This window comes from Brienomyrus brachyistius, chromosome 8, assembly GCF_023856365.1.
Source record: "Brienomyrus brachyistius isolate T26 chromosome 8, BBRACH_0.4, whole genome shotgun sequence".
Classification (NCBI taxonomy): Eukaryota; Metazoa; Chordata; class Actinopteri; order Osteoglossiformes; family Mormyridae; genus Brienomyrus; species Brienomyrus brachyistius.
Genome location: NC_064540.1, coordinates 10,302,582 through 10,427,246, shown reverse-complemented (window position 1 = coordinate 10,427,246; position 124,665 = coordinate 10,302,582). Strand labels below are relative to the sequence as shown.

The 124,665-nt window shown below is 40.2% G+C and overlaps 7 protein-coding genes and 1 long non-coding RNA gene across 13 annotated transcripts; 6 read left to right on the top strand and 2 right to left on the bottom strand.

The window, feature by feature from the left end:
• Positions 1 to 8,471: 8,471 nt before the first annotated feature.
• Positions 8,472 to 26,821, top strand: LOC125747314 (nuclear factor of activated T-cells, cytoplasmic 2-like). Of its 2 annotated transcripts, none has more exons than XM_049022396.1 (10): positions 8,472 to 8,710; positions 9,426 to 10,341; positions 11,502 to 11,670; positions 14,287 to 14,489; positions 15,184 to 15,356; positions 16,354 to 16,494; positions 20,178 to 20,233; positions 20,748 to 20,880; positions 21,274 to 21,888; positions 24,182 to 26,821. In XM_049022396.1, exons 1-10 carry the CDS (start codon positions 8,593 to 8,595, stop codon positions 24,229 to 24,231), a joined length of 2,574 nt encoding a protein of 857 aa, XP_048878353.1. In that variant the 5' UTR covers positions 8,472 to 8,592; the 3' UTR covers positions 24,232 to 26,821. The 2 variants fall into 2 exon arrangements, with proteins under 2 accessions (XP_048878353.1, XP_048878352.1); XM_049022395.1 differs by having other exon boundaries at positions 24,179 to 26,821.
• Positions 26,822 to 28,205: 1,384 nt separating this feature from the next.
• Positions 28,206 to 29,906, top strand: manbal (mannosidase beta like). The gene is made up of 3 exons (XM_049022423.1): positions 28,206 to 28,299; positions 28,846 to 29,018; positions 29,154 to 29,906. Exons 2-3 carry the CDS (start codon positions 28,869 to 28,871, stop codon positions 29,262 to 29,264), a joined length of 261 nt encoding a protein of 86 aa, XP_048878380.1. The 5' UTR covers positions 28,206 to 28,299; positions 28,846 to 28,868; the 3' UTR covers positions 29,265 to 29,906.
• Positions 29,907 to 33,456: 3,550 nt separating this feature from the next.
• Positions 33,457 to 57,397, top strand: LOC125747318 (proto-oncogene tyrosine-protein kinase Src-like). Of its 3 annotated transcripts, none has more exons than XM_049022404.1 (13): positions 33,457 to 34,456; positions 36,788 to 36,844; positions 47,303 to 47,571; positions 47,985 to 48,084; positions 49,482 to 49,580; positions 49,932 to 50,032; positions 51,571 to 51,720; positions 52,200 to 52,355; positions 53,509 to 53,688; positions 54,395 to 54,471; positions 54,954 to 55,107; positions 55,338 to 55,469; positions 55,663 to 57,397. In XM_049022404.1, exons 3-13 carry the CDS (start codon positions 47,337 to 47,339, stop codon positions 55,869 to 55,871), a joined length of 1,593 nt encoding a protein of 530 aa, XP_048878361.1. In that variant the 5' UTR covers positions 33,457 to 34,456; positions 36,788 to 36,844; positions 47,303 to 47,336; the 3' UTR covers positions 55,872 to 57,397. The 3 variants fall into 3 exon arrangements, with proteins under 3 accessions (XP_048878361.1, XP_048878360.1, XP_048878359.1); XM_049022403.1 differs by having other exon boundaries at positions 36,788 to 36,895; XM_049022402.1 differs by lacking the exon at positions 36,788 to 36,844 and having other exon boundaries at positions 33,458 to 34,456.
• Positions 57,398 to 61,684: 4,287 nt separating this feature from the next.
• LOC125747321 (tyrosine-protein phosphatase non-receptor type 1-like) lies at positions 61,685 to 80,527 on the top strand. The gene is made up of 9 exons (XM_049022411.1): positions 61,685 to 61,922; positions 63,506 to 63,596; positions 64,585 to 64,685; positions 65,800 to 65,898; positions 66,699 to 66,836; positions 68,621 to 68,830; positions 72,640 to 72,801; positions 75,694 to 75,858; positions 77,886 to 80,527. Exons 1-8 carry the CDS (start codon positions 61,854 to 61,856, stop codon positions 75,766 to 75,768), a joined length of 945 nt encoding a protein of 314 aa, XP_048878368.1. The 5' UTR covers positions 61,685 to 61,853; the 3' UTR covers positions 75,769 to 75,858; positions 77,886 to 80,527.
• Positions 80,528 to 88,662: 8,135 nt separating this feature from the next.
• On the bottom strand, positions 88,663 to 90,232 carry LOC125747322 (CCAAT/enhancer-binding protein beta-like). The gene has a single exon (XM_049022412.1). The coding sequence runs from the start codon at positions 89,981 to 89,983 to the stop codon at positions 89,120 to 89,122; it is 864 nt and encodes a 287-aa protein (XP_048878369.1). The 5' UTR covers positions 89,984 to 90,232; the 3' UTR covers positions 88,663 to 89,119.
• Positions 90,233 to 101,292: 11,060 nt separating this feature from the next.
• ube2v1 (ubiquitin-conjugating enzyme E2 variant 1) lies at positions 101,293 to 106,048 on the top strand. Of its 2 annotated transcripts, none has more exons than XM_049022421.1 (4): positions 101,293 to 101,435; positions 102,736 to 102,884; positions 104,697 to 104,822; positions 104,970 to 106,048. In XM_049022421.1, the coding sequence occupies exons 1-4, from the start codon at positions 101,414 to 101,416 to the stop codon at positions 105,114 to 105,116; spliced, it is 444 nt and encodes a 147-aa protein (XP_048878378.1). In that variant the 5' UTR covers positions 101,293 to 101,413; the 3' UTR covers positions 105,117 to 106,048. The 2 variants fall into 2 exon arrangements, with proteins under 2 accessions (XP_048878378.1, XP_048878379.1); XM_049022422.1 differs by having other exon boundaries at positions 101,414 to 101,445.
• A 6,879-nt stretch (positions 106,049 to 112,927) lies between these two features.
• Positions 112,928 to 115,815, top strand: LOC125747326 (transcription factor 15-like). Of its 2 annotated transcripts, XM_049022420.1 has the most exons (3): positions 112,931 to 113,028; positions 113,165 to 113,589; positions 114,817 to 115,815. In XM_049022420.1, exons 1-3 carry the CDS (start codon positions 113,025 to 113,027, stop codon positions 114,880 to 114,882), a joined length of 495 nt encoding a protein of 164 aa, XP_048878377.1. In that variant the 5' UTR covers positions 112,931 to 113,024; the 3' UTR covers positions 114,883 to 115,815. The 2 variants fall into 2 exon arrangements, with proteins under 2 accessions (XP_048878375.1, XP_048878377.1); XM_049022418.1 differs by having other exon boundaries at positions 112,928 to 113,589.
• Positions 114,762 to 116,636, bottom strand: LOC125747330 (uncharacterized). Its single transcript, XR_007399287.1, has 2 exons — positions 116,380 to 116,636; positions 114,762 to 114,970 (listed from the first exon to the last, which is right to left on the bottom strand). It is a non-coding gene; the product is annotated as an uncharacterized LOC125747330 (long non-coding RNA).
• Positions 116,637 to 124,665: the final 8,029 nt, after the last annotated feature.

Sequence of the window (124,665 nt, the reverse complement as noted above, 5' to 3'; positions counted from 1 at the left end):
ACAGCTATGTTGGAGTTTACAGCAGCTGTACCATGTAAATCCCCTTACATAACAGGGATTCAAGGTCTTAGTGAGGCAGATTGAAATCTGACTCACATGTTCTCAGTCTGTCATAAACACATGTTTGAGCAGAAGCTCTTTAACAACTTTCAGTAAAATGCTGTATCCTGGAAGCCCAACACACACTGTACATCTCAGAGAAGGTTCTTCTGGATGTCGGCTGTTTTACGATGTTTTGTCAAATGTTGTGTTTGTTGGCTGCTCCGTGTTTCGTGGTCGTGCTGACCTGGCAAGTGTTCGACAATGCCAGCCTGCCAGTAAATCTGAAAGTTCTTGTGCTATTTTACCATTGCTTCACTTATTACTTGACTTCCCAGTTTTGGGTAACAATGGAGACTGAGGCCCCCTGTTCGTTTTTTAGGAAGCCAGGTTATTGGCTTCCTAAAGCAGAGTTCAGGAAGGTAGACATGTTCTCCAGAATGAACTCCAGCTACCTCTGCAAGGAGAGGAGCCCCAAGCAAAAAAACAAAAAAAAAAACGGAAATCGTACCGTTTGACCTCCGTGCCCAGGGATGGAAATCAAACACCCAGATCCCTTGCAGCCTCACAGACATTTAATACCTCTGTGAGTGGCCTCAGGTTTAAATTGCTCTTTGGTAACATTAACCTTCCGATACACCAGCAATCAGGTGCAGCTTGGGGGCATAGGTGGCAGGGCTGCGGAAAAGTGTTTTCCAACATTTGCATGTCGTCAGTGCTGCCACTAGGGGGAGCAGAAGAACGAAAATTCTCTGGGAAGCACGTGAAGCCAAGATGTTGGATTTGTGCAATAATAACAATATTAACCAATAGCCTGAGTTCATCAGGGGCTTATGAGCCCTTCCAAGGTTGCTGCCCCTTGATGGTCTGCTGTTGTGTCATCTGTCATCTATTAGCTATTGGGATGACTTTTAAAAATACGTACATAAATGTGCTAGCATTTAATATAGTGTAATATTAGTGTAACATCAAGAAACCAATGTTACATAATAATCTCTGAGTGAAAAAGGCACCAAACAGATATTTCTTAGCTTTTTTGGGATTTTTTCTTGTTTGTTTAAAATGTTGACATTTATCACCATTTTGGTCACAAAATGATTATAAAATGAATATATTGTAGCGATGGATAAGTGGCTAATAAAGCAACTGTCAGTGAATCATGTGAAAATCAAGCGAATCATTCTTTACAGATTACAGTGAGTCTCAAAAGTGAGTGCCGATTTTAGACTCTCTTGGAACACTATACTTCAAATGTTTGTTTTTAATAAAATAGTGTTTCGTTTTATTGAAATTAAGAATAAGCTAATTAAACTCAGTACTACTTAAGGCAGTAGCATTTGGATCTGTTTAAAAAAGGTTGGTGAAACCTGATGGATAGTTTAACAGGCCTGTGTAACCGAAGGCCTCACTTGGGTCAAGGAGCAGAGATAAGAGCTGTTGTCAGAAGATAGTCGAGTGCAATTAACAGCCCTAAAATCTGGTGCTTCAGTGTGATCAACAGTTCTAAAGCCTGAATGATGTGACCCAACTAGTTTGAACTTACTTAGATAGGCTGCTATCTCCCATTTTTTTATGATTCAGACAAGCCTTATTTCCGTGACTGATCTTATTGTACTCACCTTCATGGGCCTCAATGTAGATCTCATGTTTAAGAATTGAGTAATGGTATAAAATGATCATCTTTCAGAAAAGGTTCATGAAATTAACAACAATAAATCTATGTCTGCTGTTTTTCACATTTAAACATAAAATAATATGCATTGTTAAGACAATTTAGCATGCCGTATTTTGGCATATCAATGCACGACAATTCGCTGGGCATTAGTCTCAAATGGCTTTAAAAATAGGTGAATTGCCACTGATGCTGATCTCAGACAGTGAATATTAAGCCACTCGCCCTAATTATCCCCCACAACGCTCCACTGATGTCTGCACTCACACACCAATGGCCTTTGCAGTGGGGCCACTCATTGAATGGCATCCTAGTCAATATGACATGTTGATGCCACGACTGATAACTCCCCTGCAATCAAGCTACCAAGGACGATTTCTTCCCTTTTTGTGTACAGAATATCTTTCATCCTGATCGATTTCTCTGTGTAGCACCTCCTGAAGGTCTCATGTCATGAACTATGGAACGCCTCTCTAGACTTTGTATCCACAAACTTGTTATCCCAACCTGCTTATTAAATCGAAAACCATGAACTCTCTACATTTATTCCACAGCAGTAATTTGAAGACAGATATATAAAACATGCTGTATGAAAAAGAAAAAGAAAAACAGAACTGTCAATCATTTCAGAGGGGATTATTATTCTTATTTTTATTATTATTATTGTTGTTATTAAACATTCACTTTATACTGATAAAAAGTGGTAATCATTTCTAATACTCAATACTGTAACAGTCCATGCTTCTATCAGGGGATAAAGATTAATAATCCCCACTGACAGGAAGCATGTTACACGTGTGCTGAGCAGGGTCGTCCAGTTCATAGTGAAAGGTCAGTTCAAGTGTTTATTATTGACCCCCTGAAATGAGCAGTTAGCACATTGCACTCCCACCAAGCATCTTAGCAGAGAACAGAATGTTAAGGTCTATGTGCAGAAGCAAGACAGTCTATTTAGCCCACGCAAGGCCACAGTTGCGCAGTTGCAGGCAAGCTTCACGAGGTGGCATGTCATGTGGTGACGTCTTCTCAACTAAATGTGTAATCTTAGTACTGCCACCTAGTGGACTCTTCATGAACTTCTTTTTTTTGGTGCGAAACCAAAAACCGAGAGCATTAAAAAGGCATACAGTAAAGACAGAAAGGAAATGTAGGAGCAGTTCTAAGGAGCAAATGCATAAAATGTATTTATTGAAATGTGCTTTACGACTGTTTATCAAAGTATAATATATTGCTAATAAGAACATAGGCAAATTTGTCGTTATTCAGTACATATTTTTGGCAATTTGTACAGAATCATTTGCAGAAGAAGCCTCAAGCTAATTGGAACCACTTGAGTTTTTCAATTACACTATATTATTCATTTTGAGGAACTATGTAAATACCTATAGAAATCTTTGTTTCTTGTTCTTGATAAAAAATCCTTTGTCAGTTGAGTTGCTGAAAATGTATGCTGCAAGATGGCGCCATCATGTGGTCAATAGGGTAATTTGCTTTCAATGCTCTGGACCCCCGCGACTTTGCATAGGACAAAGCGGGTATGAGAAATGGATGGATGGATAAATGGATGGATGGATGGATCCCAGTAATGCAACCGTTTAACAGCAAAAGAAAATTCAGTGGCGATTTTCCTCTGAAAATTACCGAGTTTGTCACATTTAGTGATCATCCCTTCTCTGTTATAAATATGCTAGTACAAAGTTACAAAACATAGTCTTCTGTGATTGTTTTTGTTTGGCAGACTTGGTGTTTTCTTATCAACAATAAAGGCCTTTGCATATTTTTGGAATGTAATTTTAATTTTTTTAACGTTTATTTGGGTGGAGTGTCCCTTTAAACTTTAAAATTTAAGTTGGACCTCCCAAACAATTGGTATCAATATTAGTATTGGTGTCAATTTTTTAAATAATCGGCTATCGGCATTAGCCAGAAATTTCCTTAAGTGTGCATCACTAGCCTAAAATGGCAGTAAAAGATTAATGATGAAGCCTTTTAGATGATAGTTATTAAGTCTGCTACAATTCATTCAATCTGAGTCTATCCTGCTTCTCTCCCTCTGCTGAAATGTGTTTCTGACGCAGGTGGTGCAGAGGTTAGCTGCCTCACACCTCCAGCGTTTGAGTCTCTGTTATGGCTCCACATGTGTGGAGTTTGCATGCTCTCCCTGTGTTGTTGTGGGGTCCCCCCCCCCCAGTCTAACAACATAAGTGCATGGTGCATGAGTGTGTCCTGCGAAGGGTTGGCACCCCCTTCTGGGTTATACCCTGCCTTGCACCCGTAACCTCTGGGATTGGCCCCCAAGACCCTGAATAGGACAAGTGGTTACAGAAAATGGATGGATGAGCTTTTTGGTACAGAGTTGTGGTGAATCTGGACAGTATCCAAGGAGGCACAGGGGATGGTGGGGGGAATGCCAGATCCAGGAGAACCACATAGGATTTCATTCATTCATTTTCCAAACCACTTATCCTACTGGGCCGCGGGGGGTCCGGAGCCTATCCCGGAAGCAATGGGCATGAGGCATGAAACAACCCAGGATGGGGGGCCAACCCATCGCAGGGCACATTCACACACCATTCACTCTCACATGCACACCTATGGGCAATTTAGCAACTCCAATTAGCCTCAGCCTCAGCATGTTTTTGGACTGTGGGGGGAAACCTGAGTACCCGGAGGAAACCCCACGATGACATGGGGAGAACATGCAAACTCACCACACATGTGACCCAGGCAGAGACTCGAACCCGGGTCTCAGAGGTGTGAGGCAACAGTGCTAACCACTGCACCACCATGCCACGCACATTGGATTTTCATTGTCTAAATCATCACTCATCTATTCATTGTCCATCAAATGGAGCCAAAGTCTGTCTGAAAAAGCAGAGGAAAATTTGCAGGCCAAAAACATCACATAAAATAAGTACCCATGAACACCAGACGCCATTCAGTCCTATATCTCAGTCACCCTCCTTGAATTTTAAAGCTAAAACCTTTCTATTTGGGCCATCCTGCAAACCTAGATTGGATAATGACTCATCACTTATTCAAAGGACTTTGACTTCTTTCTGACTTCCTTAATACGATTAATTTCATTTCCCCATTTGAAGATCATAGATTAAGTATGTGCATTTGCTACTGGTTGAAATAGTCTGCAATGATCTGGAAACTGCAGCGTCGCTAAATATATTCTTATGCTGTTGAACTGAAAAGCAATCTGGTAAATCCCCCCTGTAGCAATACCCTGACATTATATCATTGTTATAGGTGCTCTGTGATAAAAGATTATAAGCATTCAATATTAGTTTTTTAGAAGGTTAACTTGTTTTAAACTTCTCAGTATTCAGTGTGTTCCAAGTTGCTTCTAGAGAAACCAGAACTAAGGAGACACCTTCAGACAAACGTCTGTCTCAGATATACTTCTAGAAATGTTCTCTCTTGGCTTCACATCCTCAATATTCCTAAAGATACCTTCATTTATTTTTACTTCTTGCTATGTCTTTCCTCTCTGTGTCACTTTCCTGCAAAAACAGGATATCCTAAAGAGGCTTAATGACCTTCAGCATTACATTGAGTTTAAGTAGTGGTATTACTATTTAAAACGAATAATTTCATAGCCAAATGTTTTCCCCTTTTAGAAGAGCCACTTGCTTTAAAAACAATACTTTCACAGGGTCTTTACAACTCCTTAAAACTCCTGAAAGAGAGTTGGGCAACAACCCAATAATGGAGTTTAAATTACATTTAAATTTTAATGATATAGGTCTTGATTGCGGGGATTAATATGGGTGTTATTGAAAGAATGTTTCTTTCAGAAACATTATGTAGCATTTCTTTAGTCCTTTGTTATTTAATGAACACATAAATAGGATAAGGAGGTACAGAACATGGATGTTGGATGGATGGATGGTTGGATGGATGGATAAGTCTTAAGGCATGCCAAATCAAGTACCATATATAGTGCTTACGTACAGTCAGCCCATATAGTAGGAATTATAGCATATTTAACAATAAATCTATTGCCTGATAACATTTATTTCTGCTGGTATAATTCGGCCCCTCTGAATAAAATGACAGAATGTTGCACATAGTTACCCATATTTGCTATATAATACGTTATTTTGATTGCATGCAAGTTGTGACTTTTTCCACATTGACTTGTCATACAAATAACAGATAAGACACAAATAGATTCCATGTTTAAGATTCCCCTATGTCTGCTGAAACCAGAAAACGACGGCAAGCCTTTGGCCATTCACAGTATAACAGACAAGTGCTGGAAAATGCAGGGCTTAGATACAAAACTGATAAATATAGCTGCACTAATTTAACAGCAGTTATATTTAATTTAACTGCTGTTTCTGTAATACATGATGTAATTACATAAAATCTTGGCCAGTGGTAGAAATCCATAATTTGAAACCATATTCAATACCTTAATAACTGAACACACTTGCAAAAAAAAGGTTAGGCTGATAGAGTATCCAGAATCCCAAATAAGACCATGAAAAAAATTTAGCTTCAGTGTTAACAAATTAGAGGGAAGACAAACACTTCCTGTTTTGGTTAGTTCCACCTGCACAGTTGTCTTGGCAGCTGGTACAACTTCCCTAAAGGTAGTGACTATATCTATGGCTTAAAAAGAAGTGGCAATTTCTGCAAAAATCTCGATGGACTCATATATTGCATTGTACATATCTAATATGATACCCAGTAGGATAAGCGGTTTGGAAAATGGATGGATGGATATATAATATGGGATGGTTTGAATAGCTACTAGTCTATCATACAGAACTAAGTAAAGCAGTACAGGCAGTGTTTTTAAAATAAAGTGTTTGTGAAATGAGCACTTTCAGTAATGCACAAGAAGAGCAGAACTAACACAATATTTTGATGAATTTTTACTAAAAATCTTTACTTTTAGTTGCACCCACACTAAGACTCTCGTAACAGCACATAAATAATTTTCTGCGGACTATCTTAAGTTAATATCATTCCTGGTTCAATGCTGGAAAAACAGTCAGGATAGCAATTAATGTCAGAATGTCTTGTAATGTCTCCTTGTTCCGAAGTGTACAGGGGCAGGTTCATTTCTCACGGTGCCACAAAATGGCACCGCTACTCGCATCCTACATCCTACATCACTCCCACTGTCTTACTCATTGCAGGAACCACGTGCCCAGGATGCAGAGGTCAAGATATACAGTGGCCTACCTACATACCTTTTGGTGGTGTGTGTGTGCCAGTGCATTATATAATAATGTCATGCTTTAAACAATGATGGTTACATCTTCGCAAGTATGTAAAATTATGGTTGATAGTATTTTATAAGTACCGTTGAGCAGGGACGGATTACGGACCGGGCCAGTGGGGCCGCTGCCCAGGGGCCCTTGGGGTGCAGAGGGCCCGTGGGGCCCCTAGCCCAAAACAATTTGCAACGCTTATCAACAATGTATTTTCGTTTGTCTATTTTAGAGGGCCTACATTCTTTGATCCTCTGCCTACAAGGGCCCCTGACCCTACAGGGAGGGCGTTTGGCTGCCAAGGGCCCTTGAATTGTGATGGTTGTGGTGGTGGTGGTGCTGGTGGTGGTGGTGGGGGGGGGGATGGGGGCCTCGCGAACGTTTTGCCCTGGGGCCCACACAACCCATAATCCGTCCCTGCCGTTGAGTTGAAGTACAACACTGTGAAATGAGTTTTTCTACACTAGGTGACGAGTAGTGATCAAGTAATGACCACAAACGCAACCAATTACTACTCTTGTGTCTGTATGGAGAAGACATAAAAAACTATCTTTAAATATAAAATTTAAATTGAACTAAAAAATAAGAATAAACAATTAACAATATTGGTTACTGGCGATTACAACAATAAATCTATTGATACAAAAAAAGATTTTCTAAATTTAGAATTCCTGCCGATAAACACATTTTTAAAACATGTCTAGCTTTCTAGTTTGTATACGATAGAAATGACATAATAATATTAGTTCAAACTTAAACACTATTGTAGGATGATATATATTAAATTACCAGAATAGCAAAGACATTTAAGCCGTAGATTTATACAGATTGGACGCCCGTATCAACACAGTTAAGATAATATCACTGTTCTTACTGTCAACACACCAGGCAATCTGGCAGCTCGGGAAAATAATGTTGAATGCTTTAAATGCATTGACAGATCAAAATGAACCAATGTGGTCTATGCGTTATTCTATGCTGCTGAATCTGGGGGTTAACTAAAAGCTGCTCTGGAGATCCCGAAAGCTTCCACAGAAATATAAAGAAAGACGACAGGTTTGTACTTCGACTAAAATAAGAATACTATAACTTTTTCACTTAATAACACGAGTGAAGCAATGAGGTAACGAATGAAATGCTACAATAAATTATAATAGTCCACTATAATAGATATAATAAAAAGATAAAAAGTAATAGTGATATTAATAGCAGAACATACACAAAAATTATAAACCACTGAAATACAGACTGCCGTTAATCAGCAGGATGTTTTCTGTAAAACACCCAGGGGCGGTGAAACTATACATTGGTATATTTATGTATAGATTACTCATGATCGAGCTGTCCAGAAGTCAAAGTTATAGTGATATAAAGGTGACAGACTGAAATTTCTGGCGAAAGCGTTTGATTTTAATATTATTCTCGTCATTTTCTTTTGACTGGTGGGTGTTCACCGCCTTTTCCACCTTCCTGCGTTTAAATATATGCGTAGGTTTCACCTATAAGGTTGTACCGAAACAGGAAGCTGATGCGAGACGATAACATTTCTTTTGGGGGTGACTGCTACACTTTCGCAGATTATAATTAATCCATTTTGTATTTTACTTTTCTTACGACTCGTTTGGTTTTTCATTAAAAGTCGGAGTGATGACGTCCTTTTACAAAGACAAAGATCCCAGTTCTTTGGGGTTTACCGAAAATCCTGCACAAGTTGAACTGGAATTTGATGATTTATTTGAATATGGCTTCAACGGGGAAGAACAAGGTTTGTACAATTACATCAAATTAAAATGAAAGTAATGGATCCTATCTTCCCATGATATTGTAATATTCTATTATTCGAAATAGTAGTATAATTGCATTAGTAGGTAGGTTAAAAGTGAAAGTGTGAATAACTGTACTGGTTTATAGTGCGATACATATAAATGCACTTAGTTACCTGGATGAAAAAAGAGGACAAACTCGCTTAATCACTTAAGTTCACATCATTTCATATGAGTTTTATATGAAATTTATTTTATCGACGCAAAGACGGTAATGTACAGGCAGTTCTATAGTATATCGTATTTGAAAAGTAATGAGCCATATAGGTTGATTTACAAACTAATAAAGTCGGTCGTGTATATTTAAAAAGGCACCTGGTAAACTTGTATTGTTTTTAATCGACGTTTTCATTTATCAACATTTATTGCATTTCATTATTTGCATTCATATACAGAATCATTAGAGATAAGCTTCATAGTTGACGTGTTCCTAGGATGCATTTGAGTTCAGAGCAGCAGAATGTTGTTAGTACCATTTAATAACATAATTTTTTTTAGGTACTATTGTATGACACTTTTATTTGGTGTAGTTCACAATGTGTATATGCCAGAGTGTTTTGATGTATCAGTGCGGCTACTGTACAGTTACTTAGGTGCACTTTTTATTTTCAAAAACCCCAGACCGATGTTAAATGTCTACACCATATTTCCTTGCAGATGAGACAATAATTGTTCCCCAGAATACCTCCGGTTCTGTATCAGTGCCCATGCACTCTCATGCAGGGATCTTCTCTGAAGATGTCAATGCTCGTGGCCGATCTCCCTGTGACAGCTCTTTCCTTGAGGGCGCTGCGGGGTATGATGACCAGACATACCTCAAGCACTACAGACCTGGGGGAGCTGCTCCGAGCCCGAGGATTGAGATTACACTATCGCACGAGCAGTACCATCAGAGTAGGAACTCCCTGGGGGACCAAGCACCCGTTGGCCCAGGATACTCGCTGCCTGTCCCTGGGCATGAGAGCAGCGCCTACCGGGAGCCACCCTGCCCAAGCCCTGCCAGTAGCAATTCCTCTACTAGCTACCCATCAGATATTCCATCCCCCTGGGCCTCTCCATGTGTGTCCCCTGCTAATAACCAGGTGCTGGCAGACTTGTACTCCGGATTCCATAGTTTCCATCCATGCCACCCAGCCTCGGGCTCCCCTCACACCTCCCCTGGGGGTTCACCACGCACCAGCCTGCTGGATGACAGCTCTCGGGGGCCCCGGTCCCCTTCCCCCCGGGCTGGCTCCCGTAGCAGCTCCCCACAAGGCAAGCGCAATTATGAGATGTGCCACAGCCCCAGCCACTCCCGTGATTCATCACCCCAGCTAAGGGGTCTTGAGGCACACCCAACCAGCATCCATGCCCCCTCTGCCAGCTTGACCCAAAGTGCCAATGGTTTCGAAACTGTTTCCCTGGATTACACCCCCACCAAGGTCAGCAAGACCCAAGTCGACTACCTGTCGTACCCTGGGATCCTACCGGAAGGGTCCTCCTACCAACAGGATATGAGGAGCACATCAATGACGGAGTCTTATTATGTCATGCCAACTTCTTGGCCCAGTCCACTTGTCCCTGGCATCTGCAGGTAATCAAACATGGAACAGGATGGATTGATGTGCCATTTAACCGTCATATGTCAGCCATCCATGCTCTGCAGTGTGGACTGTGCTTTTGTTTGGGCAAATTTATTTCGCGCTAAACTGCACATTCATGTCACAGGCTACATTTTATGTTTTGCTTGAAAGCAAATTATATGAGAACAAATGGCTTAAAATTTCCTGCATTTTGCATGAATTGAACTATTTGGACTCAGTGGCTAAATGTGTAGTACCATGCAGGGGTGGAGGAGGGGTCTTACAGCAGAGGTCCCACGGTGGGGGGCGGGGGGGGTCTTAAATTGGGGTATGGGAGGGAGTCCCCCTTGGTAAATTTTGCAGTGGGCCCCCTGCCGTTATGGGTCAGAGGGTGACCGCCCCTCCTCCGCCCGCCTCCTCTGCCGCTGTGCTGTGGTCTCACACCCCCAGAGCTATGGTTTGATTTGCACTCTGACACCTGGAGTGTGGAGTCCTGCAGATTAACATTCAAAGTGATACCGTGCTTTTATGTTGTAAAAAGTTGTCAGATCAACAGAATACACTGACAGAACATAGGGTACAGCAGTGGAACAGTTTTGTTCCCCAAGGTACAAACAACATTAATGTACCCCCAACGGTATAAAATGTTCATCAGAGTCCATTTAAGCACAAATTAGACTAAAAGGCACATTTACATACTGCTGGGGTTCAATTGGCAGACCCTTGAGGAAACAGCCCCAGTCACAAGTAACTATACCCTCAATGGCACTTTTTTCAAACTGTGTATTCGCAAATAAATAAAAAGAATCTTTATCAGCTTTAGTTAGTTAGTGCCGTGTAGAATATGCAGATGTAGTTCATGGAAAGGGGCAAAAAATAAAGAGAAGTAAAGTGATATCTTTCTAAGCTAAAAGGACAAGGGGAAGATCTGAGGTGTCTGTAGACTTGGGCCTGATTGTCTGGTTTGGCTGTCAATCAAAATGTTAAGGGGTCCAATGCCGAGAGTATTTGGTTTTAGGCAGTGGTTTGGGAGGAGTCCCATTTGCGACCAAGCGTCTCCACGTGTGATTTTGGGCATTGCTGTCTCTCATTTTACGCAGCACTTTTTGCTTAAATGAAAAGTATGGTGTTTGTCTTCCTGGTTAATTTTTTTTCTGTCCTCTCTACACAGCTTCTCTGTCACCTCCCAGTCCCCGCTGGAGAGACCAGCTCCCAGCCGCCATGATCCTTATGAGCTCCGCGTGGAGGTCCAGCCAAAGCCTCACCACCGCGCCCAATACGAGACAGAGGGCAGCAGGGGCGCGGTCAAAGCACCTGAAGGAGGCCACCCAGTGGTGCAGGTAGAGTACATGTGCAACAACTTTCTTCCAGCTTATGTGAGTCTGGCAGCATGTCATAGCATGAGTGCACCACGGTGCCAGGGCCGTATCTATGCAGGTGATCCTTATTGTGATTCCACTATTATACAAGAATGTATTGAAGAATAAGAGAATCTTCTATAATGGTATAACGTGGTTAACATTGTGAAATTGAGTAATCTTTAACCCTTGAACTTAAATGAGCTTTTTTGGAAAAAGTAATGTGGAAAAAGACAAGAAGAGAGGCTGTTGATGTAATTTTTTTAGTTTACATGTACGGTTACGGGGCGGCATGGTGGTGCAGTGGTTAGCACTGCTGCCTCACACCTTTGGGACCCAGGTTCAAGTCTCCGCCTGGGTCACATGTGTGTGGAGTTTGTATGTTCTCCCCATGTTGTCGTGGGGTTTCCTCCGGGTACTCTGGTTTCCCCCCATAGTCCAAAAACATGCTGAGGCTAATTGGAGTTGCTAAATTGCCTGTGAGAGTGAATGGTGTGTGAGTATGCCCTGTGATGGGCTGGCCCCCCATCCTGGGTTGTTTCTTGCCTCGTGCCCATTGCTTCTAGGATAGGCTCCAGACCCCCCGCGACCCAGTAGGATAAGCGGTTTGGAAAATGGATGGATGGATGTAAGGTTACTCTGGCAGCCTTGTATGTTTGAGAGGAATTGATGTTTCAAATGTCCACTGATTAATTTAATGTGCATCCAAAGTAGTATGCTCACATATGTTCTGCGGTGCTAAGTTCGCTAATCATAAAGGGCCCTTTTTAGGAGCGATCCCATGGCCCCTATTATTATATTTTTTATCATTCAATATGACACATACTAGTTTATATACACAAGACTATAGCCTTACTACTGAATATCTGTGGTATTTTACATCGATCTATACTCCTTTTTGTCCTTATGTGATTCATCTGTGTCATGTAAACAAATGAGTGCTTGGTCATTTGTTCATTTACCAGGCTTCCGCCATTATTAAAAATTACATAACACCAACAATATCTGAATCAGGACAAGTCTCATTGACTGTTGTCACAGTGGGTCTTTTCTTGTGTCCTACTTCTACACCCTCTGGGGTATAACATCCTCCCTGCTACTCTCTCACTTATCTCTAACTTTAATCTGACACAGAGAAGTGCTGCTGCGGCTTTGATCAGTGGAAAAAACCATAATACGCTGTGATGCCGTGAGCTGTGTGTGTATGTGTGTGTGTGTGTCTATATATATATATATATATATATATAGAGAGAGAGAGAGAGAGAGAGATTGTTCTGTCCATTTTGAGGTATAGTTAACTTTAAAAGTCTGAATGATCGATATACTATCCAGTGAAATCTTCTCTGCTGAAGTAACCTAGTAGCTAACAAAGATATATAGATATATAGATATATAAATGTGTACATAACATAAGAGACATTTCCATTCATCTTCCAATTTCCTTCCATAATTCAGCCTTTTAGCTTGGCAATATACAGATTAAGTGACAGTTTACTTATTTTATCTTGTGCATCTTGAAGCTGGAAGCTGTTTCTTAAATAATGTTTCTTTTCACAACAGCAAGCAGGTAAATATGATTGCATAATGCATTATGCACTTTTTAAGTCAAAAGCTGAACTGTAAATTCTGTTTGGAGGAACCGAAATTCAATAAGTTGCCCCTTAACTGTAAGCAGAATTTGTACTTGGATTTACATGGTTTTTTGAAGTCTTCTAAGACAGACACTTCACTCGCTGCAGGTTTGTGCTTTGTGGTTTCCACTTGCTTCCTCCTCCTCCGGTTTTTCAGTATCTCAGTTTGTGTATGAGTCGCTGCTGCTGTAGAAGGTGTCACCTTTATTTTGCAAATTACTTTATGAGCAGAGCGTCTATTTTTTTGTTTTGTTTTTGCTTTTTTCACTGCAATGTCTGATGCTTGCCCGGGCATTTCAAGTGCTTTGTAGTAGCACGCAGCTTATTTGATTATGCAAATGTGCAAAAACGTTTTAAGGAAATATGACATGAAGAATGGCCTGGCCGTTACATCTCACATTATGCCTGCTTCTTTTCACTTTCTAAATACTGAACTTGAAATAGGGCTTTGTGTTTAATGATGCCTTTGCATGTTACTGTATCTGGTGATACTAGTATTTTTGTTGGAACTTTTAGCAAATTACAATACGGCGATCACTGTACAGTATTCCTGTTCACTTGGCCTCTTATTAGCTGTCTGATTCATTATTCTACTTGATTCATGCTTGCAAAGGAATTGTAATGGAATATGGAAATGCTAATATTTGAATTGGCAGAAAATGTCCTCACTGTACGGTGATGTCACACTCACAGTCTCTTACCTAATACAGATAAGCAGAGTCAAGATCGCTCCCCTCTTCATAATTGCGAAATTTCTAGGTTGTTTCCCCATGAAAAAAAACAATGTAAAATGAATGTTTTTGGTACTGTTTGTGAAGAATTGTATGTAGACAAATGTGTTTATCGGGCGGTTTTTAGTAAAATTCCATGCTCATGAATAAAGCAGCCCGGTCCTTCTCTGGATATATGAGGGAAGCTAATGAGGTCTGATCTGCAGCTAATGAGGTCTGATAATATTTTCTTCCAGCTCCATGGGTACCAAGGTCACGACCCTCTGAAGCTCCACATTTTCATCGGCACAGCCGACGAACGGGTCCTCAAGCCGCATGCTTTCTACCAGGTCCACCGCATCACAGGCAAGACTGTCAACACTGTCAGCTGTGAGAAGATGGTCCATGGGACGAAAGTTCTGGAGATTCCACTGGAGCCCAAGAAAAATATGGAAGCCATGTAAGGAAGTCCTTTTGAGAGTGCGTAGTTTCTGTAGGTTTGCAACTGGTCATTGAAACCACCACACTTTTTAATTATTGAATCTGATTGAAATAACTAATGTCACTTAAAACAACAAAAGCCTGGCCTAATATATGGATAATTTCAAACTAATAACTGGCCTTTGGGCTTAAAAATGGGCAATTATCAAGATAATGATGGTGGCTTTGGTCATGTCTAAGGAAAATGTTTAATCATTGGGGGAAGAAAGTATGTCTGTAAGTAAAAATGTGTAAAGCAAATGAGTAGTAACCGTGGTATAAGTGGCACCTATGAAACAGGTGAGGGCGAATCTTGGGGTCAAAACACAGGGTAAGCCATTTTACCCAGCATCCATAGAGTTCAGGATATATGATCACTCTGCTAGCTACAGGATTTAAACTGGTGACCTTCTGGATATGGGCACAGATGCCTAACCCATTGAATCACAAGGTGCTGTGTCTTTTATATTTTGTTAATTCTTTCCAGTACTTAGCATTATGGTTACCTGGGATCTTGTGAAGCACACTGCCTTGGTCACAGCAAACACCTCTGCTGAGCAATTAGGGGAGTAATGACAAGATCTACCTGTAATAGCAGCCATCAACGATCATTTAACACTGATCATTGTTAATATGGCATCTACCACTCAACTGCGTTCCTGTGTCTTTGGCAGTATCGACTGTGTGGGCATCTTGAAGTTGAAGAACGCAGATATCGAGCTGCGGAAAGGCGAGACGGACGTCGGACGTAAAAACACATGCGTTCGCCTGGTGTTCCGTGTCTACATACCTGAGTCTGGCGGCCAGCTTGTCACACTGCAAGCGGCATCCGATCCCATCGAGTGCTGTAGGTCCCGTCACACGTCACTGACCCTCTTACATACACGCACCTGTTTTTCACCATATATAGGAAATAAGATGGGATGTAAAAAAAGATTTTCCCAGGATTCAAGTTGCCCTGAAGAAAAAAAAACACAAAAATGAGACATTTTGTAAAAAACAACAGCATGTATAAAATTTCAACCCAGCCATCTATCCAATTATGACTACTTATTCTGGTCAGTTCATTATTATTATTATTATTATTATCCATCCATTTTCCAACCCACTTATCCTACTGGGTCGCGGGGGGTCTGGAGCCTATCGCGGAAGCAATGGGCAAAACCCAGGATGGGGGGCCAGCCCATCGCAGGGCACACTCACACACCATTCACTCAAACATGCACTCCTACAGGCAATTTAGCAACTCCAATTAGCCTCAGCATGTTTTTGGACTGTGGGGGGAAACCGGAGTACCCGGAGGAAACCCCACGACGACATGGGGAGAACATGCAAACTCCACACACATGTAACCCAGGCGGAGAGTCGAACCCGGGTCCCAGAGGTGTGAGGCAACAGTGCTAACCACTGCACCACCATGCCACCCCATTATTATTATTATTGTTGTTGTTGTTGTTGTTGTTGCTGCTATTAGGAGGTTGTTTTACCTGACAAACACCTTTTCAGTTCCTGGTGTGCTTTCCTATCATAGATATTTTTATGGTTACAAAAACAGAGACTATATTGTGTGTGGGCTGGTTGTTCATTAACTGTACTATACAAGTACTCACCTCTCAGTTACATCATTTGGAATTTTTTGGATTTGATGCTTGCATATATACTTATTCCATAATTTGCACTGCCTTCAAGAGATTACAATATGACTTTTATTGAGTAAAGCGCTGGCCATATGGCAGCATATAGTAGTATGGGTAAGAAGACAGACTTTAAACAAAAGGTTTCATATTTAGTTTCCGAGAGAATCATGACCTGTTGTGATGATGCATCTCCTTCATTGGCCACAGCCCAGAGGTCGGCCTACGAGCTCCCGATGGTAGAGAAGCAGGACATAGAGAGCTGCTCGGTTCTGGGGGGGCAGCAGATGATCCTGACTGGACAGAACTTCACCTTGGACTCCAAAGTGGTTTTCATGGAGAAGACACGGGGTGAGTTTTGCAGAGCCCTGCGGAGTTTTCCACAAAGGAGGGGGGTGTTCCATGAAGCAGGATTTCTCAGTTAGCTGGGATAACTTAAGCTAGAACTTTTGATTGTCCAGTACGAGATTAGGTAAGGAGCATTCTTATTGGATGATCATGGCTTCTATCTTAAGTTAACCCAGCTAACCGAGAAATCCTCTTTTATGGAACATCCCCCAGGTCTTAATGCCCCTACTTTGGCAACATGCTCCTACATCCTTAGTTTGCTGGATGTCTTGTACAGTTGTTCAGAAATGCTACATAGTAAGAGAAATATACTGAAAAGATATTAATGGTGATAGTATTGTTCAAATGTTATCCATCCATCCATCTTCTAACAAGGGGAGGGCGTGGCTGGAGCCTATTCCAGACAATATATGGCTCAAGTCTGGGGTACACTAATTCAATAATTTTTATGATAAGTATGACCTTTGTGCCAAGAGAATCTCATATAATTAACAATACATTGCTAATAGTTAATAGCGTTTATTATTATTATTATTATTATTAAAATCTGGTTATGCAGATGAGTAACTGTAAATATGGAACAGTTTTTTTTTATTATTTTATATTACTGACAGCTTATCAGTTTTTATATAGGCCTGTCATTCATCAGATCGAATTTTGACATTATTTGGTTTCATATCAGTTGGCTGCTATTTACACTAGAACTCAGATGCCAGAGAGAGACAAGCAAACCATGTGCAGAAGCACAAACAAAAGCTTCTGGAGGGTTTTCAGGAGTTCTTCATACTGCTGTTAACTCCCATGCTGAGAGAGGATGCTAATTTAGCTTAAAACAGCTATAGAAGAAATTTCTGCAAGGAAATGTTCATGGTTTTAACTGGAGAAAAACAAACAGTACAAAATACAGGTCTTCAGGGGCAGCAGTGGACTCATTTGCAAGTGTAACTCGTGCATCTCCTCACGTGACATTTTATTTTCCATGACAGTTATCAATGTGTTGTGAAAACTCCACTTTCTGTCAACGGGTCTTTGAACCTCGCCCTTCTTGAAGAGCATTAGGTTCCTGTCACTAATTTTCTGAACCGAAATTAATTTAACATAAACTTTGCAGTTAAGAAGCAACATTTTAAACTTTTGAATATGTAGTGTGCTATTTTACCATTTCTTAATTTCTTAAGCCCCTTACAGCCCTTAGGGCTGTATTTTTCAATATCACAAAGACAGACTTTTTAAAATGAATGAAAATGGAATATTTTTAATATTATATTTAAATGTCACATGACGTTCTCCAACAGTTTTTCCTTATTTTTTTCATTTGTTGTCATATTTCGTTAAATGCCAGAGAATCCAGGATTATGGGTTCAGTCTTTTAACATGATATTAATAATTCATTGCCTGCTTTCTAACTGATTAGGGCATTTTACGGTGCATTGATTAGTCTGTTGGCCTCAGACAAAATGCTGTTAATCACAAATGGTTTTTAACCGTGTTGTCTTTTAGAAATATTTGAAATTTTGATAAATAAGCTTGCCGTTTACTTGATATTTCATTATGGTAATATTTCACCTTAAATCTGTGCCAAAACAGTTGTTGCTGAAATGGGTCACTTTGATGATAAATATACTTTTCCGGAATTCCCCACCATAGTTTAGTCATATCTGTATACACTATTTTTCTCAGTTTGAGAGGGGCCTTTCCCTATAAGTCACATCATTTAAAAAAGTCCTTTCTCATAAAAATGCAGCTGTATCATCCTGTGAAATGCACATGCTTGGACTTCCTGACTTGTGAGACATAAATTCTATGTGCAGTTTCTGGAATAATCTCTCGGGGGGGGATTTTATTAATAGCAATATTATTGCTATTATTCTAGAGCAGAATCTTTAGGTTAGGTTACTGTCTATGCCTTCCATTTATGTGTTTGGCTGTACGATGTGTTTTGGTTTTGGTTTAGTGTAGAACCACCACTGAATGAAAATTTTAAAGGTTTTTAGGTTTAGTGATTTTGGAAATCCATGAATGTTTTTTTAAAGTACTATCACCTTGATATGGAGCTTCATTTTTCCATTTTCAGAACTGTAAGCGCTCCTCAGAGTGTATCATTTTTAGCTATCTGCTGAAAGAAAAGCAAGATCCACCCTTTTCTGTGAATTATAATTAGAAATGTCACTCTATATTGACTTATTCGTTTGCATGGGGGTGCAAAAGAATGTCGTATTCAGAGAAGTGCTACTGTATTTATGCACCAATGACGATTCCATACAATTTTCCAAGCGTGGCTGGTAGGGTATGAAAGTGAAGGGAACTACCCTACTCTGTCGAAACAAAACACAGTAGATGATATTTACTTGCACCACCCACATGCTACTTAGAAGGAATGCAAAGAATGAGAACCTAAAGACGAAATTCTGAGAAATCAACCTCAGGCAGTGTCATGGACCTGCACATTCATCGCTCATCATTTCCCCCTGCTGGTACTTTCACGTAAAGCTCTTTTACAAAATGATCTTCAGGATTAAGCTAAACTGACTACTGCAACCTTAAAAAAATTTTTAAAAACTCAAATCAATGTTTAAGACCAATTTTAAGTCTTTAAAACGATTTGTAGTGTTTTCTAAGCAGGAGGTCTGCAGAAATGTTTTGTAAATTAATGAAATTGTTACAATCATCTGGTACAAACAAAAAAAGTGTTCTAGGAGAACCCCGCTTCCTGGAGCCAAAAGTACTCAAAGCGAAATTTTCTGGAGCAAGAAATGTTCTTAGCTATTTAGGTGAAGACACGTTAGGGGTAGGGGGGGCCCATGTATGCTCTGTTTTTATTGGTGGATCCCTAGTTTAAGAAAGTTTGATACCCATGATATAAACCTCCTCATGCACATTAAGGTTATGTATTTGATGTCCATGCTCCCTTGTTTGCATTTACATTTATTCAGCGTGAATATCAGGCAAATAGCTCATTATGAATATTCATGCTGCTGAGGAGTCGACTAGGCATAGATGCAGCTAGGCTGAGCCTCCAGTGAATGCCCAGGTGCAAGTCCACACAGCACTGGATCAGGAGCAACTATGCTGCTATTTATTCTAAGCTTAGGATAGCCTCTCTCATACCTTCCTGGCCTTCGATCATCCCATATGATAACACCCACACTATGGTTTTAAGCATCCATCCATCCATTTTCCAAACCACTTATCCTACTCGGTCACGGGGGGTCCAGAGCCTATCCCGGAAGCAATGGGCACGAGGCAGGGAACAAGCCAGGCTGGGGGGCCAGCCCATCGCAGGGCACATTCACACACCATTCACTTACGTATGCACACCTACGGGCAATTTAGTAAGTGAAGTCCACATGTCTTTGGACTGTGGGGGGAAACCGGAGTACCCGGAGGAAACCCCATGATGACATGGGGAGAACATGCAAACCCCACACACATGTAACCCAGGCGGAGACTCGAACCTGGGTCCCAGAGGTGGGAGGCAACAGTGCTAACCACTGCACCACCATGCCACCCCATAGTTTTAAGCATTTGCAATAATAAATAAAAGTAGATACATTTGTGCAATTCTACGAAGCTTTATTGCAGAAAATTGCATCAAATTGTAGAAGTTATTTGATAGATAATAGTACTAGCCGAAAACCAGCGTGTATCTTTCTGCTAAGACATGCCTTGTGTGTTCGTGTTTACAGAAGGACATCACATCTGGAAGGCTGAAGCGACTGTGGACAAAGGCAAAAGCCAGGCTGTAAGAGTTTGCGTGGATTGTTCTATTGCTTTCATGAACCTTGTATGAAGAATTGGGCAATTTATACATCTCCTTCATATGTCGTTATCACCCACTGAATGCAAATATAGTTATGCTTTATGGAGGGATCCCTTGTGCTGGTGAGCTATTTGTACTGGTTTCCTTCTCCCATTATAGCAATACTGACCACATTAGTTACTTTAGTTGTTAGTTGTTAGGTCAGAAAACCTTGATACTTTAAAAATAAATACTGCCTTTGAAATTCAATGCATATGTGCTGTACTCTCTAACAATCAGTGTTGGGGAAGTTACTCGCAAAAGTAATCCATTACAGATAGTTCAGGTCTAGAAAATCCAGAGCAAGGTTATGTTTCAACCAGCCAGTTGAGTATAAGGACTTGGTTGAAGCAACACCTTGGTCTGGATTTGTACTTTCTGGACCTGAACTGTCTGTAATGAGTTACTTTTGTGAGTGACTTTCCCAACACTGCTAACAATAGACTGTTACTTCCAGAGTATGCTGTTTGTCGAGGTCCCCTCCTACCGAGACCCATCCATCGTATATCCAGTGAAGGTGAACTTCTATGTTATCAACGGGAAGAAGAAACGCAGCCAGCCTCAGCACTTCACATACACCTCTCTGACAGGTACCAACCTCTACTTGTAGGGGGCGGTATGTTGTTCAGCTGGTTTGGGCTCTATGCCCAGGTCCAGAAGGTTGTGGGTTGGAACCCTGTTGCTGGCTGGATAATCATATCACCATTGTGCCCTGGGCAAGGCCTTTAACCCCAACTACTCCAGGGCTGCTGGACCCTTGGTTTTGACCCCAAGCTTTGCTCTCCTGTATATATAATGTGTGTCAGTGTCTCTCTTGGAGGGCAAGATGGGGTATGTAGAAATTACTATGTGACGCCGTAAAGTATATCGATCCTGCTATTCACTCAGAAGGTTAGAATGTGTGGTGAGATGGGAGGAAATATGAACTGCTATGCATAAAACTATTCACAAATCCTAATTCCTGCTTGATATGTCCTCTTCAGCTCCCTACATTAAAACAGAGCCGTTGGATGGCTCCCTGTGCGGACAATCGAGCTATGCAGCGTCTCAGGCCCCTGACTATTACAGCAACCCCTTCAGCCTGATCAACGTGGAAAGCTGCCTTGGTGACACCATGCCAAACTGCCAGCAGCGGCACTCTAACCTTCCTGGGCCTGATCTCTGTCCCCAGCAGCCAAACCCTCCTGTCATCTTCCCTACGGGGAGCCGGAGCTCAGGGCTCTACCACCAGCTGGGCATTGTAGTCCCAAAGGCCCAGCATCCCATGATTGTACATGCCATGCCGCCAGCCCATTCCACCTGCGTCAACGCCTCTGCAGTCCAGCTGTTGCACCCTGGCCAGATGCTCCCAGCTTCGCAAGCGGAGCACAAGCAAGTCGTTTACGCCAACAACTGCCCCCAGGCAGCTGTCACGGCCTCAGCAGCTCTACCGGAAGCCTGCCCCCCTGTAATCCAGCCTCAGCTCTACAGTCAGAGGCTCCCAAAGAGTAGGCCTCTCCCAGAGCAGAAGTTTCCCCAGCCTGAGGAAAAGAAAGCAGCTGCTTCTGGGAACATCACCATTAAGCAGGAGAACCTCGACCAAGCCTACCTGGATGATGGTAAGCAGGCATTTAATTTCGCTTATTATCCGTTCAGTGTTTTTTCTTTGAAGAACAACAGATTGCATAAACTCCAGTATCAGCTGGCAGATTTATCCAAAACATCATCTTAATAGGAAATGCGCATTGGGTTTTTACATAATGAGTAATCTCTGCATTTTGTGCTCATTTCACAAGTGCTTAGACCAGAGCATTGGGCTGATCTGTGTCAGAAAACTTTCTTTTTTAAAATCAAACTAATAACGAAACTTCTGCAGAAAGTGAGATTCAGCTATAAACATGAAAACGTATATTTTCCGAACACCTATAGCTACGTTTATGTAATGTTTTACGTCTTAAATATTCTTTAGAAAAGTATAAAAACTGATCTGATCTTAGCATGCAAGTGTCCTTTCTGACATCTAAAGGTCAAAAGGTGCGATTTGAGTTGAACAATCTCAGTAAATATGTGAATAATCTCTGTAAATCACTAAATGTATGAATGTAAAGGGAGAGTAAAGAGGGTGAGATTTTGCTGCAGGCGGCCGTATGTGGGTGTCCGGAGGCAGGGGCCGCCTTTGAAGTGCCGAGTTGCTCGCTTGTGATTTTGAGAGTGCAGTAGGTGGGGTGTGGGCAGGGCGGGCGGGAGGGGGGGCAGAGCCAGCATCCGCTGCTCCCGGTTGCCACGCGCTCTCCTCCTCCATCGCACTATGTAGGTCAAAGTTTTAAATAGGACATGGTACTTTATGATTATATGCAAACAAACATATTGTGTTCAAACAAAAAATCTGGCCACAGGTGATTCATTAGCATTAGTTTTGTTTCGGCTTAAACGCCAACTTAATCTTTTACTTGTATGATCTGTTTGTACCTTTTTATGTTCTGTGCTTCTGATTTTTGCAATATACTATATAATGTAGTATGCAAAAGCCATCAGGTAGTGTGGACCTCTGCTGGCTAGAAGGTTACACCATATTTCAAGGTACCTGTATGCCTAAATACTCAAGTATGTATGTATGTATGTTTAAAAAACAAATGAATATGCTAATGAATAACCTAAGTCTCCACCTTTGGGGAATCAGGACTCACTTAATTCTTTTTCTGCTTAATACAATTAAGTCCATGAGCTTTGTTACAAGGGGTGAATTATATTCTTGACCTGAACACCAAACAATACACTGAGGCGTTATGTGCGTTAACAGTGACGCATGGTTTCTGATGAGTACTAGAGATAACTGACATAACCTCTTTAGTTTACAATCTGGTCCATTCTGCCACATTTGATCACCATGTATCTTACATCAAACACTGCGTCTGTCACTCCGTCTAATGGGGGCATCGATTCACACATACGACACAGATGATATCTGACTTATAAAAGCATATAAAACACTCTAACAGGGTCAGAAATGTTACTTTTATAGGGCTTCTGCAACATAAATTACAGAATCATATCGACATCCAAAAACGTTGCGTTATCATACAGCCACGTCTTTGTAAAGGTCTGTTTGGAAAACTATGTTTCTATTAACGAATCTGTTGAGCAATATTAACCATCTGTGAAAATGTAATTTGAAAACTGGTTTTAAAAGTATAGTTTCCACAATAGGGTGACAGCATCTGTTAGAGATATTCACCACCCACCATCCATAGCAGTACAGGTTCCTATTACTGTTAAATAAAAAAGTTCACGAGAACCTGAACAGCCTAGCGATGGGTTCCCTGCTCTCCTTTCAGCAATGTCAAACTTATTTCTTAGAATTACACAAAAAACAATGACACAGTAAAAGTTTCCATTTCTGCACTTTGGCCACTTTGTTCTACAGAACAACAGGAAGTTATAGCAAATAACGGGACCCCACATGAGTGAAGAGACATGTCTTCAGATTTGTGGTTTTCTTCCTGTGCGTGGGCTGCCCAAGCTAGTACAGCACCCAACTATGTTCTAATAAAACTTATTTTAATTTTTAGATACAAATATGCACATGTTATTGCTCTGTAATGGTGGATCGTGACATTGCCTTAAGATAACATATATTATAAAGTTGTGCTTAACCACTAAACTGCCTTCGTGCCGAATTCCAGCATAAAAAGTAAGGGCAGTTAATTCATATGCCACCCACTTTGTGCCACCGAGAGACATTTTGTGCCAAAGCTAAACTGTTCCTCTGTTGGATGTTGCTGAAAGATTTTACAGCATAAAGAGAGTATGAAGAATGAAACACCTTCAGATGAACTGCAGCCTGTAAATAAATCTTTATGAATACACCCATATATTCAATTACTATTTTATGCTCCTTTTTCTCTCTAGTAGATGACATCATAAGGAAGGACATGACAGTCCACGGCAGAGGTCAAACGTAGAGGATGAATATTTTGAGGAATTCAGCCTCCAGAACGCTCCAGGGCATTTGGACAGTCACCTCATTAATGAAGTCAGCTTCGCTAAAAATGGTGATTTTCTTTCTCAGTGCTTCCAAATGGCAAAGTTTGTTGACTTTTTCCTCTGAGTTGATGTTTATTATAATACGTACCAATGATCCTGTACAGGAAAGCTCCACATTATATGGTTTATTTTGTTTTTCTCGGATGCACAATTATGAATGTTTTAAATTGTGAGATATGCGAATGTTAAGGATTTCTTTTGATCCAGAATATCATGGTCTGTGTTGACAAATGCTAATTTTTCATATGTCGATTACATGACCGTGTCGTAATCAGTGTAGGGTCAAATGTTCCTTTTTATCTGCAAACTGCAACTCCTGCATCTTCTCGGTGGTTTTTGTGAGACAATCTGTGTGCCGGTTCTGTGTTGAATGTGAGCAGGTCTACAGTGAATATGTACGTATACGTTTTTTCATGTAATATATTTGGATATTGCAAATATTCAATATGAAATGTTTCACGCTGCAGGGTTTTCTCCCTGGGGTCCACATAACAGATACCTTCAAGACCACTAAATTGACTATCAGTATAATTTTCAAGGGTACCCCCCTCTCCAGAACAAGAAATATTAACCACCCCCCCCCCTTCCGATCCTTAGATTTTAGCTACTTATGTGATCACCAATTAATGGTCCCCCTGGCTCTGATTGAGTTTTATTTAGGCTCACTGGTTTACGAAAGGTTGAAAAACACTCTTTATTTTATTATTCTGAAGGGTAAAATATGTCTTATGGTTGGTCTCTGTGGCCTTGACGATGTCCTACAAATATTGTCCTGAGTTCTATGAGGTGACATGAGGTATTGGTGTAAATAAGGTGAACAAGACTTTGGTAACATTCTGTACAAGATGGGTGCACCCAAGTGGGAGGGAATGTACTGAACACAGCAGACTGAACCCTCTGCTAAATCCAGAGTTGTCCATCAGACTGCCAGACAGAGAAGCATGATTCATCACTCCACAGAACATGCTTCCACTGCTCCAGAGCCCAGTGGCGGTGTGCTTTACACCACTCCATCCGACGCTTAGCATTGTGCTTAGTGATGTGAGGCTTGCATGCAGCTGCTTGGCCATGGAAGCTCAGTCCATGAAGCTCCCTGTACACAGTTTTTGCTGGAGTCAAATGCCAGAGGAAGTTTGTAACTCTGCAGTTACTGAGTCAGCAGAGCGTTAGTGACTGTTACGCACTGTGCGCCTCAGCGCTCGGTGACCCCGCTCTGTTATTTCACTAGGGCTGTGACTTTAGGGCTGAGTTTCTGTTGTTTATAAATACTTCCACTTTGCAGTAATACCACTTACAGCTGACTTTGGAATATCTAGCAGGGAAGAAATTTCTTGAACTGACTTATTGCGAAGGTGGTATCCTATGACAGTACCCGGCTTCACTGAGCTCTTCAGAATGACCCATTCTTTCACAAATGTTTGTAAACCTGACTGCATGACTGAGTGCATGATTTTATACACGTGCCAAGGGGTCTCAATGAAACACACAAATTCAGTGATTAAGAGGTGTGCCCCAATACTTTTGTCCATATAATGTTTTAATATCAAATCTCACACTGTCACATTTTGCTTGTGATTTTGGGACACTGAGATGCCCTATATACTTCATATAGGAATATTCACAATGCATTGCTTTTAATGCATATCTTCAAATAAGTCTCTCTACTAAACAGACATATCAAAGGTTATACCAGGAATAGCTTAGCACTGGAATTGGAAGTGGCATTTGTAATGACGCCATGTAAGCTTGTCTTCATAATTACGCGTTTGAGTTAGGAAAATGCTTTAGCCTTTAACCATTAATGTAATTAATATAATATAATTAATAAATGCTATATATTAATGCTCTAACAAATGCTATTTGTGTAGCATTATGTAACATTTATAATGGAAAGCAAATATACATTGTTTAAAAACAACATCCTATTTACCTATTCACAACAGCATTTGTATCATTTCCAGCACAGCAATATGGTATGAGAGGCACATTGCTGGGATGCCAGTCCATCATAGAGCCAATACACACAAACATACACAAAACCATTTCCTCTGGACAATTTAGAAACACCTGTTAGCCCAGTTATATGCCTTTGAGCTACAGAAGGAAATCCACATTACGCAGGGAGAAAATGTCAACTCTCCACACAAAGAATGGCGATTCCAATCTCCAGCCCTGGCAACTGTGCTACCAGTGAACCACCATGCTGTCCTGCACTGCAAAATCTAACATAAAACTGATTGTATAACTGGACTTCAAAAGATTTGGTAATTTTGCTATTAATATGATTTTGCTGTTGGATAAAGTTTGCTATTAATATTAAATTCAAACTGATTATATTTATGCATCTCATGTTAGTTATTAGTTATTTCTTTTGTTAAAATACTTTGATTTCACATTTATGTTATTTTTTTATGACAAACTACAAAATGTCCATTTTACTGATGAATTCGATTGACTGTTTTGTTATTATATATTAATTACAATTTAAAAATACAATATTTGCCAATCTGATGTTCCAGTGTCCGTAATGTTACATTTATCATATTTTTCTTATTGAATGGGAAAATTTATACGATTTAAATTTGAGCACATGTCTTACCCATATCTAACTATAGACTCCTGTTATAAGAAGAAGATGTCAAATGTTTGTATATAGTATAATTGTTTTCAGCAAACGGCATCTGGATGGTTTGGGCATGTCCCTACCAACACTGGGGGAGTACCTTGTGTGTTTAGGGGTAAGGGGGGCGGGGGGTTTGGGGCTGATTTGGTCCCTACCAGTATTGAAATCAGACCTACACCCTTTCAGTATTCAGATTTGCAATTTGATACTTTACTGCCAGGTATTTGAATGCATTCAAATGCACTTACAGTGCAGTGAAAATGACCCCTCCGTTATCGGACTTCATCAAACTTTATTTGGGGGGTTAGTATTTTACTAGTTCTTAGATCTACAGTGAGCTAATCAAAAATCCCTTTGGCCTTACGGCATTTTTTTCAGACGTTTAAACAATCTCAACAAGCAGTACACATCCACCCATTTTCCAAACCGCTTATCCTACTGGGTCGCGGGGGGTCCGGAGCCTATCCCGGAAGCAATGGGCACGAGGCAGGGAACAACCCAGGCTGGGGGGGCAGCCCATCGCAGGGCACACTCACACACCATTCACACCTACGGGCAATTTAGCAAGTGAAATCCACATGTCTTTGGACTGTGGGGGGAAACCAGAGTACCCGGAGGAAACACCACGTCAACATGGGGAGAACATGCAAACTCCGCACACATGTGACCCAGGCGGAGACTCGAACCCGGGTCCCAGAGGCGTGAGGCAACAGTGCTAACCACTGCACCAACATGACGCCCCAAGCAGTGCACAACTATCTCTAATCCCTACAATGCTGTGTGACTTTGTTGTGTAATGTTAGGGTAACACTTTCAGTTTAAAAAAACCAGGCCTTCACAAACTTTAGTTATCAGACTTATATAAACTTTATGGATTATAATTGTCCGACGTATATAATTATTACAAATCTTATTTGCTTTGAACAAATACAACCTTAAGGTAGATGTGTTATAAATATCGTTTTAGTGTGGACTGCAAAGTGGTCATGTAAATATTAACTATTCTCGGTATAATAAGGGATAGTCTCCGGACCCCCCGGTCTGGAAAATGGATGGATGGATGGTATAATAAGGTTGGTTGTGTTTATTAAATGAGAATCCAATAGGCAGTAAGTGGTATTACAAATGTGAACAACAGACGGCGACACTGGAAAGACTTCTGAGAAGATTCTATCTGGTGGGATCTCCAGTAGCTCATCTGGATTAGTTTCACAAGCTTCTTCACAGCTCCGCATAAGGCGCTTAATGCAATTCTATAACAGATGTGCAGGCAGAACGTATCGAGTTACGGCAGAATAACGTGAAGCAACCACCGGAAGCTGCTTGATTCTACATCCGGTGGATGCTGAAGGCTGGTGTTTTGGTAGGTGTGCTGCTTGTTTGGTAACTTTTAAGTTTATAATTTTACTGCCAGTTTAGTAATTTATATAAAATTCCAACTACACACTAACCACACCCCCTGTTACCAAAATATATGTTTTATTTCCCCAATACTTAGGTTGCATTTTATCCAAGTTAGCTACTGAGCTAACTACGATTCAGAATTGCGTCTGTACATTGAATTAGCTAACGGTTATTTATTATGAATTACGCTCACATTTGCCTCTTTGTTGTGTTACTTATTGCATTTTACAGTTGAACCAAGTTTTATTTAGCGCTACACAAACTGGTATAATATTTCTTAATTTTCACTAGCCCGAACTCATGTTTTTTTTATTGTGACTGTCTGTAGTCTGCAGTTGTCTGCTGTTGTCTGCAGTCTCGGGTTAACTGATTCTCGGGCGCTGTTCGTGATTATCATGTACATACGAAATTTAAATTAAATGCAATGCAATTTGCATTTAAAATTAACCATTGATGCAATATACAAATGTGTCATATTAGCTGAACTGATTTGATAACGAAACAGGGGGGAAAGGAAGGAAACAGAACATGACGCCGGAACTGGATCTAACACCCCCTGAGGTTCCCGAACCGACTTTCCTGGAAAATGTCCTGCGTTATGGTCTCTTCCTGGGTGCCATATTTCAGCTTGTATGTATTCTTGCCGTGATAATACCTTCTTCAAAGGTGCACAACCAGGTAAGAGGCTCACGTTTTCCTTGCATACATTTCTGTCATATGACCGTTTCTGTTGTCTGGTTACGGATATATTTTTGAGTAGTGATATTGCTGTTAATTCAGATGGGTAAAGTGCTATCTAAATCCTAAATATAGGAGGAGGCTGAACACAGTGACACACAAGGCACAGAACAGAGCAAGAAAGTTAAAGGATCAGTTCCTCAGCCCCGACAGAAACCAAAGAAAGAGAGCAAGAAGAAAAGATGAGTGACTGTGTAAAATAAGGATTTCTGAGGTTTGTGCTGGGGGGGGGGGTTGTCACTGAGAGCAGTTGTCTGTGGAAAAACAGTGAAAATAATTCCATGAACCAGAAAGCCCTCAACTTTGGATTAAATAAGCCAGTTAAAAAACTGAAGACAACATTTGTTGATGTTTTGAGCAGGCAAAACAAATGGTTTAACAAATGAAAAATTCCCTCAAGAAAATTGCAGAAAATCTTTAATTTCTTACAAACAGACCTCTCATTCCAAAGCAATAGATGTTAGTCACTACTCTGGTTTTTAAAAACTGAAATCCAGCCATGGATATTTATTTTAATTGTTCTTTTGGCTTTGAGAAATATTGTGTACAAGTTTACTCCTGTCAAGGAAACCCCGGTGTCTATAAAACAGTAACTAAGACCAATTTAAACACTACTTCGTGTCGTCAAGACCCTGTTTGTATTTGCCTTCTGCTTTATTGTTCAGTCAAGTAATGTGTTTTGAATTTTTATAATCTTACGTTGCTATATTTACAATGTGCCGCTTTTCTGCAGAATAGAGTGTTAAAAGGTCAAACATGACTTTGCCTTGTTTTTCCACTTGGCTATGCTTTATAAAAATATGTAGAGAAAATAAAATTCAGCTGTAATCTCTATGTTTTTATTTGTAACAATATCATGTTTGTGTGTGCGTGTGTGTATGTGTATACTTACACTGTCTTACAGTTGCAAGAATTTTTAAGCCTAATGTTCAAAAACTAAAATTAACTGCACACGTTTTTTTTTTTTTTATTTCCTGAAGCCTGTCTCTGTTTTCTTATTATTATACATAGTAATACACTAATAACATTCAACATTGTATTTATTTTTATTTGTTTGACTCAATATTGTAAATGGTTGGCACAATTGCTAAGTACCACTGTAACCATTGTTACAGAGGGACTACACACTATGGACAGTTCAGACATGCCAATTAGCCTAACTGTTAACAACAGGAGGAAGTCCGTAGGAGGAATATGCAAACTCCAGACACACATAATGTGTGTCAATTTCACCCTTGGAGGTGTGTGTTTGGAGTTGGCATGTTCCTCCTCTGCTGTATGGACTTCCTCCTATCGTTAATAATTAGGCTAATTGGCATGTCTGAACTGTCCATAGTGTGTGGTCCCTCTGATAGGACTTTGCAGGGGCTTCTTGCAGATAGCTTGGCTTCACATAGGCGTCATCTGATTGTAACAGTACTCACAGGTAACTTTAGACCTTCTTTGATCTTCCTGGAGCTGATCATTGGCTGAGCCTTTGCCATTTTGTTTATACTTCGATCCATTCGAATGGTAGTTTTTCGTTTTCTTCCACGTCTTTTAAGTTTTGGTTGCCATTTTAAAGCATTTGCGATCATTTTAGCTGAGTATCCTATCATTTTCTGCACTTCTTTATATGTTTTCCTCTCTCCAATCAACTTTTTAATCAAGGTACGCTGTTCTTCTGAACAATGTCTGGAACACCCCATTTTACTCAGAATTTCAGAGAGAAATGCATTATAACCACTGACAGCATGCACAACATTTGCTGCCTTCCTTACTTAAATAAGGCCCATTATTGGCACCTGGTTTTTCACAGAACGAATGGCCTCACTAATTGAACTTCACACTGTTATTATTTGGAACATGCCGCTTTCAATTAATGATTCAATTACACAGAATCAGCAGCATGCATGTCATGACTGTTAGGTTTGTTGGTTTTCCCATTACTCTACTACACCTACTAGTAAATTACTTGCTATGTAGATATATAATTTCTACCAAAAACAGTGATTTATCAGGTTAGTGATGTCGGACTCCTATAACTTTGAACACAGCTGTATAATTACAAGCATTTCATATGTGTGAATGGCGTTTATTAACAATTGCATGAAGTTTATGTAAAGAGTCAATATTTGTAGTGTTGGCCCTTCTTTCTCAAAGCCTCTGGTTGGCTGCTGTCAGTCAACTTCTTGGCCAAATCCTGACTGATGGCAGCCCATTCTTGCATAATCAATGCTTAGAGTTTGTCAGAATTTGTGGGTTTTTGTTTGTCCATCCGCCTCTTGAGGATTGACCATAAGTTCTCAATGAGATAAAGGTCTGGGGAGTTTCCTGGCCATGGACCCAAAATGTTGATGTTTTGTTCCCCGAGCCACTTAGGTATCTCTTTTTCCTTATGGCACGGTGCTCCATCATACTGGAAAAGACATTGTTCATCACCAAACTGCTCTTGGATGGTTGGGAGAAGTTATTCTCGGAGGACGTTTTGGTATAATTTTTGTATTCATGGCTGTGTGTGAGTGAGCCCACTCCCTTGGCTGAAAAGCAACCCCAAACATAAATGCAGACAGTCTTTTTTCCGGATGCCCCAATCCCTGTACCTTTTGCAGAATATCAGTCTGTCCCTGATGTTATTCTTGGAGAGAAGTGGTTTCTTTGCTGCCCTTCTTGACACCAAGCCATCTCCAAAAGTCTTGGAGATGCACACACACCTGCCTGCTGCCATTCCTGAGCAAGCTCTGCTCTGGTGGTGCCCTGATTCTGCAGTTGAATCAACTTCACGAGGCACTTGTTGGACTTTCTTGGGCGCCCTGAAGCCTTCTTCACAGCAATTGAATCTCTCTCCTTGAAGTTCTTGATGATGCGATAAATGGTTGATTTAAGTGCAATCTTACAAGCAGCAATATTGTTGCCTGTGAAGCCCTTTTTGTGCAAAACGATGACTGTACATGTTTCCATGGTTAACAGTGGGAGTACAATGATGTCAAGCAGCACCCTCCTTATAAAGCATTCAGTCTGTTATTCTAACTCAATCAGCATGACAGAGTGATCTCCAGCCTTGTCCTCGTCAACACTCTCTCCTGTGTTAATGAGAGAATCACTGAAATGATGTTAGCAGGTCCTTTTGTGGCCGAAATGCGTTGGAAATGGGTTTTTTGGGATAAAGTTCATTTTCATGGCAAAGAGGGACTTTGCAATTAATTGCAATTTATCTGATCACTCTTCATAACATTCTGGAGTTTATGCAAATTGGCATCATGAACACTGAGGCAGCAGACTTAGTGAAAACCAATATTAGTGTCATTCTCAAAACTTTTGGCCAGAACTGTAGAGCTGTTGCTCCTCCGCATTGAAGGGAATAAGCTGAGGTGGTTCAGGGGTCTGAGCATCCTTTCTCAGATTTCTGTCCTTGTGACCCGACCTCAGATAAGAGGCAGATTATCTATGGATGACTGGTTGAGGCTGTCGATCATTTGTTCTGAACAGGCATCTATCAAAGACACATAATATAGCCATATTGGCCTTTTTTCACAAAGTGTTCTACTATGTAGTATGAAGAATGAGAGCTTGCGGCCTGTGGCCACCAGGTGGCGTGTGGGAAACAGACATTGGAAGATGTAGTAAAAAAAAAAAAAAGTTTGCTTGTCTTTTTGATGGGCAACTACTACTTAGGGCGTTAACTTAAACTGCCTTATGTGACTCCATAATTTAAATGCAACAGAATTGTAAAGCTAATTTAAGGGTGTGATTCTGCTTTTCTCAGATTTATTAGCAAAGTATTTGGGCAGAAGGTCTCAGCCTGTCTGGGTTTCCTCCACTAGTTCAAAGATATGCAGCCTCTCTAAATAATCCATGGTGTGCAACTGTTATACAGGGATGTGCAGTTGGGGAATCCCCGGAGCACTTGCCCCTTTGCACAGACAGTGTTTCCCATCTGAATCCTCGGTGCATCATTCCGAGGAGCCCCCCGCACCGGCAAATTTAACTGCGCAAACACTTGCCCCTCAAAAAGTGTCTGCCCTGGCCTGCCCTGCAATGCATTGGCATCCTATCCTGGGTGGTGTACCCCTTTCTTGTGTCCTTTGCTGTCTAGGATAGGACCCCCCCCCCCCCCAGAATCCTGGCCTGGATAGGAGGTTGGAAAATGGGTGAAGGGTTGTATTAGAGATGAAGTTGAATACATGAATTTGCAGCCTTCTTTTAAGACAGAGTACCGAATCAAGTGCTTTTATTCTTACACACTTACAGAAACAACATGCAAAGGCCAGATGACCATCTTCTACCAGAGAGCTCAGCTGTAGTGTAGTACATTTAATGCCCTCTAGCTTAAAAATGTAGCCCCTCCCCCCCCCCAAGCTGAAATGTGTTGCTGTAGAGAAGCAGTATTTCCAGGAAAGGAACCAAAGCAGAGCTATCACAGTCTTGGAAGACAAAAATCTATTTGCAGTTTCAAGCACTGGGTCACAGGCCACGGGTGACACCATGGAAGAAATTGACCACAGAGAGCTTATCCCTGACCTGCAGCACGTTACTCTTCTACAAGCAGATTTATGAGGAGGGTCTGGGATGATACAAAGATTTATGGAAGATTTGGGAACAATATGCTCTCAAGTTACCAGCAAAACAGTGAAATGTTGGTGTAACGTAGTATGTTGTACATATCGTCACTGATGTTTTAATAGTATAAAATAGAAGTTTAATAACTGGATCTGATAATTAGTTTATCCAAATTAATTTTATTTTTCAGTAATAATACAGAATACCAAGTTATTAGGCAGTGCACATTGAATAAGCAGAGAAAATTTGAAACTGAGAAATGCCTGAAATCATCAAACTACTTACAGGTTTCAAAAAGTCAAAGTTTTGTCGATAGCGGTTTGTTCAGCGCATGTCTATTTGCATCACATTGACCGAGAATCCAGCCTTCGTGGGTGCACTTACCGCCATACTGAGAAGTTCAAACTAAAGAGGGCGTTTCCAGTTCGTTCCCTTCTAGTTCTGTATTATTTCTATGTTTCACAACTTACCCGTTAGGTCCTATGTTTGTAGTTAGTACTGTAGATCCCACTCTCCTCTCCTGTCCTAAAGGACTATATTTTATAACGCAAATCTTTTTTTGTAGTTACATATTGTTGCACGTTTTTACAGAGCAATAAACACCACTGACATTTTGATGGTTTTGTATTATCTGTATTGTCTGTTTATATCTAGATCCAGCTGTGATTGACAATCCAGGTGCGGATTCCTTGGATGCATAATGTTTCTTGCCATCGAAGAAAGTACTATGTCACTTTAAAGTTTTTATTATTATGATTTAACTGATGAATTATTCTCTTTCGAAAAAAAAAATTATAACGCCTATCTGACCCAGGATATATTAACTGCCTACTCCAAAGGTAAGTGTTAAATTATTTTTGCTCCATACGTATTAAGCATGGTAAGAGGTACCGGGAAAATCGTGTGTGTATGATGTGTTTACATTTACTTTACACAAAGACATCTGCTTAATCAGTTTTCGTTTGATCTATTATTTTTCATTCTTGTCTACAACTACCATATTTCTGCATTATCTATATGAGTAAATTTAGAAACAAACGCAAGTAACATTGCCCTCACGGAAACTGATCATAGTTTCTTGATGCTCAATGGTCCAGTATAAATAAATTCATTTCTATATCTAAACAAACTTATATGCTAAGATTTAGTGATTTGCGTTGCATTTGCATGGAAATTTAACAACCATTTATTCCGGTGAAGAACAGTGATGATTCTTGACGTGTACGGACGGCTGGGTGTTTAATCATGCAGGGAAGCAGGGAACTTAGAGCCGCCTAGTGCAGGCATGATGTGGAATTTAATCATCGGGAGGCTGAAAGCTTCTTTAATGTTCGATCATGGTGGTTTGCTAACTAACCTTTAATCATTGGTTCCCTTTCTTTCATTTAAACGTCCACTTAAAGAGCTTTTTTAGTAGCCAAGACGCTGGAGTAGAACTATGATCTACTTACTTCATTCTAGACTAGAACTAAATTTACTGTGTAAATAATTTAGATTAAATATTATATTAAGATCCCCCCGCGACCCAGTAGGATAAGCGGTTTGGAAAATGGATGGATGGATGGATTATATTAAGATTAACTGCTGTTTTACTTTTCTTTGTTAAATAACACAAGATTCGTGTGGAATGCGTTTGGTTATAGATCCGTAAGAATTTGCGCTGGGAATGGGCGTATAAGAGAAAAGTACTGTATTTCATTGTAAAGTAATTATAGACGTGTTCTTAGTCTGTGAACACCAATTGTAGTTGTATCCATTCATACGTTCCGGTCAAGATAAGGAGTAGACTAGACAACAGGAGGTAACAAATGATGGATGGATGATCAGGGTAAAGTATTTCTACTTAGTCATTCAGCAGTTCAGCCGCTATATATCAATATATTATTCAACAACATAGAAAGACAAACAAAAAAGTTTTTTTTTCTCCAATCAACAGCTTTTCTCCAGCCAGGGTGTTGTTTTTTTCTGCATGACATTTCCTATCATGCAGCATACTTTCCGCTATATGTAATCATTTTTTTATTTTTAATTCTGCATGGTGGCACACGTGCTTCGATCTGACGGCATGTTGAACTAACTTTCTGCTAATATGCACAAGTACAGATTCTTATGGTAAATGTCATAGCTTTGGTAAAGTATGTTGGTGAATAACATTCTGTGGGAATGAGAACCAGAGACCTTAAGAGTCTGTACTTTTACCCTGGTAACCTGAGTTTTCCCCAGAATTTTCTTCTGTATTGCAGAGCTTCTCCGGCTAATAATAATAATAATAATCATCATCATCGTCGTTGTCATTTCCACTGTCATTCCCATGCAGCTTAATGCATCTCCTCTACTCATCTAACCACAGATGTTCTGGAATCCATGAAAGCTACACCATGGATGCTCTTCTAATTGGGTGTGGAGCCTTTACGGAATGGGGCAAGCTTGGGTTCCGAGGCCGGCAGACAGGCACATGCTTGTCCCGGATTTCTTAGAGGAACGGGGAAAGAGAATCTTGCAGTACAGATGATGCAACACCATGCAAGGCGGACGTCAGGGACGCACAGCTCGTGTTTCTTTGTGGCCGCAGAATATTAGTCTTTGAGGGCCATTCTTGACTGCCCCATTGGCTGGTTCTGTAGAACATCAGGTAGCTTCGTGGCTGAGATGCTGTACTTGTACCTAGAAAGTTTGTGTCCCAGGAGAAACATAGGTGGTGCAGAGCACAGTTAAGGAAGACATCTTAATGAAATATTAAGCTGTGCTTTGTTAGAGTTGCTACATAAGCTGCTTTGGGTAAAGCTGTCTGCTATAGTTATGAGTCATGGTTCCTACCATAAGTATAATAAAATGTCCTATACTTAAAAAAAAATGTCTTTAGGCATTATACAGCATGGGGAACATATGTAACAGAACATTTTTGTTCCTGTAAGTTATCCTAGTTCTGGAAAAAGATAAATGATTTGATGGTTAACTGCAGAGCATGTTTTGAACAAGAGTATATACACAGTATCCTCTTTTTATTTCTGTAGCATATTAATGATTAGCAATACTTTTGTGTCTGAGCAGTTGTTAAGATAACATCACAATATGTGGCACAGTTATCTGTAGACTGTAAATCAGCTAGTGGGGACAATTCTTCATCCATCCATCCATCCAATCATCTTCTATCTGATTATCCTGGTCAGGGTCACAGGAAGCCTGAAGCCTATCCCAAGCAACACAGTACAGAAGACTGGGGTACAGTATGTACAAGATGCCAGTGGAGGCAGTTTTCATTACACTGCTTTTATGCAGTTGAGTTCATTAATAAGAAAAGTCTAATGAGAGCTAAGTGTGCTATTGAACTCTGATTTATGTTGATGTCATTTGTTTTGACAGTGTTTTCATTATTATTGCGATACAACCAGCAGCTTCCTACACATCACTTCCCCTTCACTGCAGCACATGATGTCTGATGCATAACTGCATGTGACAGTAGGGTCCTGGATGGGGGCGTGAGTGACAAATAAAGTTACTGGCATCTAGTTTGCTCACATGAAGAAATCAGAGAAATCTACCAGCACTAATTATAACAGCTAAAAGTTTTTGTTACCCAAATTAATGTAATAAAGTTGATGACATGATTATTTCCCTTAGTGTACAGCACACATAGCAGATGTCTGTACATGTGTATCTGCTGACATTATATACCTTCCTGTGGTTTTTGTAGAGGTGCATGCATGTCGGAGCAGAGTATCCAGTGGAGACCTTTTGTAAGCCCCACCCCACATTTTCATGCAGCCGACAGTAATTTCCTAAACCACACTCAGCTCTCTGACCCATCTCTGTTCCACCTGCACTAAATTAAACACGGCTCATGTTTACAAGGAACTTCTTTACCCCACTTGTATCACCTGCACTGTGCCACACACTTCATAATTAAATAATTTCTTATTTATTAAATTGTTATGTGGGGATGCTAATGTGCTGGAAGTTATTTATCTATGTAATACTGCTGCACAACAAAAAAGTTAATGGACAGAGCTGTAAATCTGATACACTTAATATTCTTAATATGAAAAATCTTTCTTGGGGAATTTAAGGCGAATGTTTAGCTCCTAAAAAGGAAGTAATAAATCTATGTTTACTGACCAGAAGTATACACTCAGCAGACATAAATAGTATAAATGAATGTTATAAATGTTTTTGTTATATTATTTCAAAATTATGGATTAATGGTAGGTGTGCATGTGTGAGTGAATGGTGTGTGAGTGTGCCCTGCGATGGGCTGGCCCCCCATCCTGGGTTGTTCCCTGCCTCGTGCCCATTGCTTCCGGGATAGGCTCCGGACCCCCTGCGACCTAGTAGGATAAGCGGTTTGGAAAATGGATGGATGGATGGATGGATTAATGGAACGTGGGATGTTGGAATTATAATTTATTGTTTTATTTAATGTGTCCGTATAATGCCTTAGAAATATGCATTTAATTCAGATTATCTAATACATATTAGCAACGCATCTGTCCAAAAAGTTTTATGTATGTTTTGAGTTTTAAAGATCGAGTCCACAGATTGGACAGATTTATTCTCATTGGCAAATCGTTCCACTATTTACATGATAAGCAGTTAATTGTCAATCATGCCAGTCTCATGTGCAATTAAAAACAGTAGGTGGTTTTTTGGGTTTTTCTGTTATGCTACTACTACTGTGTTACAGTGTAAAATAAAAAAAGCAAATTTGTAGGTGGGATCTGATGCCATAAATGTGTCTTTATATTTTTGTCAAATGGGAGGCATTTCGTGCCCCCAGCCACAAAATCTACTGAGGAGGCCCAAAGTTGGTCCAGAATATCTGTTTATGTCAGTGGACGTGGTCTCAATATTTATATCTACCTTTTTAGTTTCCTGTTTTAATTTTTAGGATCCCCTTTCTACATAATGAGGAAGTTTGTCCTGCTCAATTAAAAAAATGGGGATTTTGGAGAGATAATACTTTTTATTTGTGAAAAATGACAGACTACAGAAAGCGTGCCTGATATCCAGTTGATTCTGCTGTGCTTTAGTCATTATACAGTGTGTTGCAATAAATTTTGATGTTGAAGTTTCAGGTTCAATAAATACCACTGTAGCACCTTGTAGATTCAAACAATAACTCTATGACATATAGCAACTTTTAATATTTCAGTAGTTTTTTTTTTGGTAGTGTTTGTGTAACAGAAACAAATACTATTAAATGTTGGATTGTCCCACCTTCTGATTTGCTGTGCAGTTTAGACACTTTCAGTGTCATAATTGACTACATTTTGTTGAAATATTATTGTGGAATATCTCTTTTTCTGCCACCCTTATTTATCTAACGTAAGGATTAAACAGAAACACAAGACTAGCTAAAGAATAAACAGAAGGAACAATTTTCCAGACTTCTTGCATATTTGAATATGGGCCTGTTGCTCTTCGTTTTAAACACGTTACTTCGATCTTTGGGTTCCTTCCCATTGTCATGACATAGAGCCAGTAGGTATAGAAAGTACCAGAATGCAATGCAGCAACGTGGAAAGCACACAGCTTGCTTGCACTGCTACAGTACATGCTCACGGCACATTCCTAACCACGGGTGTGGATGTTGTAACTTGCCTGAACATTTACCATCTGCATTCCAGCTCAGGAAATAGCACTGCACTACTGATTTACTGCTGCCAGGTAGCATTTTTGACTGGCAAATGTTTCACCTGAAATGGCCCATTCTCTGCTTCCCCCAGTATGAATTTTTATTAATACAATAAGCAGATGCTTGTAACCAAATGAGTGCATGCACAGTAAGTGAATACAGTTAAATGAGGTTATCAAGAATCACAGAAAATTAGGTTTGCATGGAGAAATTTAGCGCACAGATTTATAGCAGAGTCAGACATCCGCACAATACTGAAAATAGCACCATTTATGGGTATGTGGTATAATATATACAACAGAGCTGTTCCCTTCACCCTTCATGCTAGGCTTTGAGCTTCAAACGGGCCAATGACAGGATGCCAAGAGTGATGAAACTCGTGGGCTTTTCCTGGAGGTTAAAGATGTATGACGGCAAGTCGTGGTGGCCTGATGACGTGTGCAGAGGGTCCAACTCACTGGAAGCCATAACAGTAAATTCAGGAGATGATTATAAGCTGGAGCAACAGCTGTGTGAGGTAGGAAAGCATAGCCTGCAGGACTGCAGAAAGGCCCAGAAATGTTATTTTCTGGAAGGGCATGTTGCTTCTTGGCAAATCCTGATGACACTACAGGTCTGAAGTAATGGCACTGGTGTCTAAAAACATAAGAAATTTACTTTAGTAAATTTAAAAAGTAATTTAAAAAGTAAGAGGAGACCCATCAAGCTCGTTTGGGGAGAACTTAGCTAATAGCTCAGAGTTGTTAAAATCTTATCTAGCTCTGATTTAAAGGAACCCAGGGTTTCAGCTTGCGCTACACTAGCAGGAAGACTATTCCATATTCTAACTACACGCTGTGTAAAGAAGTGCTTCCTCAAATTCGTTTTATGATGTTCTCCCGCTAATTTCCACTTATGGCCACGAGTGCTAGTATTTATACTAATATTGAAATAGCCATTTGACTGAACAGCATCCAGACCTGTTAGAATCTTATATACCTGGATCATGTCCCCCTCTTAGTCTCCTTTGCTCGAGGCTAAACAGATTCAGCTCAGCTAAGCTCTCCTCATAAGATCTTGTTGTAAATTGAGACACAGGTGGACATAAGAACTAATCTGATCCAAGATTGATCGGTCCAGCTTTATATGGTGGACAGACATATTGTTCCAGGGATGTTGAGGAGGCGTGAGAGAAGTCGCCGGTGTTGAAAAAGCCACCAGAAATAGGGATGGGGACCGCTGCATGATGGGTAGAAGAAGAGGTGTGTGGTTTGACGGGATCAGCCGCGGTTCTGTCATCAGAAGGTTGCTGGTTTGTGGCCTGGCCTCAGCACAATAGTTGTGTGTCTATGAGTAAGGCCCTTAACCCTCAGCTCCAGGGTCACTGCATGCTGGCTGACTCTGCACTCTGACCCCAAACTTACTGTCCCCTGTATGTATCGCTATTCCATCACAGGTTACATGTGTCTCTCCTACAGCTTTTCTTTTCTTCTGCTCATTCACATGGTCCAGGTGCACAAGCAAAGAAACGCTTCATGGTCTGTAAAGCATGGATTTAAAAAACAAGATGTGATGCTGTTCTATAAGGCTTCAAGCACCTTATAACCCTGGCCAGTATAAGCAATTGGAGGATGGATGGATGGATGGATGGATGGATGGATGGATGGACAGGCAGGCGGATGGATGGACAGACGGACGGTTTCGGACTTAGACTACCAAGAACCTTTCTTTTAGAAATTAGAAATGATGTGAAACGTTCATAGTATTATTCACATTCCTTTACCCTAAATATCACTTTAGCATTAAACCCTGAACTTTGCAAATATACCGAACAAAAAGCTGCCGCAGCGATAAAACATAAAACCTAAATACCTGTAGCCATCTGAATATTGAATGCAGTTAATTGAAAGCTTGCATGCACCATAAAACAGTAAGCAGGTTTCAATCCATGGTGCTATCAGTTAATAATTAAAGGTACAAGTGAGGAATGTAGGATCCGATTCCATTTCATTTTTCCACAGTTATGGCCTTTGCTACATGAATGTTGTTTTAACTTGCTAATCCTTTGTTAAATCAGCTTTTAAATCAAGAGTTATTAAAGCAAAAGTCTTATTTCTTTCATTGTTTGAAAACCAACCAATCTCCGTATTTTATGAGGGTGATTTATTTTGAAATATAACCTTTAAGCGTTTGTTATCTGCCATTACCAAATGTGTTTGTTTTACATTGAAGCTGAGTGAATTGAGAAAGTACGAGTTAAGCAAACACTGTCAGTAGAGTTGTTTGTGTGTTCACTCCTCCTAGAAAATCAGCAGTCTAGGCTAGCATGCATTTTAGAGTTGGAACAGTATAGTTAACCGTGGGCAAGCTTTAGCATGTGTCTTTACTGAATCCAAACTAACAGTTCACAACATGCATGTCATACCCTGGCCTTTATCATGTGACTATTTCACCTAATTTTATTTTCCTTTGGCTTTATGTGAGTCCCATAGGCTGCAGGTTTGGGAATGGTGGGTCTCTTTTAGAGAACAGTTAAATCACAACTAATTACTATATGTAGGGGGTAGTGTGTAGCTCAGTGGTTAAAGTATCTATACTTGTGACTGCAAAGTTGTCAGTTTAAGCCCAGCCTTGCCAGAACAGTCCCATGTCTATGGATCCTTGAGCACGGCCCTTAACCCCCAGCTCTCTGGGTACCTACAGTCCAGCTTAAGCGGCTGCCCTTTGCTGTGACCTCCAGGCTCACTCTTACCTGTATGTGTGTCTCATTGAAAGCAGGTTGAGATTAAGCAAAAAGAGAATTTCCCCACAGGCATTAATAAAGTATTACTATATTACTGCTAAATAATATATAACATATCTCATTTATTATTTGATTTTTTAAAAATGATTTTATACTCATTCTGAAATATTCAAATACTCACAATGCTGACTCACCCTAGTCTCTTGCCCCCACAGAAATCCAGAGGGGCTTGTGAACACTGAGTGTGGTCTGTAGGTTAAAGACTTGCATATCAGGCAGTGAATGGCCATCTAAATGCGAGACTCTGTCGTGGCTGTGTGTGTGGAGTCTGCATGTTCTCCCTGTTGTTGTGGTGTTCCTTCTGGGTGCTCCAGTTTCTCCCCCCCCCAGTCCAAAAAGATGCTGAGGTTAATTGGGGTTACCAAATTGCCTGTAGGTGTGTGACTGTGCCCTGTGATGGTCGGTGTCCCATCCTGCGTTGTTCCCTGCCAGGTACCACTAGGCTTCAGATCCCCACAACCCTGAATAGCATAAGTGGTTATGGATGGATCTCTACACATTGCATCAGCGTTAAAATCTATACATTCATCCATTTTCCAAACCGCTTATCCTTCTGCGTCATGGGGGGTCCGGAGCCTATCCTGGGAACAACCCAGCCCATCGCAGGGCACACTCACACACCATTCACTCATACCTACTGGCAATTTAGTAACTCCAGTTAGCTTTAACCCAATTAGTAACTCCAAGTCTTTGGACTGTGGGGGGAAATCCAGAGGAAGCCCCACAACGACATGGGGAGAACATGCAAACGCCACACACATGTAACCCAGGCGGAGACTCAAACCCGGGTCCTAGTGGTGTGAGGCAACAGTGCTAACCACTGCACCACCATGCCACCCTCAGTGTTACAATTCTTTTTAGATTTTTCTACTCATATTGTTTTAATGCGTCTGGACTGTACTATAGCACAGCTATAATGCGGTCTATGAAATTTCACCAGGCCTCTTTAAATAAAGAAAACTATGCTACACCTGTGTAGCGAGGGTATAACAATACACAACATTCTCGATTTGGTACAGACTTGTTTTGGGTTCATGGATCGGCACAATTGTGGTGCTGAAATGTTGGTACTCGGAAGAAAATTTGTTTTGAAATTCGTTATTGTTAAACTAGAAGCACAAACACTTTAGGAACAGTTATAATCCAAAGGCAATGTGTCTGTCAATGTGTCTGAATAACACAACCCAAGAGATGCTTATTTTCACACTGTAAAAATAAATAAAAATTCAAAAATAGGGCTGCATCATAACAATCATAATGAACTAAATCTTGTGTTCTCTACAGGCAAGTTTGGTCATATATCTGTGACGATTAACACCCCTATAGCTGTAGTCAATATTAATTTTCTGGCAAAAGTGACATTCGGCTGTTTCCGAATTGAGGGGCTGCATCCTCTGAAGGACTACATACCCTTTGTGGGCTGCGTCCTCCAAAGGTCCAACACAATGAATCTTGGGATATGTTGGGCTGCAAAGGAAAGATATACCTGTTGGCAAAAGAAGGATGTATTCCTAGACCGCAAGGTCGTTCCTGCCCCGACCCAAACATCAAGCATACATTGTTAGCATCACCACCAAAATGACCTCATAATTCATTGACTCCAGATTCATTCTTGGGAGGCAAGTTAGCAAGACCACAAGGACAATTTTTGTGTTCTTGATATTGAGAAACATCCCCCATTTGAAGGACCCTTTGAAATGGGACAGCCTCATTGTGATGCATTTGGTCTTTGAATGCAGACATCAAAGGATTCTTCACCTGAATTCAGACAGCCTTTGTCTTATTTTGGATGTGTTTCCAGTAACATATCCGAGTTCAGTATAACAGAGCCTACAGGTAGTCTTGGTCTTATCAACTGCTCTCTCTTTCTCGTGTAATTTATTGGTAAACCAAGATGCTCCCAAACTGCTGATTAAAATTGACAGTAACCAGCATTGGTCATAACCAGCTCAAAGTCATAATTTCCATAATGTTTTCCATGTTGAACATCTGTTTGTGAATTTAGGTTATGTTTGTCCCATGCAATGTATTCATTCATTTCACTGTGCGTATCAAACCAAGAATGATGTACCTGAACGGCGCACAAAGAATAAATGTACCGTTCCAGCCCTGATAAGTAGCATATGTGTTATTTATGTTAGTCATTGTGTAGGTTTACTTTTGAGGCCAGCGTGCGTGTCAAAGTGCATTTTATCAAAATAAAAGCCTTTGCAGTTATCTGAAATGTGTCATATTGTAATATTGAGATTGTGATCATGTGACATGTTACGTTTATCTGGATTGTGCAAATATAAGAAGTGTGCTTAACTGCAGCGTGTTGCCATAGAAAAGAATTATTTTGAAAAGGGACCAGCTGTGCACTGGCCAGTAAAGCAGAGCGTGCCGTTATCTCATGTACCGTTATGAGGAATTAATTGGGAAAAAGAAAGTACACCCTCATTCACTTCCATATTTTTTAATTATCCAGGTCTAAATAACAATTGTGTGGTTCTATTCAGCTTCCTCTATAAATGAACAAATCTAAACTCTAAAATCTACAGAAAAGCATGAGTATACCATTCCTGCTTCTACCACAAAGTAGTATTAATAATAGAGTATTATAGTACTAATATAGAGTACATAGCAGCCAGCTGTTACTAATGAAATGCTGAAGTAAATCAGCAGCAAGTGTTACTGTCTCAAAGAAGAAAACGATCAAGCTGTTGGTATGGCCAAGTCAAAAGTCCAGACCTCAACACCACCGAGACGCTGTGGCAAGGTCTTAAAACAGCTGTGTGTGAACGAATGCCTTCAAACATCAATGAAGTGAAACCATGTTGTAAAGAACACTGAGCCTAAATGATGTGAGAGACTGATAAACTTCTACAGAAAGCTGTTGTTGCGAAAGGTGGCTCACGTTACTGAATTATAGGGTTTACTCATTCGTCACCAGACAACTGAGGCCTTCTTTTTGGAAAAAATCACAAAATATTTAAATCTCTTATTTATTTTTTTGTCACTGATGGTTAGGTTTGTTTGTGTATAAAAGTTGGCGATGCCCCGATAAATAAAAAACAGGAAGATGTACTTTTCCCGTTACTCAATAATGTTTTACATATAATAATTTGCACAGTAAAATTACAAGGATCTGAAAGGTCTTGTGTGATTTGTGTCAATGTATTAATGATTTGACAAACAGTGTGTGAAATGGATGGCTGGGTGTTATCAGTTCTGTTCTCTCACTTTGAATAGCAGTACATGGCAGTAATCATAACTTCTGAAGGTATGGATGGTTGGGAAAACTCAACCAGGAACATGAGAGTGCTTCTCAAGTACGGCAGCTTAGATATGTCTACGATGTGTCTGCGCTTGTTCAGCAGAAACATAATTCCACTGCCCCTGACTAGTAGTTTGGTAATTACAGGAGCAAAGTGTTTACCTGAATTGCTTCATGCATGTCTAGCTAAAAACAAATCTTCTACGACTGAATAATGGAGATAATGTTAAACGGTTAAATGGAAAATAACTGCTGCCAGCCTACTGAACTGTTTGTGGTAGAAGAAGAAGCCATTTTGGCAACACTACTTAAAATAGTCATCATAATGCATTATACATACATTCATAATGCATTGTAATGCATTCATAAAGTATTATGCACACGGCTATATTATGAAAAAAAAGGAATAACACATTATAGCCATTTTTATTGTGCATTGTGAATGCTCTATGAAGTTCTCATCTATAATGCAGTACTGATACCTTCATAATGCATTATAATGGCCAGTATAAGCATTAAGAATGCTTTGTACTGAATTGTAAAGGTATTTATAGTGTATTAAAGATAGGAGCTTCATAGAGCATTTATAAAGCATAAATATAGTATACTATAATGTGTTATACCTTTTTATAAACAGTTATAGTTGTGATAATACTTTATGACTGCATTACAATGCATTATGAAGGTGTCTATAATGCATTATACATGACTGCTTTAAGTAAAATGTTACTGCCATTTTCAATTGTTTCTGGTGTAGAGTAAGTGGAATAATGAGAGAATAAACATGGAGGTAGATTGGAAACACTTTCCAATGTACTTAATGCCCTTTCTCTAGCTAGAAATTTGCTGCATCACCAGGGTCCTTTTGGAAGCTCTGGAACCAGGTATAATGAGCAGTGCCATTATCTTGGCTGTAGGTGAATAAAACTGCTTTTTGGCGGAATTAGTTTCTTTTCTGTACATTGGAGGGCTCTATTTTAGTCAGTTATTTTTCTTACAATTTAGTTGACTCAGCAATCAAAGTAACACTGTCTGCATTAATTATGCATACCCTCATAGCTAGTTTTTAAGTTTTGCCCATAAATTTGCTTTGACAAAGACAGCAGCAAGGTTATGGATTTTGGCGGAAATGTATTAATGCAAAATTGCAAAATCTTTGTTGTTTTGGTGTCTGCTTACAGCCTGTATTACTTATTCATTTCAGCTAAGTGGAACTCTGTTACATAACGTAATTAAAATGATGTATGTAGTGTTATCTCATAAGATGGTTGACTGGTGGCTCAGTGGGTAGTGCAGTGTATGATTGTGTGTGTGTGTGTGTGTGTGTGTGTGTGTGTGTGTGTGGTCCAGGTATACCTTACCTTGCGGAAATCCATGACTGCAATGACAAAACTAAAAGTGCAAAAACTCTTGTATTTTGTTTAGTTACTTATGGTTATGGTTTGGGCTGGGTAGGGGTTAAGGTTGTCATAGTTAGCATTAGCATTTTTCCCATAGAAATGAATGAGCAGTCCCCAAATAGATATGATTAAACAACTCTGTATGTGTGTGTGTGTGTGTGTGTGTGTGTGTGTGTGTGTGTGTGTGTGTGTGTACATGTGTACATGCTCTCCGTTGGGCTGTTGACCCCTCCCGGCTGTTTCCATGCCAGGCTCATTTCAGCCCTACACTGGATAAGCATTTGGAAGATAGATGGATATCACATATTCAATACACTTTCCTCATTATATTTTTAATAGGAATCATGTCATGTCTCAGTCAAAACTTTGCAAGCTGGTGTAGAATATTCTCCTCTTGACAATCTTAAATATATATAATTTTTCTAATTTTAAAAATATAGCTTTTAAAATGTCTTTGTCCTTTCTATTAAAATTACTTGAGTTTGTGTGCTTCTATTGTTGTATGTTTAATAAATATGTTGTCTTATGAGAAACTTACATTTGTGAATGTAGATGGTCATTTTATTAAGATTCTGCAACAACATAAAATCACAAAGTGTCAAACTCGTCCAACAGGGGCCATTCATCTGGCTAATTAGTAGGCCTGGCAATGGGCGGCAACAAAAGCAAGTGTAGGGAAGCAGGACAGAGGCCTCGGAGCCTGGACGGCATTATGGGCCCTGGAGGCAACCTCCATTATCCAGGCCAAATGCCCAGCAAGAGTGCCCCCACCGGGGACAGCGGCTGGAGCGAGCAGCCCCCCAAGAAGGCAGATCTGCCCTTGTTCGGGGGCGTCGATCCCAGTGGCATCCCCAGCTCCGGGGCCCAAAGTGGCCACCTTGCAGGTATGACCTCAGAGTGATTTGTCATTCATGGGATGGTGGGGTACGGAAAAGGGCAATAACAGGCAGGACCGGCCCGCCCTGCAGGTGACATAGGCGATTGCCTCAGGTACCATTTGATTAGGGGGCGCAAAAGAGCAATTGAAAAAAAATCTGAAGAAATACCTGTGTTTGCATTCCGTGACATTACAGTTACTTACACTAGTTTTAATATTTCACTAGTTTTTGTGCAACAGATGTGAGCTAACTATTTAACAGTCAGGTACCCTGTGTTTCTGAAATGGTTTTAATATAAAATAAATTAAAAATTTGTTTTCCGCTGCTTTGGTTGGGGGGCAGGGGGGTGGATGGTGATCACTGTTGGTATGATTTAATGTATTCCAGAATACTGAATCTCTGCCTCTCTTGCCCTATAGGAGCTGTCACTACTTTCGTAGCCTTGTATGACTATGAATCACGCACGGCTTCAGATCTGACTTTCAAGAAAGGCGAAAGACTGCAGATCCTCAATAACACGTAAGAAGATATAGATTCTGGCTAAATTCCCCAACGCACCACAAATGCACGTTTGTTTGTTTGTCGGTATTTTGTACGTCACACACACACTGCAACACGAATAGCGTCAGAGGACTAAGACACTGTCACAGACCATGTTCATCAGCTTCCGTCTGTCTCTCTGCTAACTTTCACACTCTGTGTGATTCTGATTTTATGCCTTTTAACCTGTAACCATGGACTGCTATTAGTAAAAGACACAATAGATCCACATAATTAAGTTTACTATTAAAGGTTTGGCCTCTGTTGGGTTAAAGTCCAGAATTGTCACAGGCCTATGAAACGCAGGTTTTATTGATGTAATATTTTTCTATTATAGTTAGTCGCAGGGTGGTGCAGTGGTTAGCATTGTTGCTTCACTCCTCAGGCACCAGGGTTCGAGGCTCTGCCTGTGGGGTTTTTTGGTATATTTTGGACAGTATTATATAGAGAACAAATTTCTGGTAATTCCCCTGAAATTTTTTTAACTCATACATTGTTCCTCATATTTACAGAAGTAGGATACTATAAAAAAAATTGGTTCATTACAAAAAAAAAAAATAAATAATTAAAATGAAAATTGAGTTTAATATTTCTTGGTTTGCAGCTTAAAGCAGGCATTTGGTAGTTTTATATAAATTCAGCATATTTCCGTCATCTCAGATTACCCTGGAAAGGGACTCTTAATACAGTATATTTATGTATTGGAATGTTGTCTAGATATTTGTAACATTAATTGGCTGAACACCATCAGGAAAACACTAAAAATGGTAAAATCCTCACAGAGCAAAATGTATACAATGTATAAATAAATCCTCTATATATGTGGAGTACAAATCAAATCATTGACATTTTCTGGTGACTTCAGTGGGTTTTCTCTTAAAGGTGCATTTTATATATTTTCCTTTGGGTTTGTAAGTTGAAAAAAAGTGGAAGTGATCTTTGTCCACTTGGGTAGCTTTCCTCTGGCTGGTTGTATCAGTGCCTCCTGCTAAAGGTGTCTTAGGCCTTTTCTAATTACCAATTTAAAAAAACTACATCTATTTTGCTCCACAAAGAAGCGTCATATCCCATTAAAACTGACTCAAGCAAGTACATGACGTATCATGACGTTCCAGGCACCACCGTTCACTGGTATGTGTGTTTGCTCAACATGGGTGGGGGGGGGGGGAGAGGGGAAAATTCCTGAGAAATCCCATTTGTCTGCCTTTCTAAATAATGCTCACTGCCCTCTGGGATCAGCAGAGGTAGTCATCAGGTTAAAAGCTTAATGGAACTTCTTGCACGGCATGAAGACAGCTCATTGTGGGAGGCGGCTGGATGTGTCAATCCGTCTGTAATTTATTCCCTTGTGCTTTTATTTTTCTCTTTATCTGCAGGGAGGGGGATTGGTGGCTCGCACGCTCACTGACCACTGGGGGGAGTGGCTACATTCCCAGCAACTACATAGCCCCTTCGGACTCCATCCAGGCTGAAGAGTAATTCTTTAATCTCCCTTACCCTGAAAGAATCTGAGTGAAATGAACATAATTTGCCAGATACCACTTAAACACACACCCATGTTTAATCTTCCCTAGGCCCACTTTATTAAATCCATCGTAGCTTGATTAGTTGACATTATCTTGTCTCTGGCTTCTAATTATGAATCAGTAATTGCTGTATAAGTGTGACAGTGAGAGAAGTGAATAAGCCATAGATTTAAAGCTTGCTCATTTGTTGTTGGTCAGACGTGGCGGTTAATCACTGCTCTCTTACTGTTTAATGTGTCTCCTTTGACTGCAGCCGTGTGGTTGTAAGCGCCAGTGTATTTATCAGTCCTTTCGCCTCAGGTGGTTCTTTGGAAGTATTACTCGCCGTGAGTCGGAGAGGCTCCTCTTGAGCTCTGAAAGTAGAGGAACATTCCTCGTGAGAGAAAGTGAGACCACCAAGGGTGAGTGTCCTACTGACTGACTAAGCCCAGTTATAGTTAAGCATAACATAAGACCTTTTATTGGAAATTTAACTTGAGTTGTTAAGGGCCTGTGCTTGGGTTGAAGACCTAAGATGCTACCCTGCCTCTTCTGAATAAGCTATTTATGAAATATTGATAAGGACGTATGTTTGTGTATTGGATTTTGAAGATTGATGTTTTTTTTCTGTTTTCAAAGGACTAAAAATAAAAGATTCTATGAATTAATTTTCATGTTATTTTCATATTAGCACACCCATAGATTTAAAGCTTGCTCATTTGTTGTTGGTCAGACGTGGTGGTTAATCACTGCTCTCTTACTCTTTATGCATGAATATTCAATTTAATTCAATTTAATCGAATAATGAATCCTAATAGTCTTGCTTCTGTTATTGGACGTCTCAGTGATTCAGCCAGTATTGTTGGTTGACCAGTCTGTCCCATCACGGTTGTAAGTGTGTAACACAGGCATGCCCTACTTGTCATTTTGTGGGTGTCTTTAAGTGTCTTTAGTGTCAAAGCACAGTGTTTACATTCTGCAAGTCAGGAGTGTATATACTCTCACGTTTCAGAAATGACCTGCATGTTGCAATACTTTATTTCAGTGTTTTATGATGGGGCACTTAAAGCGTATTGCAGATGGTATGTGGAACACAGAGATGCTGGAGGTGCTTGTTTCAGTGATGAATTTTCCTGAGGATATAAAGAATATTTTTACATTTATAAGGTAGTTCATTACAAAATCATAGTCATAAGACCAGTTATGAATCAACAATATATTAAGGGCAATGCCTATTCAACTAGGTCAAGTTTGGTAAATATTTGTAGTCACTTACTTATTTGTTCATCCATTTGATTCAAGATTCAAGAGAGATTTATTTGCCATTAGTACACGTACGGATGGTATGGGTATGTAAGAATATTGTGTGAAGCTCTTAGAGTCAGCAGTAAAGAAGAGAAATAATTAAAAGCCAGGATGGGTAAAAAGGACACAAAATAAGAAGGAAGGAGACATTGTAAAACGTAATAGAATAACCCATTTTCAACATCTTGAGGTTGAAAAGTAGGTAATAGTGAAACACTGTAAAGTGCAGTGAAATACGTATTAAGGTGCATGATGTAAAGCACTGTAAAGATACTGTTAAAAAAAAGAAAAAGTAAAACGACACAATAAAACACCATTTCCATTTTAAAATATTGCACATTTGAGAATATTGTACCATAATTCTACAGTAAAACAATCTTGAACACACTGTAAACCAGCACTGTAAACCAACACTGTTAGAGTTTAAGAAATATTGCACATGTGAGGTTATGAAGGCGTGTTCCAGGCATGGCTGGAAAGTAGCTGTTATAAAAACAGGATTTATGTGTGATACATTATATTCATTTTGTTACAAAATTTAAATGAAATTTTGATAATATAATTTAGTCATACAGTATATTCATATTGTAAACTTATTGTAAGAAATAAACATTCATCTTTTATGCTAATGATCCATCTTATTAACCTTTTTTAGGTGCTTACTGCCTATCTGTTCTGGACAATGATGTCATTAAGGGCTTCAATGTCAAACACTATAAGAGCCGCAAGCTGGACAGCGGCGGCTTCTACATCACGTCACGAGCGCAGTTCCAGACTCTGCAGCAGCTGGTCAGCCACTACCGCAGTGAGTGAGAACCACCAGGCCGACCTCTCGTGAAGAGCGGCTGGGTTCATGCCACATCAGCACTGCTGGCTGACATGGGATTATGTTGCTCCCAAAATTCTTTTTTGTAGAATTAGTAGTAGAATTGGGGTGATGTATGGCTCTGTGCCCATGATCGGAAGGTCACCGGTTCTATAGCTGGTAGGATGTTTTCATCACTGGAGCCCCAAGCAAGGTGCTTAACCCTGTTTTCTCAATTGTGCATCACTTTGGATAAAAGTCAGCTAATGACTGAATGTTATTATTCTGCCAATAACGTACCTGGTTGAATGTCATCCTCTAGATCAATCAAGGACCTTAGCAACCTTCTTCACAAAATCTCTTTCCAGTAGTTCAAGTTGCACACTGCAGGGTTTTTATTGTATGACGCCTGACCAGTGACTAGCATAGACCATGGTAGGTCAATCGCTCACTAAGTTTCACCCTTAACTTCTCCCCAGAAAATGCAGACGGCCTCTGCTATTGCCTGACGGACGTGTGTCCAGTCCTGAAGCCTCAAACCCAGGGCCTGTCCCGGGATGCCTGGGAAATACCGCGTAGCTCCCTGCGGCTGGATGTAAAACTGGGGCAGGGCTGCTTTGGGGAGGTCTGGATGGGTATGCCGCACATTTCCGGATCATTCCTTTACTCAGTCTTTTTATCTTTATTTTATTGCAGTGTACTATGATACTAATTTATGATGTAATATCATTGTTAATTTCAGATAGTATGGCATATGTATGATTGGCATAACCGTTAATTCACCCAAAACATATGGCAAGTACTAAATACAGTCTCAATGAAAATTAAAGAAAACTTTGAAATTTGTTTGAAATTTTAGTAATTTTTGTAAGTTGCACATTGAAGAAGGTGAAAAAACACATCCGCGTGGAGACATTCTGAAAGTGACGAACGTAAACCTGATTACGCAAAGTACGACCTTTTCTCGTTTGTTATTTTACTTGTTTTGAAAGTATAACAACGTTTCTGCTTGCGCCAAACTAATCAAACTAGTTGCATGTTGACTTGATGAGCTGTGAAATGCTGCACGGTAGGAAACCAGATCAATTGAATTCTTCCTCTGTGAATCACATGAACTCAGCCACGCTGCGAGCACAAGGCACATTAAGATGCATGATGTATATTGACAGCTTTTTAGTACTTAGGCAGCGTAGGACAGGGAAGCACCTTGGACAGGAGGCCAGGTGGTCTGAGCACACACACACACACACACACACACACACACAGGGTCATGCTCATTGGGAAAGTTAGAGATGTCCGTTTGCCTAACTGCATGTCTTTGTACTGCAGGAAGAAATATCGGAAAGTACCTGTATTTTTCAATATTGGGATTTGACCACAACTTTCTCATGTATAAGCATGTGTAAAAGAGGAATCGTGGTTTAAGTTCTCATTTTTAATGTCTTTTTGACTTTTTAAGGAATTATAGAATAATTCTAATCACTGAATTGTTTATTTAAGGTCTAATTTGCATGCATAAATTGCTTTCTTGCGAGCAACAACATTGTAACGTATTAAATAGTCCTTTTTTAAGTATTTGGCCTGATAAGTATTCTGATAATCTGAAAAACTGTGACGTTCCCTTCATATCATGCCATTTCGCTCATAACAAAAAAAATCCTTTACCCTCGGCAGAATAGTTTTTCAAAATTAATTTTTAATTATCTGCTCACAGTAGAGAAACTTTAAATAAATTCCCTGTAAGTGGTTTTGTAATACTTTAGGGGATCTTGTCTTGTGATGCTGCAGGAACTTGGAATGGCACAACACGCGTGGCCATAAAGACTCTAAAACCAGGAACCATGTCCCCGGAAGCTTTTCTCCAAGAGGCTCAGATCATGAAGAAGCTCCGGCATGAGAAATTGGTGCAGCTTTACGCTGTGGTGTCTGAGGAGCCCATCTACATCGTCACGGAGTACATGGCCAAAGGTCGGCACCCAAAGCAAAGACGATACTTCATTTGTCCAAGTGCATAAGAAATCTTTAGTCTTTGCGTATCCCATCTTGCTCTCGGATGAGACACACAGACATATGCAGGCAAGAGCAAAGCCTGGGGTGAGAACACAGGACCATTGAGAGTATGATGCAGTATGATACAGCACTCCTGGAGCAGTTTTTGGGCTTAAGAGCCATGCTGAAATGTCATCTACTGGCCATGGGATTAGAACCCATTACCTACTGGAGACAGTTACAGGCACCTAATCGCCAGAGTCAGTCAGTCCCCCATGACCTATACTCCTTCTAGCTAAGTAGTTGATAAACCCCAGTGATTAAGGCCAGCACATGATTTTATTTTTAACAGTGATGACCTGAAACTGGAGTCACATTAATTCGACCTAATCTCCTAGCATGGTGATGTCAAACTGATATCCTCATTCTCTCTGTAGGCTTTGTCAGAGGAATCAAAGACATTTTATTCAATTTCCTCATTGGTTTGCATGATGTTTGATGTCTGGAAAGGTGCTACGTGTAAAGGGTTCAGTGGCATTTCAGTGTTGCCTTTCCATTTGGAGAGAGTTCTTCCTATGGTTCTCTCTTTTCATGTTCAAAGACTTCAGCCCTGATGTAGGGTGAATATATATTTACTGTCTGTCCTCTTGAGTATCCTGCTGGCTGCCTTCCTGTTTTCCCACAGGAAGCTTGCTAGATTTTCTTAAAGGAGACACAGGGAAGATGCTGAGGCTACCACAGTTGGTGGATATGGCATCACAGGTGAGCAGTAATCCTGTTTGGGCAGTGCCACCTGTAGTCAGGCTGCCATAAACTTTCTGCGTTAGCTGGCAGTGTGTGCCAGATGCATCTGATAGGCAGCAACTGAGAGTATGGTTGAGACCTCATCAAATGCCGTAGATTGCAGGATGAACCCATCTTTCCAAGCAAGGTACTTCTGAAATAAAAACCTTGCTGTATAGAGTGAAATGAAAGATGTCTAAATATCTTTGTATTAAAGCATTTCTCAGATGGGTCTGCAGTAATATTAAAACCATTTGTTGATCAGCTGATCGCATGATTATTTGATTAGCAAAATATTCATTTTTTGCAACCCTAATTTAGAACTTAAAGGGACCATTCAGTCCAAAGACAAAGAGCAGTATTAAGAGCATTCAGGGGAGATAAGGGACCGACAGGGGGCATTGAGTGGTCTAATAGTAGTGAATTCTGACTCTGACTTTGACTGTCATTGAACTTCCAAGATTGCTGCTGGAATGGCCTATGTGGAGAGGATGAACTATGTGCACAGGGACCTCAGGGCAGCCAATATCCTGGTGGGGGAAAAGATGCAATGCAAGGTGGCCGACTTTGGCCTCGCACGACTCATCGAGGACAACGAGTACACGGCCAGACAAGGTGGTAGCAGTGGGACAGATGGACGACAATGTTAAAAGCGTTTATACTGATTGTTTCATGTTATTTCTAAAAACCGTCCTTATCATGCATCACATTGTTCCATTTGTGGACTTTTAGCAGCTATACACTATGCATTGTAAAAAAAAGAAACAATAAATAAACACATCAGCTAATTTTCTGCTTAAACCCTAAACACAAGCTGACATGTTCCTCACCTCTGCATACTGTAGGAGCAAAGTTCCCCATCAAGTGGACGGCACCAGAAGCTGCGATGTATGGCCGCTTCACTATCAAGTCAGATGTCTGGTCCTTTGGGATCCTTCTTACAGAGCTGATGACCAAGGGCAGAGTGCCATACCCAGGTGAACCCCATTCATCAGCTTCCATTAAACCACAAAGAACTAGTCATCGAAACAATGAGAGGACACGGCATGATCTAACGTCTGTAAAACACAGAACGGACTGGCAGACAATCAGCTGTTATTGCTGTTTACCTTGTTTCTGAAGGTTTCAGATTTCCCATGGATTCTTCCTTATGATTCCTTCCAACTGCAGGGATGGTGAACCGAGAGGTTCTGGATCAGGTGGAGAGAGGCTACCGGATGCCATGCCCTGCCGAGTGCCCGGAGTCCCTGCATGACCTGATGCTGACCTGCTGGCGGCGGGAAGCAGAAGAACGACCCACCTTTGAGTATCTGCAGGGCTTCTTGGAGGACTACTTCACCTCCACCGAGCCCCAGTACCAGCCTGGAGAGAACCTTTAGGACTTCTGGGATGCCATTAGTTGAGATGGGAGTGAATCATGTCACTTCAGACCAAGCCAAAGTTCTGCCAGTGTGAGCTCTCCTCCAGCTAACTTTTAACCTTTACTGTTCTAGTAGAGACAAGCCAGAGGCTCATTCCACCATCGCCCTCCCGACCCCCCCAACGTAATGCCGCTTTCTTCCCGTGCAGCTTTTGAAATCTGCAGTTTCTTTCTCTGAGATGCCTCGATTATTTTTGCATTACTGGGAGCAATATGCCTTTTGTCATGATGTTATGGTTCATAGCGATTAGCAGAACCAGAGACCACACAAATCTGCCCCTTAATTGCAAAGCTGTTATCTCCTTCTCTCCTCGTCAATGCTCCAGTGTCAGCATTGTTGTAATTATAGATGAATGTTTGTCTGTAGACACACTGTTTTCCTAATTTCTCCTCTACAGATAGTTTAATATAAAGACAAATAAAAAAATGCAATGTTTACATTTCCTACTATGGACAATGATAGAACTTCATTGATCTCTAATGACACGTTTCCGTTGTCCAGCAAAAAAGAAAAAAATAATAATAAAACTAAATTAACAATAACAAGAATGTATAGTACAGTGCAGGTGGTACAAGTGAGGTAGAAACATGTGGCTTGGAGACAGTGATTGCAGGAAGCACATGGGTCACATGGGTGACACGGCATCCATCCGCGCATCATGAGGTGATGAGATTGTCGCTGAAGATGCTCCTCACATGTTCCAGCTCTCTGAGGAGGACAGTTTGGGTACCATTCGTGCTTCCATTGCCACTTCCTGACTGTGTCCCGGAAACAGTTTGAAAAACTCCAGAGGAAGAACAACAGCATTGTTTCTGACCCTCGCAGGCAGATGTTACCAAAAAACTAAGAGTTGTATAATTCAATAATTGTTGTAAGAATATATCGGTAGTATTTGTTTTACCAGTTAGTTTTGTATTTTTTGAAATTTGAGGTATAATGAAAAGCATATTTTCTGTATATTTTAAATGTGCCTTTCTTTGTCAGTGAACAACATACAAATGACACTTAATGAGTCATAACTGCAGAGTTACATTAATGGAAATGAGACATGGAAATATGTTTTATTCAGGTGGGGGGGGGAGGGGTTGAGGGGTCAAGGTCCCTTGGCTTCTAATTTTACTGAATGGAAAAACTCCTCAAAAATATTTGTTAAAACTACTGATCGTTTGATCTGGTTACATAGTTTGTAGTGAGAATAAAAGCATCTGAGCACTTTTGCTGAGAAAAGTCATATATTTTTATACTTTATTTTTATGTGTGTGTGGTGGATGAGGGCCTGTAGCAGATATATTTCATAATTATCTAGATATTCTGATTCTGGTGCGGCGATACAGGATGACTTCTGTATGCTTTTTGGTAAATCTGTCCAAACTGTATATGGGAAGGGTTGTGCATTCAACAATGTAAATAAAGCAATTGCAGTGTAAGTATAGCTTAACATTTTTTCTTTGAATTCTATTAAAGTGCCGGATGCCATTCTGGAATGTTTTGTTTCAGAACATTTTGTGTCATTTGCATGTGATTCAGCCGGTATTATGACTCTGGGTTAGGAAGAGACAGGGAATGATTATCACAAGGTTGGGGGATCCCTGGAAAGTCATACGCAGCAATTCACCTAATTGCATGTTGCTGGACTGTGGGAGGAGACGCAGGAAAAACCCTCCATGAAGCAGGCAGAGAGTCAGAGGCAGGACCCACAACCCTGGAGGGATGGGGATGAGCCACTGTGCCACGCCAGGAGTGAGTATTAGTCAGGAAAAGTGCCACTCACAAGCATCTAGAATTTGGTGATCAGAGGTCTTTGTTCAAAATGTGTCCCCTGTGTTTAACCCATATGTGACATCGCGACATAGCAGAGGGCAGTGCTTGGGGGCGGTACCTTGGGGGTGGTACCTTGTGGGTGGTACCTTGCTCAGGGTACCTCAGTGGTGCCTTGCTGGTCGGAGATTCAAACCAGCAATCTTTCAATTGCACGTGCGCTTCCCTAACCATTAAGCCTCCACTGCCCATGTTTACCTTTACAGAATGGGAGTTTATCAAAATCCAAAAAGGTGTTTGCTGTTTATTACACTCTCTCCACTACTGATAACGATACAGGATCCCATAATGTTCGCAGTGGAATTTACATTAATACCGAAGGAATGTTGGACCGCGGTATCTGCTGTTCACACTTGCCACAGTGAGTCAAATCTATTGGCACAGGATTTGTGTGACCAGCTGAAATATGATCTGAATACCAAGAATTTTTACCTGTTGATTCATCTCACGAGAACATATTAGAAATTTACATATAGCAGATTATAAAACTAGCCTGCATGACTAAAGAAATGCTATGCTTGTGAGGATAAATACAACAAATGAAGGCTCTGTCTAATTCATTATTTTTATAATATAATAAATAAATGATAAATAAATTATATAATGATAAATAAAAATAATAAAAAAAAAACATTCTCTAAAGTCATTACCACTGAACATGCATCAGACACTTATCTTGACATGAATACAATAAACTGAAAGTACCATTTTCCTCCTTGAGGTAACGTAATTGTAAGCATTATGTTGTCATAATTAAATCCAAAGTGTGTGATTCACAGAAATCTTCTTCTTAAATAGGAAGTCTGCTATCTAGTGGGGAAAATGGGAGGCTGTTTAATTTGGAAGGAAATAATTATGAGAGGAGGCTGATGGGCAGTAATTACAGGTGCTTTCTGTCTCCCTCTTAACACACAGAGTATTCAGTCCGTGTTTCTTTACCTTGTACTTTCCTAGGGCTCCTGACTTTCTACACTGACAAGGATATTGCCGCTGTAGTTCTGTGGGACTGAAGCTAAAAACAATGAGGGAAAAAATTATGAAAGAAGCATTTTTATTTATTTTTCCCACAGAGCTATAGTGGCAATCTCTCCCAATCCGGAGCAGAATAAGCTGCTGGAAGATAGATGGGTGGGCGGCTTCTTTGTTCATTGTTTTTTTTTTTGTTTTTTTGTGTTACTGTTCTGAATGTTTAAATTCCAATTGTATCCGGTTTTCATAATCCATCTATTCACCTTCCAGCTACTCGTCTTGTGCAGGGTACCTGTCCCATGGAGCAGGGCACAGGGAACGGCCCTGGATGGAATATGAGTAAGTCGCAGGGCCTCGCACTACATTTGTAATGACCTGTAGTTTGGGGGGACCCCTGCAGGTTGGGAAAGGAAATGCAAATAAAGCTGATGTGAAGGCTATAGGCCTGACTGTAGGTTTTGTTTTATTTAGACAATGTTAGTTAGCATATGCAGTTAATTTATGTGTTTAGTGTTCATAGAGCATTAATGTCATTGGAACGGTATCAAGTTCAGGACCGAATCAAGGCACATTTCACTACATGCTGTACTAGTGTAACGGTTTATGTGACAAATAAAGAATCTTGAATCTTGAAGGCGTGGAGGTGATTCTGTGCGTTTTTGCAGGAAGCAAATTCTCAAAAAGTGTCCCATTTTAACAACACCCTAATAATTAATATCTAAGGTACAACCAAGGTATGCGACCAAAATATTCTGTGATGCATTATGAAAATATACGGTAGAAATGAAAAGTTTGAGTTTATCTTCATAAAACATAAACATCCTAACTTTGAATACACTTGTCTACCACCAGGAGTAGAAACCAACCTACTGATTAGCCTGTATAAGTAAAGCACAGAAAGGATGCATGCATGAGTTGTGAAGCTGTGGCACCCACTGTCAGGCATGGTGGATTCGGCGACATGGTCTGGCATTGTTTGGTAAGCATCACATTGCAGATCTTAGCCAGCATGTCTATCATAGCATACTTCAAAGGCATGTCATTTCATCAGCCTTATGTCTGATTGGACAGTCCTTCATACTGCAGCAAGAAGCTGCAAAACACCCAAAACCCCTCTTTGAATTACACAGTATTTATCTTTTGGAAAAGGAGAGTGAAGGATAACTCAGAATAATGTCGTGGGCTCCCATGTCTGTACAAAAGGGGCAAAGAAAGCAGCCCATTTACACCCTATTCCCAACTTTTTTGGCTATTTCATGCTGAACTTTCTTAACCAAATATTTGTGAAGCTAATATTAATATCAATACTGTGGCTATTTTGAGGTTTCCAGTGCATGGGGAACTATATTCTATTTCTCAATCACTTTTCTGATGCTCAATTAATTTAATATTAATTTTTTTTTATATTGTAGACAAATTGTGCTTTCATTCTCAAGAAAAATGATATAGTGTGTTAAACACAAGACAGACTTTCCCGCAAGAAAGCACAAACTTTCAACTGATACTGTAGTTTAGAATATGTTTGTACAATTAAAAATTATAGACACTAAGTTGTATACAATTAACGGTAAGTGCAGAGTTCAGATATATCTGTAGCATTTGGTGTTGGGATGCTTTGGGGCAGGGTCTCAAGACATTGGACCCCACTCCAAGCTTTCTGGAATGTTCCAGTGACTCTGTTACCCACAAAATAGCCCATCCACAAAAACAAAATAATAATAATAATAATAATAATAATCTGAAATAACTTGAAACTGACAAGTTTAACAACATCCCTTATTGTTTATTAAACATTTAAAACAAATCAGACTTCGCTTTTAATTATTGATTCAGATGAATATGTTACATAAATTAAACGAAAATGGCACGAATAAAAATAAATGGTACCATTCAATATTTTGTGGCACCACATTTTGCAGGAATCACTGCCGGCAAGCGATCTCTGTACGTCACCGTGAGATGTTTGCCAGTAGGTAGTTTGGTCCACTCCTCCTGAGCAAACTGTTCAATCTGTCCCAGGTTCGAAGGGTGGCATCTCCACAGTACAATTTTCACATCTTTCCATAGATGTTCAATAGGAATAAGACCTGGGCTCATAGTGGATCATTTAAAAATAGTCCAGTGTTTTTTTATCAGCCTTTCTTGAGTGCTGTGGTTGGCAGCTGTGATCACAGGGATATGAAGCTGCTTGGAGATGGTCTTATAGCCTTTACCTTTAGCATGGTTATCTATAATGTTCTTCCTGAGCTCCTCAGACAGTTCTCTCCTTTGCTTTCTCTGGTCCATGTTCAGTGTGGTGACACAATGATACCCAACAACACAGTAGCGTGTTCTTTCCCTTTAAATAGGCTGAACGGCCGATGAAAAACTTGCAGGCAGCCCTGATACTAATTAAGGTTAAACACTTAGCTTGAAACATGACTATAATGCAAGGATAAATAGTCTTTTTAGGAGTACCAACAAATCTGTCCATACTATTTTAGCATATTTTTGTAAAATAAACAAGAAGTCATTTCTTTTCACAACTTTATTGTTTTATTTTATCACATACTACAGACATGCAGGTATACATTAGACAATTGCTTTTAAGTGAATCATTTTTCAGGAGAAATGAAGCATCGTCTCAATGAGCTGTAAGGGTACCAACAAATTTGTCTGTATGTTACTATTTTTTTACATAATTATTTATAAATTATATAGAGCAATTTAAAAGCAGAGAAATTGTAAATATTTTTGGACATCATGATTTTCAGATAAAAAAAAAACTGTTGGTTTTAGATGTTCTTGCTTCTTCTGCATGTAAAACACTAAATATGCAGTGCTGTATTCGGTTGTGTGAATGCAAATATTTTAATTTCTGATCTGTTACTACCAGAAAGCCCTGCTGGTCTCCCTCTGATACATTACTGTTATACCGCCAAGCCCAGCCCATTGTTCAGACCAATGAGGACGCAGATCTTCCCGTTACACCCAATTAAAACGCGAATTTTAAAAGGTTCATATGGTTTCGCTGGGACTGTGTGACACTGTGAACGAGTATCTCACTGGGAAATCTGCTCTGGCGATCCACCATGCACGCGGAAAGCACGTACTTTTGCATGAATTGCATTTTAATCTACTAAAGGGAGGAGGTCACACACGGGTAGGGTGAGCATGGAAGCGGCGGTGGAGGCCGAATTTCGGGAGATCGACGAACATGGCAGCTGGAATGTCATCTTCCAGGTAATCTGTCCATCTGTCCGTCCATCTACTACTGATTATGTAGATCTAAATACTCGGCCAACATTAAGGCTATATTTAAGTCCGCTGCAGCTGTCAGCCCCGGTCAGCTGCTGTAAGCACTTATTTTTAAAAGCTTCGATTTATGTGTCTATTTTGTATACGATTCCACGGCTATTGTTACCAGTTACTAATAACCCGGAACGAGCTGGTTAAGACGCCTCGTTAAAGTTAGGCGGCGATCAGTGCGGTGTGGTTTAGTTGCCATGCTGGCGTGGTTTATGACTATGTAGGTATAATCAATGGGCTCTGACCAATAATACGAATTACCCGGGAAAGTGAATAAGTGACTCTGATTATTAAGCATTTCTGTTAGTTGAAATGACATCCTTTTTCCTTAGGTAGTTGACCTACAGCAGAAACAAACGTACATTCCATGTTACCTTGTAACTATTCGTTTTGTGTTGCATAAAGGTATCTGCTTTTGTTCGGGTTTGGTAATTTTAATCAGACACTTTGGTAGTACGTACCCAGTCGAGATCGTCTAGGCAAAAATTAAGTTGGTTGTCCACGTATCTTAGTGATCTGCAACAAGTCATGACACATAATGATACATTAAGCATTGCAATACAGATATGTTAACGTGCTCCCGTGGCATGCTTGCGTGGGTGTGGCGTGTTGTTAAGCCGATTTTTTTCTTCCCCAATATCACTATATAGCTCTTAATTATTTTTGACAGCGCCATTTTGTTTATTTCTTACGTTAAAACTCGGGTTTTCCCCCAAATAACCAGCCTTAAGACATGTTATGTTCAGGTGAATCGAGGTGCCCTAGTGTATTTGTGTATGAGATCTTGCGTAATCGATTAATGCAAATAGATCCGCATGTCTGTTATAATTGCATGTTAATAAAGTTTACAGTTGACTGACCGTTTTAATTGCATTGCATACGGGCTTTGAACAGTGGCAATTTTTATTGCTCATGAAATGGTAAATTAAGCATTTTGGTTAACGCAGACCGAAATTTCTTAATCATAGTCACAACTAGGCAGTTGAGTGTGTGTTTTTTAACAGGCCCAATCTGCTACTAATACTCCTACTACTACTAAAATAAAAGTAAAAAAAATAATAATTCTCCCCAAAATGTTCTATTTGGCAAAGTCGTAGTAAAACAGCCATAGGAATAAATTTCATCTCATTTTCTATTCTCCTGGTGAGAGTTGAGGTCATAGAGTTTTCTGTTAATTCATAATTTATTTGCATCGATCTTGGTCCTAAACCTTTCAACAATGAAGTATATAATAGATCGAAAGTCAGAATAGTTGACTGGTTAACACATGTTAAACAAGTAATTGGAGAGGGATTTGCTTTTTATTATTATATATACTGCAAATGGAAACTTCAGAGGCCGAATACCGACCAGTATTAGTATTTTATTGTCATAAACTCACACAAATGTCTAATTCTTGCCTCAGAGGCCTAAATGTTTCCCTGTTTCTCAAGGGCTGATATTAACAGTTTCTAGATTGAGTTAAAATTCGTAAATATTATTTGTTTGTTTGTTTATCGTTCATTGTTCTTCTTTAGGAAATCCGTGATCAGTCAACCGAGTTTCCATGTGCCATTGCCAGACTACCTGAAAACAAAACCAGGAATCGCTACCGAGATGTCAGCCCCTGTGAGTATTACACTGGGAACTGGTTTCTAATTTCTGAGGTATTAAAAAATATAGACAGTTGGGATTAATTTAGCAGGGTGTCTGATGGAGCACATTAGCTGTAGGCTCAAGAAAACACAGTGAAGCTATTTGAGCCCATGTGATTCTGCTGTAAAGAGTATAGAGCCCCCTACAGCCAAGGTTAGAGAGTAGTTGGTTCCCTTAGCTGGAGTGGTGATCAGGTCACACCTGTTCCATGGCCCCTTTGGGCCCCTTTGAGCCCCATTGAGCAAATGTGAGCTTATTGTGGCTTGGAGTCAATGAAGTCTTGAGTGGATGCCAGAATTAAATATGTGTGTTTAATAAATCATTGTCAATTTCTTGGTAGACTGTCCCAGGTGCTATTGATGAGGGTATGGGGAATTTCAGTATTTTTGTGGAAAAAAACATTTATAAAATATATAAAATGGGGATTTTGCATTCGGCATGTAATAATATTGGTTCACTTTTCAATAATAATAATAATAATAATAGTCACACTTTATTGATCCCACTCTGGAGGATCTCTTCACCTACCCCATCATGTTCTCCATAACATACAGACTCTTATGTAGGTGTGAGAGAGCTTGCTGGTGAAGGGCAGCTTCCTGCAGCCACGCCTGTGTAGCTGGGGGCTAAGGAGCTAACTCAGGGGCCCACAGACCATGGCTGTTCTGCCGACTCCAGGCTCCAACCAGCAACCTTCTGATCATGGACAGAGGCTTAGCCTGTTTTGAATGTAGTTTTATTTAAGCCTATTAGTGGGATGAGATGAGAATTATTGATCACTTTTTTTTTTTTACTGAATTGACACAACTTTTTTAATGTGCTTTAGCCTAAGGAAATTGGAATAATATAGTGTGTATTTACCATCCCCTTTGTGCACCATTCATTATATCGCATGCTAAGTGAAATCACATTGCGTACAGCCATCTACTAAAGAAATAACAAATTATTCTTTTCCTTTCAGTTGATCACAGCAGAATATGTCTGCAGTTAGGAACTAATGATTACATCAATGCCAGCTTAATTTCAGTGCACGAGACCCAAAGAAGCTATATTCTGACACAGGTAAGGCATGTTTTATTTTTCCTGTTATGGAATTTTTTTTTAGCGTTCTTGTTGTTTCCATTTTTCCTTTATTTTATATTGATTCAATTTTAGTGGTAACTAGCGATCTCTCAGTGTGAAAACAGTTGTGGTCCATGTGGAGATGTCAGATAGAACCTGGTGTGTATGTGTATGGGTTGCATCCCAACCCTCTACAAAGATCTCCAAGAATCTTCGACCCTCCATCCTTGATCTTTAGGACATCAGCAAAAGCTTTTGAAAAACATTCTAGACCAGAAACAGATTTGGATTTTATGTGGTTTCCGGCACGATTAAAAATGGTAAAAGGTTACTTTGTTCCAGTAAAATGGGTAAGGTCTGTAAATTATGAACACTGAGTATATAACGGTCTGCAGTCTGAGATCCTAGAATCTTTTACATGCTCAGTGTTCTTGTCAAAGTAGGTGAAGGGCAAGAACATTTTGAAAGTATTCATTTTGGAAGTACATCACCTGTCATTGGTGGAGAAAGTCGTGTGAAGCTTCTCTTAGCCTTTTCAAATCCTTTTTATCTGTTGACCGACAACTGCAGTTACATTCCCATTTGCTTGTTACACCTAATTTGTAGAAACATTCTGGAAACATGAAGTCTCAATCTTCAGGATAAAGAAACTCCATAAACGTTTGATTATCAGTGTTTATTCGCTTAATCGTTCTGGAAGGCATTAAGCAAATTTGAAAGCGTAGAAAGGTACTGATACTAGTTGTCTGGGATATCACTCTTTGCCTTGGTATGTGTGCTTCACTGCTGTGGAATCTCTGTTCATACCTTGTTGCTTCGTGCCCCTGCTTGTTACGGGACGTTACGGTCTCATCCCTGAAAGCCAGCCCAGACCTGTACTATAAGAGCAATTCTGCAGTTACGATTGTTTTTGATGCTGCTATTGTGATTTTGTTTTAGAACAGTTAACCAAAGAAATGAGGTAAAGGAACCATGTGCATTGAAACGGCAGATTGTCAAACAAATTTGTTGATTTTTTAATAACGAATAGAAGGAAATGAGAGGGTTTCTGACACCCCCCCCCACCCACCTTCTTCTACCCTCCTCCTTTGGATCATCCCAAACACTCAATCAGGGTCCTTTGCCAAACACCTGCGGGCACTTTTGGGAGATGGTGTGGGAGCAGCAGAGCCGTGGTGTGGTCATGCTGAACCGTGTTGTGGAGAAAGGCTCTGTGAGTACTGCCACTTTCGTCGTCAATGCCAAAATTTAAACAGAAAAAGCATTTAGCTGTCTTGAAAGGACAAAGACTGTAGAATTCTGTCTTATCAGGTCCTGATGCAATTTGTGTGCATATCTAGTGAGTCCAAGTACATCTATATACAGTTTTGGAATTTATATTTGCGATAAAATACACTAAAACATCAACATTATTAGCAATACACATAATGGCCTACATCATTGAGTGTACCCAACAAACTGAATGTATAGTTCTGTACCTGGTACTTTTATAAATAATGGCCATTTTTGCAGCATTTTATTTATTTATTTATTTTGTATAAAATGAATACAGGCTTATGTGTTCGCATGGAGAGATCTGACCAGGTGGCTTACTGGAAACAGTGGAATCATACAGGTTAAAACTGACAGCGTTTCTGCCAGGCAGCCAGTGCTGAAGATGTGCTGATGCAGGCTTTGTGGAAGTCGGCAGGCCGTCCTGTAGCACAAGCTCACGCCTCTGCGTCAGCGTCCGCTTGCTGATTTTAGAGTAGCAAATTCTAACTATCTTCTTCCAAACGAATGTGCGTTTGATTTGGACGGTCTAACTAATTATGTTTATCAAAAAAAATAAACACTCTTGCCCCAGTTTTCACTGCATTGAGTCTACATACAAGTGTTCATAAAGATCTGAAAGTCCTTCTTGATATAAAAATAATTTTATTGTTCATTGAAGTCTGTAGAAGATCAATGGACTTGGGTTAACACTGAATGAAGTGTGTGTGTCTCCCCCCCCCCCCGTTGGATCTTGTTCAGGTGAAGTGTGCCCAGTATTGGCCTTCTCATGCTGACAGGGAAATGGTGTTTGAGGACACAAACCTCAAGCTAACTCTAGTATCCGAGAACGTGAAGTCCTACTACACCGTCCGCCATTTGGAACTGGAGAATTTATCTGTAAGTATTCTGGCATCTTGGTTCTGTGATTGAATCTAGCGCTGGAGACAAAAGCAAGATGGATTCAAAATTTAGAAAATAACATAATCGATATATTTTTACTGATTAAAAAATGATTAACCAATCGAATGCATGGAGACAATGCAGGATTCCCATTGGTCACTGTTGAATTGTTGTTTTCCTGCAATAATTGTGTTGGTATAACACCAATTTATTTCAGACTCTTTTGATAGAAAAAATCAATTTGGTTATACAGACGCTCCTCTACTTACGAACTTTCAAACATACGAACAAAGAGGACGGATTTTTTTTCTGTGCACTAATTCCGCCTAGTATGACCTCTGGCTGCTACTCCTGCCATGCAGCAGCGTAGCGTACATAATCCCAGCATCCTAGTTCTTAGTACTTGTGTATACCCTTAAAATGATGTTGAATAACAACTTACAAACATTTCAAGTTACGAACGGCCATTCGGAATGTATCTCGTTCGTAAGTAGAGGAGCGTCTGTAGTTTATTGTATTCCCTAGATGGGGAATACAAAAGAAGATAACTCGGCGTCTTTGAAGGATCTACTTCAAACTTTGCAGACTCATTGTATGGCTGAGAAACTTGTATTGATCTACTTTTAAGACAAATTGCCCCAAACTTGAAGCAACGCCGCTTAGTGGCAGCAAAGAGAAGGGGCGACCGCAGTTGATATTTGATCTTCTGAATTTAAGTCAAAACGTATATATTGGATCTTATTACCACTTCACAAAAACATCGTATGGATGGAGATCTACACCTCATTTCATTTTGAAACAAATTTGCTTAAATGAAGTAGCAACAAAGGAATGAAAGAGGCTGAATAAGAAGTTTTGTTCTTGTGAAAGCAGACCCTCAAAGTATTGTGAATAAAAAGACTAAGAATAATCAAGAAGTGCATATTTGGGAATTAAGAAAATTACAGCATCTTAACAATTAAATTGTATGTATGGATCTTCACTGTCGGCGATCTGCTGCAGCGTAATGTTTGGGTTTTGGCTGTAGCTGCGTTGTTGCTCTTCACCGTTATTGTACTTTAGAATTATTCATATTTTACCATAATAATTCTCTGTCCTGTTGCATTAAAATTTGTAGCCCTGTTGCAATTCATGCTTAAATGATTGGTTGATTGTTGGACACGGCTTTTATGCGCATGTGCTTAGGAAATAATCATGGTTTCAGTAAGAAATCCTGGCTTGACATAGATTGCTGATAGTCAGCGTCATGATGTTGCTAATCTGATTGCATTTGTTTGTTTCAGTTACACTAGAACTTATCTTTGAAGCCTGACTTTGTTAAACCAGCTTTGTGATTCAGACCACTGAACATTCTGCTGCATTACAGATGTTCTCGGTTGTTTGTCCTCCTGAATCTATTTACTTTTATTTTTGCTCTATTTAGCTGACTCTTCCATCCAAAGCAACATGTATGTGAGGCAGACCATTACAAATATACAGCTGTCAGGGAGTCAGGCATAAATGCAGCTTCGATGAGCTTCCGTTGGACATGTAAGCAGCATAGGAGCAAGAGCTACACAACATCTTCCAACCAAAGCAAGAACGTAATTGGACAATGATTCAATTCAGCAAAACATACAACATGAAGAGCATTCAGGGAATATGGAGCAGTATAGGTTAGTAGAGGAATTTCTGGAGCAAATGGATCCTGTAGCCCCAAAATTTACCTTAAAGTATTACATACTGCCATCAATCCCTCATGCATATCCAGTGATGATGTCACTTACCTTGATTCTTCAAAGACTCAGGAGACCAGAGAGATCCTGCATTTCCACTACACGACTTGGCCTGACTTTGGAGTTCCGGAGTCTCCTGCCTCCTTCCTTAACTTCCTTTTCAAGGTCAGGGAGTCAGGGTGCCTAAACTCTGACCATGGTCCTGTGGTGGTCCACTGCAGCGCTGGGATTGGCCGCTCAGGAACTTTCTGCCTTGTGGACACCTGCCTCCTCTTGGTAAGTACCGAGTCTGAGTCTTCATTTCGTATTGATTTTGCCAAACTCAATTTATTCTTGCCAGTATTTAATTTGTTTTCTTAGAACATTAGCAGAGAAGATGAAAATTATCAATTCAGTTGGTAGATTTTTAAATTCCCTGATTTCAATGGATTGTATTGTTCAAACTAGTTAAGTGAATGTTATCCTCCAGAAAATGCTATGTGAGAATTTCAGATATCACCAGATGACAGGGTGAACTCCAAAACGAGGGTTGTATCCCTAATGCACAACCATAGTCATTTGAATTTGGTTAACCGATACTATAGTTGTGCCGTTTTACACTAATTAGGGCTGTAACGGTAGGCATGTTTGTCGGGTAACATTCAGTAAATCATTTTCGGTACACTACACATAATGAAACAAATGAATACATTTCTTGACATCCTAAATTAACAAGCAGATGTTCAACACAGAAAACATTATGCTATTGCTGGCTGGTTAAGGATAATGTTGGTTACACTTGCTCATAACTGCTGGTTTAGGAATGTTTTGGTTTCCCTGTGAATTACATCAACACTAAAGAGAGTAGTTGATAAGACTAAGACTGTCTGGGTGCTTTTCCACTGCCCAGGTACCTTTTGGTACTTAAAGACGGTACCAAAGTGAATGTTACTTCTTGTGTTTTGTACCAAACTATTATACTAGCGTAATATTATAGTATATTTTAGTATATATACACATGCATTTACGAATGAGTTGCGTTCCGAAAGGCTGTTCGTAACTTGAAATGTTCGTAAGTCGTTATTCAACATCATTTTAAGGGCATACGCCAGTACAAAGACCTAGGATGCTGGGAGTTTGCAGGTTACGCTGCTGCACGGCGGGAGTAGCGGCCAGAAGTCATACTAGGTGGAATTGGTGTGCAGAAAGAGAAAGTCTGATGTTGCGAACAGGAAACAGGAGCCCAGCGAACACAATTTAGACTTGCACTCCGTTCGTATGTTTGAAAGTTCGTAAATTAAAAGTTTGTAAGTAGAGGAGCGTCTGTATTAGTGCTTGATGATGTGCAATATTAATATCGACATTAGAACTACTGCTATTAGTCAACATGGTTGACGTCAATGCTGAAAACGCATCCACATCAATATTTTAAATGAACGCATCGTTTCCTTAATATATTTTAACAAAATTACCTTTATGATTTCTAACACGCTTCAATTCATTGTAACAAATGTTTTCCTTAATATCACTATGTAATTATGCGAGTAGTTCAAATTATCACTAAACAAAAAGGTGGTTGGTCACTGCACAGTGGTTGCTGAGCTGCCCCTTTCTTCACCGTCACTTCAGTGCTTATTGCTTCCATGATTTTACCAGAGCAGTCGCATGCGTCGCTCTGCAAACTGAATTTAGACATAAAAATATACAAAATTTATACAGATTACTTTTGGACATCGCAATAGGTTTCTCATTAATATTTTAGACTCTACTTACTGAATTGTGGGTGAAAATGATGTCCGTGTGGTGCCGAAAAGCCAGCGTCCATTATCTAAAACCTTGCAATGGCACAGTATGTTGTCAAAATAAAATTAACTTAACTTAAAACAAAATTTACCGTTTTTCTAGAGGATTTTAATCATTAATTGATCAGTTGGTAAAAGTCTATAGATTAATCCACAGAAAAATAGGTAGCAACAAGACGAAACAAAGCTTTGCAATTTTTTTTTTTTTGTAGAGTGGAGGAGAAAAGTGAAGTCTGGAAATATTAAAAAAATATTTTGGATTATGGAAATATTTTGGATTCTGTAGAAATGATTTTGAGCAAATGCAAGTGGTTTAATACTTCGGTACTGATACTGGACCAGAAATTAATGGAAAAAGAGCAATATTTAGCCATTTTTTAGTACCAAGTGTTCGGTACCTGGTGCAGTGGAGAGGCGCCCTCAGTCAGCTCTATTCTACCGAACTCTGCTGTGCTGCTGGAAATCCTTCCAGTGTGCCGACTCGTTTGCGACGATCATCTAATTGTGTCTACGAACAGACCAGGACAGAAACAGCCTTTGCAAGATAATCTCCCTGTGGAGTTTTGCCAGGAAATTCAGACTGAGCTAAAAACTTAATTAAAGCTGTTAATGTTGCACAACAACTAAATATCTTTATCGATAATCTTTTTCTTTTTTTTTTCTTTTTTTTTTTTTTAAAAAAAGGAAATTCTTAAATGTCATGCTTTAGTTCGGGCAATGTTTTTAGGCATCTAAGGTTATTTTAAAATAAAACTTAAGCATACTATTCAAAGAAGCATGTTGGGCATTATTTTTGTGTTTTATTAGTAATTAGCGATTCGAGTCAGTCTGGTTAAATTGTTTGAGTTCGGGTTGCTAATGAAATAGACCTGCATAGTTTTCATCACTGTAGACTATGTATGAATGTGTATATTACTACTGAGGGGAGGGTTTTTGAACACTGATTTCTTTCATGGACATAACAGGGGAGTGAACTAATCAACTGTCACCTGTCGGTCTTTGGATTCCTTGAGGAGGTTAGGATGGTTGTCCCGCAGATGGATGGCCAGGTTTGATGCGTTGCTTCCCTTTGCAGGACACACTTTAAAAGGGCGTTTGCACAGCGGTTCTCCTGTGTTTAGGGACTCTCCTTTTTCATCCATTTTATAGCCAAAATACTTCACTTTGAGGCCCCTCTTTGTCAATGAGTTCAAGTCTTGCTGAAACTGCTGCCATCTCAGATGTCTAATCTCTATATAAAGTGTACCATATCTTTGCTGTTGCTCTCGTCACTTCAGTTACAGTTGTTTCCTGTTGTCGCACACACCACTAGTGTAATGTCACCGCTGTCAGCATTGAGCTTAAGGAGACGTATTCCTTTAGCTGATCAAATAGGCATTCACAAAAATATAGATTTTTTTTTTCAACATGCTGTAGTACCATTTTCAAAACTTTTTTTTCAGTACCAGTTTACAGTGTTTATCGCTATATATGTGCAATCATACTCAGTAGTTCATAACATGGGAAACACAGGATTTACATGGGATTTAGTTCAGTATGATTATGTTGCTTTTTTCATTCATTTGCCATATTTATGTTTACAATATTCATACGAGCATCTGTTATGGTTTTGTTATTCAGACACGTCTATAGACATTGTCTTTGGTTTACAGCTGTTTTGTGTGTGTGTTTTTTTTTTTTTTTATTTAAATTTATTATTTTCCATGCTGTACTGAAATTGTGCTGTACCATGAATGCAAAACAACAGCTTAGTCCTAACCATGAATTTTGTGTACCATTAACCCCTGTGTATTATGCAAACATAAGAATCCATCCATTCATCCTTTGTCTTACCTAATATCGGTCAGGGAGCTCGTCACAAGCAGCATAGTGCGTAAGACTGGGGTCCACCCTAGACAGGAAGCCATTTTTATACTTAATACTAATATGTTCTTCAACATGTGTAGTAATTCACTACTTAACTGGATATACCCATCTTGCTGTACGTAGTCCAAGTGCCTATCCTGATCGGGGTAAGACCTGAAGCCTGTCCAGGATGTATGATTGAGCTACACCCTTGACTGGATGCAAGTGTAGTGTAAAACAGTTTATGAAATAACCATGGTGTTTGCATGGGAGAACTTAGCTGGGTCCCCCAACTGAAAAACCGCCAAGGAGGGTAAATATTATTTATGCTCCTGGGGTGGCCATAGTTCCTCCAACGGCAGCAGAATTGCTATTTGGAGATGAGTGGCTGGTCGTTTGATGACCCTGGGGCTTTTTAAGTGTGTTAAGTCTGTTCGTTTTTGCATGATGTGCCTTCAGATGTCCCTTCGCAAGGACCCGTCCTCCGTGTATGTGCGTGAGGTTCTCCTGGAGATGCGGCAGTACCGCATGGGCCTAATCCAGACGGCTGACCAGCTGCGCTTCTCCTACCTGGCGGTCATCGAGGGCGCCAGGGTCATTTCTGGGGACACGTCGGTGCAGGTCAGCAGCTTTGTCCACAACACAGAATTTGTCTGCTGGCTGAACTGCCACTCGCCTGACATGAGTTGCCAGCAAGGAGTGCTACTCTCATTCTTATTTGCTGTGTGAACTTTTGAAGGATTCCAAAGCTTCCGAATATTTCATATACGGTTCTCACAGTCTTGGGAAACTTAATTTTGTACGTTTTCTGGTTTTATAACAAAAGTACATTGACAAGCAGTGTTTAACGTATCTTCACATACCTTTCACGCAAACATTTTTAATTTAATTGTCATAATATTTTTTGATTGAATCATTCAGTTCTGTTACACTGCTATTACAGTGATCCCCCGCTATATCGTGATTCAAGCTATGGTGCCCCGCCTACGATTTAAGCCTTAAACTATAAACTATAAAAAAAAAAATGTTTGTTTATATGGTATCTCTATATCACGGATTTTCACCTATCGCTGATGGGTCTGGAACATAACCTCCGCGATAGGCGGGGAATCGCTGTAATTGCTGCTGTAGTCCATTGGTTCCCAATAGATACTAAATACAAATTTTGCTATTTTATGTTAATTCAGATATAAATGTGTTACTAATTAAAAAAGCATCCAATGAGACTGCTTATCAATAAATTTGGGTTAATATTTAATATTTGAAATGAATCTTACTTAAAACTCCTGATTGTTTGTAATGTGATATTTTTGTAAGCAAAAGAAGTAACGATTTTGTTATAAAACTGATAAATTTGTAATACAGGCACTCCTCACTTAACCTACCTCGTTAATGACAGCTCGGACGTACGACCAGCTCTCCGACCAGTCAGCCTTGTACTTTGTACGAGAACTTTGGTCATGGAAACGGCAGCTCAGCGTCAGGCAATTATGCACAGTTATAAAGTTGGTGTTTCCTTGTACACTTATTTTTATTCAGAATAAATTAGAAAGATTACCTGTAAGCAAACCTTAGTTAGCTGATTTCCTCTGTTCTGTGTATTGTAGTATACAATGCATTACTGTACAAACATTTATAAATGTATTAAATACTATAAGTGTATAGTGGCAGCATGTGGCTTGGTGAGCTAAGCCTCTGTGTCTGTGATCAGATGGTTATTGGTTCGAGCCCAGCCTCGGCACATTTGGAGGTCCTTCAGTAAGGTCCTTAAATAACCAGCTCGCTGTCAATTACATAGGGCAAGTTTGGCGGGGGAGCACTATGCATTGTATGCTACAATGCACTATTGATCCACAGGGATCAATAAAGTCTATTATTTAAAAAGCTATAAATAGTCACCTTTGCACCATCTAAAGATGGTTGGCACAAAACCACTCCGTTACAGCATGCTTGAAGTATCAGTAAAGGGTGGCTACTCGCTTATGGACCAATTTGCTTAACGACCTAGATATAGGAATGGAATTCTGTTATTAGGTGAGGAGTGTCTGTATTTTTTTACTGAATTAAGCAAGCATCTCCAGTAGGGCTGGGATGATTATTCGACGTAATCGACAATGTCGACTATAAAAATGCGTAGACGTAGAATTTTAGTGTCGACGCGTTGTGTAAAACTACGTAAATGTTTTGTGACCGCAATGCACTAAGTGATAAGCTAAACGTACTGTAAGGGAAACTGCTTTATCCCCTCGGGTGCACATTAACGCTGTCCTTTTAAGAATCATGCAATTAAACAGTCTGCTAATAACTGAATTTTACTGTCCACCTGATCTCTTCAGCATTCGAGAGCTACAGTAGTTTATTTATTGGACCTGCTGCATGGTTTTCATTTACAGTACAAAGTTATTCCGCTAATAAGCTGGCACTGTTTTTGATAATATATACATTTGATAAAGTCAAAGTCTCTATTTGAGAATAAAGTCATAAAGTTACGAGAAAAAAACCTGCAATGTTTCAAGAATAAAGTCATTCGAAACTATGAAAAGGTTCAGAATCGCGTAAAGACTTTTTGTGGCAAAATGAGGGGGTCTCAAACCGCTGTTAGCCTCAAATTCGATATTCAGTTTTTTGGCTTTAATCACTTTTACTGGAAGTAAGGTGGAGCGTTTTTAATGACAGGATTGTGATGCCACAGACAACGATGCTCATCATTTATTTTTGCCACGCAATAATCTACAACTCTATTTTTTAAAATATTTTTTTTAAGCAGTGCCACACTGTTTTGTAAGGCATGCACTGGCCAATCATCTAGCTCCTCTCTCATAAATATTAATGAGACATCTCCTACCACCCTGAAAAAAGGAAATTTGCCGCTTGCCCCACCCTGTCCCCACACACGAGGCAACAAGGGCTGGCCCCCCCATCCTGCGTTATTCCCTGCCTCGTGCCCATAGCTTCCAGGATAGGCTCTGGAACCCCCACAACCCAGAAGGATAAGTGGTTTGGAAAATGGATGGATGGATGGATGGAAGTGTTAATGATCATTTCAGATTTGTGTGTGTGGGGGGAGAGGATGAATTGTGACTAACTTGAAAATAATTGCTTATCAATACATTTATCATCATATCAATCAAAAATGAGTTGCTAGATTAGTCAAATAATCGTTAAATTAATTGTTGAAAGAATAATCGTTTGGGACAGCACAAATCTCAAGACTCCCTGTGAGCACCGTATATTCCAATTTTAATTGTAAAGACCCAATTTTTGTTCACCGAGCCCAGCAGTTTACATTTCAGAGATTAATGGCTGTTCCTAGTAATTGTAACTAATTTTGTAATTGTGTAAGTTATTCTGATTGCAACAGGAAATAGTGCTGCAGTATTGCATTATTGATTATGAAGATGGGATGGGTGCACCTTGTTGATGGAGACAGCCTGGTATATATGGGGACCAGCAAGCTGTTTATGCACTTAGGCCACTAGAAGTCTTCGTAAATTACCTGTTGTCTGTGCACAGGAATCATGGAGGGAACTTTCAAATGAGGAAGACCCCCCAGCAGAGTTGACACCCCCCCCCTCCCCGGCCCCCTAAGCGCTCCAGCAGTGCAAGAACAGGATCCTTCCCCTTCCCAGGACCGGGTGACGAGCATATCAAAGCACAGCACAATTCCCAAGCTAATGGGTAAGTGTGTCTGTGTATATGGGGGTGTGGGTGGTTCAGGTATACCAAATGCCCCCACGTTGTAATATAAATCTATTATTTTCACATTGTGGGGACCATCTTCCCACTAGGGGAATTCAATTTTATAAAAATATGTTGCATGCAATAAAAAAAACTAAAAATGTCAAGAGACTTGTATTTTGTTTGGTTACTTATGGTTAAGGTCGTCATTGCTGTGACTAAGGTTTTTCCCGTAGAAATAAATGGACAGTCCCCACAAAGATGGGAATACAAGTGTGTGTTTGTGTTTGTGTGTGTGTGTGTGTGTGTGTGTGTGTGTGTGTGTGTGTGTGTGTGTGTGTGTGTGTGTGTGTGTGTTTGTTTTTCTTCTCCTTCCACTGAGTCTTTCCGATCTGTAGAAGACAATTCAAAACTAGTTGTGTGAATGTTTTTTTTTTTTGGCTAAAACTACAGTTTCTGACACTCATTTCATTTTTTCTTCATTACTCATGTGGAAGACAAAGAGCTACAAAACTAGCGTAGAGGTGTAAGTTCTGCCACAAAAGCAAAGCACTGCATGTCAGCCAAAATACTACTAAGATTAGTACTCAACTAGCGCCCCTTTCCCTAACTACACTAATCTACACAGTGCTCCCGCATCTTATGTAGTCAGTTGCTTCCTCAGCCCACTGCAATGCCATGTGCATTCAAGACCCTGATTTAAGTGCCTATTTACGTAGCGTATACAACTATTCCCAACCTGTCTTGTCTGCTCACACACATCATGCTCAGTCTGCTTACGGACTTTGCGTGCCAGTTTGGCATTGTGCATTTCTTTTTTATACTTTCGAACTTGGATCGGTCAAAACCGTGTAAGATGCGGGCTGAGTGTAGTAGACTAAAATTACTGCATTGCTTTTATGTGGACTGTTGTACAGACCTGGGAAAATGCACTTTTAAATGCCGCTTTTGTGCATTTTACTAATTGCAAATAAACACTCCAGAAACACCTGCTCTTGATGCTCATGCATTGTCTTTGAAGCGTTAATTGTTTCAAACCATATTTCAAACTAAAATGAACAAATCACACTTTCAGTTGGTATCTCTTAAATATATTTTTTTCCCCCCAGAGAGTTTGCTTGCCAAAATGATACCGTTATAATTAACCTGAAAAATTATACCTGTCGGCACAGGTGTACAGCCACCTGTCTGTCCTTATTTAATTGGCTGGGTAATGTTTTTGTCCATAACCAATATGGAGTCTTTGCTTTCATCTTCAGCTATAAGGTTTGGGGGGGGGGGGTTTAGATGGCTGCCAGCAGACCAGAGCCGTGCTGGTTGAAGCCCGTGTGGAGTTCTAGGCAAGCTTTTCCACCAGCGCCCCCTCTAGGGTGGAGTTTTGCCCTCAGCATCTGCGACAGAGTGCAGTTTGCTTGCTGAAATGGAGCCTTAGGCCACTGCCTGTGCTCCCCAATGGGACCACCGGCACTGGACCAGAAGCTTGTATTCCAGATGGCGAATGTTCCATTCAGCAACTGTTTGCATAGTGTTTTTATTTAGCTGAAGAGCCTTACTTCACCTGTTTGTATTAACTTGATATTAACAGTTTTTAATTGAACACACAGAAACTCTTGCAAAGCCCCAAAATGGATCAGTAAGCAGTTGCTGTAGAGCAGGAATGGCCAATGTTATCCTTTTCACTATAACTGCCTAATTAGGTCACTAATTAGGGGACTGATTGGCTGAAGAGTCCTCACACCTGGGTTTGAACAGCTGATCTAAAGGTTATTCCAAAAAGCTGCAAACACACCGACCCTTTGCAAGTGAGATTGGCCAGCCCTGCTGCAGAGTACGGTAATCGTTCTGCGTTTCCTAATGAGATCGTTCCTCATGAATTATGCATGGTGTGGACTGATGGCTGCTGTGTTATTTCACCTGTGTTTTACACTGGGGGTGTTGGCTTCTCAAGGGTGTTTTGGGGCTCTGGCCAGTGGGAACCGGCCGGCTCTGAGGGTCTCTGAATACTGCTTGCTTGTATCTCTCTACAGCTCCATGCCTGAACCCGAGCTGCGGAGGAGGGCACTGGCTGAGGCCGTTGAGATGGCCACCGTCCCCTCGGTTGCCACAACCGTTGCTGGAGTTTTCTCGTCTACTTCTGATGGTGTGACAGAGAGCCATGCTGGACTCAGAGTGCCAAGCTCCGAAGATGACGAGGTCCTTCCTCAGAGACAGGAGAGGGGCGATCGGGACCCGTTGGACAGTGGCAGCCCGCCACGCTTGTTGAGCCCCCTACTGGCCACTATGTGCCTTGGTGTTGCCCTAGCATTGGGAGTCTACGTCTGCAGTCGGCCTGGTTTCCACTGACATTGTCGTTTGCTCTCCCTGCTTGTGTGTGACTGAGGAGAGGTGGACTCCCTTTGCTGCATACAGTCGTTCTGCTAGTTTGGGCGCAAAGCAGGACCCGCACTGGACCTCTGGGCCTCATTTGCGCCCCGTTGTTTCTCCTCATGAGGCAGATCGACATTTGTGGATTCATCCATTACGCTTAACACCCCAAGGATAAACTAAACCCAACCTTAACCTTAAATTCAGGGGTGGTTCTCTAGGTGAGTGACCATGTGTCCACCAGTATATAACCACTCAAACCAACAGTAAAGTAACATGGTCTTTTGTTTTTGAATTTTTTATTTTTATTTTTTTTGCTTTGTACAATATTTTTGTAATATTCTCCTGTTTTGTACCTATTTCAGGCAAAAGAGGAATTCAGTCAGCAGACAGAAATTCCCTTTTGTAGTCTACAGTATACTTATGGTACTTTAATGAAAGTGAAAATATGTAGTCTTAAGTTTTGCCTCTGTGGAAATGTGCACTGTGTGTGTGTGTGTGTGTGGGGGGGGGTGTTTCATGCTTAACCCTCTTAACATTAAAGTTTTACATTGGTTATAGCAAACCCCCTTGTTTAGGAAACCAAAGTCAGGATCTTGCATGTTTCCGAGTGGTATCTTCTAGTGTCAGCCCCCCCAGGTTAAGCAGTTTACCTTGAATATTTGCTTAAAATGACAGCCAAAAGCTCCATGACCTCTGTGCAGGGCTGCAGTGGGTCGTCTCTGCTTCATGGCTATGCCTTTTCCACAGAATCACTGTCTGCGGCTGCGGCTGTCCTGTGAGACCTTAGCCTGCCTGCAATCCTGCATGCTAGCTTGGGGATTTAGGCGGTTATCCCTCTTTAATCACAATAAATCTACTCAGATATCTCGTCTCCACCTATTAGCAGGTACTCTCACACATCCACTAAGAGCTCCACCCAGAAATGGGGGGGGGGGGGGCAGTCTAGCAGTAAGTGTCAATACCGAATGCAGCTTTCGGACTTGTAGTCTATCTACGCTTCCAAAACCTAAAAGGCCATTGACACTGCTGTACATTCGGCCCGTGTGCTGTGGGCCTTTCTCTGCGTAGCTTTGTCAGCAGCCTGTGGAGATGTGAAGGAGCCAAGCCTGGAACCAAATTGTTGCCAGGTCAAGGCCCTTCACTCTTGCGCAAGGTAGTCCGTCTGTATCGCTTTCGTAATCTCTCTGGCTAAAGAAATGAAATTTTTACTGTCCGTGTAGGTTTTATTGGAGAGAGAAAAAAAAATGGTTTTAAGGTTAGAGGGACACAGACTGCCGTCTAATCAAGGAGTTAGAGGAGACACCCTTAAGGGAATGTCGGTCTATTACAGCGTACAGATGTACACACTGTAAGTATTTTAGAAATTGCAGTTCACTTAAGTGAACTGTTATTGTACTGCCAGTGAACACCGGAGCCCCCCTGCGGAAATGTGTGTCCCCCAGAAAAAGAATATGCAGACACACACACACACACACAGCTGGAGGTAGGAATTAAACCAACCGCCCTGGAGACCACAGAACAGTCTACAGACTCAATGTGTTGCTCGTAACGTGTTTAATGGTATAAAATATATAATGTTACATTGTACTTTTTTTAAACTGATAAATTAATGATTAACTCTTGTTCATTGTAAATATTTGTCTTCCTGGGCCACAAACTGGCTGAACAAACCTGTGAGAACGTCCGCGTGTCTAGACGTGATCGCTCGCACGTTTGCAGTTGTTCCATGCTATTCTGCTACACCCCCCCCCCCCCCCCCAATTCAAAACATTTCCACACAGGCTGCGTTTATATGTCATTTTTCATAGAGAATCCCTGTGAAATTAACCTGAACCAACACACATTACACTGGATTTCCACAAGGTGGCCCTCTAGATGACTTTCCCCTGTTAGTATTTTTTTTCTGTTTTCTACACATAGATTTTTCTTTGAAAAGAATTCTAAAATACATTTTATACATAACAGATTGTTTTCTTAGCGGCTGAAGAAATCTATACCGTTTAATGTTCCCTGTAAAACGACTGTTGATGGAATTATCATTGAAATGACAGGTCCCCAGGTCCCCCTCAGGGACTGGCCGGCTGACGCAGTCCCAGAAAGGGGCTCCTTGCGTAAGAATGGAATTAAACTCGGAGACTGGAGGGGATCTGACGGAGAGGCTTTTCATACTGAGTTTAGGAACATTAGCAGTATCTTTATCTTGGTAGCTCTTAATCCAAACCTTGAACTCAAAAGCATTGTGAAGTTCCTGTTCACTGTTTTATTGTGATTAAATAGCACAGGCCATTGTGTCCATCTGAAAGTAGTGATCCAGTTTTTCTAGTATACAAATCTGGTTGCATAATCTATATTATACATAATTGAATGTTGGATAATTTTCCTCAGTTAATCAAGATAAGCTGCTGTACCTTTATCGATACATTATGGTCTCTTTCTGGGAATTGGCAAAATAAGGTACATATGGTTTTGTAATCCAGCAAATGCATCTGAAAGATGTTACTGAATCTCTACAAGCCACAATAATTCTGATTGTTTTTTTCTTCTCCTTAGAAACTCCTTAACAATTTATTTTTGGATATATATATTTTGTCTATAATTTAATTTTTGTTTTTGTAATATACTTTGTGAGACTGTACTTTCCTTCTTCCCCATATCAACACTTATTGGAAGGAGAGTTAACTATGGCCTGGAGTTCCTTCCAATATGTGTCTTGTGGTTAATCATTATCTGTAACTTCCCAGCTGCATGTCTAAAATCCTCCACACACCTCAGGAGCACAGCCCCCCCCCACATTCCGAAGAGATTTCTGTTGCACACCATAAAGGATGATCATCTTTTGGGCTCAGTCACAAAAGAGAGTTTATACCAGGTTAAAACTCCCGAAAGTCAGCCTGCTTTGCCCTCTATCAAAATGGAAATACATAAATCAATGGAAGGTAAAGTTAGCAGCTTTGGTGCTGCTTCTGTCCCACCCATGTTATTTTGACAATAGGATGTAGGCTTTGCAAATACTAGGTCATCGATGACATGTAATTACACCATCTGGTTATTGGAACTAGGATACTCAGAAATCCAAGCTAGGAAGTTGCTGATATTATCACAGTTTTTCGCATTTTTAAGTAAGTTTTAAGCAAATATTCAGGGTAAAGTTTTTTGTTCGTTTTTGCTGGCGAATAGAAAACCCACAAACTTGCGATTTACTTGCATGACATAATTGGTTTCACTTTTAACATACAATAAGAATTTCTTCGGAAAACAAGTCACAAATCATACTCTAAAAGATGATTAATTATTATTATTATTCGTCTCGCATTGACGTCACATACTAACAAGAGTGCTTGAGGCAAAGCCTGAATCACCATCTATGGAATGATGTCCTCAAGCAAAGTAAAGCTCATTGTTTGATAGGAATATGCATAAACAAATGTATTAGCATCTGGTTCTCAGGTTGTTTGTGACAACCTTCATAGCTGAAGAAATACATGCTATTGTCAGTAATGTCCTTCAAAAAGCAATGTTCCGCATCCCATGGGGAAGAAGGGTTGTAGTTTCTCAACACTGCTTCAGCGATGACTACATTAAGGTAGCCACAAAGCCATTGTAAAAAAATAGCATATGTTGAAATAGTTGTGAGATGGAAGCTGCTTTGATCTGACCGCTCAACAAAATTGGTCACCCAGTGGCCAGCTGGTTTGCCTGAAGTTCTTACCACTCTAAAGAGCACAGGCCCATTATTACACAATTTCGTAAAATGCATTTCTTTAATGAAACTGTAAGAGTGGCTTTATTTTCTTCACATTGATAGTTTACCGTCACAAATTCTGTTGAATATCAGATGTACTTTCTTTACAGACCAGGAAAAGAAAAAGGACAACATTACTCATAAGAAATAGTCTATAACGTAAAAATGCTATTGAACTACATATTTATATAGTCAATTGGTAAGCAATCAACCATTCAATGGGTTTAATTAGGTAGATTACAATAGATACTTACTGGGTTTAAAACAGCCCGCACCACACATTTCACAATGTTGTTGTTACAAGACAGTTAATGTTACAATCTGCATTCAAAGTCATAACTGCTAGCCTAGTCTGGAACATAATTTGTTGTCAAAATATATATGACATTATAAATCAGCACGACTGTACTGTGGTTTAGTCATTTTGGGATTTTAAGAGTGAGGTTCTGAATGGATAATTGTTTCTATGGAAATGACCTTTGTACTTGAAGAGACTAAAACAGACCTTGGTGAATGATGTAATGTGTAGTTTAGTGACAAGCTTTAGTTTGCTGACCGTACGTTTGATAGCAGGACAGCAGGTTTAGGGTTTTACCTCCAGAAAACTTGTCTTCTCTAAACACTGTAGGAAGTTCCATTAACAATAAAATTATGCATCTTTTAATTGAGGTCAGAAATATTGAGGAAATTGTAAATCAAAGCATCGGTAGCTTGAGGACTTTCATCTAAGCTGCCACCTGTGTCTTTGATTCTTGTTCTGAGCAGCTTGTAATTTGAATCCATACAGGTGCAGTAATCTGTAGCTGCAACTGCAGAGGAAAAATATCCAAGTTACACACACATATGTGCAATTCTGATAGGCTAATCAGTTTCCAGAACAGGTGGGTTTTTTTTTCAATTGTTTTCTTTGTAATGAACAACCTGGGATGAAAGTTTGGTAAAAGGTGACCAGATGAATACATGTACCTTCACTGTAGAGTTTTGATTTTGAATACCTCATATTATCATGACTGTTCAGCAAAGGTTTTCTTAAACAAATACAGCAGAATGATTATACTTTCGAGCTGCAAACTTATTTTTGTAATATTTGTACCATTTTTATGTATATCTGTTACATAGTTCACCATGACATCTAATTGTCATTAGACGACATTATTTTTTATTTCCAATTTGTCTTGTTTAAAATCCCAATAATATAATTGGAAAACCTGGGCATGGTGCTGTTGTTTTTTATCTTCTTTTTCCTCTTTGTGAAACAGAAAGTGCAGATGAAACAGGATGTTTGAAGTGTTACACAATGTACACGAGTGGTGAAGTATGGCGAGAACACTTCTTTAGTGTGAATATAATAAAACGTCAAGTTTTGCTGTAATTCAGTTCCTCTATCTTTATAAGTACTAAACCTGGTAAGCAAACTGAGTATCTTACTAAGAGGGAAGTATTTCAATCAAATATAACACAATTCATAAAGCAAATGTAATTGACTGTGTTCCTTGAGATAGCTTTCAGGCTCCCCACAATTCTATAATATATAACCAGTTGGATGGATGGATGGATGGATGGATGGATGGATGGATGGATGGATGGATGGATGGATGGATGGATGGATGGATGAACTTAGAATCACTTTAGACTCTGAAGACTATATAAAATTCAAACTCCTTCATTGATTAACTGAAGTAAAAAGGCCTTAGACATACAGGGTCGAGATTGGAATCCTTCCCCAGACTGTGTGTGGAGTTTGCATGATTTTCCCACATCCATACTGGTTTCCTTCAGGTAAACCAGTTTCCTTCCATAGTGAAAAAAACGTATGGCTATGCAATTTGGTGTCTCTAAATTGACTATAGTGAACGAGTGTTCTACATTGGACTAGGATGCCATTCAGAGAGTTCCACATTGGACTGACATGCCATTCAGAGAGTTCCACATTGGACTGGCATGCCATTCAAAGTGTTCCACATTGGACTGGCATGCCATTCAGAGTGTTCCACATTGGACTGGCATGCCATTCAGGGAGTTCCACATTGGACTGGCATGCCATTCAGAGAGTTCCACATTGGACTGGCATGCCATTCAGAGAGTTCCACATTGGACTGGCATGCCATTCAGAGAGTTTCACATTGGACTGGCATGCCATTCAAAGTGTTCCACATTGGACTGGCATGCCATTCATAGTGTTCCACATTGGACTGGCATGCCATTCAAAGTGTTCCACATTGGACTGGCATGCCATTCATAGTGTTCCACATTGGACTGGCATGCCATTCAAAGTGTTCCACATTGGACTGGCATGCCATTCAGAGAGTTCCACATTGGACTGGCATGCCATTCAGAGAGTTCCACATTGGACTGGCATGCCATTCAAAGTGTTCCACATTGGACTGGCATGCCATTCAGAGTGTTCCACATTGGACTGGCATGCCATTCAGGGAGTTCCACATTGGACTGGCATGCCATTCAGAGAGTTCCACATTGGACTGGCATGCCATTCAGAGAGTTCCACATTGGACTGGCATGCCATTCAGAGAGTTCCACATTGGACTGGCATGCCATTCAAAGTGTTCCACATTGGACTGGCATGCCATTCATAGTGTTCCACATTGGACTGGCATGCCATTCAAAGTGTTCCACATTGGACTGGCATGCCATTCAAAGTGTTCCACATTGGACTGGCATGCCATTCATAGTGTTCCACATTGGACTGGCATGCCATTCAAAGTGTTCCACATTGGACTGGCATGCCATTCAGAGAGTTCCACATTGGACTGGCATGCCATTCAGAGAGTTCCACATTGGACTGGCATGCCATTCAGAGAGTTCCACATTGGACTGGCATGCCATTCAGAGAGTTCCACATTGGACTGGCATGCCATTCAGAGAGTTTCACATTGGACTGACATGCCATTCAGAATGTTTCTCTGCGCTCTGTCTTCTGGGATTGGGCCAAGGATCCTCCACATCCCTGTACTGGTTGAGCAACTGTAAGACAGACGGTCATATGGATGGATGACAAGTGATTAAGTGCAGAATATCCCCATGAACATTCAGCTCAAATGCAGTAGCATGGAAATTCCCTGGTGTTTCTAATATTTCTTTGCTCGCTATTTTAGTCCCTGTCCAGTCACTCAAACTGACAGATCCTTGCTTTACTTTTTTGCATTCACAGACAGACTCACTTGGAGAGACATACAAATTAGTTTTACAGAGGTCTGCTCACAAAGAGTCCCTCTTCTGTTACTCTATAAAACAAAACAAAAAAACATGAAATTATAATAAGATATTACATTTACATATGCTGTTTATGAGGAAAAAGTCGGTTTAGGATTTCATAATTTTTAGGAAATGCCCCATAATTTACACAAATGTAAAAACCTCCAAAACACAATTTGGGATTATTTGATCTATTTATGGACATGAGTGCATAGCAGTGGAAAATCCTCATTAGGTCAGAGGTCATCTTGCTGCCCTGCCCTCCTCTTCATGCTAACTATACAAATAAAATGCAGCATAGATGACGTAAATGAATACCTGGCAATTTAAGAACTAGTTCAAGGCTTCTTTTGTACACAAACACAGACATTGTATGTCTTATGTAACTGAAAAACAAGGTGATGCCCAAATACGTGATTTTGCAAGACCACAGAGGTATAACATGAACGTTCACACTGTCGCCGATTGTAGTAATGAGAAATGAATGCAGTAAATGAGAACATGAATAATAAATGCAGCATTTTCCCGGAAAAGATGTGATGTAAACATATAATGCAATGGAATGGATTCTTTCAAATGTGTATATCCATCCATTCATCTTTCAGCCTCTTATCCAGAGCAGGATCACAGGGGAGCCTGGAGCCTATAACCGGCAGCTTAGGGCCCCAGGCTGGGGTACAGCCTGGATGGGATGCCAGTCCATTGCAGGGCACAAACACACTCACACTCTGTCTCACACTATGGGCAATGTAGAGACTGCCTCTCCTTTGAAAGAAATCCCAATAGCAAGACACAATAAGAACATGCAATCTCCACTTATACAGAGCAGAGGCCGATGTTCATTTTGTTTATGAAAAAGACAGCTAGCAATAGGAAAGAATATTTCTTGGTCCATCTGTGTTCCAACAGCTTATCCAGCACAGGATGGCAGGGGGGCCTTAGGCCTATCCCAGGTACCATTGGGACCAAAGCAGGGGCACACATTTCATAGGATGCCCATCTATGACTGATGGCTAAATCACCTAATCGAAAAAAACACATATGATGGAAATTACTGCTCTGTAATGCATGCATCTAAACATCAGTTCACAACTTAGACAAATGATGTTCTTTGTTTATAGTTAAAAACAGATATATCTAAAACACCACTAAAACCAGGCTTTCTCTGAGTGTCACACAAATGCATGTCACGCTCCAAGTGTCACGCAAACATTCAGTGCTGCGGTCGACCAATTATACGACCGACAGCTATGTTTCTGATAACGCTGAACAGCTATTGTGTTAACAGAAGAATGACACCTTACACAAAGCAAGCAATTACAACCGAACATAATAGCGAGTAGATTATTGTTAAATAAAAAGTTTATGCATGTGAAAAGCATGAGACTTCACGAACACTACGGATTTTTTGTAAGAAATACAGACCATGCAAGGTACTCCATAGGAAATTTGTCAATAAATGACAATACAAGGACACTGAAAATTTCAAGTTTGAAAAATCTGATTTATCATTTACTTATTATGAAGTTAATTGGAGAAATCTGACATCTCTGCTGTAGCTTAATCCCTGATGCGTTTCTATCAGCTTCTGGTGTCGACGGCAAAGGATTTTTCTGCATGCATATTAAATCGTATATTAAAAATACGCTAAGCTTTGTTTTTTGTTGTCGTTTACCGAGATAAGGACAAAAATATTAAGAACATGAATGAGAATTCGCAGTGTTTTCAAAATGTCAGAATATTTCAAATTAAAAAGTGGCTTGAGCGGAGGACGGGAACATGCAAAACCTTCCCTTTTGTAATCTTTCCTTTTTCCTCTCCAACGATTATGTAGTGCATTGTCACGGCGTCTCATTAACGTGGATTAATGTATTATGCGTGGTACCAGAATTAAGAAATACCCTATACCAGAGGATAAACGTGCATAGAAAATTGATGGATTGATGGATGTTTAGCATCCATGATCTACCACATCTGAATATTTGAAGGCATACTTAAGGCTGCTTGTCACTTGCTCATCAACTTAGGTTTAAGAGCAAACTGTCACTTTGAGTAGTACCGATAGAGAGAGGAGGAATGTTGTCTGGCAGAATGACTTCATATCGCGACAAAGCAGAAAATTTAGCAGTAGGATACTTTACATCACTGCGCAGGTCATCATGGAGTAAAAAAACAAACGACAAATTCAAAAATGCAAATCAATTTCGAGATACTGGGCTAATTTCAGATGAATTATGGTGTTAATGGTATGTCCAGTATGCAGTTTTGTAAAACATTAATTTATTCACATTTCCGTAATGATTTAATTTGCATACATTTGCAATTTATGGTGTACAATGTGCAATATTAAATATATAAGTCTAATATATATATATATATATATATATATATATGATTAAAAGCAATATTTTAGGAATAGTAGGTATAGTCTAATAGTTTATTGATCATTTTCTCATAACATTTCTGTATGGGTTTCCTGCGTGATTTTGCTCGTTTTCTTCTTATTCCACGTTTACCTTCAATTCAACTAAGTTGCCTTCATGAAATATTGTGTGGGGAAAACAGCGATCGCACTCTCAAATGAACTTTTGATGTAAGGCATATAAACTGCTATACAAATTCGCGCCAATTCGCGGTGTGTAAAGGCGCAAGGAGCAAAGAAAATGATAATACTTAAATCTCTGTTGTGTTGTTAAATTAATGTTGTTTGTGTTTTTGTTTTGTTTACATCTTGCTTTCCAACTAATATTGTTTTTCGCTGGTATTCGTATTCCAGATAGCCTAATAGATTTTGCTAATGACTCGTTTTTTCTGTTAAAATGTAAGGGAAATAAAGATGAAGAAATGGCACTTGTTTGTTGGTGTATTAATTTCTATTTAATATACATCTAATAAGATATTGATATCGTTATCCCATTTTATTGCTATTTTCCTGTAGTAACGTTTACCTTGTACAGTGACATGAGTAAAACTAAAATCTGAATTATAATAATTCCCACGACCACAACATTCTACGTCAGTAAAATCCCTATGTAGTTTACGTTAAAAGACAAAGGAGATTAAGTGATGTTTTTTAAAATGCCATCAAGATACATTTTTCATGTGACTGCTGACAGCTTTAATTTACTTACATTTATTGAAGATGCTGTTACTAGGCCGAAATAAAGCAAGTCACTCTAGCAAGTTAAACATCCAACGCTACCCTCCTGCAATAAGACTCAGAGTTTGCACCATTATTGCGTTGCGGTCTGATGCAATTACTTATCAGACTCTTAATATTTCATGCTCGCCTGGGTAGCCTAGTTTCTCAGTTCTAATGATCATTTCCGAACAGTATACTTACATAAAAATTAAGGCAGCAACTACAAGACAATTAAAGTAAAATAAAAGACATCAATAGACAAATGTATGATTGCGCCTGCTTTATGGAGCGCTGAGCCACGCTCCAAAAGACTATGGAATTGTAGAAATGTAGCCAGAAATAATGCGTTTTCCAATTTAATTAAGCAAATACACTTTTCAATAGTAAAAATAATTTCAATCAAAATGGTTTCATATATACAATTTACAAACACGTTTTAATGGGTTATCTATATCAGATCATTCCATTGCCCTACCAATACTGTTACATTGCGTTGCATCATACATGTCTAAATCCACTTCTCTTTTTGACAACCGTTGCATGACAACGTATAAATATATTAAAAAAACACCTCATTCGAAAACATAATACGAGCGCAAGCAGACGACACGACCGCGTCTCACAGTGACAGTCACGTACAATCCAGGCACCGTTGAATTTCATTTTGAGTTTCTTTCATCTCGCGGTCAACTTTAATTCCACTGACAGTCACCTAAGGATGATTCGGGAAAATGAACGGTTGCAATACTAAACCTGTACAGTAGTGATTGACTAAATTGAGCGTCCTTTCTATAGTATCAGCGCCGTCCCGTAGCAGACAGTAAGTTTCTCAGGGTGGCCAGCTCCCTTGACAGCTGCTCCACACGCTTCTGCAAGCGTTCGTTTTCCACCGACAGCTCCAGCACTTTGTTTTGCGTCTCTATGTTGCGCATCTTGGCTTTGTCCCTGCTCTTTCTCACCGCTATATTATTCCTCTCCCGGCGCTGTTTGTACTCGTCGCTGTCTCTATCCAGGCGCTTTTTTGCCTTGCCGCTCGAGATCTTGTCATGCCCCATGGAGCGGCTCCCATCTGGGATGGCTGGTGTACCGGGTGGGCTGGAGCAGGACGGGGCGCTAGAGACATTACCAAGATTTGGAGCCGACTGGTAATGCAAATAGGATCTCGGCTCGTAAGTGCAGATGCGATTGTCCATCTTCGTGCCCTCCTTAAATTCTTGTTTTAACTCTGGTTTTATATACCTCTCAGAATGGTGTTGGACCAGCACAGAGTCAGCTCTGGAATGCAATAAATCGAGATATCCCGGAATATTAGTATCTGATGGGCTGGTGGATTGGCAGGGCCCCGGGTTGTTGAATGAGAAATAAGTTTTGTAATTTTGTCCGGGCGTTACTCGTCGGTTTTTGCCCTCTTCTGCCAGGAAATTGGCGAAGACGTCTTCCCCGCGGTGGTGGTCCAGGGTTTGAGTGAGCTGTCGGTCGTGTAAAGCGGGCTCCAGGTAGCCGCTGAAGTCTATGGCTTTCTCGTGTTCCGCGATACCCAGCTCCTTCATTGAGCCCTCGTCGCTCGCCACTTTGTAAATCAACTTATTCTTGTGGATATTAATGTTCCTGCTGTCGCCGAAAGCAAAGAAATTGCGATCGTAAAAGGCTGCCGCGTCCATGGACCTTAACACCTGCCGGGGTGCGGGACCATTTGATCACGAGTACAGCTCCTAGAATGACCGGTCCCTGACATAGGAAAAAAACACGAAATTCTTCAGCCGTAAGTGGAAGAAAATGGGCAGAAAGTCACAGTTTTCTTCGCAAGAAAGCTCGGATTTTTTGGGGTTTTGAGCTCTCGATTGCAAGCTGTTGCTCAAAAATGAAACACTTTCCGGAGCATGTACCCCGATAACTCAATAATTTGACGGCGGACTTTATATAACAACGCGGAACAGAGGGCGGTGTTTCCTTACGCCCGTATGACGAGTTTTTTTTAGGCTACCAGTTTGGCAACAAGTCCTACTTTAAACGCGTCGATGGGTCATTTCGAGCTCTCAACTAACAATGACCAAGGCCTATGTTATTGAACAAACCTATAGAATCGCTTAAATTATTTTTTTGCCTAAAGCAAAAGTATTTTTATCTTGTGAATGAGTAAACATTTAAAGAAGCCACTAACAACTTTTACATTTTAATATAATATTTTTAATCAGTATAAAAGCTAGACATAAATATAAAAGTTAGCTGAAGTGTTTTTATCAGGTAAAATTATGTATGCAGAATTACAAATTTGTTTCAGTGTGTGTTCTATACCGTGGTAATTACTCTCCCTGGGTCATTTTAACATTTTGTGGTGGAAAAAGAGGAAACAGAACTCTCATTCACCCCATTACCTTGATAATAATTAATACCCGTTCATTACTATATTTAATTTTCTTTCGCACAACTGACGTAAACAGGGTGGTAGCTAGAATTGTTTTAGAGGGCTTTAGCACTCCAAAAATGTTCTTGAACCCCCAAAATAAATGTACATTTTTAGTTTAAATAGTTTGTTCTCATTCATGTTCATTTTCATCAAAATCAGAAACCCCAATAAAAGACATAGGTATACCCTTCTCATAAATTTCCAGTGAAACTACTGGCTGTAAATAATGCTTTTTAAATGCAGTACAAAGAGCTACAATAATAATTTTACCACGAAGAATTTGATTGTATCAGTGTGATTGCTACGAGTAAATAGGCTGTGTTTACTTCATACGACAGACAGGATAAAGGTAGGCTATCACAGTGGAGCACTTATGTTCGACAATGATGCATATTAAACCAATGACAGATTGTTACAGACAGCCTGGTAAAAAATCTACCTGTTTGCAGAATACTAATATTATACCACCTATGTAGTGGCTTTGATTCCCTCCATCCATCCATCCATCCATCCATCCATCCATCCATCCATCCATCCATCTATCCATACATTTGGTCAGGGTAATGGGGAGGTTTGCAGCCTATCCCAGCTTAAGTCACAAAGCAAGGAAAACGCCCTGGACGGGATTCCAGTCATTTCCATTCATTTAGCATGTTTATCCTTCAAGATATGTAGTAATACATTGCGTAACTGTATACATCTATCCAGCTGTCCATCATTCAGTGGCTTATCCGGTATTGGGCTATGGTGAGCTTGGATCCTGTCCAAGGAAGGACACAAGACAGGGGACACTCAGGAGGGGATGTCACTTAATAGCAAGACTCATACATGCTGACATACTCGCGCACACACAGGACAGACAATTTACAGACACCAGTTTGCCCAACTGCGTGGGTTTGGATTGTGGGAGCACACCAGTGTACCTTACACAAAGAGCTGGAGTGAGAGGAGTGAAGTACTGTATTTAAGGTGAAATGTATTTCATAATGTATTCGTTTTAATTTCGTAAAATAAAATATTGTTGAACCGAGGTTAATGTGCAATCGTTATATATGTATATATGAAAGCGCACAATAAACAGTGTTACTCAATACACTTTTATTAACCGTCTCTTTTCTATACCCGCTAGGTGAATTAAAATCTAGGAAATCGCAATATCTCCATCTATGGACCACATTGCGTTTGTGCAGACAACAGGCAACATCGATAAGTTGAATATTTTGTGTATTAGTCACTGAACCTTTGACTTGCATGTACATTTTTTCCGCAAGATAAATGCTGGTCTGCATTTTGGTCTGCATTATTTCTCTTTTGCAAGATGTTTTATTTAATCACTGGTTTCCTTGTTTATAGACGGCATCTAATTAAAACAGTCACTACTTTCCATTTAAGTGTTCTTCGTTCCATCGGTGATGAAAATTTTCACTTGATAACGGCAGAAAACATTAATGCCCTGTTAGGAACGAAGATTAAGCGTGACAGAGCCTATAGACACACGTCTGGGTTATTATATACTCCAAGACCGTGTTTGTAAGCAAATCCGCAATTGTTCTGATATTAAGACTACTGGCTTAGCCCATCTTACTATTGTCGTTTTTCCACTACTGTGATGATCAAGAATAAAGTCGAATCAAGTTGTATATATTTGCTTTTCCTAATCAACAATCTGGAAGTTCATTGTAAAGTTAAGTGTGGTATTGTCAGTTTAAGGGTTAAGGATCGTTAAAACGCGTAAGTGATTTATAGATAACTAATAACACGATATTGTATCTAAATACGATCAGACAAAACAGTGCAAAACTTTCTTCTGTGTAACAATTACTGATTGTATGGTAATAGCGTTTCACCAATAACTGATGTCAAAATACTTCGACTGAAGCGAGTCCTCGCTGTAATGGTTTTGATAGAGAAGTGGACTGAGACCTTCAGTCGTTATCAAAATTCGTCAGGCAAGAGCTGATAATGGGGCCATAAACATTCATAGTATCATGGGCGCCGTTAAGCCTGATCACTCGGGGTTGTAGCCCCGAGTATTTTAAGTCAAGACCGTGTGTTTTAGCCCCTGATGCCAATCTTCCTTCAAAAAATAAAGAAAAAATAAAGAAAAGTTAAGCCCCGGGTAAACGGATCTTTTCACTAGCTAGAAACGGCCCTGCACAGTATGCATTGATCTGGCTAGATAATACATAAAGGCAGGGGCGTCAGAAGCATTTTGAATGTGCGGGGGACACACTGGCATAAAACTTATATTTTATGTTAAATGTGTGTGTGTGTGTGTGGGGGGGGGGGGGGGGGGGGGGAGAAACCAAACAAATAATGCATAAAGGACATATAGCCTAGCATCTCATACATTCAGAACATGGCTTCAACTGAGACATACTGCTCCTCCGTGTGACCACTGACCACATACTGCGATGTCATTGAAAAACATTGAAAAAATATTTTTCAGCTCTAGCGCCCACTTTAATTGAATTATGAATTGTATTTATGTATGGGATTTTTCATATATTATAAAAATTCATAAATAGGAAGAACTTTCTACTATTTGAAACATTGCCACTAAAACTACAAGGAACTAATTCCACTGTTACAAATATTTCTACAGCATATACTCTCATTAGTCATTTCATTATGTTTCTGCTACATAGTATCAGGTTAGATCCCTCCTTTTAACAAGCAGGAGTACCTAATAAATGTCAGCTAAGTCTATTATGCATGGAGAGCAGTACATTGGTCAACATTGTCAGCACTGATTTCTGTCCCACTGTGTTTGGAGTTTAAATGTTTAAATGTTAAATGTTTCTCCTCATGTCCACACCAGTCTTTCTGGATACTCCAGTTTCCTCTTTTGCTACAAAAGCATGTGTCAGGTCAGGTTGGGGAGAATGCACTGCTTCAACGCATCAGATGAAGAAACACATTGAGATCCCGGATGGCCACCCCCCAGGTTGACACACGGTCCAGTCCCACCTTCTGGCAATGGCCATCTTTCTGCTTACCAGGACGTCCCTTAACCTCCTCCAGTCCTCAGCAATGAGGATCCTGTGAGCCGAATCACCACTCATTCGGCACAAAGTCAAACGAGCGGTACCCAAGGATTCTCCAAAGAGACACCATATTAATGGAGTCCACTCTTTGTCTCATGTCTCTGGACATGTCTCAAAGCCATACAGCAAAACAGGGAATGTCACGACTCTAAAGACTTGCACCTTTGTCCTCTTACAAAGATATCGGGGGGCACCACACACCCCTTTCCAACAACCTCATGACCTCCCAATCCATCTACTGTCTTCATAAGAAGAATCATCAGAGACATGAATGTGAATGTGGTCGACATTCTCTCCACAGACAGACACACTGCTGATGGTTGTGTCCAAGAGGTCATTAATGGTCAGGATCTTGGTTTTAATCCAGGACACTTGCAAGTTCAGACTCCTCATCTAGTCTCTCAAGAGCCCCGATCAAAGTCTCCATTGAGTCAGCAAAGATCACAGCATCGTCAGTGAATCTTTCCTCATCAGCAGATGCCCCACAGCTGTTGGACCCCACGACCCTGCCCAACACCCAAGTTCATATAAGCATTGAGCAGAGTTGGAGCAAGAACACACTCCTGACAAACCCCAGAATCAACAATGTAGAACGCAGAGGTTCTGCCTCTGCTCTTCACAGGCCTCACAGTACTGGTGTACAGACCAGCCATGACATTCAGCAACTTCGAGGGGGATCTCGCTAAATCTCAGTATGTCCCATAGGGCAGCTGGAGCAACTGAGTCGAACACTTAACGAAAATAGACAATTGCTGCAAAGAAACGCTGATATTCATGTTTATAGTAGATGAGAACCCTCAGTGCCAGAATGTGGTTGAGGGTAGACTTCTTAAGCATAAAACCAGACTGCTCCGGACACTGGTAGGCAAGCAAGTGATCACGGATCCTGTTGAGAATGACCCTAGCAAGTAGCATGCACTGAGAGCAGTGTTATCCCTCTGTAGCTACCGCGATCCAGGCGATCACCCTTCCTTTTCCAGATAAGGACAAGTCCCATTTTCCAGTCATTTGAAATGACACCTATCTCCCAAATGGAAGCAAAGATTGCTTGCAAAGCCAGGAGAACAACCTTACCACCAGTCTGGAGAAGTTCACCCCAAGTGCCATAGATCCCTGCAGCCTTCCTTACCCTCAGAAAGTTCAACACCTGTGCAAACTCAGTGAGATTAGGTGGCTCACAGCTATTTGGAGGATCAGCCTCAAGAACTGTGCACCAGTAGATGTCCATCATCCTAGCCGGAGGTTCAGCTTTAAATAGCTGCTCAAAGCAGCCTGCCCAGCAAGTCACAACTGCATTGTCATCCGTAAGGACCGTTCCATCACTCGCCCTGATTGCGACTCTCAGAGGAGCAAATTCTGGTTTGTGTAATGCTTCCATTCCTCTGTAAGCAGAACATCGCTCACTAGACCACAGATGGTGTAGCAATTACTCATAGATCCCTCTAACAAACATCTCCTTATCTACCTTTAGGGCCCTTGCAGATCTTGGTACAGATCAGAGTTTCCATCAAGCTATGCACACCAACTCCTCTCGACAATATCCAGGGTGCCCTGCGAGATGAAACGCCTCCTCCTGGGACCACTGGCAACACCAACACAACCCTCAACAACCTTCAGGGTCTTGTCACAGAAGATCTCCCACTTCACATTAAAATTCACAGTTGCACCAGAGTCTGCACGGTCCTCACACAACCTGCATGCAAACTTATTAGAAGTAGTTTGATCTTGGGACCTGACCAGGTCCAGCTTCATTGTCGTACTAGGCGGTAGCCTGCTGGATCGAAGCTGAATGTTCAGATTAGCAACAACAAATCTGTGGTCAGAATTCACAAACTGGGCACTGTAGGAGCTGTATGAACCTCCAGCATCTGCCCATGAATATGTGAATCCATCCTTCGCAGCGCCACCAGTAGTAGAGCACCCAGTCCAGGCTGCTGGAACCAGGATCTAGTGACCTGTAAGTCAAGGAACATGGAGCAACTTTCACCACAGTCACCAGACCTGTGAGGACCAACACAATCCTTATAGCCAACCCTATGAATGCCAGTGGTCGTATTGAAGTCAGCTATGACCAGGGGAATGACACCTTGTGGGGACCCATCAACCACTTAGTGAGGGTTGCGCATAAAATGTCTCCCTCATCGTGTTACACTTAAAAGCATGCATTTAAGTGAGTTTATTAACCTAAGTTGCTCATAGTGTAGGGATAGGACACAGATTCACCACATCCCAAGCTGAGGGATCTGGGATTGAGTGACCAGCTGTGTGGATGGGTTCTGGATTTTCTTACAGGAAGACCCCAGGTGGTGAGAGTAAGCAACTGTGTATCCAGCACAAACACCCTCAACACGGGAGCTCCACAAGGCTGTGTTTTGAGCCCACTGCTGTACATCCTCTACACTTACATCTATGTAGTCGCACTCAGCTCAAATTCCTTCATGAAATTTGCTGATGACATAGTAGTACTCGGCCTCATCTCCAACAATGATGAGTCTGTCTACTTGAAGGAAGTGGAGAACCTCGAAAGGTGGTGCTAGGATAACAGCCTCCAACTGAACGTTATCAAAACAAAGGAATTGATTGTGGACTACAGGAGGCAGCAGGACTCTTACCCATCTGTAAACATCAATGGTGCTACGGTGGAGAGGGTGAGCACTTTCAAAAACCTCAGCGTCCATGCAGGAGGACCTCACCTGGTCCACACACACAGGTGCTCTGGTCAGCAAGGCGAGGCAGCGGCTCTACCATCTGAGGCAGCAGAGGAGGTTTAAGGTCTCTCCTGCTGTCCTTAAAGCTTTCTACTCAGCTGCTGTAGAAAGCATACTGACCTCTGTCCTGGACCGGAAAGCCCTGCAGAGGGTGGTTAGAGCAGCTGAGTGCTGCATCAGAAACTTGCTTGCCCTTCCTACAAGACATTTACACCAGCCAGTGTAGAACCAGAGCAAGACCCATCCCACCCCAAAAACTCTCTGTTTTGCCTGCTGAACTGCAAATTGTTCGACAGTCTTATGATCAGAACTGAAAGGTCAAGGAGGAGCCTTTTTTCCCCAGGTCATAAGGCTCCTAAACCAGGACAGTTCTCAGTCTTCCACTGGACTCTACAGTTACTCTTCAATTACTGTAACACTGACATCACGCTGTGCACACTGTGTACGAGTGCCCATAATCCTATGAGTACTGCTTATATCAGTTCATACTGTTCAAACTGCCAGTACATATCTCAGGTCTCTTGTACATTGCACTTATATTGCACCGCATAGTCACTTTTACCTTATTACTAGATTATTATAGATTATGTACAGCTGAACATTTTTCATATATATTTTTTTATTTTTTATTGTTATTTTTATATATTTTATTATTCTCTTGTCATGCACAGCTGCTCGGAGAGACCAAGGTTGCATGTTGTATGTGTACAACCTTGTATGTGACGAATAAACCTCTTGAATCTTGAATCTGTACTAGATAAGCGTGTGACAAATGGATAGCTGAATGGATGTATCCAGTTCTGTAGTATATTACTACATATCTTGAAGCATTTACGTATTAAAAGTATAACAATATAGTGTAAATAAACAAATGGTATGTAATACCTAAAAATAATTACACCTACCCATCTAAGCTGATATGAATACAATTATTTTTTTTCATTCATAGAATAATTTATAAAATAATCCTAGCTGTAAAATAGGGGTTGTGGGGGGGGGGGACACATTCAGTTTGCCTCCTCTTTATTTCCAGAAACTCTATCAGTAAAAGACCATCTCTCATGTTACCTGCTCCGACCCCAAACGACCAGGGGTGCGTTAACTTCCCTGGGGGCCTGAAGCCAACACGGCCGAGCGGTTCCCCCAAGCAAGCCGCTTGAGCCGTTTTTTGAGAGGAAAAACAAATGATACAGTATGAAAAATTATTCTAATGTCCATTATTCCAGTAATCAGCATTCATGGTGCCTATGGTAATGCTTGGGGTATGTAATGGTGGCAAAAATTGCCAAGCGATCAGGTGTCGGTGGGTGACTATTTCATGTTTCCAGAGGAGGGGCCCATGATTCTCCTAGACAGGCCCCCTGATGGCTGCTGGACCCCTAGGCTATGGCCTAGGTTAGCATATGCATTAATCCGACCCTGTTACCAATGTTCCTAGATGTGTTCCTTTCTCACATCTTCATGTCATGTGGCTCTGTTCACCATCTTGTTTTACTGAAGATAGCCTTAAATATCTGGAGAATCCATGTTTTTTTTTCTTGTCTGCATTACAAGTTTTTAAAAAGAAATGCCAACATATATATTTATTCTAAACACATTTACTCTACGCTATTAATTTCTTCTGACAAAATTCAGGAGAGATGAATGAGTACCAAAAGCACACATTTATTAATTTTATATACCTTATGAGAAATTCTTTAAAAGTAGTGCTTGGTTATTGTACATCCAGTGTGGTAGCACACAACGGTAAATGAACACCGGCAAAGTTTGTGTTCAATCATGAAGTTTACAAGATTAATTTTATTAAAGTTGATTTTAGTGAGCTAGGTTTCTTTTTAACATGTAATCTAAGACTCTGCTCCTGGGTTTTAAACATCCATGATCTCTTAATTACAATACCAAGGATAATAAAAATTAGCTTTTAAAATTATCATAGTTTTAAAAAGTACAGCATTTGGGTGGAACAGGAAAGCTGGATGTATGAGCACTGAGCTGGCAGCGGAGTAACAGGGCTGGGCTTTGGCGTGCATTTATGTTTCCATGGTGATTTATTACCAGCTCAATGTCTGCTAAAGCCTCAGGTTATTAAACCAACCCAACACGGATTTGAGTTCCTCGGTAGGTTGTTAACAGAGGTATCTGGGTGGTTTCAGGAATTTTCTGGAGGCTGAATCATGCTTCTGGGAAGGAAGGTGTAAGGAGTGTCTTTGAAGTGATTTTTCAGTTGGCTTGTTGTGCCAAGAAAAGTTGTTGAAGAAGCCTTCGACCCATTTTTTGTTCCAGGTTTTATCTGGTGCCTTTGTGAGTCTGTACACTTGTGACAGAACTATGCACCACAACTTGCCACAAAACCACAGAAAAAAAACAATGCGATTGCCTTTATGGCAGTAGGATTACACCTGTAGGAATGGATTACATTACATCTCCAATTATACTGGGGATTAGTTTGGATTTAGATTTAGGTATATTATGCACCCGAGCGTGTGTGTGTGTGTGTGTGTGTATGTGTGTGCGTGCGTGTGTGTGCGTGTGTGTGTGTGCGCGTGTGTGTGTATGTGTGTGTGTGCGTGTGTGTGTGTCACAAGATTAGACAGCTATATAAACATATGGTCTGTATAAAAAAGAATATTTTGGTCTGGCAAAGATAAACATACTGTTTATTGCTTTTTTTGAATCCCTGTCTTGTATTTTCTCATTTACCTTTATACATGTCATCCAGAATGTCCTGTTCTTATTTGTGTGTTTGTGTGACAGAGAAAGCGAGAGAAAGAAACCAAACAGCCCCCACAATGTGGTAAAAACCTGTTATTTCGACGTGGTGGGGACCATTTTTTAGATCCCCACAAAGCTCTGTGAATGTAGTCAAAAAACTAGAAATGCGTATATTGTTTGGTTACTTATAGTTAAGGTTAGGGCTGGGTAGGGATTAAGGTCGTCATGTTGTGAGTTTTCCCCATTGAAATGAGTGGAGAGTCTCCACAAAGATGTATTTATAAACCTGTGCGTGTGTGTGGAGGGAGGGGGTGGGGGCTGGGGGCTGTAACTGTAACGCTGACAAAAAACAACAACAAAAAAATCCAAATTCTATCCATCCTTCCATTTTTGATATTCCCATGTTGCAGTATACTGACTTATACAATGATGTAAATAAGACACATAGAGAAATTAGAGATTATAATATTTTGTTGGATTATCGACTATGGACAATTGCTGAATAATGTTTTCATGATTATTGAAATTATAGTGTTCCCTTGGGGTGAATCTGACACACCTATATCAGAATTGTGATACGTCACGAAACACCAGTCATTGCAATAGCAGGCAGATCCAGATTAAGCTGGAATATTTTGTTTAGAGAAGGTACCGGTTTCCTCTCTATAGTATAAGAGCAATTCTGTTTATTCACAAAGATGCAATCCCTTCTTTCCATGTTACTCTGATTCACACTCAGCTGTTATATCAATGTGTGAACCTTTGAAGATTTCCTCAGGTTTGTCAACTGTCAAACTAATAATGCAGTGGTCAGCAATGTTGCCTCATACCTCTTGGATCAGGATTTAAATCTTCACCTTGGCTCTGGGTGCGTGGAGTTTGCATGTTCTCCTTATGTTGTTGTGGCATTTTCCAGTTTCCCCAAAAACATCCATCCTTGTTTTTGGACTGGGAGGGCTGGAGAAACCCCATGACAACAGAGGGAGAACATGCAAACTCCACACACACACACACACACACACACACAAACACACACACACTACAAACACGGAACCCTGGCAGAGACTGTGATGGGTTGGTGACCCATTGTGGGTTATTCCCTGCCATGTGCCCATAGCTTCTGGGGTAGGTTCTGTACCCCCATAACCCTACATATGTACAGAAGAAGGATGGATGGATGGATTTGATTAAAGAAACAAGATCTTGAAACTGAATCAAACAGCATCTGAAAAGTCATTTTAAGCAGTCAGAAATTAGTTTTCAGCTCAAACCTCTCTTCAGGCAATATAACTAGGTGTAGTACCGGACAAAGCCATGAGAGCCCTGGGCAAGCTTCATCGCCGGGCACTCCCTGTCTGAGACGTGAAGTGAAATTGCTTTGCTAAGTCAGCGCCCCCTCAGGAGAGGGCACCCTAGGGGGCCTCCTGTGTTACCTAATGGGTTGACCGGCACTGGTTCGGTGCTCTATATAAACTGGGAAATAAGAAAACTAATTCCCCCGTCGACTCAGAAAATATTGCTTTCATGTGATTAACAGTTAACTGCACTGCACATTATTTTATTATTAGCAGTTATAGCTATTAAAACTAATGAACTGATGACACATACAAGCTGCTGTAATTCCTCTGTGTCTAGCTGTCACTGCTTATAAAATTGATATAAGTAATGAACTTAGGGCTGTGATAAAGAAAAACTCCAAGAAAAATCCCATGGTCTTTATGGGTCTTCATGGGGGACGATCCCCTGATCCAGCCACAGGTCACCTCTTTCAGTAGACATGTAAACCTTTATCCATCGATCCGTCCATCTGCCATTTACATGTATGTAAAAGTTTATTACCTTGTAAATAGTGTGTATGGTTTGCAAACTGCTCCGACGCTTTTGATGTAGGTAATTTTAGATTTGTAATGGAATAACAGAGATTTGCCGTAGTTCTTGCGTGACCGTCTGAAAGCGTAAATGTCACGCCAGATGCGTGAGAGTTGGCAACCCCGACTGCACCGCACCCTAAACGCTCCGAGCTCGGCTGCACGTGCATAGTCTGCAAGAACACTCCTGATGACGAAATTTACGTCACTCTCACTGTGCACGAGCCGTAATAGCACACGGAAAAGTGAAGTACAAACTGGGCAAGGCAGGTAAGTCGGTAAATTGGGATAGAGTCATACCTTTAATGAACACAAGGTGGCGTGCGCGATCCCGTTAGATAGCGACAAGATGGCGGCCGCCGCCGGATCAGGTGAGAATATGTTAGTATTGGCTGCGTAATTGTCGTGTATGTTATTAAGTGTCCAAGTTTAGGGGACATAATATTCAATATTATCAATAAAGCGTGCCTTTCCAACTGTAAACGTATTTAAATAAGTATACATTGGGGTACTTATATAACTAATCGTTTACCACTGCCTTGGTAGACCAGGAAAAAACGAAGGTAGCTAGATGGAAAACTATAAAATTATGCGGTAATAAAGATGTTTCGTAACAGAAATAATGTTATGGTATATGCGGTGCCTTTCGAACTGTTCACTGTTGCAGTGTGATTGCACAGCCTTTACCACAATTGTCACGTTTAAGCAGATTGTCCAAAGCTCTACTTCCGTGTCATGGACCAGCTGTTAAAACCTATTCATCCTGAGTTTTACATCCTTTGTAATATTATCATTTAATATTAATTCACACATTTATATCACCTTGACCGTAGTATTATGATTTATTTGCTAAAGTAAAAAAAAAACCGTATTGACATCGTACCAATGTTTTGATGAAAATCACATCACATTAAAACTGCCAGCAATATTAGGCAATTTCACTCTTCATTAACTAGCTTTCTGTGCCAGCTGTTTTACTAATATAAAGCAGTACTACCCAGCTTCATCATTACCTTTAAATATATCATAGTTAGCTTGTGATCTTAAACATTTCTTGCGCACTTATCACATATTTGAGGCCTGTTGTGATGATTCATATAAAAATTGTCATCGTTAACGACAGGGGTGATGGACAATACGCGAAACAGTTTTTTTATTGATCTTTGTATTGAGTTAATTCTATAACAAGTCTTTTACCATTCTACATTATTTTTTAATGGTTAAAAAGAATTTGGAAGCTTGTCAAGCACTATGTCTGCGTTATCTAGCAACCACTTCCTTTCCTGTGCTCTTGCTAGTTGTATTGCTATTTGCCAAGTTAATAACGTCTCCGTTACATTTTAAATATGTTACCTTCTGTATTTTCGGGTTTTGATCACGGATCATCGCCCCTGACGTTTGAGCTGAACTGATGACACGATGTCACGATTTATGCATTTTGATTTCAGTATAATCTACTGTTAGTGCGGTCATTTTTGCTTTCATGTTGCTATATGTTAAAATGTGTTGTCTAAGACGCAGTATTTAGGAAATTGTTTTATAACAAGTATAATTTCTCTGGTCAAGGGCGAACACTGTCCAAGATAAGCCTGTGTATTGCTGTAGTCTGTGTGCACATTATATGTGTATGTGTGTTACTTCCTGTGGTTCAGTGTCTTTGTTTCACTTCAGGCGTGAAGGTTCCCCGTAACTTCCGGCTGCTGGAGGAGCTGGAGGAGGGTCAGAAGGGTGTAGGAGATGGTACCGTGAGCTGGGGCCTGGAGGACGATGAGGACATGACCCTGACTCGCTGGAGAGGGATGATCATTGGCCCACCCAGGGTCAGCACATTTAAGTCAGGCCTCTTGTATTATTAATAACAGTGATCATAAAATAATGTTATTTCTTAGCTTGTATTGCCTGTGTGTATGAAAATACAGTTATTAAAAATGTCCTCTGCTATACATGGTTCCTCAGCTCTACTCCTGCAGATGCTTCATCTACTGAAAGGTCGAAGCCATAGATTGTGTTGGAAGTTTTCTCTGTGTGCATTTTTGTAAACTCCTTGCTGTTTTTAATATTAATTATTGCTTATTCGAGGTCAATTAACTAGTTATTTGGTTGCAGGTCCATATTTTCCTGTTTAATGACTCAAAATATAATATTTCCTTGAGTTGTTGATTCTTGTTACTTTTGCATGGCAAATACTAGAAGAAGAGTTTTTCTATAACAAAAATTGATGTTTACTATAGGAAAAAGGGTGGTTTCCTTTAACTTGTGCACATTGTCCATTCTTTATCTTAAGAACTTAAAATTAGTGATTAGTATTTCTCTGGGTATAGGCTAAATGACAGATCAGTGTACTTATCATTCAATCTGTGTACGCAGCCATCCGCTATAGGCCAGGTTCAGTGGTGGTTTTAGAATTTTCTAGCCATTGAATGTCTTAAATAGTGGAATGAAGGGATTGTTTTCTTATTTCATAATTATTTGGTGTAGGAGGTGGCAAGTTTCACATTTTCAGTGCTAAGATTGGCTTATCATAAAGACCCAGAGAGAAACTTACCTGTTTGAGATCAGCTGGACTCTCAGTGAAAACTGCAAAGCAAGTTTAGCCAGTATAGAGGAGAAAATAAAATGAGACTGAAGCTGATGCTTTCATTGTACTTCCTGCAAACGACAACCACATTTTTCAAAACAGCATTGCAGTTTCCCATAGCAGATGTTGCTGATATCACAGATGTCTGCCGGCTCTTTAACACAGGGTTTAGTAGTCTAAGATATGTGAATATTAACGTTGTATGTAATTTGTAATGAAATTGATATTTTCAAATTAGTAGGTATTGTGTGTATTATATACCCTGCAATCGGGTTATTCCCTGCCTTATGGCCATAACTTCTGGGGTAGGCACAACTCTGCTTAGTATAACTGGGTACATGGATGGATGGATGGATGGATGGATGGATATTATATACATAAGAGAGGAGACAGAGAAGGCTAAAACCGAATAAAGCACTTTAGCATTTCACTTACTCAGCATCTTATTGGGGGATATTTTGAGTCTTCACATGCCATGTTAATTGAAATAGCTGCTTAGATACTGGTTGATCTTTAAGGAGATGCTGGGAAGACATGGTCCCAGCACTCTGAAAAGTCTTGCTCCACTTCATTCAGAAAATTGGACTAGAATGTCTTTGGCTAACATCTCCTTTCTCCATGTATGTCATGGTCGTTTAAGCTTTTCAGCTGGTCCCTGTCCCAAGTTCATGCTGACGTGTAAAAAGGCTTTTTCCCTGTTTGTTTAAATTATTGTTGCTGTTAACACTACAAAGATGAAGCTTTTCTTACTACTTAGGTGAGCCACAGTATCTATGAACAATGATGATTTTTGGTTTGCTAATAGTCTAGAGGCTGGATAATTTGCTGGTAAGAGAATTAACTTGTACGCTAAAATGACAAGGTTGCCTTCTGGTTCTGACCTTTTTAATGTCTCATTTCGTGTTTGGAATTTGATTGTGGGATGGAACTGAAAATGTTAAAAAGTAAAAGAAAATTCTTGCATTCTACTTTTTAACAGACTTGATGCCAGACTTCTTGGTTAGTATCACAAGAGACAAGCTTTAATATTTTTTGTCATCCCACCTAATTGCAGACAATCTATGAGAACAGAATGTATAGCGTGAAGGTGGAGTGTGGACCCAGATATCCAGAGAGTCCTCCCTTCGTCAGATTTGTGACTAAAATCAACTTGAATGGCGTCCACAACTCGAATGGCGTCGTAAGTATTCCCCTACTGTGAAGGGCAGAACATTTCATGATAACCACGGTGAAAAGGTGCCCGTCTAAGCGTCTAAGGAAGGAGACGGTTCTGTGTATCCCTCAGCAGTGGCTCTCGCTCATCGTGTGTCCGGTTCGCCCCCTACAGGTGGATATGCGCGCAGTGTCGTCTCTGGCCAAATGGCAGAACTCGTACAGCATCCGCGTGGTCCTGCAGGAGCTGCGTCGTCTTATGGCCTGCAAGGAGAACATGAAGCTGCCTCAGCCACCCGAGGGACAGATCTACAGCAACTGAGCCTTGACCCTCTTCTCCTTACGGTTTTATCCATCCTTCATCCCAGCCTTCCTTCCTTTCCTGTGTTTCACACTCTTCCCTCCCTGCAGCCTTCATTCCATCTGAGCCTATGGAGTGTGTGTTCCCTTGCACCCCTCTCTGTCCCTTACCCCCCCCCCCCCCCCCCCCCCAACCCATTCTTCACAAGATAGACAGACATGCTTTGGGTTACTAGGCCGAGCAGAGGAGACCATTATCATACTGTACGTCTTACTAATCTTTTTTTTATTATTTGTTACAATTGCCGATTGTAAAATAACATAAATGATCTTATTGCGTGTAACTGTGTGAGTCTGTTTTTGATGAGCTACGCTGTGAGGAAATCTGCAGTTAACAGGCAATGACTCCTCTGGTGCAAACAGAGGACATTTTTTTTTCTTCCTATTGCCTAGTTTTGAATTTATATGAAATTTCAAAAGCTACTTCCGCTTGCTGTTCAGCCCAGTGGACTGGTTTTGGGATGCTGTTATAGGGTCACCTTACATTATACTGGATTTCTCTAGTACTGAAAGCAGGATGCTGAGCTGATTAAGGGTGTATGTGTTTTAGAGACATGCTCAGTTATGAGTCGTGACATTTTCTCATGACTAAGCTGGATATGGTAACAGGGCTTTGCTATGAATATTGCAGTACATTCTGTACTCATCAGTTTTTCAAATCATCTGTAGCTTTACACATTCTATAGCAATTTCTCATTTTTGTGCAAGTCTTAAGACCAATCCATTGGAAACTGTGCCATTATATCAATGTACTATTTTAATGATGTGTTTGACTTTGACATCCAGTTTCTAATTTAAATCCTTGTCTGTGGCGGGACATGCTGGTTTTGTCCAGGCTAACTTGTCAACAGCCATATTTTCTTCCTTTTGATTAAATTGCTTTGTTTAAACCAACTGCACAATGCAAATTGTGTTAACCCAAGCGTGTCCCCTCTTGCACCATGCTCCTTTGAATGCCAATTCTGTTACCTCAATTTTGGTGTAATTCATGTACTTCAACACTAGAGGGGGGACAATATAAAGCATGAGACAGGGTTCTTATTTTTCTGGTCACCTGTATGTCTGATATCTACATTCACTGTTTTTGACACCACACATTAAACAGGGGCTGTGCCCCAAATGATTAGCTTTGTGCCACTGCTTTGTGGATAGAAAGTATGTTGTTAAGAAAGAGACCAGCGCGTCTCACCATACCAACCTTTAGTGCCCATTCTTCCCATACATTCCTCCCATACCATCCACTGCAGATAGTAAATGCCAGACCTTCACAATCATTAGTGATCATGTTTTGCTACTTTGAAGGACAAGGTTCAAAACTATTGCAAGCTTTGTGTCCTCAAATTCTACATGTACGGGTACCTAATATTGCGCTTCTGTGTATGGAACTAATTTGCAGATCTCTAATCTTTAAGAACAATGCCATCATTGTGCCCTGTCCCCCCTGGTCTATGTTTCACCACCATCCCTGAATCCGGATAACCTGTTAAGGGAAGGATAGGATAGTGAAGTGGATGGTTTGGTATTATCTTCAAACAAAACAAAACATTATAAAACTATACAGTTTTTTGTGGGTGCTCTGGTTACATGCACAGTCCAATGATGTATGATTAGTTGAATTCCTATGTAATTGGACTACCAGAAGTATTCTAGGTCGACCACTGTATCTATGGACTAGGAATGAAAAGTATTTGAGCAAGATAAAATTTCCACTGCTGATTTTTCTTAGTCCAGATAGGCTTTTATCTCCCTGCAACCCAGCAATGGACAAGCAGCTGTGGAAGATCGATGAATGGACCATGTTTTGGTTCAGGAATGAGAAGGTATCTGAAGCACCATGGTGCAGTTGAAGGTGTGAATTAAAGTGGTATAACCATGGACTCTAGCAGTGCTTTGGTATGACCCAGCCATCAATACTCTCAGTGCCCTAAAAACTTACCCTCTCAGCACCAGCAATAGCTATAGGCAGAAGAGAGAGTTGCCCAGGGCCCCAGATTTACCAGCATTGAAGAAAAAGCAAAATGATCATCAATTTTTTTGTATGGGGGCCTCCCAAGTAAAGCTTTTCCTTAGGGCCACTGAAAAGATGCACATTCCAATCTGCATACATTCCCTAATCACACATCCCCCAAGACTACATCCCCCTTGTGGCAGAGAGAGGGGGTACGGCTGCAGTAATTAAAAGCATATTTTCAAGATTTTAGTCAAGGCAGTGGGTCATACACTGAGCCCCATTAATGTAATGTAATTCGGTCTCACCCATTTAGAATAGTCACAACCAGGCTCAGCAGGGAAAATTAATTGTGTGGATATGTTTCTGACCTCATGAAATATTCCCTACAAAAATGTTTAATAAATAAATACAACTGCACTGGTGGAGCTGCGGGGCGACATGGTGGTGCAGTGGTTAGCACTGTTGCCTCACACCTCTGGGACCCGGGTTCGAGTCTCTGCTTGGGTCACATGTGTGTGGAGTTTGCATGTTCTCCCCCTGTCGTCGTGGGGTTTCCTCCGGGTACTCCGGTTTCCCCCCACAGTCCAAAAACATGCTGAGGCTAATTGGAGTTGCTAAATTGCCTGTAGGTGTGCATGTGTGAGTGAATGGTGTGTGAGTGTGCCCTGCGATGGGCTGGCCCCCCATCCTGGGTTGTTCCCTGCCTCGTGCCCATTGCTTCCAGGATAGGCTCCGGACCCCCCGCGACCCAGTAGGATAAGCGGTTTGGAAAATGGATGGATGGATGGTGGAGCTGCAACAATTCCGAGCAGGGATAAGATAACTGTACAATACACTGACATCCCTGTTTCCAAAAAAGTTGGGGTACTGTGTAAAATGTCAATAAAAACAGAATGCAATAATTTACTAATCATACAAACCCATATTTAATTGAAAATAGACAAAGACGACATATCAAATGTTGAAACTGAGAATTCTTCTTGTTTTATGACAAATATGTGCTGAATTTGAATTTGATGCCAGCAGCACGATTCCAGAAACGTTGGTTACCACTGTGTTGCATCACCTTGTCTTTTAGCAACACTCTGTAAATGTTTGGGAATGAGTTGCTGGAGTTTTGAAAATAAAAGGTTGTCCCATTCTTGCCTGATATAGGATTTCACCTGCTCAACAGTTTGGGGTCTCCTTTGTCGTATTTTTCATTTCATGATGCTCCAAATGTTTTGGGTCTGGACTGCAATCTGGCCAGTCTATCACCTGGACTCTTCTACTACGGAGGCAGGGTGTTGTAACATGCAGGATAAAGTTTGGCATTGTCTCTGAAAAAGACATTGTCTGGATGGCAGTATATATTGCTCCAAAACCAGTATATATTGTTCAGCATTAATGGTACCTTCCCAGATGTGTAAACTACCCAAGCCATGGGCACTAATGCACCCCCATACCATCACAGATGCTGGCTTTTGAACTGTCTGCTGATAACTAGCTGGATGGTTCCTCTCCTCTTCAGCCCAGAGGAAGCGGCATCCATGATATCCTAAAACCTTTTGAAATTTTGATTTACCAGACCACAGGACAGTTTTCCATTTTGCCTCAGTCCATTTAAATCACCTCAGGCCCAGAGATGTCAGCGGCGTTTCTGGACCATGTTTAGATATGGTTTCTTTTTTGCATGGTAGAGTTACATCCTGCATTTTTGGATGCAGCGACAAACTGTGTTCACAGAGAATGGTTTTCGGAAGTGTTCCTGAGTCCGCGCAGTAATTTCCACCATGGAATCATGTCTGTTTTAAATGCAGTGCAGCCTGAGCACCCGAAGATCACGGGTTTTCTGCCTTGTCCCTCCCATACAGAGATTCCTCCGGATTCTCTGAATCTTTCAATGATATTATGTGCCGTAGATGAAGAAATTCCCAAATTCTTTGCAATATTATTTTGAGGAACTTTTTTTTTTATTATTCCACCATTTGCCCATGTGGTCTTTCACAGAGTGGTGATCCTCTCCCCATCTTCACTGCACAGTGACTCTGCCTCTCTGGGAGACTCTTTTTATACCCAATCATCTTACTGACCTGCTGCCAGTTAACCTAATTAGTTGTGAGATATTCCATTCTGTGCTTTGTTTTTTTTTTTTAGCATCACCCGACTTTTCCAGTCTTTGGTCGCCCCAGTCCCAACTTTTTAAAAATGTGTTGCTGTCATCAAATTCAAATTGCACATATATTTGTCATAAAACAATAAAAGTTTCAACATTTGATTTGCAAACCATTGCATTCTGTTCTTCTTTACATTTTACACAGCACCCCCAATTTTTCAGAAATGGGGCGGTATGTACAGTATTTAAAAAAAATAAAAACAGGTATGTATGATCCCAGAACCATTATATCATTTACTAAAAAATTTTCTAAGGGTGCATGATCAGTCATTCATGTGTAACCTGTTATTGTAATTTCATTAAGTTTTCTATCATTGGATTAACACAGTTGCTGCTGTGTAATAAAGACATATGTTGCTCTCAGTTGTTCTTCCAATATATTGGTGTTATCAGTTAGAATTTAATTAGCAGCGGATTGATCCCTAGTAAACAAATAAAGGTAGGATCAAAACCAAGGTACTGAAATACATCAGACTTATAGATGCTAGAATAAAGACCACAATGGGGCAGATGATTATTACAAGACCATGACATGCAAAGCATGGACTGTGGGTTATGATGGAGGCTTTTAGACTCACGGATACGGATGGAACTGGTGAGGCTTGATAAGCTGCACTGTATAAAGGCCCAGAAACAAAGGGGTTTTTGATTACCCCTTTTAATAGGTTCTTTCATCAGGCAGCTGACCTTGGTGGAAAACCTGTGATGAAAGATGATGCTGGAACAGATAAGTGGGCCCAGCCCTCAGCTCCCTATCCGCTGGGATATAGCTCTTGGTCCCCCTGTGACCCTAGAGGAAGTGGACAGAACTGGGCCAAAGGAACCATCTCTATCTCAGGAGGATCCAAAAGGGCTCTAACATTTCTCCAAAGAATCATCGCGTGTGAGGTGGCTTCCTGTTGCATGGAAAAGACTTCAGGACTGTCTGGAAGTGATTGTATCCTCAGACTTCCCAGGAGACACAAAAGCTTGCTGAAGAGAAGAGCTGCACCTGCTGCTTCCCAAAGTCACATCCAGGCAGGAACCCTCTCTACATCTTCACCTATCACGCTGTTACATGCTATCAAATTTTATTAAAGCAAAATAATACATTTTACAGCTCGTCCACTGTTACAATGATTTTTTTTAGGAATCCCATGTGTGCATGCAGTCAAGCAGCAGTAGTCTTTGTGGAACTTGATGCTTTGCAAAGGAGCTGTTTCTCAAATATTTTTCAGTTTCCAGTTGTTTTCCTGGAAAACATGCACCATGTCACCTATAGGACTGAGTGCGCCCCCCCCCCCCCCCCCCCACCAATGCAGGATAGGTGTCTAATGTACAGGTGTAATGTTGCAACTTAACCGCAGACACAGGTCTGATATGCTAAGCTGTGTTTGTCAGTGCACTATCGGTACCTCTGTACTGGGAACTGGTCCATCTGTACCCCACTATCAGTTTCCCTAATATCACTAAATCTTTAATGCTTTGTTTTACACTGCACTGCTTTGAACTGCAATACTAACCATCATTATATTGTGTGATGCTTTATTATGTGGTAGTATAGGACTTCATTTTGAACCGCTGATTAAAAACAATACAAGCACCAACAGAGCCAGTGTGTCAGAGTCAGTGTTTGAAAAATAGTGAAGTAATAAAAATATTATGGGTATGAAGCATGTAATTTAAGGTTATTTGTAATCATATATAAACATAAAATGACAGACAAATGCTTGATATTGATACACTATTACAAGTCTACATCAAATGCGCTTGTTCTGATATCAAAATTTAGCCTTAAAATCTATTCGTATCATCACCTTCATAAACTGTTTTTTTTTATTTTATTAATGACATTATGTGAACCATTAATTAGTCTAATCTAGCCCATTAGGCATAACAGGAAAGAAACCCAACCTTTAACATGGCCAGATTAGCCCAGCCTATGCTTATATTTAATTGTGTCATACAATCATCTTTACTCCAGCCGGCATAGCAGGTCGCCTTTTTACAGATAATGATCATTGTTTTCTCTTACAGAATATGCAGCCTGCGCACCCTCCCCCACAATGCTGCATGATCACGCGCACACACACACACACACACATACACACACACACGTGTGTGTGAGTTCGAACTGCTTTCAGAGAAATGCGCACGTGCTGTTCACAAGTCACGCATCATCTGTCATGCTGATACTGAATGCTCTAGCGCTCTCTCTCTCACACAGCAGACACCATTCACAACACATTTGAACGGGATTAAGAATGTGTTACGACCTGAAATCACAGGAGTCAAGGCCAGGCTTTGGGGAAAATAAAAAGATTTTATTGAACTTCGAATGGGACTGGGAAACAAAACAACCCAGGAGGTGTCAGAAAACAGATACAAGAGTGGGAAAAGACTTGGCCACATGTGCACACACATGCGCATGCGCGCACACACACACACAAACACACACACAGGCTTGACATCAATGACAGTACTGGGGAACACAGTGCTGGGAAGCACTTTTATACAGGACTAACGAGGGAGAAAAGGAGAGGCAGCTGGAGTAATTCACACAAGGGTTTAAACAAGAGGTAAGACAAACGATGAGCAAGGGCAGTTCATTGAGGCCACATTAAGGAAAAAACAGGAGGGGCAGAGGCAGGACAGGACAGAATGCACTTGGCCCCGAGACATGTTCAGCTGCTGCTTTTGTTATTTGGGTGAATTTTTAGCTTCAAATTTTATTTTTAGCTCTTAAAAAATGATGGTGATCTGGACCTCATAGCTGAATATGGCCCTGAGCACAAAATATTTCAAGTTACTGCACATAGGTGACCTGCATTCATTGGTTTACCGAAATGACAAGAGCCAGGCAAACTAATTTGCCATGTATTTAAATATGTTTATACCGGCCCAGATAATGGCTGCTTATTATATCGATTTAGTATCTTTTATAGAGATGTTGTTTAATCCTTATAAATAAACCTGTACATCTTACTGTGATACCTGGCGTCTTCAGTTTCTGCATCGTAACACTCCCCATGACTAGTTGCGATATTTATTTCACTTTCTGCAGATGTTAAATCCATTTAAATCCCTGCAAATACAAGGTCTGTATTTTCACATATTGTTATACATGAGACTAAAACATAAGCAGAAATTGCTTTATTGTGTGTGTTAAACAACGACATATAAAACTTTAACGTAATATTATATATATTATATATATTAATAAAGGCGCCAGTTAAATATGGGTTCTCTTTATGGAAATGGAATGTTTCCATTGTTTTTATGTATATTTTAATCTATAAATCAAAATAACTTTTTTTTATTAAAAAAAGTATATATTAAATTATCTGATAAAATTATTAATCAGTCCTTAAAGTTCTCATAGTTCTTTTTATGAAAATAATTATATTAAAACATTTCACATGCCATTTCATCTGCACAAATTATACTATACTATAATTATCGCAATTTTTTTACATTTATTTTGCTACTGTTTCAGGACTTTTTCTGAAACATCACCCTTGATTTATTGAATGCAATCGCAATAATAATAATAATAATAATAATAATAATAAGAAGAAGAAGAAGAAGAAGAAGAAGAAGAAGAAGAAGAAGAAATTGGAACTTTCTGAGACCCCACACCCCCCCGAAAAACCCCTCCCCAGCATTTTTAAGATTAAGTTCAGCCCTCGATACGCACCACAACATCTGGCGTCTCTACACATTAATATTCATCCAACAAATAAGTCATTTTAAAACGCCGTTTTCCGAAAGTGGGATATTGCAAGATGCGTTAGTACGAAGTTTACATGTAACTGAAGTTTTTGCACTTTTAGCCTGTAAACCCTAAATATAGTTTTGCTAATCTGGACCGAATCGGTATCATTGATCATGTTAAAACATACGGCAAATTATCCATTTTACACAGACATCATCATGCTGTCCGAGGATGAAGAGAATCGGAGTGAGAGTGACGGAAGCTCGGACCGGAGTTATGGATGGTCACCGGGCTCAGACTTACGCCAGGGGATGATGACCGGCGACGTAGTCTTCATTAAGCAGCGGAGAGCCGCCAATGCCAGGGAGCGGGACCGCACAATGAGCGTGAACACGGCCTTCTCGGCCCTCCGGACTCTCATACCCACCGAGCCGGTGGACAGAAAACTCTCCAAGATAGAAACCCTGCGCTTAGCCTCCAGCTACATCTCGCATTTAGGGAACGTCCTGTTGACAGGAGAGGGCGGTACGGATGGACAGCCGTGCATGAGAGCTGTGCGCTGCGCTCAGGCTGATAGTGAATTAAAGCAACGCAGAGCAATATGCACCTTTTGCCTCAGCAATCAAAGGAAGGGGGTACGTTTCTTTTCGATTATTTATAATTACGTTTTTTTCCCTGTAAATCTTATTCTTGATTATCCTTGAAAGTCAGTTTTTAAAGTAAAAGAATAAAATATTCAAACGTGGACAACTGAGTCACTGAGTGAAGTGTATTTTGCTCTAGGTAGGTTTAGCAGTGCTACCCACTATGCGGACAAAACGAAATGTTTTCCTATAGTTCTATATGTTTATTAAGTAAAAAAAAACTACAGTGCCCAAACATAAATGTAGCATTGGTGCTAAACAATTATTATTATTATTATTATTATTATTATTATTATTAGAAACGGCACATGTGGGGTATTGCTTCATGCTTCATTCATACTAACATGAATATCATGTGAACCACCGAACTCGGCTACACTCTGGTGTCAACCTGTGAGGGTTTATTCCATGACAATTACCTGCAGAAAATACATGATCTACTTGACGTTAGATTAGAGATAGTCTGACATTCTCTCTCAAATGAAATGTTTGCCTTGTTTGATCTATGCCACATACCGTTCGAGCGATTTTTGTGTGCTTGTCCTCCAATGGCTCCAACAAATATATTTTTGAATGTAGTGCGTGAGAACATGGGTTCCCACAATAAGGGGGGTAGAGGGAACCTAAGTGCTGGGTCAAAACATAACCTGCAGCTGGGTCAGGCCAGTAACCCAAATGCCTGGTCAAAACTGGGTACTGGGACTGAATACAAGACAACAGACTCATCCCAGCATTCAGGTAAGAAAAAGCATCCCAGCTTTTTAAAGATTGCATCTTGGTTTCCATGCAACACAGACACATATGAGAGAGTAAATGTGAGAGCAAAAGTGAGAGTAAATTTGTGGGTCACAGCACCAGTGTCCCTGGAGTCATTGGGGGTTAATGGCCCAGTGGTGGCGTCCATCTGCCGATCATGGTATTTAAACAAGCAATCTCACACGCCACCTCAAATACATACATGTATATCAAGGGTATTCAACTGGTGGACTCCAATCCACATCCCAACTGAAATACAATTTAATCCAGTCCATGCAATCATTCTGTTACCCTCTTACTCAACAATCCACCCCCTGAGCGGTGAAATCTACTGAGGAGATAGTGGACCTTGGCTTTGTGTTTCTGATGGAATCTCGAAGGAAAATAATTGAGTAGTTCTGCTATGCGTGTGTGTATAATTTTATTGATCAGATTATTATTTTCTTGGCTCTTTTTCCACAGGTGAAAGATGGCAGAGATTCTAGAAAGTTGCATGGGGTCAGTTCGCTGCGAACAGGCCACAGGTAAAGGGCACTCTCGTTAAGCGGAGTTGCAGTCCGTGTGCGAGTCGCACGGAGGGGCCCCTAGCTGGAACCCTGGAGGGCTGTGCAGAGAGCTGGGAAAAGAGAACATGATACGTGTGATTTAACATGGACTGTTCAGGCAACAGGGGACCCACATAAGTGGAAATATCATGACAGATTAATTTAATTTGTATTTGATGATTTGGATTTAGCCAGAGTGAAATCTTATTTTCTGAGAACTGGTGATATCCTTTGTTTAATGAATACACACACACACACATTTTTAAATATTATTTGTGTAATTCTGTTTTTGTCATATTTGAAAGGCATCTCATTGTGAAAGAATGAATGCATTACGATATCCTGTGGTGACTAACTTCTTTACGTCTGCAGTGCTAATTATGCAGTGTACAGTTTACTTTAATTCCACCACAGAAACATTAGAGATTACATTTCCTAAGAATATACAAAGAACATTAGTGATTAGAGTGGCTGCTTCCAGGATACGACACTGGACAGTACATATGAATTTGTTCAGTTTAAACATTACTGATTACTGCCATTTCTCTTGATTATATTTTTAAAACGCACGTAAAATATGTATTTAATAAGGCACAAAGAAAATCATATATCACAAATAATTTATAATAGAACTAATTTAAGGTGGTCATTCAGTAGACAACTTTGATATTACTTAATTTGGTCAGAGACTCATAAGAGGGCTGTATGGCAGGACTGCGCAATTCCAAACTTACGAGTCAAAGCAGTTCAGTTTATGCTGAATTGTACTCCCTGAGCTCTGAATTATAAATATAAATAATTATAAATGTTTCACTACAGTTTTCATTGTATAATAACAGTTACTATTGGGTGCATGAGTTTGGGAATCCTTGTACATCCCTGTAATGAATGTATTCTCTTAAAAAAAAAAAAGAAACGATACGTGCGTCAATCGATTGTTACAACAATGTGAACTCGTACGTATTTTATATGACAAGAATAATTAAGTAAGAGATAGTCTAAGAAATTATCGTGCATTTTAACCGTTATATGCTATACTTCATTTACGGTATAGAGGTTAAAATGCACGGTAATTTCTTGTCATATCGGCGCAAATGCACATAAAATACGTACGTATTTGCGCTGTTGCATTAATCGACTGCCGCACGTATCGCTTTTAATGGTGAATGCGCACTTGCGTACCAGTTATGTGAATCGCTCTGTATATGTACAGTATAGACTGTCTGTGGGTCGCCAAGGACCGGATTCGTAAACACTGATACAGAGAATGCACGATATTTCGTGTTTTGTGTGGTCAGCTTTATTTCACTTGAATTGGGACCCACTGCCAAAGGTGTAAAAACACCTAGCACCTAGCCATGCAGTCAGGGTTACAAACATTCATGAAAAAACGTGTTGTTCTGAAGAGCTCAGTTAATTCAAGCGTGGTACTGTCACAAAATGACAAATTTGCGATAACTCAGTTTGTGAAGTTTCTTACCTGCTAAATATTCCACTGTCAACTGTAAGAGATATTATTGCAAAGCGAAAGCGTTTACGATGTAGGTGAGAGCAAGCTGCCCATGAAGGGCAGCCACCTGCTGCAGTGCCCAAAGAGCTGGGGGTTAGGGACCTTGCTCAAGGCCTCGCAGATGTGCTGAGACTGGGCTTGAACCGGTGAGCCCACTGAGCCAAGTCATATGGCTAAACAAGACAACCTCTTTCAGCTTTTGCGTTATATTCTGGGTTCTGACTGACAGAGTCAGTAGACCAATAAAGAGCTGAAACCCTCCTTCCTAGTTCTGGGTAAACGGCGCCATGTTTGTAGTCCCCAAGCAGCTTCACTGAGGGCAAGATATCAGCATGGGCCAGTCGTGTAATCTGAGCCCTCCAACAAAAGCACTTACGTCTCATGAATGGAATATCATTCAAAGAAAATTTATTCCTGAGACTCTACAGAATCCAACAGTCCCTAATTGGATATTTAAGTCCTAAATATCCCCAGGTAATCTGGATAAGTAAATTGCTAAACAAATTAGAATTTCAGCTCACTGGCTGTACTTTTAAGGGTTTCAATAAAAGTTAGCTAAATATTTTTTAGTGTTATTGAGTTAAACTTTGGAGTTAGTGGATTAGCAGTTACTGAAGCTAATTTTCCAGTTAGCTGTGGCCACCAGTGGGAAAAACAGCAACTCAGCCACGAAGTGGCAGATCACATAAAGTAACAGAGTAGGGTCACCGGGTGCTGAGACGCCTGGTGTGTAAGTCGCCAACGCTCTGTTGATTCAGTAGCTGCAGAGTTCTAAACTTCCTCTGGCATTAACTCCAGCACAAAAACTGTGTACAGGGAGCTTCACGGAATGTGCTTCCCTGGCTGGGCAGCTGCAGACGAGCCTCACATTGCCAAGCACAATGCCAAGCGTCGGATGCAGTGGTGTAAAGCACACTGCCACTGGACTCTGGAACAGTAGAAATATGTTCTGTGGAGTGAAAAATCATGCTTCAATCTGCCAGTGTGATGGATGAGTCTGGATTTGGCAGACGCCAGGAGAACGTTACCTGCCTGACTGCATTGTGCCAGATGTAAAATCTGAGGGAGGAAGGATAATGGTGTGGGGTTTTCTTTTCAAGGGTTGGGTTTGGCCCCTTAGTTCAAGTAAAGGGAATTCTTAATGTTTCAGCAAACCAAGACAATTCTATGCTTCCAACTTTGTGTGAACAGTTTGAGGAAGGCCCTTTTCTGGTCCAACATGACTGTGCCCCAGTGCACAAAGTGAGGTCCATTAAGACATGGTTGGGTGAGTTTGATGGAAGAACTTGACTGGCCCGCACCGAACCCTGAACTCAACCACATCAAACAGCTTTGGGATGAACTAGAACAGAGACTGCGAGCCAGTCCTTCATGTCCAACATCAGTGTCAGACTTCTCAAATGCTGTTGTGGATGAACGGGCAAAAATTCCCACAAACACACTCCAAAAGGTTTGTGTAAATCCTGTGAAGAGTGGCAGCTGTTATAGCCACAAAGGGGGGACCAACTCCATATTGCTGCTATGGATTTAGAATGGGATGTCATAAAAGTTCCTGCAGGTGTAATGGCCAGGTGTCACAATACTTTTGTCCATACATCCATCTCGGCCATTCAGGCCTGCGACATATTCCAAAAAACAAGAGTGATTTGGAGCTGTATATGAGGTAAAATAATTAAATGATGATGTGATTTGAAACGGATGATGTTATCAGGTCATTGTAATCATAATTCGGTACAAAAGCAGCATCTAGGAAAGGCCGTCACTGTTCAATAAATGATACAACCACGTGGGTTCAGGATTGCTTTTGCAAAACTTTGGTCAGCACTCCAATACATAGTTACATCCAAAAACGGCAATTGAAACTTCATGGCGCCAAAAATAAGTCATATTAACTGTGTCGACTTCTCTGGCCTGGGAGGTATATCTGAAGTGGAACACTGTACAGTGGAAACATGTTTTGTAGTCAGAAAAAGCCATATTTGAAGTTTTTTTAAACTTTTATTTGGAAGAAATGGATGCCATGTGCTCTGGACCAAAAAAAGAAAAGGACCATCCAGACTGTTACCAGAAAGTGACGGTGTTGTGAAAAGGATGAAATATGAAATATGAAATATTTTGTAAGACTCATACAAAATATGTCTATATTGGAAAAGTAAAATTCATGAGGTTAAACATTAAATAACCTGCTATTGTATTGTTTTCAGTTTAATACAGGTCAAAAATAATTTACAAATGTAATCTAATATGCATTCCAACTTTTTTTTTTTTTTTTTTTTTTTGATTTGCCTTTGTAAAGTAATCCATAGAGTCTTTAAGAATTTGCTGCTAAGACCCACCCATGTAATATTTGAATATTAGTTTTCTTCTTGGAGTTTTCTTGTACTGTTACGTAATAGGAAGCAATATAATTTCTCAAGCAATAAAGGGATACAAATCTACCTATGATTTCTTGTGCTTTGTTTCCCAAATAAGCCACTTAGATTCATCGTATATTCTTAGAAAATGTAATTGTACACATTGTGACAAAAAATAAATGAAGGCTGTGTAATTAAAATTTCAAAAAGGAACATCCTTTATTTGCCAACACTTCTGCGTCCTTTGCCATTTCCTCCAGCTGGATACCTTGGTATCTACTCAAAGCCATGTCTTGTCATGCATGGCTTCTCTTCCCAGAAAGTTGTTTGTTAATTCTGAGAAGTTAAAGGGAAGGGGGTCAAGGGTCACTGCTGTCACCGGTGTGTGTGTTTTTGTTAGTCTCCTGGTTGCTGGTAGCGATTAGTCTCAGCAGACATTACTCTATGCCCTGTGTCTAGACACAGCAGCATAAATCACAGCTAAGGGCTGCTGGTGGAAGGCTGAGATTGAGAAGGATAGATGCTGGTCCTTCAGCAGCAAAAATTCCTACGTCTTTGAACTGACAAGCATTTTCTGGAGGGGGGGGGCATTCACAGAAAAAATAGGGTGAGTTCAGACCCACTGAGAGTCAACCATACCTAATTATCCAAGATATTGAGTTGAAATATTAAGAAGCAAATTTACATTCTATTCAGAAGAAACAAACTGCTGTTGCTGAGAAATGTGCGATATTTGCAGCTGTGAAGGGAACTCGCTACCCCTCCCAAAAAGCAACACACGCACTGCCGTAGAACCTAGAAATTCGCCAAAAATACTTATAAAAACAGAAACGCGCGAGGGAGGAAATAGGTGATCAAGAAAAAAAACTTCAGCCGATGAGTTAGAAACGAGTTTTTAATCAATTTATACACATGCACAGTGTAAATATATATTGAGCCACTTGTGCAGTTCAGTACATAATGAACCATGCATTGATAATGGAGTATAGTTATTGCAATAAGTGGAATGGATGCAAGTCCTCATCCAGAAAATTGCACCTAATTACTAAAGAGACGAGTTGACATAGATAAAAGCTACGTTCCCTGGGATGGTTACGGTCTCATTCAGTCTCCCTATCTGCTCTGTCCATGGCCAGCTTCATTAGGGAGTCAGCTGGCTGTCTCTCAGCCTTTGGCTGAGGCTTCTCTCAAATGGCTCCCAGAGGCTCAGTCCGGCAGGAAGACGTCGCAGAGGGCTCAGGAAGGAAAAGCATGTGCTCAGCCCCACAGAAGCTGCTCTTTTTCCATGCAGTCTTGGGTCAGTGCCAATCTTGACATCATGTGGCGCTGGAATCCAGATGTAGCACTGAAATTGCATTTCAAAAATGTTTCTTTTTAGATAATGGGATAGGCAGTATATAGCTTCGAAGAACCAGCATGAAAATAAACAAAACACATTTGCATAACAATTTTAGTTGGTTCCATTGATCTGTAAAGCAAGTTCATTACTTATCCATCAGATGTGTTTAATAGCATTTGAATATGCTTAATAAATCTTAAGAAGTTCCAGAAGGGATTCCTCCTAGGATGTGCTAAAGCACTTCTGGCAGGAAGGGATGTACTTGGTGTGCAACAATGTTTAGGTAGATGGTATGTGTCAAATTAGCATCCACATGAATGCCAGGACCCAAGGTTTCCCATTATAATGCATTATAAGCATTTGGAGATTTCTGCCCTCAGTAAAACACATTATTCTAAAAATCCAACCCCTTGGTAACAATTGATATAAATCTTGTCTGGATATTGTCTTGGGTATGCAGGGAAAAATTTTGGGGGTTGGTGGCGTGACTAGCACTCCAGCCACCATAAAAGACTTCAGGACAGCTCGGTCCAAGCAGATGAGTTGAAACTGTTGGAGAGCTAATAGGCTCCGGCCTGTTGGGAATCAGGGCTGCTGTGGTACTAAGGTGCCACCTGCTCATGGCAGCACTTGGGTCCCAGCTTGAGGTGGCTCATCTGGGTAGGTGTGTGGAACATCTTGTCCCTCTGGCAAGAAGACCATCTTCCTCTGCTGTCGGACGAGCTTTGTAAACTTCACATTTCGGTGGCGGCTCTCTTTTAGGTGCGCAGACCGGGGAGTGGCCAGATCTCTGTAGGTGGGTAACTGTTGCAGTGGCGGATTGGCTCCTCCCAATAGTGTCTGATGTCACTTCTTTCAAAGGGCGTATTATGAGACTCAGGCTAAGGCTCTCCTTGGGTATCTTGTCTGTTATCTCAGTGTATGTTCCAACTGCGGTGAGTGATCTCGTTGAGGGAAACATTGTACTCACAACTTTGTTTGGTAGTTGATGGGTGCCCAAGAGGTGACACTCCTCTGGTCATGGGTGACTTCAATGCGACCACTGGCACTGACAAGCCTGGCTATGAGGATTGTGCCGGTGCCCATGGGTCTGATGACCAGGGTGAAAGCGGCTCCATGTTCCTTGACTTTGCAAAAGGTTGATTTAAACGAATATGCAACAAAAGGAAATCCGTACCCACAGAGCTTGAAACAAAATCAAGACCCACAGAACCATTCTGGAGTCTTTAATCTGTCGAAATATGCTCATTTTGGCAGCGCTCCTCATGAAATGGTGCCATTGTACTATTATCATCATAATATATCGTCCATTATGTGTGTGCTACATGTTTGACTTTATGAATGACAATTGGAAAATGAATATGAATAATATGGTAACAGAGACAAATATATGTACAGAAAACACTCCAGTGTATATTTTCTAAAATGCACCAGAATTTCTTGAGAAAGCTCAATATGATACTAACATGGAAATCATTATACTGTATTTTTCTTTCTTGCACATACATGCACAGGACAGAAGCAATGGTTTCTTCCACGATCTCTAGCTCAGCCAAAAACGATTATTTATTTCTCTTCCAGAAGTTTTCTTCCTTCCCGTAAAGGTCTTCCTCAAATACAAGGTGCTGGCAGGAATGAGCAATAATAGAAAAGTTTTTCTCTTAGTACTGCATCTCCATAAACTGGAGCAACAAATGCATTTTTTTTAAGAAAGCTGAACTTCCCATTTCTTTGCAGACAATCTCATTGACAATTAAATCTAGTTGGGGGGGGGGGGGGGGGGGGGTCACGGTAATGGTCATGCCTATTATGACAGACAAGTGTTGCCAAAGGAAAATATTTGCTGAACAATTGCCAGCTTATTGTCACTTGCATATTACCAGCAGATACAAGTAGAGTCACACAGACCACACTTTCACTGAAGATTTTGCAGTGCAGTCTTTCATAAAAAAAAGGATAAAACTTTGCAGCTGCGTAAATTTGGCATTGAATAAGCTGAACATTGAATAAGGAATAAAGGCATTTTGTTTCAACACCAGAAGCAGTTGCTGGGAGGATTTCCTCAATCACTGACCCAGCAAGCACAATGAACAGTATGAATGGCAGACTAAAGTAGACCGTTGATGTCACTGTGATTGTTTTGTAATATGGACTTGGTGAAACAACATAAATCCGTCCAGAAAAAACAACTTTTGCCTTTTAAGTTGAATACATTCTTCCAGAAGCTTATTTTGATTTTGTTGTTGCTTAGCAAACTCTAATGTAACAGAATCTGCCTGAAAGCTATATTTTTTCATAATTACATAAGTGCATTTACTGTAAGTTAGTAGAGAGTTAAAAAAAATAAGTTCAGGGTAAAATCTATATTGATTATTTAATAACCAATTATGTTGCAATACAGTAAGCTGCAAAAATAAAATATATATTAAAAAAATACTTCATGCCCTGGATATTTGTACATAAACACATAAGCACATAAGGATCTGTTTGACATGCTTAGTTTTCAGGCCTCCTTACAGAATAAACACAAAATCCAGGTTCTGTCCAAAGCTAAAATGCCTCAAAAACTGTTATGTCCCTGGATATATTGATTTTTCAAGTTGGTGTGGAGAGTACAGAATACAGAGTTTCTTCCTTATACAGTACAAAGTTTTGGAAACTTCTAAAATTCTTTTTTCATAGTTTTAAGAAAAAATATGATTTGTTTATGTTGATGGTTCACACCTTTTCAGTGTGCAGGCTTAGTATTTCTGGTCCCCAGACATGACAAAGTGTAAATAAAAAAATGCAGGTTTTGCTCTCCATATCATAAATCTTTAGGTTTAAGGAAGGAAGTAGAAATAACAAAATAAAGCGGCAGTACTACCCTCCTGTGGTAGATATTGGTACTATCGATGCATCATTATATCAAGTACAATGTAATTTTACACATTTATCTTACTGTTATTGTTGTCTGTGTATGTTGCATTAATTATTTTTATTAGGAGGTGACATCATGTCACATCGGTGTCGACTCCTCCAGACAGTTTTTACCCAGAATGCCCAAACCTCTCTGCAGCTTCAAGTCTCCTATTGTCACATTGATTTTAATTTTAAAATAATACATATTAATTCAAATGTATCATTGATAAAGGTCATTCATGTCATAAAACAGCCAATAAAATTATTACACTTTTCGGGTGTTCAACTGCCATATTATTCCAGAACTTTAATTAGGAGTTGGATCAAGTTAAATATACAGCAGAACTTGAGTCAAAATGGGAAAACTAAACGTCAATAATTTCAAGTTATTTCACTTGTTGCCCACCTGATACTCTTTGAAGTTCATCCTTACAATAAATCATTAATAACAAAAAACTTTTCCATTAGTACAAAAAAAAATTAAAAGTCTGGCGTATAAATTATTGTGGATAAAAGCAACATTATGAACAACCCATTGTCGAATGAATATATTTGCCATTTGTTAGTTGACACTGTAAAATGTAAAGAGAAACAGAATACAATAATTAGCAAATCATATATATTCTGAAACTGTGAAATTGTTATTGATTTATGACAAACACATGTTCCTTTGGAGTTTGATGCCAGCAACAAGCTTAAAAAAAGTTGGGACATTGGTAACAAAAGACTGGAAAAGTTGTGCAATGCTAAAAAAAAACGCCTGGTTGAATATCTCAGAACTAATTAGGTTATTTAGCAAAAGAGCCTCTGTGCGATGATGATGGGGAGAAGTTCACCACTGTGAAAGACTGTGAATAATGTTTCTCAATGTAATGTTGCCCTGAATTTGAGAATTTCATCATTTATGGTACATAATATCATTAAATCCTCTACAATTAGATTCTGCACTCATTACATTTTGCACACATACTGCTCACCCTATATACATATTGCACTTTCACACATATAGAGTTGACATGGCTGCTGCTTAATAATTACACTAAGAACCCTTTAATTTATTATATCAAATATATGATTTATATTCATATAGTTTTATATTTATACTATAATTATTTCTATGTACATACATACACATACACAATTACATGTTTTAATTTTATCATTATCATCATTACTGCTACTGTTAAAATTAATTACCATATAATTATCACATTACCCAATTGCCAATGTAGTGCTTATTACTTTTCTGTATATACCTTTGCTAATTGTTGTGTGTTTAATTTTGTAATGTCTTCTAAAACCACCACCAAGGCAAATTCCTTATATGGAAACATACTTGGCTAATAAAAAAATTCTGATTCTGGGGATTCTAAAACATGCAGAGAATTCAGAGAAATCTCTGTACGCAAGGGACAGTAGGCCTAATACTAATTTCTCTAGTTGAAATGAAATATTACATGATTTCGTTAAAACGACTATTTTCCTTGTTATAACGTAATAGGTTAATTATGTTGTGAAGAGAGAAAGGTCAGAGCAAATGAAGACAAACTGATAATGATTCGCTTATATGGTTTGATCGAGTTTAACTTATGCTGGAGATTAAATTCTTGAAATGTTTGGGGCTGTACAGAAGAAACAGGTCTCTTAGAACGCAGTTAATCC

Bases quoted from the DNA above. Each gene is read 5' to 3' on its own strand.
- LOC125747321 (XM_049022411.1), top strand. From the start codon at position 61,854: ATGGAAGCGGCGGTGGAGGCCGAATTTCGGGAGATCGACGAACATGGC. The intron at 63,597-64,584 runs GTGAGTATTACA...TTTTCCTTTCAG, and splicing joins CTACCGAGATGTCAGCCCCT to TTGATCACAGCAGAATATGT. The intron at 66,837-68,620 runs GTAAGTATTCTG...GATTCTTCAAAG, and splicing joins TGGAACTGGAGAATTTATCT to ACTCAGGAGACCAGAGAGAT.
- LOC125747318 (XM_049022404.1), top strand. From the start codon at position 47,337: ATGGGCGGCAACAAAAGCAAGTGTAGGGAAGCAGGACAGAGGCCTCGG. The intron at 53,689-54,394 runs GTCGGCACCCAA...GTTTTCCCACAG, and splicing joins CACGGAGTACATGGCCAAAG to GAAGCTTGCTAGATTTTCTT. The intron at 55,108-55,337 runs GTGGTAGCAGTG...TGCATACTGTAG, and splicing joins CGAGTACACGGCCAGACAAG to GAGCAAAGTTCCCCATCAAG.
- manbal (XM_049022423.1), top strand. From the start codon at position 28,869: ATGACGCCGGAACTGGATCTAACACCCCCTGAGGTTCCCGAACCGACT. The intron at 29,019-29,153 runs GTAAGAGGCTCA...TCCTAAATATAG, and splicing joins CTTCAAAGGTGCACAACCAG to GAGGAGGCTGAACACAGTGA.
- LOC125747322 (XM_049022412.1), bottom strand. From the start codon at position 89,983: ATGGACGCGGCAGCCTTTTACGATCGCAATTTCTTTGCTTTCGGCGAC.
- LOC125747326 (XM_049022418.1), top strand. From the start codon at position 113,128: ATGTTAAAACATACGGCAAATTATCCATTTTACACAGACATCATCATG. The intron at 113,590-114,816 runs GTACGTTTCTTT...CTTTTTCCACAG, and splicing joins TCAGCAATCAAAGGAAGGGG to GTGAAAGATGGCAGAGATTC.
- LOC125747314 (XM_049022395.1), top strand. From the start codon at position 8,593: ATGACGTCCTTTTACAAAGACAAAGATCCCAGTTCTTTGGGGTTTACC. The intron at 16,495-20,177 runs GTGAGTTTTGCA...TCGTGTTTACAG, and splicing joins TTTCATGGAGAAGACACGGG to AAGGACATCACATCTGGAAG. The intron at 20,234-20,747 runs GTAAGAGTTTGC...TGTTACTTCCAG, and splicing joins ACAAAGGCAAAAGCCAGGCT to AGTATGCTGTTTGTCGAGGT.
- ube2v1 (XM_049022421.1), top strand. From the start codon at position 101,414: ATGGCGGCCGCCGCCGGATCAG. The intron at 101,436-102,735 runs GTGAGAATATGT...GTTTCACTTCAG, and splicing joins GGCGGCCGCCGCCGGATCAG to GCGTGAAGGTTCCCCGTAAC. The intron at 102,885-104,696 runs GTCAGCACATTT...ACCTAATTGCAG, and splicing joins TGATCATTGGCCCACCCAGG to ACAATCTATGAGAACAGAAT.